Raw genomic sequence first — 144,179 nt, 5'->3', positions numbered from 1 at the left:
AATAATACAGTAACAGGAGATCTGTAATAAGGAACAATAGCGTATATTATGTCTTAACCACAGTCTGAGAGCATCCTAGTTTCTACAAGCTTCATATCATGTGATATGAGCAGTTAAGCCACTAGCCTCAATTCTGTAAAACAGATATGTATTCTCTAGGTTAAATACTATTAATGTTAGGTCTGGACACTGCAAGTGAACAGTCTTGAATACATTTCTGCCAAATTTAAAGGCAATTGGAACTTCTGACTCAACTATAAATTTGTAACCCTCTAATTCATTGGCAATTAGTTGCAAAAACTGAGTCAAAATGAGTCAAAATATAGAAAGGTGGTAGTTAATATAAGTGAGAGACATATTTGAAAAGTGAACCTAAGTCAGGACAACATACTTGCACTTCGATATTCATGGTATGCCCAAATTCTAAATAGCACTATTGGTATACGTCCCACAGCTCAAATGCAATATATTATAAGTGAAAAAAACCCTAAATGTCTCCTTTGGATTGTTAATGATTTTATAGATTAAAGCCATTTGGTAAGCAGTTGGCTTTCTTTTGTGATCTCCTCCCCACAAAGAAACAAAGATTCTTCTATCACCTGAAAAGACATTTTTGCCTGTAGGAATGAAAGAAGAAAATCATCTGGATAAGTAGATTCTGTCTGGTCTGTGAAGCTCAAACACTTTTCATCATATCAGCTACCCATCAGATTTGTTCCTCAGGAGAAAGAGAGACAAAATATTCCATGTCCTGGTTCTCAAGGACTGCCTACAAATAGCTTTTTAAGTTAATCTTTGAAAGCAGAGGTCTCATCTACTGCTATAGCATAACTAGTGCAACATTTAACACAGTTGACTATTTCAAGGTCTTACCATTTTCCTTTTTTAATTAAATATATATTGAACTTGAAGAGTGTCTAACATTGATTTAATACTATGTGTATATGAAGTTTCAGAAATCTTTGTAAATCAACAATATATTCAAAATTCCCACTTTTTTGGAAATTGGATATAACATTTTCAATATACAGGCAAGGTAACAAATAGATTTGATTTACCTCAAGGCTCTTGAAATTCTAGAGTAACAACCTTAAAAAGTAACCAAGTTTTAGTTGTTTAGAAAGGTTGTCTTTAACGCTTGGCCAAAATATGCAAGTCTTGCAGTTTTCCAAACCATTAACTGTATCAGTAACACAGATATACAGGGCAGAATGTTGAAACCAAAAGGAGCTGAATATGTTTCTTTGTGCTCCCTTATCCTGTGTCCTTCACCAGCACGACTGTGTCTCATACATTTCAGTTTTTAAGATGTTCACTGAGCTTCCCCCTTCCTTCATTCCAAAGCTGCTGGGGAGGGTTCTGAAGAGGGAAGGGGCTACAAGAACTCTGTGGCACCAGGCCATAAGAAGGAAGCAGCTAAAAATCATTGAAAGCCTTCTATATTTGCATACTAACACTGCTGTTTCTAGAGTAAACATTTTGACATTTATTTTAGATTTTTTTTTAGGTAAAAATTTTAGGGTTGGAAGCATTTCTTTCATCGTTTCTTCAAAGCACCAGCAAACTTTCAGGTTTTCAAAATTTGCACATATAATCTTTAAAATTACGAGAGGCACCTCTATGAGGGAGCATATGTGAGAAATAGGGAGGGGGCTGGGAGCGAGAAGGAAAGAAAACAATGTTAGGTTATACAACTCTTGTATCCTTAAAGACAGCTTGGAGACATGGAAACCATATGTGAACTTTTAGCTAATAAAATAAAATGCCAAAATGTGGTGGCTAAAGCTATTGCACCCAAAATGTAATTGGACATATGCTCATTTACTTGCTTATAATCAAAACATTAAAAAAAAAAACTGTTTTGAACTCAAGCTAGGTGTCAGTGTTGGACTAACTTAATTCATATAATTATCTCACTTGGAAAGAATGCATTTGTGCCATGGTGTTATTATTACATTAAGAAAAGTAAACAAAGAATAAGCTGGAATAGATAATACTTAAGCAAAACCAAAAAGTTCCTACTGCCCATGCTGAAGAAAGGAAAAGAACATGTTAATTTTACACTAAGCTGAAGCTATTTTCCAATGAACGTGGTAGTTGGCTAGTGTGCTTGCTGTAGATTGATCAAGTTCTTGCAAACGAACGTCAGTCTATTTAGGTAATCAATGCAAATTTCATTTCTTCATTCAAAAATAACAGCTTTTACAAGTCTAGTGAAATGGTCACTATGCCAGACTTGGTTGCTAAGCTCAGTTTATGTACCACATGGATTTAGATTTCTCGTGTGAATTCATTCACGAATATCAAAATGGTATTGGGCTTCCCAAAGGCCCTTTTTAATTCAGTGGTCTGGTCTATTTATCTTTATTTACTTAGTTGTTTGTTGGTTGGTTTATTAAAATCTTAGAATGAAGCACAGTTATTAAAAAATAAGATCCTGAAATAGGTCATATACACACATTAGTTAAGGATTAAATGTAGAAGAAAGAGCAAAAGTAAATCAGAATTTTTAAAAATTTAAGCAATTATGAGGGATAAGAAATTTGACTTAATTGACATGAAGAATAAAGAACTATTGACGTGTTTTTATTATCTCAGGAAACATTTGAGTAGGGACTTTACAGGAGGTCAGACGACAGAATTAAGTGGGAAAAGTTAAAGATCAAGTTCTGATACAAACTGAGTAACAATGACAGGACGTGACACCAGACAGTGCTCATGTGCTGTCATTACCTCGTGTGTTATGTATCTAAATATATGCTTAGCAAGGAATTCACAAGCCATGTATCTGTATATAATCAATAATTTACTGAAAACTTATTTCATACTTAGGATACAAAGAATTATCATAGGGTGAAGTTTGTCAGCAAAAATATTTTTAGATAACATAAATTTGAAGGTAGATTCATGAGGGACCATCAGTGGGGAGGACACACACAGGACGTGTGGCTGTAAAAGCAGAGTCCCGATGGCTGGTAAACAAGGTAAGAACTGGAAGGAAGGACATCGGTGGGGCTGGAGAAAAATGTTCATGTTAGGAGATAATGTGGAAAATTGAGGAACACTTTAAGGTGCCCCAAAGAAAAAAAATACATTGACTTGAATGGAAATCTGAAAATAAGGCTGGTTGATTCAATACTTTAAATTCTACAAATTTAAAGATTTAATTAGTTGTTGTTGTTTTTTTTTTTTCATGTTTGGGGGTATGAAGAATAAGCTGGATGGGGCTTCTGGAAGGCATGTAGAGGGCCTTGTGGTTAATTCTGCGGTTTTCTATTCAAGATGGACTAGAGCAGGGCCTTTCCATAAAGCATTAAGGCATAGTGTTGATTTGTGTCAACAGTAAGGGCAGAAGGGACTCTGCCTCCTAGTGTGTAGCCATTGTAGAATGGTGTCTTCATGGCGTCTAGAGCACAGAAACTCAACTTGTGAAAGGGTAATCAGTGACTGAAAAAATATGAACCCAAAAAGTTAGGGAAAAGAATCATAAGATCATATCAATTAATAGAAAGCTAAAGATGACAGAGTAAAAATGAAAAATCGACTCATTTAAGTTTCCCTTTCCATGGGAAAAAAATCATGTCCTTAGAAACAGAAGAGAAAGAGATCCCTATCCAATGCAGAAATCAATTCTAGAGCGTCTCTGTCACCTCTGAGTTTACACTAAGTGATAAGGGGGAACTAGAACTTCCTAAATCAGTTACCAGTGTAGCTGCCAACTCTAAAGCTCCCTCAGCAAATTCTCAGAGCTTATTAAAAAAAATTTAGACAGAATTGAGATGAAAATGTACAAAAAAAAATTTAAGCATAGTTTACTGATTCTTCTTTAAAGTTCCAAAACCAAATCCTGAATACAGATGACATATATTGAAATATAAAAATAATATATAAGTATATATTGGAGTCTCCCATTTATTAAATACTAATTATATGCTAGGCTATATGTCAAGTGACTTAATTATACCACAGTGGTTAAAAATATAGGCTTGGAGTCCAACTGCTTAGGTTAAAATTCTAACTTTGTCATTACTAACTTTGCTACCTTTAGCTAGGTGTTCTTTATCTTAGTTTTCTTACCTTTACAATCCAAAGAGTAATATTTGCTTTATACCTCATAGGATTATTGTGAAAATTAAATAGAATAATATAATAAACAAAGTGCTTAGACTAGTGACCAGCATATAAGAAGTACGCAATACATGTTAATCATCACAGTGCTACAAAGGATGTAAAAATTGAAGCACATGGATTTTAAGAACTTTGTCTAAGTTCATCCACCTAGTTAGCTGAAGCCTGGGATTGTAACCCAGGTATGTCTTGCTAGTCTGTCTTCATAGTGCTTCATTACTCGATACTCACAACTCAGCCCTCTGCCTTACCATTCAGTGAAATGGCCCGCCAGGCCTCCGCACACAGCAATGGGTCAGCCTCACAGAGCTCCGTTTCCCTCCGGCACTGAAGACTGTCAAACGTTCATTACTCTGCCCTGACCTCTGCGGAATTCAGTGAACCTAATCTACAGATCCAGAAACTTAACTCATTCAAAAAAAGAAAAAAAGAGTTCGAATGTCTCCAGAAGAACCAGAATGGCTCTTCACTTTCTTTGTTTGCTTAGGATCATGTAACCATCCAAGGAAAGCGTTTAAGGTTTTGGAGAGGGGTTGATTTTCAGTGTTGAAAAAGATGACATGATAACTGGACAGAGTTGGGTCCAGAGCGGGCAACAGCATATAAAATCATGAGACACTTCAACCATCCTGTTAAAGTTAGAAAAATCCATTACCAAGCTGTAGAAGGAAAACAACTTGCGGAAATATCATCGAGGGCCGACCGTTTCCAATCACTGGTACTCCATTCATTATATGCTTGAGTGGTTCCAGCAACAACAGAAGACCGTGCACTGTTACAATGCCAAGGACAAGAAAGGCAACTCAGCCTGTCGGTCTGACTTCCCCTCACAGCAATCCGAACATTTCAGGCTTCGCTTCCCTTGCCCAGATGAGTTAGTCACTGGGGAAACGAAGCCCCAGCCAAAGACTCCTTTCTCAGAGAAGACTCACTGCTCTCACAGACCATGGCTGCTCCCACAGTCATGGGCTTAGCACACACCGACTCTATTTGGAAGGGACAGGAATGGCTTTTCATTCATCTTCATTCTAGCTTCCCTTAGCTCCTTATTAATTCCACTCAGTACTCTGTAATAACCTAGGTGGGAAAAGAATCTTAAAAAGAGTGGATATATGTATATGATATGTAACTGATTCACTTTGCTGTACCCCTGAAACTAGCATAACATTGTAAATCAACTATACTCCAATATAAATTTTAAAAAAGAGCTTCCAATAAGTTCAACAGTATCTTTGCACTGTGCCTCTAATTCTTATGCAAAACTGTTTCATTGTCTAGACAAGGAAACTGATGCTCACCATATTAAGTTTAAAAGAACATGTACTAGCAAGTGATAGAAATGGTGCTTGGACCCATGTCTACTGAGTGCAGACAGCAAAGCTGAGAGTTGTTTGGAAGGATGAAAAATCCAGGCAACATTATAGAACCTATACTAGAGTGTATGGAAAATGACAAGTTTTGTTTGAGCAAATCCAAAAAATTGGTGCCTCAAGGGCTTCCCTGGTGGCACTGTGGTTGAGAGTCCACCTGCTGATGCGGGGGACGCGGGTTCGTGCCCCGGTCCGGGAAGATCCCACATGCCGTGGAGCGGCTGGGCCCGTGAGCCATGGCCGCTGAGCCTGCGCGTCCAGAGCCTGTGCTCCGCAACAGCAGTGAGAGGCCCGCGTACCGCAAAAAAAAAAAAAAAAAATTGGTGCCTCAAAAGAAATGGAAATTTTCTGTGAAGAGAGCATCTGGATAAGACAGGGGGAGAAAAGATTGTGTAGTAAATATTTTCTCATAAAAGAATGGGTGGGTCAAGGAAGATCGAATTCTAGCTTGCCTGGAGGTCCCACATATGAGCTTTAAGCAGACATATTGTCAGTGGCCAAAATGAATAAAATATGCAGTCACACTGAAGCATTCCTTTAAAATTCCCATTTGACATGCTTATTCATTTGTATTCTACTCAAATCTTTACTGAATAGTTAAATTCTTGCTGAGCTTAAGCACACACATCCCAAACTTGCTCTGTAAATTTAGTTAGCAATATGTTTATGAGTTAAATCTTTCTCATGAGATCTTAAACTTGGCAAAGAATTTAAATATTAAGTCTAGATAGTGTACTGATGTGAAGACACTGCCATTAAGACTATATTTAGACTAGATGTTAAAGCCACAATTATCCAAAAATAAAAGTTGCTCAGTCTTGAGATGGCATTATTTGATTCACCTACCTGGTAATAATTGCTTAAATATGATGGAGATCCTTATGAAAAGAATTAGCAACTGGGGTTTATCACTCAGAGAAGTCTTGAAAGCTCTCCCACGATAGTCCAGAGCTTTTGTTAGAAACCTATGCTCTTATCACAGGTTCTGGATTAAACTGTGGTTAACCTATCCCTTACCCTTTGTGTTTTCTAAAAAATTTGTACTTAGAATAATAAAATTGGCTTCATTGATTCACTCTCCATTTTCCATTCTCTTTAGGGTTTTGTTCTAGTATCTCCAGCTCAAGAAGAATAAATTTATTCAGGGCTTGAGTTAGGGAACAGCTGGTATTGAAAATGTTTCTCTTCTTTAAGCCCTCTCCCTTCCTTATCCAAACAGAGAAAAGACAGATCTGTTTTCTCCTACTCAAAAAGAGTGGAGTGAAATCCAAATCCTCCAAAAAAGAGACAGAATGCTGTTCTACCTCACTATTCACTCCTACTTCAAACTTTAACTTTTGGACTCACATCATTTTTAGAATGTTAAACCATTTTTCAGAGGCATTAGCCTCCCAAGAGGTAGGTCAGGATTAGTTCCAGTTGAAGCAACATTTAAACACGCAAATTTTTGAAAAACAAAGCAAAACAAACAGCCTGGACATCCTTTTCTCTTCCTTTTCAGACAATGAAGATATAACATTGAAAACAACCCAGTTTACAGCATCTCAAACTGTACTCCCTCGACCCTCCTATCCTCAAAAGAGGAGTTTGGGAAGACGTGAGGTGTTGAGAAGTTGCCAGTTAAGAAGTCCGTTTGGAAGCCACTTTAAACCAAAGTTGTGTAATCAGAACTGTGGGTCTTAAGTATGTGTTTGAGTAATGTTTTAAATGACATTAACATGGACAGTAAAATTCTTGCATTGTTTTTTTCCCTGGGGGCTTATAATGCAAAATTTCATTGACTAGAGCCAGTTTGGTAAATGGGGCAGAAAATGCCTGTAGAACTGATGCAATGTTACAAAGAAAGTGGAACATAAGATGGCATATAACCCCTTAATGGCATTGTTTCCTAGATTCTCCATGTGCAGGAAAGTGGAGATTGTTGCTGCTTTTAAGGGAACGGCTGATTACAATGAAAGCACCAGCGTGTACGTTTCCTGGCACACATATGACTATGGGGCACCGATTAGAATTCATTTCATCAAGCTTTAATTTCATGTTCAGCCCATTAAAAGTTCCATATCTCTTAAATATGCTGCCAGCAACCTGTTATCTGGTATAATGAAAAGCAGTGTAACCACTCACCAAATAAAACCCCATATAAAACCTAAACCTCAGTTTCACTTTTCAGGCACTACTTTCATTGCTTCTTCCACCCACTCTTTCTCTCTGCCAGAGCCTCTAATGAGCAGCAACTCAGGCCAAACCCTGCCAAGTGTGAGCAGGTGGGGTTGATGGAATGTGAAATGTAGTTTGCCTATAACCAGACTACCATTTGCAGGCAGGACCACATGGGCATTAGGGAAAGAGAGAGAAAATTTAAGCAGGATGTTTACAAATAAGACTGAAGATAAATCATCCTGTTTAATAACACTGCATTATTCATTTGAATAACAATCACTATAGTTAAATTAATATTTAAAGAAATATTTCCAGAAAGACTTTCTTTGTACTTTGTTAAATGTAAAATAAGTAGATTTCTAGAGGGAGGAGAACATTTCTTTCTCTCTTCACAATGCCCAGAAAAGCAGAAGCTGTTTGGATGATATGACCATTCATTCATGCATTTACTTTAAAAAGCAAACAAACAAAAAATTCCAAAATAATTCATTTTAGTTACTTCTCAGACAAATCAGTGGATACAACCGTGGGGTTTATGAAACAAAAACAAGATTACTGTTACTTTGATTTGATTATCTAGTAAATTTTTTAACAGAAAGATCTTATATTTTCATGGCTAATACTCTGTTTGGTTTAAATTATGCTTTATGTATGTTATGAAAACGAAGAAATATGCTAAGGAAACTCAAGGGTGAATGCAAGAATCAAAACAGATGACGTGACTCAGAAGGTATTTTGAAAGTGGTGAAACATTTCACAGACTTACAAGCTTATTATTATCTTTTGAGGTAAAATGGTGTAAGGGAGAGAGTAGAAAAAAGTGAAAAGTCAAGTATAATCTATGCAGCTAGCCAGTGTGTGGCCCTGTGTAGGGCATCTACCTTCTTAAAAACTTAGTTTCTGTTTATTTAAATAGTCCCTCTAATAACTGCCTTATCCACCTGCCACCCAAGCTTACTGTGAGAGTCAAAAATATTTAAAAACACCTTTTTGAACTGCAAAGCACAATAAATAATTTTGAAATTTATAAAATGTGTTCTTCTTGATTATAGTCACTCTCTGGGAGAACTAAAACCACAGCTAAATTTCGGGAATAGGGAAATTTCAGAAGACTATTTCATACAAGTGCAGGAATTCAAGTGCTTCAGAAATTTCATTTATAAGTGGGATTAGTATAAATAAAAACCTCTGTTTAATTAGATGTCTTTGAACTAGAAGTATAAACAAAATACAATTTATAGATTTCTTAAATGACTTGTTATATTGCTAATAAATTATTTTTAAATTTGCATTTTCCTTTTAATACATGTAAAAGAATATACATAATATATGTATTACAAAATGATGTACAATGTAATAACAAATGTGTTATAAATCATAAGAACACACATACCCAACAACCATGAGCCTAAGAACTAGGACATAAGCAAGAATGTGTATATTACACAGTCCTGCTAGGAAACATATGAGATACAAGGGTCTAACTGAAAAGAATTAATACTGGGGACTTCCCTGGTGGCACAGTGGTTAAGAATTCGCCTGCCAATGCAGGGCACATGGGTTCAATCCCTGGTCTGGGAAGATCCCACATGCCGCAGAGCAACTAGGCCTGTGCGCTACAACTAACGAGCCTGTGCTCTAGAGCCCGCGAGCCACAACTACTGAGCCCACGTGTTGCAACTACTGAAGCCCACTCGCCTAGAATCCTGTGCTCCGCAACAAGAGAAGCCACCGCAATGAGAAGCCCATGTACCACAGCGAAGAGTAGCCCCCGCTCACTGCAACTAGAGAAAGCCTGCGTGCAGCAACAAAGACCCAATGCAACAAACAAACAAACAAATAAATAAAAAATAAAAGAATTAATACTGCACCAGCAATGACTGAGTTTCCATATCTTCTCCAATTATTGTGTCGTCAAATTCTTAGTTCCTGCCAACTGAGTGGGTAAAGTGATAGCTATCTCATTGCATCTTATTTTTTATTTCCCTTATTACGAATGAGATTGAACTTCTTTCCATAATTTTGCTTGGCGAAATGTTTCTTCTTTTGTGAAACTCTTGTTCATGTCTTTTGCCCAATTCTCTATAGAGTAATTGTATTATTGACTTACGAGTTTTAAAAATATATTTGAGACAATCGTCTTTTGGTGGTTATATATACTGAAAATATCTTCCTAGAGCTTGTGACTTTATTTTCATTTTCTTTTAAGACACAGAAGTTGCTAACTTACTGTAATCATAGTCATCAATCTTTTGTGGTTAATGCTTTTTTAAGAAAGTCTTCTTTATCCTAATTTCAGAGGGATCTCTCTTACATTTTCCTCAAAAAAATTTTAGCTTTATGTTCATAGAGATAACTTTAAACCATTAGCAACTATTTTTAACATGGTGAGAGGAAGGAACCAATTTAATTTTTAAATATGAATTTACTTTCTTAAGCTACTTTTACTGAATAGTCTTTCATTTCCCCAGTGATATGAGGTGCCGCCCCTGTATTAATCAAGGTTTCTTCTATGCCTGAACCTGTATTCTGTCCTATGGGTCAGTCTGTCTATCCATGTGCCAGTACCACAATTACTTATTTACTATGGCTTTAATCTTAATTCTTAATATCTGGTAGGACAAATCACCCCTCTTTATTATTCTCCCTCATGAATGTCTTAACCAATCTTGGCTCTTTTCTCCTCTATGTAAATATTAGAATCTGATTTTAAAATCCTACATAAAACTCTTGTTAGAATTTTAATTAGAATAGTATTAAAGCTATAGATCAGTTTGGGGACATATGATATCTCTACAACAGTGACAATATCTACATAGAAAACATCTTTTCATTGATTTAGGTCTTGGTTAAATTATTTGGATAAAGTTTTAAAATATTATTAAGTCCTGCATGTCTTTTGCTCGAATTCCCCCGATAAATTATATGTTTTATTGTTATTACAAATGACTTTTATAAAAATACACATTTTCTATTCTTTGTTTCTATTCCATAATGATGCAAGTGATTATTGTATTTTAATTTAATATTCTGCTAACTTGCTCTATATACTCATATTATCCTCAACAACTCAGATTCTTTTGGTGTTATTAATTCCTTTTTGATGTCTTTAACTTCTTTTCATTTTCTTCCTGAGTACAAACTAGGATGGTTGAGGCTTGCCTTTATAGCCTAATATAAATGCAATCAATTTTGTAAATACTATATATGTGCTTGAGAAGAATGTATATGCTATAATTTAGGATATAGTATAATGTATATTTCTACTACATTAAGCTTACTAAAACTTTTCTATGTCTATATTATTTTTTTTCTGCTTTGACCTAGCAAAATGATTAAAAGTATGTTGAAATTCCCATTATGAAAATGGATTTATCAATTTTACCTGGATGTCTATTCATTTTTTTCTTTATATATTTTGAGGTAATTTTATTAGGTTCATCCAAGTGATATCTTTCTATATGAATTGAACATTTAGTATTAGGTAATGATCCTGTCTATACCTAGTAGAGCTATAAAAAAATCTTTGAATGCATTTACTTTGAAAAAACATTTAAGTCATTTTTCAGTGTACAATTCAGTAGGATTAGTACATTCACAATATTTTGTTACCATCACAACCACCCATTTCCAGAATTTTTTCATCAATCCAAACAGAAACTGTGTACCCATCAGATGATAACTCCCGATTCCTTCATATGCCCAGCCCCTGATAACCTCTATTCTACTCTGTTTCTATGAGTGTGTCTACTCTGTGATTTTGCCTATTCCTCGTACAAGTAGAATCATACAATATTTGCTCTTTTTGTCTGGCTTATTCCATTTAGTGTAATGTTTTTAAGGTTCATCCCTCTTGTAGCATGTAACCTAATATAACTTTTTGTCTTAAAGTCTATTTTTACTGATATTATATTACTTGCCAGAATTCTTTTAGCTAGTGTTTGCCTGGTATGTCATTTCAAATCTTTTACTATCAGCCTTTTCTTTCTTTGTGCATTAGGTGTTTCTCTTATAATCTATTGCTACATATAGCTTTATTTCCTTAATTAATTCTCAAAAATCTTTTACCTGAGGAATCAAAATTATGATTACTGACATTTATTGGTTGATATACATATTTATTTTTATATCCAGATTATATATTATTTTTCTCCTTTCTTAAAGTCTTTTAAAAAATTGATTGAGGTTGAGATTTCTGTTATTGCTTTTATTTTCCTTTATTATGTTTTTTTTCCTGCACTGCATTGGCCTTTGTAACCCTTATTTTATCATATTTAACTTAACAAAATCTAAAGCTGAACAATGAATTAATCCCTACTTTTCACCAGAAATGTCTCAAAAATTGTTTCTAGTAGTCCATATTGTTTCTTTAGAGACCTCTAAGTCTCTAATATAAACCAATAACACACATTATATAATTTTTTTTGGAGAATAAATGAGGAGTGTTATGGACCAAATGTTTGTGTCTCCCCTCTCCCCCAGTTCATATGCTGAAATCCTAAGCCCCAGTGTGATGGCAATAGGAAGTGGGGCTTTTGGCAAGTATCAGTAATTGGGTAGTGAAAGTGGGGACCTCATGAATGGGACTAAAGGGCCTTTTTTTTTTTGTGGTACACGGGCCTCTCACTGCTGTGGCCTCTCCCATTGCGGAGCACAGGCTCTGGACACGCAGGCTCAGCGGCCATGGCTCACAGGCCCAGCCACTCTGCGGCATGTGGGATCTTCCCGGACCGGGGCACGAACCAGTGTCCCCTGCATCGGCAGGCGGACTCTCAACCACTGCACCACCAGGGAAGCCCTAAAGGGCCTTTTTAAAGGACCTTAGAGAGCTCTCTTGCCCTCTTCTGCCGTGTGAGGACATAGCAAGAAGATGGCCATCTATGAATCAGGAAGTGGGCCCCCATCAGGTACCAAATCTGCCGGCACACTGATCTTGGACTTCTCACTCTCCACTCTGCAAAATAAATGTTTATTGCTTAAACCACCCAGTCTGTGGTAGTTCATTAAGCATCCTGAACAGACTAAGCCAAGAAGAAAAAACATTGTGAGCTGGAGACCATAGTATATAATAGCATGAATTTGGATTTTTAAAAATATGGCCTCAAGTTCTGGCTCCACACTTATTTGAGCTTGGGCAAGCTTTTTACAACCTCTAGGCCTAAGTTATTTCTGTAAGTAAGATGGGTACAGTAATATCTACCGTGAAGCATTAATTTATTTATTTACTCATTTATTTATTGAAAAATCTATGTTTGAACTAATATATGTGACTCTTTTGTACCAAATGCCGGATGTGTAGTGATAAACAGAATGTCTTTACTTCCTGCCCTCATAAAATTTACAGTCTTGGATACAGAATTTTCTTAAAACATCATACAAATAACTGAGACAAATTCTCAGAAGACAGAAATTGATATGCATTAAGAGGCTGTTTTAATGTTGTGTATGAAATGTATGAAATATAGTAAGCACTCAATAAATGATGGTAGTATTATTATGAATAATAATTTTCCATAACTTTAGAGTGACTATTTATCATAAATAAACAATAAGAGAACAGCATGTTATATAATGAAATACTCAGTTATGTGTTATAGGCATTACATTTTTCTTAATGATGTCAAAAAAGTTGAAATTTGAATAATCATCTATGTGATTTTCAAAAGTAGAACTCAATGCATCAAGAAATTGGTTAAATATACTTTTACCAATATCTTTTTATCATTTTCATCAACTATGTAGAATTCCATTTATATGACAATCATCCTGTCTCTTCCAAAAGAGCAGTTCAATATCTAAACTCTATTCACAAATTTTCATAATTTATTATGCTTCTTTTTAATTGAGCATCATCATTTCCTCATTCCCTCATTCAGTAAATGGACATTATTTAGCATTTACTATGGACCACATGTGTATTATACGAGGAGTCATGTCATGACATTTTGCAGTGGAATTTGAGAATTGGGCAGTTAGGAGGTGGGGGTAGCCCAGAAAAAAAGGAATGTGAGATGTTTGATGCAATTTAGCAGATTATGAGTCATGCCACTTTGTTTTATTTTTTATAAAAACAGAATAGAAATTGATTAATTCATTTATTCACCACACAATTATCAAGTGTCTACTACGTGTTAGGCATTGCCCAAGGTTCTGGGAATGCAACAATTAAGATTCTCTCCCTGCTCTGAAACTGTTAACAGTTAATTGGGAATTATGGATGGGTATAATCCAGTGTGATATTTGGAAGGTGAATATAATAGAGTATGATGTTTAGAATACTTTATTATAAGGATTCTAAAATGATTCTTAGACCAGGAGAAGCAAATCTTATCAGATTCCACCCACTATTCCAACTGTTTTTGTCTGCTTTAAAAACCAGTTACTCTAAAATGGTCTCTTAAAAAAATATCAAGATGAAACTATTGAAACCATGTCACAGAAACCCGTTTTTGCAAAAGATTTGAGAAATAATCATTATGCTTATAATCTGAGGAGAGAAACAAAGGATATTTTGGAAATTGATATTTCTTGGTACATTCAGTATTTATATCCAACTCAATAAATGTAATCTTAAACTTATCTATGGTTTCAGTTCACCTATTTTTAAAGGAAGCAGTAAATCAGCAATTGTGTAGACAAAGGGAAAGAATTCTCTGTGGAAAGCAAATAAAAATTAGAACTTTAAAGTATTAGGCACTAAATCTAGTTCAGCCATGGCTTTATTTTTCAGGAATTAAAATTCGCTAGAATATTTGACATTCAGCATTTATCAAATTCATCCTTAAAATGACAATGATTGGCTGATCAAATAGTAATTGGATGAGCCCAATAGTACAAATAATTACTGAGAAGATTGAATAGGCTAACCCCAAAAGGTTGACATTTGTCAGCTCATAATTATTTCTTGAGTTTTCTGCTCTGCATATGTGACAGCAGTTTTTGCTACACTGGATTTCCTTTGGGTGTTTCATATGTAAACGGTGGTTCTTTGTGGAATCAGAAAAGATTGACATAATTGGAGCAAAAAGTTTTTAAACTGGGAAGAAATGGTAGGATCAATGATACAATGACTATAAAATATTTTCACTTTTTAATTTCTGTCTTCATTGAATCTGCCTATACTTTCATCTTGTTTATTCTATTTTTCACTAAAAATGGGGGATTTTATGGAGTCATGGAGAGCTAACCCTTTTATAGAAGTTTTATTTTTTCTCTAGGTGAAATACTTATTATAGATGGAATTAGTGGCTATGTAAATATAATAATTTTACTTCTTACCAAAGTAAGGTACATCAGGAAAAAAGTCTACAAATAGAATATCTTTTATTCACTTTTCCTCAAATGTTATTTGAAAGCTCCAGTATAGTCAGAGTCTAGATAAAAGGGGGTGATGAAATATAGCTCAAATGGTGCTCCAAATAATTTTATTGTAATGCTAGGCACACCCTTTATCATATCAAAACAACAATAATAACAACAAAATAATTTTTAATTAAAATGTTCATAGCTGTACAGGAAGGTGTGTAAAGATTACAGATTCCTGAGGCTGGGGTGAGGGGAATATAAGAATATAGATCTGAACTTATGGGACTTTTTAGTGGATGAATTAATACTTGGAATATCTTTTACCTTAGAGTGAAAGATGTGCAGAGACTTGCTATTTGTTCATCAAACTGTTCATCTTTCCTTCTTAGGCAGAGATAGACTACATTTCCTAGCCACCCTGGCAATGTAATGCACATAGAACTCATGTAAGCCATTTTTGGAAATGGCTCATTAAATCTGACAAAGGAGCCACTATTCTCTCTCTGCATCATCTCTCCTTATCTGTAGGCTGAATCTGAAAGGCCCTAAGCACTCAGAGAAGGGCAGAGCCACAAGGGAATAGGAATTTCTCCTTGGAAGAAAGCTAGCAGGAAGAGCCACTCAACCCAGAGCTCTACATTAGACTATTGCATGCCTGAGAATAAACTTTAATCATATATTAAGTCACTAAAATTTGGAGTTCTCAGTTAGCCTATCATGGCTAATTCAGAAAGATTCCAAGAATGAGGAGAAGTAGAGAGGTTACCATCACCAACCTAGAATCTGTATTATTTGTGGGCACATGAAGCATGAGCTGGAGGGATATCAAAATGTGTACCTGCCCTTGTTAATAATGTCAAAATTCCATTACTAGAGTGGAAATTCCTCTAGGATTCTTTTTTAAAATGCAAATATTCCAGGAGAGGAAATGTACTTTCATGAGGCCATTTTCCTATATAACATGAGAAACGGGAGTAACATGAGAGAAAAGAAGAATGCTAAAGAAGCAGGAAAACAGTAGGAAAAGCCAGGTAATAGCAAACACAAACTTCACTTATTCTGTTTAGGGGCATGACGTCAAAGATAATGGAAAACATATGATCTCTCTTGTAATCTTTGGTTCTGTGAATAGTGCAAGATGGACTTAAGGTGATGCCATCGTTTCTTTTTTTTTTTTTTTTATAGCTACTTTTTATTTTTTTTAAGAGGCTTTTACTTTTCTTTATTTTTTTGGTTGCATCGGGTCTTAGTTGAGGCATGCTGGATCTTTCGTTGTGGCGTGGGCTCTTTGTTGTGGTGTGCGGGCTTCTCTCTAGTTGTAGCGTGCGGGCTCCAGAGCACGTGGGCTCTGTATTTTGTGGCACATGGGCTGTCTCATTTGGGCACGCAAGCTCAGTAGTTGTGGCGTGCAGGATTAGTTGCCCCGTGGCATGTGGGATCTTAGTTCCCCAACCAGGGATCAAACCTACGTCCCCTGCGTTGGATTCTTTACCACTGGACCACCAGGGAAGTCCCAATGCCATCATTTCTAACAAAGTGGATTATGCCACTTAGTTACTCAAAATCTTTTGTACCTCCTTTGTGGTATTTTTCACTTTCTGACCTCAGTCAGGTATCGTGTAGGGACCTTAAGATATAAAAATGAAAAAACAGACACAGTCTCTATCTTCATGGAGCTTGCAGTCTGGTCATGGAGAAAGACATGACACATACAGTAAGATAGGTATATAAATACATAATTGTAGCTGCATAATTTAGCATAAAGTGACCTGAGCGCTATACTGGAGGTAGCTGAGTCACATGGGATGGAAAGAGAAAACCTCTGGATAAAGCAAAATTTCACTCTGAAAGGATAGTGAGTTAGGTAGGAGGGGAGAGAGAGAAGACTCTAGGTGAGTGAAGAAAGGAGATGGAAAACATCCAAATAGAGGAGCCAGCATATGTACAAGTATGCAAAAACTCTGAGATGGGAAGGAACATGCTATACCCAAGGGACAGAGAAGGCCAAAGGTAGTATAGAGTGAATTAGGAAGGGAAGGACAAGACATGAAGATAGAAAGGAGATGGATCACACAGAGCATTGTGGGCCATTTCAAGAATTTTGAGTTTTATCCTAAGAGAAATGGGAGATCATTGAAGACTTTTAAGGAGGGGAGTTGTGTGAACTGTTGTGCTTTTAAAATATCCCTTGTGCACCATGGAGAATGCATTTGAGGGGAAAGAGTGGGTTCAGGAAGATCTGTTTGGAGGTTGCATCTGAAGTCCAGGCAAGAGATGATGGCGGTTTGTACCAGGGTGGTAGCCAGGAAGACAGAGAAGTTTGAAAAGTCAAGATACATTTAGGGGGTGAAATCAATAGGAATGAATGTGAACATTAAAGGAGAAGGAGTAGACAAGGCTGACTGCCAGGATTCAGACTTGAGCCACTGGTGGTTATTTTTTCTGTATTGCATATACTTCTCCTGCTTCCAGTGAGCTTCAAGACAAGAATAATTTGTTTTGGTCAACTTTTTAGTACCCAATCTAGTAAGGCAAATGCAATAGATGTTTAGGATGTTGAAAAAATAAATGAGTGAATGTACATATGCATAAATAAATGAATGCATGGCATCTTGAATACTAAATTAGTTCATAATCTACTCAACTGAAGTTTCTAAGGCTGGTTACAATCTTTGGGATATTAATTTATATCTTTTATCTAAGCATTATTCTCCTTTTTCCCCTGCTCATTCAAGGCTCTGGATTACATTACTCAATAGACATTTAAGCTTACTGAGGAAACTCTAAATCTAAACACAAAGGCACTGAGTCTGCTGAGACTCACAAAATCTGAAGGGGCCATATAGGTGGGGACTGCAAACTTCTTAGCTACAATCTGTGAATTACTGTCTCTATGACCACACTTCCTAACCAACATCTTAGCAACGTTGACATTGCTCTAGGGATAGAAGAACTGCTCAAAATCCCGTGGGTAAATTACCATTTTACCTGGTGTAAGGGAATAAGTTATTTAACTTATTATACATTTGGATTTGTTGCTTAATTTTCATACCTATAATATGTACTTTGTGACTGAGACTGTAATGGTTAATTTTATGTGTCAACTTGGATAGGATATGGTGCCCAGTTACGTGGTCAAATATTATTTTTGATGTTTCTGTGAGGGTGTTTTTCGATGAGATTAAAATATAAACCAGTGAAGGGACTTCCCTAATGGTGCAGTGGTTAAGAATCCACCTGCCAATACAGGGAACATGGGTTTTATCCCTGGTGTGGGAGGATCTCACATGCTGCTGAGCAACTAAGCCCATGCACCACAACTACCGAGCCTGTGCTCCAGAGCCCGTGCTCTAGAGCCCGTGAGCCACAACTACTGAGCCCATGTGCTGCAACTACTGAAGCCTGCACACCTAGAGCCCATCCTCCACAGAAGGAGAAGACACTGCAAATGAGAAACCTGCTCACCGCAACGAAGAGTAACCCCCACTCGCTGCAACTAGAGAAAGCCTGTGCGCATCAATGAAGACCCAATGCAGCCAAAAAAATTAAAATTAATAAATTAATTAATTAAAAAAAACTTAATTCAATGGAAACTGAGTAAAGCAGATTGCCCTCCATAATGTGGATAGGCTATATTCATTTGAAGACCTGAATAGAACAAAAAAACCTGGCTTGCAGCAGATGGTCCCAGAACTTAACTACAATGTTGGCTCCTTTCTAGGTTTCCAACCTGAAGGACTTTGGCCTTCATCTGTAGTATTGGCTCTTTTCTGCATCTCCAACCTGCTGGCCCTGCCATGCAGATTTTGCTCTTGCTATCCTCCATAAGGATGTAAGCCAATTCCTTAAAGTAAAATTTTTAATATTTCTTTATCTATATATCCTATTGGTTCTGTTTCTCTGAGACCTCTGTCTAGTGCAGAAACTAATACTCATGAATGCTTTTGAAGAAGTCTTTATGTTGTCTCAGGTATCTAGCTTTACTTAAAAATATTATTACTAATTAGCCACAATCTAGTTACCACCCTTATAGATTTATTTAGACTAATGGTTCTGTGTCCACAATGAAATTAAACTAGAAATGAATAACAGAAAAATATATGAATAAACTCCAAATATTTGTAAAATAAACAATCACTTCTACACATCTCATGAGTCAAAACAAGCCACAGTTGAAAGTAGAAAGTATTTTGAACCGAGTAAAAATGAAAATAAAATACATTAAAATTTGTGGGATGCAGCTTAAGCTGCTATTAGAGGAAAAACTATAGTTTAAAAGCTACTATAAAGGGAAGAAAAAGTTAAAAAATCAATTATCTGAGCATTTACTTTGAAAATATAATAAAAAGGAGAAAATTAAATTCAAAGTAAATAGAAGAAGAAAAAAATAGTAAATAGAAGAAAGAAAATAATATAGATAAGAGCAAGAAAAATTAAATAGAAAACAAACAATATATAATAGCAATTAGATAAAAATCTGGGTTTAAAAAATCTTGATAAATGTTTAAACAATTGATAAATCTTTAACTAGAATGATCAAAGAAAAAAATGAAAAATAGAATTACTAAGTGACCCAGCCAATCCACTACTGGGCATACACCCAGAGAAAACCATAATTCAAAATGACACATGTGGGCTTCCCTGGTGGCGCAGTGGTTGAGAATCTGCCGCTAATGCAGGGGACACGGGTTTGAGCCCTGGTCTGGGAATATCCCACATGCTGCAGGGCAACTAGGCCCATAAGCCACAACTACTGAGCCTGTGCTTCTGGAGCCTGTGCTCTACAACAAGAGAGGCTGCGATAGTGAGAGGCCCGCACACCATGATGAAGAGTGGCCCCCGCTTGCCATAACTAGAGAAAGCCCTCACACAGAAATGAAGACCCAACACAGTCAAAAATAAATAAATAAATAAATAAATAAATAAATAAGCCAAGCATTTGAAGCCCTTAAAAAAAAAAAAAAAAAAGACACATGCACCCCAATGTTCATTGCAGCACTATTTACAATAGCCAGGTCATGGAAGCAACCTAAATGCCCATCAACAGATGAACAGTTAAAGATGATGTGGTACATATATACAATGGAATATTACTCAGCCATAAAAAGGAACGAAATTGGGTCACTTTTAGAGACGTGGATGGACGTAGAGACTGTCATACAGAGTGAAGTAAGTCAGAAAGAGAAAAACAAATATTGTATATTAACGCATATAGGTGGAATCTAGAAAAATGGTACAGATGAACTGGCTTGCAAGGCATAAATAAAGACATAGTTGTAGAGGACAAATGTATGGACACCAAGGAGGGAAAGGTGGGGTGGCATGAATTGGGAGATTGGGATTAACATATATATACCAATATGTATAAAATAGATAACTAATGAGAACATGCTGTATAGCACAAGTCACTCCACTTCACTGTACAGTAGAAACTAACACAACATTGTAAAACAACTACACCTCAATTAAAAAAAAAAAAAGAAAAGAATACCCAAATTACTAACATAAGGACCAAAACAGGTGACATCATTAGAGATACTAAAAGGATAATAAGGGAATATTATGAACAACTTTGGGATAATAAATTTGACAACGTCAATGAAATGGACAAATCCTTTTAAGCCACATATTACCAAAACTGACTCAAAAAGAAGTGAAAAATCTGAATAGTTCTATATCTATGAAAGAAACCATATTTTAATTAAAAATCCCCCCCAAATTACAGACTCAGATAGTAAATTTATTTATTCACTAGTAAATTTATGCCCAAGATAAGACTTTTCAAGAGAACTGCAGACCAGTAACCCTCATAAACATCAACACAAAAATGTTTAACAACATTTTAGCAAATCAAATTTAATAATTAAAAAATGGTTAACACATCATGTTAGGGTTTATTCCAGTAAAGCAAGTTTGGTTTACCACTTGAAAAGCAATCAATGCAATTCACTATATCAACAGAATAAAACAGAAAAACCATATGATCTTCAAAATAGATGCAGAAAAAAGCATTTGACAAAATTCCATAGCCACTCATAATTAAAAAACACCCAAATTAGGAATAGATAGGAACTTTCTCAACCTGATAAGGGCATCTAAGAAAAATCTACACCTATCACCAACTAAATGAAATCCAGAAGCAATACTTGAACAAAATGAGAAGTTTGAGAAAAATATAGGAACTAAAAAATAATGAAACAAATTCTGGAGCTGAAGAACACAATGATTGAAATTTTAAAAAGTCAATAGAGTTTCAACAGCAGAATCAATCAAGCAGAGAATAAGTGAGGTCAAAGACAGATAATTTGAAATTACTTAGTTGATAAAATAAACAAATTGACAAACTCTTAGCTAATTAATTAAAAAAGAGAGGGCTTCCCTGGTGGTGCAGTGGTTAAGAGTCCACCTGCCGATGCAGGGGACACGGGTTCGTGTCCCGGTCTGGGAGGATCCCACATGCCGCGGAGCGGCTGGGTCCGTGAGCCATGGCTGCTGAACCTGCGCGTCCGGAGCCTGTGCTCCACAACGGGAGAGGCCACAACACTGACAGGCCCGCATACCGCAAAAAAAAAAAAAAAAAAAAAAAAAGAGAGAAGACATGTAAATAAAATTATCAATGAAACAGGAGAAAATTCAACTGATACTACAGAAACAAAGAATCATAAGAGAATACTGTGTACCATTTTGTGGCAATAAATTGAATAACCTAGAATAAATGGATAAATTCCTAGAAATTTACAATCTACCAAGATTGAATCATGAGGAAATAGAAAATCAGAAGAGACCAGTAACGAGTAAGGAGATTGAATCTGTAATAAAAATTTCCAACAAACAAAAGGGCAAGACCTAATGGCTTTACTGCTGAATTCTACCAAACATTTAAGGAAGAATTACTCCTAATCCTTCTCAGACTCTTTCAACAAATTAAAGAGTAAAGAATGCTTCCAAACTCATTTTAGAGGCCAACATTACTCTGATACCAAAGCCAGACAAGAAAAGAAAATTACAGTTCAATATCCCTGATGAACATAGAAGCAAAAATCCTCAACAAAATACTAGCAAACCAAATTTGACAGCACGTTAAAAGGATAACACACTATGATCAAATTGCATTTATCCCTGGGATGCAAGGATGGCTTAACATATGCAAATCAATTAAATGGTATACCATATTAACAGAATGAAGGACAAAAATTACATGATCACCTCAATAGATGCAGAAAAAACATTTGACAAAATTCAAAATCCTTTCATGATAAAAACTCTCAACAAATGAGGTACAGAGGGAATGTACCTCACTATAGTAAAGGCCATATATGCCAACCCCACAGCTAACATCACTGTCATTGGTGAAAAGCTGAAAGGTGCTCCTTTAAGATCAGGAACAAGACAAGGATGCTTACTCTTGCTACTCTATTCAACATAGTACTGAAAGTCCTAGCCTGAGCAATTGGACAAGAAAAAGAAATAAAAGTCATCCAAAGTGTAAGGGAGGAATTAAAATTCTCTGTTTGTAGATGTCATAATCTTATATATAGAAAATCTTAAAGACTCCACCAAACATCTGATAGAACTAATAAACAAATTCAATAAAGTTATAGGATACAAAATCCACATAAAAGTCAGTTGTGTCTCTATACACTAACAACAAACCATCTGAAAAAGAAGGGAAGAAAATAATGCCATTTACAATAGGATTAAAAGAATAAAATAATTATGGATAAATTCAAGCAAGATGGTAAAATATCTGTACTCTTAAAATGACAAGACATGGATGAATGAAATTAGAGAATACACAAATAAATAGAAAGATACCCTGTGTTCATGGATTGGAAGAATTATTATTGCTAAAATGTGCATACTACCTAAAGCCACCTACCAATGTAATCTCTACCAAAATTTCAAGGGCACTTTTCACAGAAATAGCAAAAATAATCCTAAAATTTGTATGAAACTACAACAGACCCTGAATAGCCAAAGCAATTTTTACCAAAAAGAATAAAGTTAGTGGCATCACACTTCTTGATTTTAAATTATATAACAAAGCTAAAGTAATAAAAAATATGGTATCCACACATAAACAGATACATAGACAAATGGAACAGAATAGAAAACCCAGTAATAAACTCATGCATATACATCAATTAATCTTCAACAAGGACATCAGGGATACAAAGTGGGGAAAGGATACTCTCTTTAATGAATGGTGCTGGGAAAACTCATTATCTACATACAAAAGAATGAAATTGAACCCATGTCATACACCATATATAAAAGTGAACTCAAAATGGATTATAGATGTAAATTTAAGACCTGATACCATAACACTCCTAGAAGAAAATGTTGGGGAAACAACTCTTTCACACGAATCCTGACAATGATTTTTTTGGAACATGATACAAAAATCAAGGGCAACAAAAGCAAAAATACACAAGTGGGACTAAGCAAACTAAAAAACTTGTGTGTAGAAAATGAAACAACAAAATAAAATGGCAACCTATGAAATGACCCAAAAAATTGCAAACAATATATCTGATAAGGGGTTAACTTCCAAAATATATAAGGAACTCATACAACTCTGTGGCAAAAAAAAAAAAAAAAAAAAAAAAAAAGCCAAACTATTTAATTCAAAAATGGACAGAGGAACTGAATAGGTATTTTTCCAAAGAAGATGTACAAATGGCCAATAGGTACATAAATGATGCTCAACATCACTAACCATCAGGAAAATGCAAATCAAAACCACAGTGAAATATGACCTGTTAGGCTGGTTATTATTAAAAAACAAAAGACAAGTGTTGGACAATATCTGGAGAAAAGAGAATCCTGGTACACTGTTGGTGGGAATTTAAATTGCTACACCCATTATGGAAAAGAGTTTTGAGAAGAAATTAAAAACAGAATGACCATGTGATTTGGCAAACCATCTGAGTATTTATCCAAGGAATTGAAATCATTATCTAGAAAACATACCTTTACTCCCATGTTCATTGCAGCATTATTCACAATAGCCAAGTTATGAAAACAACCTAAATGTCGATTGATGGATGAATGGATAAAAAATGTGTAATATATGTAGAATGGAATATTATTCAGTCTTTAAAAAGGAGTAAATTCTGCCATTTGCAACAACATGGATGAACCTGGAGGACATTATGCTAAGTGAAGTAAGCCAGACACAGAACGACAAATACTGTATAATTTAATTTTTGTATAGAATGTAAAATAGTCAAACTCATAGCAGCAGGGAGTAGAATTGTGGTTGCCAGGGGCTACGGGGTTGTCAGGGGGTGGGGCAATTGTCAAAGGGTACAAAGTTTCAGTTATATAAGATAAATAAGTTCTGGAGATTGATTATATATTGCCCAAAGCTACTATATTGTATACTTGTCTGAATCTGTTCATGCTCCTATAACAAAATACCACAGACTGAGTAACTTATAGCAATAAAAATTTATTTCTCTCAGTTCTGGATGTTTTGGGAAGTCCAAGATCAAGTCGTCAGCATGGTTGCGTTCTTTTGAAGGCCCTCTTCCTGGTTCATAACCAGTGCCTTTTTGCTGGGTCCTCAGATAGTCCTAGTGGCTAAGGAGCTCATTGGGGCTTCTTTTATAAGAGCACTAATCCCATTAACGAGGGCTACACCCTCATGACCTAAGCACCTCCCAAAGGCCCCACCTCCTAATACCATCCCATTGGGCATTAGGATTTTAACATGAACTTTGGGGAGACATAAACATTTAGACCATAGCAATACTTAAATTGTCTAAGAAGATGGATTTTATGTTGTGTTCTTAGCACACCATACAAAATAATGATAATAACACAGGGGCAAGAAGAAACTTTAGGAGTGATGAATATGTCTTTGGCCTTGATGGTAGTGATGGTTTTTTGTTTTTTTAAGAGATTATTATTTTTAATTTTATTTATTTTTTGGCTGCATTGGGTCTTTGCTGCACGTGGGCTTTCTCTAGTTGTGGTGAGCAGGGACTGGTCTTTATTGCAGTGCACGGGCTTCTCATTGCGGTGGCTTCTCTTGTTGCAGAGTGTGGGCTGTAGGTGGGCAGGCTTCGGTAGTTGCAGCACGCGGGCTCAGTAGTTGTGGTGCACGGGCTTAGTTGCTCCATGGAACATGGGATCTTCCCAGACCAGGGATCGAACCCGTGTCCCCTGCATTGGCAGGTGGATTCTTAACCACTGCACCACCAGGGAAGTCCCATGGTGATGGTTTATACTCATTCCTAAATTCATCGAGTTATATGCATTAAATATATTCAACTTTTTACATGTCAATTATACCTCAATAAAGTGGTTAAACATACACACACACACACACACGAATTTTTTTTCACCACTTTCTCAGACTTACTGCTCTGTTAATGACACAGTCATCTTTACCTACTAAAGATGCCTTGGCTTCTGATCTAAATTTTCACACCTGAATTAGCCACATTAAAAAAAATCATTTCATATTAAAGTAAAGGAATAAAGGGAATGGCAAAAGCCTTTATGAAGATGTCCTGCCTTCTTTGAAGCTGTGCTCTTTGCATTGGTTGTGAGAAGATGAGATGATATTCTTCTTCCACCAGAATAGAGGCAGAGGTGGGCTTGATGAAGCAAACCAGTAAACAATTGCTTGTGGATCTGGAATCAAATCCAGGAAGGAAAAAGAAGGTCTCATTTGAATGGATTAAATTAAAAGTAAACAGCTTAGATTAAAATAACAACTATAGACAGTTGTGTTGAAAAGATTCATAGTGACCGAAAGCACTAGTCTTTACCCAGCTTGGGGTCTGTCTTCCCTCTCACGTAAATCTGTTGACATGTGAAGGGAAGACAGTAGATAAAATCAACGTGAGAAGTAGCATTTACAACATATCAGTCTTCTGTCTGTTCTTATATTATGATTATATGCACTTGCACTGCATTCTTTTGAGTGGGGAGCGTAATACAGAACAAAAATCTCCACTTACCCAGGAATCATATGCCAATTGACTCATCCTCCAAACTGGTTCTTGTGGCCTTGTTTTTGGCCTCTCAATATGTGAGTGGCATTGCCAGACTCTTGTCTTGGTTAGTAAAATGCACTATCTGCTCTTATTTCTCCCATGGTCATATTTATAAGAATCCCAGGAAAAAGAAAATTCATATTCATCGAGAGAAAGTCAGCAATGTTACTTCTGATGTTACAGTCCATGTGTTAGCCTGCAGACTGGAAGTATGGGGGGACTCCAGGGCACAGTGACTATGCCAGTAGTTTGTGAATTAGGCAGACTTAGGTTAGCATTCTGATCTTCTGAAGTCTGCCCCTTCATATTTCAAATGAGGGTTCTAACATCTTCCTTACAGTATTTCATGAGGCTTCAAAGAGATAAAGAATGTAAAGCACTGACTGCAATTCCTGGTACTCTGTTCAATATACAGTAGCTTTGATTATCATTATGGGTTGATTAGGAATGAGGACTATTGACCTCTAATGCATGGATCACTCCAGCAATGGACAATTCTTAACATTTATGCCTATTTCCTTCTTTCTAAATTGGGGAATAGTCCCATTCCTATCTATTCGATGAGATAATTAAAAGGATCCAATGTAAAGGAACTCTGACGATTGCAATGGGCTGATCAAATATGTGCCCAATTACTTTGTGTTTGTGGTAGGACAAAAAGTGAGAGTCAGGAAAAAGGGATATTTTAAAATAAACTTGTTTTTTAATTGGGTAAAAGAACATTTTGGAGAAGAGAAATTTATAATTACATAATTAGTTGAAAAGTTGGGTAGGATCAAGAACATGAGAAACATGCTTCTAATAAAATCAGAATTGGAAATCATGGATTATCATGAAAGTGTAAACAAACGAGGAGAATATTGGATTCCAGGAAATTATTGCTTAAGACTGCTAAGAAGTGAAACTCGGCTTGGTTCTTTTTTTGGCCTACTCAAATACACACACACACACACACACACACACACACACACACACACACACACACACGATTCCATGTGATTAAGCAGCTTTGTTTCTGTCATTTTCAACATGCCACTGCTTCCCAGAACTTGGGGAGGTTTTGTGGAATCCCTGGTTCTCAAGTGTCCCTCCTTGCATAACTCTGGTTTTTGAAGAGGTGCACCAGAGGCAAAGTGCATACTGTGTCATTTCCAGGATTTATGGGGAACCAAATGCTGGAGTCCAAAGTCACTAAGTACACATTTCATTTTTATTTAAAAGACAGTTAATGTCTAAAATTGAAAAGAACACAAGTGATTATTAATAAAATAGGTAATAGGAACTAAAAATTGAGAAGCAGAGCTCTTTTACATGCAGTAGTTGATGCTACTTTGCAATTAGGTAGCTAAAGCAGCCTCCTAAAAAAATGAGAATCGGGTTTCTGAATGATGGTATTCTGTGACTGAGTGTTGGATCTTCTTTGATGATGAAGAGGAAAATGGGGCATTTTGATATGTTGCTGGAAATATCATTTTCTCTAGCTGTACTGTAAAGCTCTGTTCATTCCCCTGACTTCAATGCCACAATAACTTGGCAAGAAGCTACAATGGCCTAAAAATGGATGCTTATAGAAGCATTTATATTGTCCAGACTTAGTTGCAGCCTGGAGAAAATGAAGGGGCGCATGGTTACTGTAAATGCAGACCTTTCCATTGAATGGTGATATATAAGACTGATGACTAATAAACATACCCTACATGGGAAACATTTGAGTGATGACATCTTTTTTCTTTCACACTTTTGACTAGCCACAATTGCTGGGATTTTACTTAAAGAATATATGGGAAACAGACTAAGCCCCCAAGACAGATCACCCTGGCAGCTGTAGAAAGAGAAGGCTATACTTTCCCATGTATGTTATCTGCTTTTCTTTCTATCATTTTAACATCTGCCAGTGAGATCAGCATGGTCCCCTGCATGCTGCACATTGAATGCCCAAGTTTGGTGGAGAATTGTGGCTTCTTGCCTTAAGAGACAAAAGAGACAGGCTATTAGGCTGTGGCCTTTGAGGTCCCTGCCACCAGCCCTATCCATGCTGCTTAGCTTTTTGGACAAATGTATTCACAAAGGTTCCTTGTAATCTTGGGCAAAATTCATTGTTCAGCCATTTTTTCCCTGTGTCTCCAACAAGGAAGATGCTTGTACTTCCTTGATCCTCATGAGATTAATCACAATCAAGTGACAGGATGATTGTAATTTTGCAAAACATAAAGCAAAATACAAAATATCATATTATTGGTTAATGCCAATTTGAAACAAAGTAAGATGTTTATTATACCTTCTCCATGTGATTTATTATGTCCAGTTACCTATTTTTTGCCTGCAGATATACATTTCTGGGTGCAAAATTAGCCTGGTTTGCTGTTAGACTCTATCATATCACTGAGCATGTTCCTACTCTTTTTATCTACTTGTTTTCTCCTGTGTTACTGAGATTTTCCGAGATTAATTAGTACACGTAGACCTGCTTCATTCTTTTCTTCATTAAGATATAATTATAAGAACCTACTGTAGTGCACAGGGAACTATACTCGATACTCTGTAATGGCCTATAGGGGAAAAGAATCTAAAAAAAAATGTGGATGTATGTATATGTATAACTGATTCACTTTGCTGTATACCTGAAACTAACACAACATTGTAAATCAACTATATTCCAATAAAAATTTTAAAAAGATATAATTGACTTATAACATTGTATTAGTTTTAGGTATACAACATAATGATTTGATATTTGTATATATTGTGAAATGATTAACATAATGTCTAGTTAACATCCATCACCTCACATAATAGTTAGAAATTTATTTTTTCTTATGATGAGAAATTTTAAGATCTACTGTCTTAGCAACTTTCAAATATACAATATAGTGTTGTTAACTAGTCATCATGCTGTACCTTATATCCTTAGGACTTATTAATATTACAGTTAGAAATTTGTACCTACTGACCACCTACATCCATTACCCCCACTTATTACCACTGCCTCTGGCAACTACCAATCTGTTTTCTGTTTCTATGAGTTTGGTTTTTATTTAAGATTACATATTTAAGTGTGATCATACTGTATTTGTTTTTCTCTGTCTGACTTATTTCACTTAGCATAATACCATCCAAGTCCATCCACATTGTTGAAAAATGCCAGTATTTCCTTTTCATGGCTGAATAACATTCCACTATGTGTCTGGAATTATTGTTTCCATTTTTTTATCCATTGATCCATCAGTGGACACTTAGGTGGTTTCCATGTCTTGGCTATTATAAATAATGCCACAATGAACATGAGGGTGCAGATATCTCTTCAAGATAGTGATTTTGTTTCCTTCACATATATTTAAAAGTAGAACAGCTGAATCATATGGTAGTGTTATTTAAGTTTTTGAGGAACCTTCATACTATTTTCCATAGTGGCTGCACCAATTTATATTCCCACCAACAGTGCATAAGTGTTACCTTTTCTCTCCATTCTTTCTGACACTTATCTCTTATCTTTTTGATGATAGTCATTCTAATAAATGTGAGGTGATATCTTATTTTGGTTTTGATTTGCATTTTCCAGATGATCAGTGTTTTTGGGCCTGTTTTATGTACCTGTCGGCCATTTGTATGTTTTCTTTGGAAAAATATCTATTCAGTTCCTCTACCCACTTTTTAATTAAATTTTTTTCTTTTTTTTTCTTTTTTTGTCACAGAGTTGTATGAGTTCCTAATATATTTTGGATATTAACCCCATATCAGATAAATTATTTTCAAATATTTTCTTCCATTCTATAGGTTCCCTTTTCATCTTGTTGATGGTTTATTTTGCTATGCAAGAGTTTTTTACTTTGATGTAGTCCAACATCTTTATTTTTGCTTTTTTTGACTTTGCTTTTGGTGTCAAATACAAAAAAATCTTTTTCTTCTAGAAATTTTTTTATGGTTTCAGGTCTTTTGTTCTAGTCTTTAATCCACTTTGAGTTGATTTTTGTTTATGGGGTAGGATAGGGGTCCAGTGTCATTCTTTTGCATGTGGTTAACCAGTTTTTCCAATACCATTTACTGAAGAAACTGTTCTTTTCTTTTTGTATGTTCTTGGCTCCTTTGTTGTAAATTCATTGACCATAGATATGCAGGTTTGCTTCTAGGCTCTTGATTCTGTCCTATTGGTCTGTATGTCTATTTTTATGCCAATAACATACTGTTTGATTACTATAGCTTTGTAATATGTTTGAAATCAGTAAGTGTGGTGCCTCCAGCTTTGTTTTTTTTTCTCAAGATTGCTTTGGCTGTTTTGTGGTTCCATACACATTTTAGAATTGTTTGTTCTATTTCTGTGAAAAGTACCACTGGAATTTTAGTAGGGATTGAATTGAATCTGTGTATTATTTTGGGTGTATGGACATTTTAACAATATTAGTTCTTCCAATACACGAGCACAGAACATATTTCCATTTATTTGTGTCTTCTTTAATTTCTTTTATCAATGTCTTATAGTTTTCAGTGTACTTATCGTCTTACCTCCTTAGTTAATTTATTCCTAGGTATTTTATACTCTTTGACGCAATTGTAAATAGATTGTTTTCTTAATTTCTATTTCTGATAGTTCATTTTTAAGGTTTAGAATCACAACTTATTTTTTATATATTGATTTTGTATCTTGCAACATTACTGAATTTATTTATTAGTTCTAACAGATTTTGGTGGTCATTTTTCTATTAAAAATTAATTAACTTGCATAATCCTATTTCTCTTCTTGAACCCAAGTTAGATGAATTTAATCATACAGGCAAATTACTCCAGTTTTCTGGATTCTTTCCAATCTTACTTTTATGTGACTAGAATTAGTTTCTTTAGAATGAAAAAGACCATATATCTGCATAAGGATCTGGTCATTCTATTGGGTTGGCCAAAAAGTTCATTTGGTTAATGAATACGTTGTTCAATAAAGTTCTTGGTGAAAATGAAAAACATGTCTCTTTACTTAAAACCGAAAGAACTTTTTGGTCAACCCAATAAAACCACATTACTTTTAGGGGAGGGAAGGGGAATGTGTCCTTGCTTAGATATACAGTCCTATTATATCAACATGAATACAAACTGTGCTTAGATGTCTAGAGTATCTCAAACTCTATGAGGCTTCTTACTTGACTTTTTATTATGTACCACTCAAAGCAGTTCCCAGGGTCCAGCCTCCTGAGAATTGAAGATGTTGAGGTCAGCATGGCTTAACATGACTACAAGGTCAACTCGACCATTTTCAGCACTAAGTACTAATCCTGTGGTCAGCTCAAAGAATAATGCTGTCCCCTCGGTCCTTCCTTTTATCACATTTGTTGCTAAGACAAATGTGCATTTAGAATCAAGATTGCAGGCCTAAAATGATGTGGAAAAAGAAATTATAAAATTATAAAGTTAAAAGCTCTTGCTCCTTACTCTCCACTCCCTACCCCCATCCTGCTCAACTAAATAAACATTAAAATACTATCTAGACATACTTCATTGTAAGCCTTGGGAAGGTATGTTTCTATTGGCAACCAAACTCCTAAACATCACCGCACACCAACTAGGAAAGAATCAGGATTGACGAAAACACAAAGGTAAGATTTGTTCTAGATGATTTATTCTTCTGTAATTTCTTTCAAGAACCCCCCTACCCCCAACACACACACACCCCTTTTTCTCTTAAATAAATAATAAGCTTTGGAAGTTCTTTAACCTTTTTTTCTTATAGACATCATTCTAAAGGAAAATAGAGCCCCGTGTATTTTGGAAGTTTATATAAGTTCCAAAAAAGGAGTCACTCTGGTGCAGTTTCAACCCTCACTACAGCAGGTTTCTTTATGGTGAATATGACAAAGGGCAGGCTGTGTTGCAAAAATGCCAGCCATCTCTGTGTTCGCAAACCTTCTATCACTCTTCTTGATTTGACATGAAATATTAAACACCAGTTACCAGCAAAAAGTTATTGAACACAGATGTCCACTATCACTTTCAAATTGCTAAAGTCATTTTAGGTTTATATATTTTCTTTGCTTAAGCATTCGCATGCAACGCAAATGTTCTGTGACAGTAATGATTTCACAATATACCCTTTCAATTAGGAAAGCACATCGTATATGTGTTTTCATTTTTAAAATGCCTATTTTTTTATTTAAAAGTTCTGTGTCCCTCACTAAAAATGGGACCTTGGATTGAAAAATAAATAAAAAGAAAGAGCTCCACCTACTGATTCATTTTAAAAAAGTTTTTTTCTGCTCTCGTTTTGAATTGAAAATGTTCTTTGGCATGACAGGGATCTGGTAAGCAAGCAGCTCAAACTGTTTGGTTTAAAACAAACAAACAAAAAAGAGACACAAGAGTTGCCCGCATAGAAAGAAGCAGATTAGAATGGAGCTCTGTCTCCGTAACTAAAGAAGTTCTCCCCACTCCTGTCTTTGCTGTGCCCCTCAGAAGCCCTAATTAATAAGTCTGCTTCAGGGTTAGTGCTCCCCAGGGATATGGCTTAACTGTAGCATTCACTTTTGCTGGATTTAACAGAATCCCCAGGAGTCACACATTTTGCTCCATTACAATAATCATATTCATGTCACTGGCTGCCTCTTCTTTCTGAAGGCCTCGGTGGGCCCTCTTGGAAAGGATTTACAGGGCCTTTCCTCCCACCGGTGAGACTGGGATTGTTCAGTACCTACCATACTAGTCCCCTGCCCCCACCACTGCCCAGATTCCAGTGATTTCATGGGGAGAGTGAAGAAAAACATCCACTGGGAACCTGGGGGTATTTTAAGGAGGCCAAGAGTAATTACTTGAGGAGGAACTGCTGTGCCAGCCTCCTGGCAGCAAGGGTTGAGAGCAGCAGCTGGTATGATGGCTCTCTGTGACTTCTGCCAGCTCTCACCCTGCTACCTCTGTGGCTGAGAAGCTTCCAGAACCATTTCTGATTCCTTCCTTGGAGCTTCTTTGGAGAAGGGCGTGTTCCCATGAATCTCCCATTGTGTGCCAAGCCAGGCAGCTTCCTTGGGATACAGAAAGATGTGACTTATTGGGGGAATTTCCTGGTTGCTTTGAAGGGTCACCGTGTTCTGGATCTTAGGTACCCAGTGCTTCCAGCTTGTACCCTGCTTCCTGTATCACGGAAATTCTCTTAAGATGAACAAACACCAGACTGTATTCATCTCATACATTTGAGCAGTGGGTATAGAAAATATTACCAGTGGGTGACAAGATGATATCTGGAAACATACAATGGAGTAATTGATTAAAGTCTCCTACCTTTGAATCTGTCTGCTCAGTCATGCATTCCTATAGACGTGATTAACTAACCATAAGACCATAAGAACCATAAGGAATTCAGAGTCTGAATAGAAAATGTCTATTCTTCCCCAAATGAATCACACATCACCTATCACTGCAGAGTTGCCAAACTCTATGGTTTTCTTGTTAAACATAAATTCAATAGCTGACCACAGTCAGGGACAAAAATTTCTTATAAATCAAATAACTACATACATTAGAGGGAGATGCAGGGGACACACTGCCATATTTCAGGCAATCAAAAATATGTGTAATGAGCATCTACCAAGTTCAAGGTGCTGTGCTCGGCTCTGTGTGGGTATTTAATGAAATATGATCTGGCCCTAACCCCCAAGCAAGGAAGTGCCTACTTCACACTGCTGCTGTGAGGATTATATGCAATTACCAAGCACAGTGCCTGGCACATAGTCAGTGATAGGTAAATGGCCACTATTATCATTACTAGTAATGTAATATAATATTTAGTTAATATTTAAGACATAAATGGAAGAGCTGTCACATGATAGATGGGTTAGCAAATGGTTGACCCAGACGCTAATTGTTCTGAGATCAGAAGAAAGGGGAACTCCTGGAGTCTGAGGTAGGTGAGATAGTTTTATGCAGATGATTTCAGCCCGAATTACAATTTACATTTTTGGAAGCTCATTAACATCTAAGCACCAGGTTGACTAACAATTTCATTTCTTTTTAACTTTCACAATCAAATGATGTAGATATACTCACCCCCATTTTACAGATGAGAAAATGAGGTTCAGACAGGCTAAGTAAGACACTGTGTGTCACAAAGGTCTGACACCAATGCTCACGGTTTTTCCACCTAATCGAACGGTCTCCATCACAGAATTACAGACTATTAGAGGTGGAAGGAAATGCAGAGACCATGTAGTCCTAATTGCTCACTTGACAGGTAAAGAAGCAGGGGTCCAGAGAAGAAAAGTAATTTGCACAAGTTCACATACCTAACTAGTGACATAACTGAAATTAGAAACCAAGGCTCTGATTTTAAATTGGTACTATTTCCAATATTTTTCCCAAGTATTTTCCAATATTTATCCTAAGTCTAAGCACTTTCTAAATACAAATATAAAGGATTATGCTAAGAGAAGTCTTTGTGCTACGAGTCAATTTTACATAAACTCTCTTCTCTGCTGAGAATGTATTTAATGATTTTCCTGTTAGTGAGAAGTCATTCTCCACCTCACATCCCACCCAACTCCGTTCCTTACATACACACACACACACACACACTGAAAATACATACACTGTCTTTTTATTCAGAAGGTAAAATGCAAGCCAAATTTATATCACAGCATTTGGGACTTCTATTTAAGCCCAGGTTTAATTGAACTATTACCTCCCCAAATTTATCTTTTAGTAGGATTTAGAGCTAATTTGTTTCTTGGGAATTATATAATTTAGGAAAAATATAGCAAATATCTACTAATAGTAGATGCTATGGTCTGAAAATCTGTTCCCCACCAATTCACATGTTAAAATCCAAATGCCCAGTATTAGAAGGTGGGCCTTTGGTAGGTAACTAGGTCATGAGGGTGGAGCCCCCATGAATGGGAGTAGTGCCTTATAAAAGAGGCCCCACAAAGCTCCATAGCCCTTCCACCATGTGAGGACACAAAGAAAAGGCACTGGTTATGAACAAGGAATAGGGTCCTCATCAGAAGGCTATCAAGCTGGTTCCTTGATCTTGGACTTCAGGTCTCCAAAACTGTGAAAAATAAATTTCTGTTGTTATCCACCACCCAGTCTGTAGTGTTTTGTTATAGCATCCTGTATGGACTAAGAGAGTAGATATTAATAATCGATTACAAAATACTTTCTTTTTTGGCTCATTAGTGGGTTCAAGATCAATCAGAGCACCTATCAGTCAGACTGTCAAGTGAGAAAACTTTTGCTCTCCCTGATCACAGGCTCTTCTTCTTGGTCTGATATGATCATGTTGCTCTGTGTCCCTCTTTTGTTTTCTTTTATGGTGCTCTACCAATTTCTAGAGCTGACTCAAGCATAAAAATCAAAAGAAACATACAATACATCATTGCAGTAGGCAGGCTTTTTTAACAAGCCTGTTAATAATTATAACAAAAATAAGGTTTTCTTTGAATTGTAACAGAAAAATAATTTTGGAAATGAAACAAAAATTTGTAGTTGAGCTTTTAGTTTCCTAATTCAATCATTTTTTCTTTTCTGAAAGTGCAATTATTATTTATCACAAAGCAAATACCCATGTAACTATCATCATGACCATGAAATAAAATATTATCTGTGCCCAGCAGGCCCCTTTGTGCCTCCTCTCTCTCATTCCCTCCCCCTCAACATTACCAGTACTTTGAATGTTAGGCTAATGATTTCCTTGCCTTTCTTAATACCATCAAAGCACGTACTGTTAAACACTCCAGTTTTTCCTGTTTTTAACTTTGAGTCATACATACATACTGTATATAAATTTATTTATTTATTTATTTATTTATTCCTGGCCTCTTTCACTCACAATTACATCCATCCATTCATGACGATGCCACAAGTTATTTAACCGTACTTTTAAAGGACATTTTTCCAATTTTGACTATGGTAAATGATGCTGCTATGAACATTTTTGTGTATGTCTCCTGGTATGCACGTTTTGCGTTATCTTGGGCGCATATTAAAGAGTAAAATTAGGGGGTCATAAAATATGGGCAGCTTTAGTAGATACATTTTTCCAAAGTAGTTGTAGTACTATATCACCCAGTACTAGTGTGTGAGAATTCCTGTTGGCCTTTACATTTATTATCATCAGTAATTTTAAATTTAGTCATTCTTTAGGTGATCTTAATTTGCATTTTCCTGATTACTGGTGAGTTTGAATATCTTTTCATATATTCCGTATTTTTACTGGATATTTGCTGCCACAGTATTTGAGTGTGTAGTGCCTTTTCAGTTCTCTTGTTCTTTTTTTCTACTGGGTTGTCTGCATCTTTCTTACTCCTAGGTGAGAGTTCTTTACATAATCTGGAAAAAAGCTCTTTATTGGCAATACGTGTTGAAAGCATGTTTCTCCTCTTGGTGATTTGTTTTTAACTGTCTTAATGGTATATTTTGATGAACAGAAATATTCAATTTTCGTATATATCCTCAATATTTCCTTATGGTTAGTGCTTTGTTTCCCATTTAAGAAGTTTTCACTTATAATAAGATTATGAATATATTCTCCAAATTGTCTTCTAGATGCTTTATTGTTTACCTTTCATATTTAAGTCTACAATACATATGGAATTGATGTTTTTGTATGATACGAAATAAGGTCAAATTTATTTTAATTTTCTGTTCATAGTCAAGTTTCCCAGTATCATTTATTGAAAAGACCATATTTCCCCACTATTACAGTACCACTGTAGTTGTAAATCACATGTCCATATACGCATCTGTCTGTTGATGGGAATCTTGATTCTATTCATTATATCTTTATAAGCCAATACCATGCTCTTTTAATTACTGTAGCTTTTTAAGTTTGACATACAGTAGAGCAATGCCAAACATCAGAGGAAGAGTGAAAATTAAGAAATGCTGAAACATCCAGGGCTCAGTCCTTGGACCACTTCTCTTTCCTTCCTACACTCATTGCCTAGGTCACCTCATCCAGTCTCAAGGTTTGAAATACCATCTATATGCTAATGGCTCAAAGCTCTATGTCTCCCACCTGGACTTTTCCCCTAAATCTTGGACTCAACTCTCCAAGAGCTTACTTGACATTTCCACTTGAAAATCTAATAGGTATCTCAAACTTAACTGACCTGATGTCTGTCTTTCCCCAATAAAGTTCTAGCTCTTTCTGTAGTCCTTCCTATCTCAAAGAGTAATATAATTCTTTCATAAATCATGCTGGTTTTTTTTCTCTTCTCTTTCTCACTCTCCACATCCATTGCATCAGCAAATTCTCTTTGTTCTGCATGAGATTACATCAAACATTAACAACTTCTTCCTGACATCCTGAACACCATCTTCTCTTGCTTGGATTAATGCAATAGCTCCTAACTAGTCTCCCTTTTTCTGCCCCTAGTTCTCCATAATTTATTCTCTACCCAGAAAACATAATTATTTTCCTATCATTCCTCTTTTCAAAATCAGTTCAATGGATTTCCACATCACTCAGTGTAAAAACCAAAATAGTATGTTGAACAACCTCCTAAATGAGCTGGTTCCCTGATAGCTCTTTTTTTTTTTTTCTACATCTTTATTGGAGTGTAATTGCTTTACAATGGTGTGTTAGTTTCTGCTTTATAACAAAGTGAATCAGTTATACATATACATATGTTCCCATATCTCTTCCCTCTTGCATCTCCCTCCCTCCCACCCTCCCTGTCCCACCCCTCCAGGCAGTCACATAGCACAGCTGATCTCCCTGTGCTATGCAGCTGCTTCCCACTAGCTCCTGATAGCTCTTTGATGTCATCTCAGTATTCTTCCCTTCATTCTCTCTGTTTCATCTACCTTGTCCTCGAACATGCCAGGCATGCCCCTTCCTTAGTGCTTTCACATTAGCTATTCCCTCTGCCCGGGACGTTATTGGTTGTCTCCCTGCAGATATCCACATGTCTAAATTTCCATTTCTTTTAGTTCTTTACTCTATGGTTACCTTCTCAATGAGACCATTCCTGCACACCTTATCTAGAATTTCCAAGTCTAACATTTCATATTGCCTTTCCATGCTTTATTTTTCTCCTTAACGATTATTACTATCTAACACACTGTCTAAAGTACATATTTTACTTATTTATATTGTTTATTTTGTGGTTCTTTGAAGTGATGTGACTTGAATTTCAAATTGATACATTAGTCTTAAAAGAAGTAATAGCAGTGTATCCACTGTAACAGGTCCGAAGGGAGACAGGATAAATAACCACATAAGTGGGTTTATAAGTCTGGTTGATTGAGGAGTCTATAATTTACTCCTGACTACCAACAGATCAACTTCAAAAGGTTTGGCTGGGCTGAGCAGATTTCTTGGAACTATGTCTTGAAAAATTCTTTAAGATTGATCAGTTTCTGTGCTTTATAATCATATTTGAACACTTTGACTATTGAACATGGTTGGAAGCTGGGAAGATGGAGTGGGGTCAAGAAGAGAGAAGTATGCACATCCAAGTCCGATGTACTTATATCCATTTGAGCTTAAAAATTCTTATCAATTTAAGAAGTAGCTAACGGCTTCCCTGGTGGCGCAGTGGTTGAGAGTTCACCTGCCGATGCAGGGTTCATGCCCTGGTCCGGGAAGATGCCACATGCCGCGAAGCGGCTAGGCCCGTGAGCCATGGCCGCTGAGCCTGTGCATCCAGAGCCTGTGCTCCGCAATGAGAGAGGCCACAACAGTGAGAGGCCGGCTTATCGCAAAAAAAAAAAAAAAGAAAAAAAAATAAGTAGCTAAAAGTTACATTTCTAGATTCAGCTATGATTGTATCAACTCAAATGTAATAAAGACTGAATCTGATTGGCCTTATAAAAGGGTCAGTAGTTAGTTAATTCCAGGATCACGTTCAGTAAGTAGCAGATACAGCCTTAGAAGAAAATTTAGTATGGTCATCCAATGAGTGAGGTGACTTCCTAGATGAACAAGCACTTAGAATTCAAAGACTGTGTTCGTTATGGGTTGAAGCATATTCCTCCAAGAGATACTGAAATCATAACCTCTAGTACCTGTGAATGTGACTTTATTTGAGAATAGAGTCTTTGGAGATGATTAAGTTAAGATGAGGTCATTAGGGAAGACCCTAATCCAATATGACTAGTGTCCTTATAAAACAAAAATTTGGACAGAAGCAGACATGCACACAGGGATAATGCCATGCGGAGATGATCTTGAGACATCTACAAGCTAAGGAATGCCAAAGATGGCCAGCAAATCATCAGAAGCCAGGCAAGAGGTATGGAACATATGTTTCTTCACAGCCCTCAGAAAGAACCAGCCCTGCTGAACATTGTGATCTCAGATGTCTATACACCAGAACTATAAGACAATTTTGTTGTTAAAGCCACACAGTGTGTGGTACTCTGTTATAGCAACCCTAGGAAGCTAATACAGTCCATATTCTTTTTAGAACAACTATAGTAAATAGAATTCAAATTATGACCATAAGAATTTTAATCTAGTAAAATTTCCAAGGTTTGAAGAGTCATTACAAAAAATTAACTTTCTAATGTCGAACAATTTTAGATTTAAGGAAAAATTACAAAGTACTACAGAGAATTCCTCCATACAGCTTCCTCTATTGACATTTACATTAGTAGGGTACACTTGTTACCACGAATGAACTGATACTGATACATTATTATTAACTAAAGCACACACTTTACTCAGATTTCCTAGGTTTTAACCTAGTGTCCTATCCCATCCAAGATACCATGCTACATTGTCATGTTTCCTTATGCTCCTCTTGGTTGTGACAATTTCTGACTTTCCTCGTTTTTGATAACCTTGATCACTTTGAGGAGTACTGGTCAGCTATTTTGTGGAATTTGACTGATATTTCTCTCATGATTAGGCTGTGACGTTGCATTTTAGAGGGAAGACCACAGAAGTACGGTATCATTTTCATCACATAATATCAAGGGTACAGACTACCAACATGACTTCCCTGTTGATGTTCACCTACATGAGGAAGTGTTTGTCAGATTTCTCTGCTGTTAAGTTATTCCTGGCCCCTGTCTTTCATACTATATTTTTTGGAAAGAAGTCACTATGCACAGCCCATACTTAAGTAATGGGAAGTTATGCTCCATCTCCTTTGGGGTAGAGTATCTACGGACATTTTTTGAAATTCTTCTGCACAGGAGATTTGCCTCTTCTCTTCAGACTGGAATAACTATGTCAATACTCTGAAAATAGAGAGACTCTACAAAGAGGATAATTTAAAATTTTTACTATATAATTTCTATTTAAAACAAAACAGTACTAGTATTTGATGTACAAAAGCAAATATTCTGGTCCAGATAATTAGAAATAATAATATATACTTTTTAAAGGTTTCCTTTGATCATAGAGTCTCAATTTCTCTCTACTAGAGCATGTATTCTCAGTTACCAAGAGTGTGAAAATTGGTTCCTAATTACAAAGAAAATTTACTAGCAGAACACAAGATGTTTTAACCTCTTTTATCGTCACATGGAGGGTTTTGTACCTTTGGGCATGACCCAATACTGCCCTTTCTTCATGTTTATCTTCCTCCTGAGGTAGAATAGAGAATAGAGTGAGAGGGCAATAACTTTGAGTTTCCCCTCAAGGTGGCAAACTGTGTCACTAACCATGGGCATGCCTCAATTCAGATGTACTAGATTTTGCCTTCCAAAGTATGATATACTCTTCATATAAAACTAGTAATGTGGTATTATAGAAAAGTTCATGCTTCAAAAACTCTAGGTATATGTAATGCCTCGATTTTACTTTTTCAACAAACATTTATGGAGGGCCAGCCACGTGCAAAGCGCTATGTTTTGTTCTGAGGAAACACCACTGAGAAAGCATAGATAAGGTCCCTGTTTTGATATAGTTTTAAACTTGGTGGAGAAGACAGATACTGAGTGAGCATTAAAAGTGTGCTAAGTTACGTGAAGAACTTTAGGGTACTGAGGGTGTAAAATGTGATCAGGTAATGGGGTCGTGGGTTGGTTAACTTAGCACAGCAATACAGGAGAAAGTTACGTTAAAGCTAAATTCTGCAGGCTGCATAGGAGTCATGTTGGGGAGGGTTATCATATTGACTAATATGGTCCTGTTCTGAGTGAAAGTTAAGTTTCTCCTTGCTTTACAAGGCAGAAAGGAACTTTAGAGAAGATCTCAAATCTCAAAAGTCTAACACTAGAGTTTATAATATTTTTGAAAAGCCAGTTGAAAACTCCTAACCCTGGAAATGTATTATAAATGGTTAGAGACAACTCATACTGGTATCCTTTCTTTAAAAATCCCCATGGAAATAGCAACACTACAATACTTCCATAATTGATATAGTGGTTTACAATAGCCAACTTCGCATGCAAATGATAGTACAGTATGGTTTTCAGGATGTTTGCTACAAAGGGAGAAAATGAGGAAGCAATTTCCCTAAATGTGGTGACAGCCTAGTCATTAAAGAACATTCTACTTCATAGTTATGAATACGTGAATCATTTCAGTGGTTACTGGGAATATTTTTCTTTACCACTTACAAGAAAACATCTGCTACAACTAGATGAATGATTAGCTGCAAAGTATATAGCAATCTTGTTTTTTAAGGATTACTTTCCAAAGTCCCCCCATTTCACCCTTCATTCAGGTGCATGTATAATGACATAGGTGGTCATTTCTAGAATCTTCTGAGTGGGTAGGAGCAAATTCTTGAAGAGGCTCATAAGATAAAGTTTTTGTTTCTCTCAGAATTTCAGCATTTCTTTGAGATTACTCCATCCCATTTTCAAAGAATTCTATCCCCCCTCTCTGGCACTCCCAGGACATATCTTCAAGGTTAATGTTTAAGTGTTAATTAAGCCTAGCCATCCCTTATGAGATAAGTAAGTAAACAGGCTAGCCGTGATAACAAGGTTTCTAAGACTGGACAAACAGGAATGTTAATGCATCTTTCATAATGGAAACAATACGTTTATAATCTTAGACTTAAAGTAACTATGGTTACAAAGCCTTGTGCTGCTTTACCTTCACTTGATTCCTTTCACTGGGGATCCACCTCTGTCATCAGGAGAGAGTCTCCTTGGCTAATGGCTCTCAGTGTCATCATGAGAATACAAAGATTAAATACCTTATGAATAGAGAGTGTAAATTTCTTTATCTGCTTCAGAAGTGTCTTTTCAATAAGGAAGACTTGGTCAACAAAGGAGAGAGAAGTGTTCTTAGTTTCAACCAACTTTCTAAACAAAAAAACACTGGCTTTCTATTGTACCTGAAGTGTTTTGTTATCAATGATTACCTGCCAAGTGCTTCAAGTCTTTATAGCCATAGTCTTGATGTTGACAAAGTGCTTCAAAAAGAATTTCTGCAGATACTTAGGGTCAAGGGGTCAAGAAGAAGATATTATCAAGATAGAATTTAGAATGCTAGATTTAGGATGAATTACTGCAGACATCTTCTCAAAGAGTGTTAAGGAGAGAGGAAATTGTTCAAACATAACATTAGAAAAAAAGCAGGGATCGAAATTCTGTATATAATCCATTCTATAAAAATGATATAAAGTATGTAAAGATGAAAAGAAGCACATGAAAATGTAAACAGTGGTTATCTTGGGGTGACATTATGGGTGATTTGACACAATGAATATTATTACTTAAGTATTCAGAAAAAACTGTTTTATATAATCATTTATTTTAAACAACAGCTATAGCTTCGGTAATTATGAAAAGGACTCACTGTTTATCTGGGGCACTTTCAGAGGATGTTAGCAGAGGATATCAGGAGCAGTTAAAGCACTGATGCTTTTTCACCTGGAGAAAAAAAGAGTAATGAAACAAAAGCTAGCTTCAACCCTTCGAAAGACTGTCAAGTAGAGGAATAACAAGACTTATTTTCTAAAGACTAGAAGTTCTATGGAGTTTAGCACCTGTCTTAATTTTAAAAAGACATTTCTGGTAACAACGGAACAGATTGATATTCAAGAATTACTGAAGGCATTCAAGAAGAGGTTGGATGGATATCAGACATATGGTTATAAAAATGATTGCTTCACTGAGTGAGAACTAAGACTATGGGGTTTTTAAGGTCTTTTCAACCCTTGGATTCTATTATTTTAAACACTGCTAACATATTTGCCCAACACTCTAGAGGTCAGGAGTCTTAGTTTTTCTTTTCCTCACTTTTCTTTCCCCCACCCTGCTCCCACTTCCCTCCCACATTGACAGGAGATGCTGACTTGTGCTGGGAGTCACAGGGGCAAATCGCCCTTGAGAACAATGTTAAAAGAGCAGTAAATTCCTCATGATAAAGCCTCCAATTTAAAGAACAGAAGTGACAGAATATAGTGACTTGTCTAATTTACCATAATGTGTTTTGTATTATAATGGCAGGGCAGGGTTCACTTGGCTTGGGATTTGTAAGGGCTTAAGACAAATCAGAAAGAATAAGATGGGCTCAGATTTCTATCACTCATCTGATTACACATTTAGACATGATGCATGCTATCCATCCCTTTCGCTATGCCATCAGTTTCCACACCATCTTACTCAAAAATGGCACAAGACGTTCTCTGATTCACCTTCCCAGACATCCCAGCCCCCTAGCTGAGGAGGCCCTTTGTGTGATCCCCAGTGAGTGTGACATCCTCACCTCTTGTCAGCCCCAGATAGGAAGCAAATATTCTGTAACACCATTCTTTTAGGAACCAGCCAAATAGTATTAGAAACATTGTTACAAATACCAATAACCATTCATCTTCCAGTAAAAATAATAGAATATATATATGTAAAATTCTGGGCAATTTCGATATTTATACTTATTCTACTCAAAGACTTAAGTCCTAGAGAGATGATTCAGATGATTTTCTTATACTACTTAGTCCAAATTCCACTTGTATTTATTGAGTATCTATGTGTTCCAGGCACTGTGCTGTTTTCATTTAGACATCTCATTAACTTTGAGTGAAGAAATTTCTCCCTCTCTGTCCAGGTGAGGAAAATGTAGTTTAACAGATAGTATTTTGCTTTGATCACCCAGCTGCCCAGAGGTAGAGCTGGGAAACAGCCTAAGGTTTCCTGACTCTAAGAGGCACAGAATTTTGTAAATGCCTTCATATGTAATTACGCAAACGACCTGTAGGGCTTCATGATGATAACATGAACACGCCCACATCAGCCTGTAAAACAGATGGGACCTGAGTTGAGTTATTCCCTTCCTGAGACAGGCATGTTAAACTACAGTCCAAGATACTCAATTGGGACAGGACAAATGAAGGATTCAAAGTCATGTTTCTGCAGAGTTCTTCTCCATGCTGTGAAGTATTAAGGAAAACAATGCATCTCAATAGTGACAAACCCCAAATACCTCTGATTGCTTACAATGTCTTGCTTTACACAATGTACATTGTAATTAATTTTTATCAACATAGAGAATCTTTATTTTTTTAAATTTATTTTATTGAAGTATAGTGGATTTACAATGTTGTGTTAATTTCTACTGTACAGCAAAGTGATTCAGATATATATATATATATATATCCTTTTTCATATTCTTTTCCATTATGGTTTATCACAGGATACTGAATACAGTTCCCTGTGCTATACAGTGGGACCTTGTTGTTAAAGAATCTTTCTTTGTTAATCATTAAAATCAACTGAATGAGTTATATTTCAAATGAGTCTATTAGTAGAAAAAAAGCACTCATTAAAATAGAAGTCTGAAAATGGAGACAGACAACGTTGGCCACGAAAGAAGAAAGAACAGGTGTTTGATCTTCTCCCACACTCCATCAGAGTGGAATATGGAAGAGCTCTTGTTTTTGTGGACATGTGCTAAAGAAAACAGAAAAATCCAGCCAAGTTGTGCAGTGAGTTTCATGAATATATGGAGAAATGTTTACTTGTCTTGAATTGAGGGTGGAATTCTAGTCCCCTTAGACAATCAGCCAGATTTTAGAGCTCATTTGTATTGTCTAATCATTCTCTCTTCTGGGAACATTCTAATTTAGCTAAAACCAGGATTTGGATTTGGCCTAGCTATAAATTAAAAGAATACTACATGGCTATGCAGCTCTGCTCAAGAGTTTATTTGCTCTTACATTAAAAAATAACTCAAGTTACTCTCAATGGATTCATTAAAAACCTGATTTCTCCACTTTATAGCTATTTTGTCTGGCAGATGGGATCTGGTTTTTTCCTTATGCTGCATTTTTCGAACTAAGTGTATATGGTGAGATAACAGTATACTCTCCCGCCAACAAAAAAGCCACATGAATATTTCAATAAAATTGCATTATTTGGCATCTACTGTCCACATATGTTCATTTGGCTATTGCTTGTCCAAGCCAATTATAGCCACAAGGGGAATGAGTGTTTGAAATTTAAACAAGGAGCTCTAAATTTTCTAAGAGAGGAGGTCTCCTGACAGGTAGATCAGTCTCTAATTCATTTTTAATGAAGTTGACAATTCCATAAATCATTGTTTCCCTCCCATTATCTGCCAGCTTCTGTGCTGCAGAAGCCTGAAAAGAAAACTTCTTTATACTTTTGGGTGGCGGGTGGTTAGGACGAGGTTAGACTCTTTGAATGAGCTTTTAAGGATAAATAACTTCACCATGCAGAGAATAAAGAGTATTTCAAGCAGAGAAAATGGCATGAAGGTGTGATGGGTTCAAGGGTAGAGCAAGGATGTAGAAACATAAGTCGGAGGGCATGGTAGAGATGTTGGATTTGTTGGTACACTCAAAGAGACATCATCAAAAGTTTTAAGATAAAGAATGTTAAGTTCCATCTCTATGAATCCTGAGAAATGGAGTATTACATGCCCACAGATATGAAGAGAAAACCCGATTCCTCTTTCCAGTAAAGAATGTCTGTAAGGTCTGAAGTTAAGTGGACAGATAAATAGGGGCAAGAGATATTTGGAAATATTGTTGTCAGTTAAAAAACAAAATATGTAATACCTAAGTTAAATCACCCTAGGGATTTTTTTTTTCATTCTGATTTTTAAGAATCTGGTTTGTAATTGGGAGAGAACAAGGTACAGATAGAATTAGTGTGAATTTCTTTGTGAAAAGTTAAGGTCACTCAGAGATACCATTTGCTTAATCATTGCTTATACACATATCAAAAAAAAAAATCACACACACATCTTTTTATGTGCCAAAAATGGTAGTGGTTGAAAATGTGACTAAATCTACATGTGTTGATCTGGAGTATGAACCCACTCTCGTTTAGCTTTGCCAAAATTTTATTACTTTCTCAAATTCTCAGCTATAGATCTTCATCCTATATGGTAGTGCTTGAGAACTGCACGCATAATATAGACAAGAACTTGGCCTCCAGAATCAAGCAAACCTGAGCTCTGTCTGCTTATGAGCCCTATGACCTCAGCAAGTGATTAGATTCCTTTAGGTCTTAACTTTCTCAACTGTTAAAAAGAAAAATCAGATGCAAACTCGTATCTACCAAATAATTATTGTGAAGATTAAGTAAATGCTTGAAAAATGCTTACTGTGGTGTCTGGTGTATATTAAGAACTTGATAAATGTCATTAGCCAATTATATAATTATTATCATTACCCAAAGATAAACACAGATAATCAGCTTGAGAAGAAACATCTGTAGAAACCACTTTATCTGTACAGCGAGCCAGCTGATTCACCGCATTTTGCTTGATTAAATAATAATGAAAAGGATAATAATAACATACATATAATACTTCAGTGTTTAAGGATATTCCCTCATGGACAAATAATTTGGCACCAACTCTGTGAGTTAGAAAAGATAAAATATTCTTACTGTTTACAAAGAAGAAAAAAAAGAAATCAGGATATAACATACAAGAGAAAAAAAATCTATAAAAGCCAGAATAGAACAAGGAGATTAGGGGGAGAGGAAAACCTCTTAAAGAGATTAATGTGTCACAAAAACCCTTTCAAATAACCAGAGTGGAAAAAGCACCGTGTCAGCCAGTTAATTGACATTGTCAAATCGACTCATGGGGATCTAACAAACGTCAGACTTATTTAACATTTTTTTAATTGCTAGCTATTGATTTACATATTTATTTTTTATTTATTTTTGTATTTATGTAGGTATATTTTTATTTATTTAACATTTTTATCGGCGTTCGTTCCAAAATTAATATTTCAGTTATATTTATGACTCTTAACACATACATTATTGCAGAGCAAATGCATCATCAAAACATTTGTTCAAAATAAGCACCATTTTTATAATATGCATTTGTTTAAAAAAGTACATTATTGAGTGAATTTTTATGTTCTCTATTTTTCAAAATTATATATTCACAGATTGAAATGTAGTCACTGTCTTTACCTACTATTTAGATTATTAATCAACAAACCATAATATAGACTTTGGAGCAATAGTTCTCAAACTATACAATGGTGGGCTGAAAACTTGGAGAATGGTTCCATTGCTTAGTTGAATATGGCCAATCTTTCTTCCAATTCACATTTGATTAGATTTTTTAACAGTTTGACCAATAAGTTTTCCTTTAAAAAACTGATGTCTGATAATTGTTGAGTCTGACAAAGTGAATGTCCAAGTATCATAAAATACGTATAGAAAGGTGGCTGTGCCTAATTGGACAGTTAATAAATGTGGTCATATATATTCATGTCTAAGCTTTTTGCACCATGTACCTATAACAGAGTTATAGTTTCTCTAAGAAGCACTGATTCCAACTCATTAATATGATCAAATATCCTAATAATTCATATTCTACCTTGATCACCATGACATGCAGATGCTTCCTGATCAAATTTGGTAACCATTGCTTTAGAAGTATACACATATTCAGATTACTCATTTTTATTTAATTATTCTAAATTTCCTTGAATATATCTTTGTTGAGTAAGTAAAATATAAGGCAGTACTCTTGGTTAGTTAAAATTATGTGGAATAGATTCATTGTTATCACTGTGGTTTCCATTGCAAGTGCTCTCACACTAATGGAAAAAAAAAGTTAATGCAACTTTTCCTTATGGCTACAGGTGGAGGTATTACTAACAATGTTTCTCAGAGGTTTCTTTGGCACTTACATAATAAACTTAAAGAATTACATATTTATTTTTATTTTTGTATTTATGTAGGTATTTATTTATTTAACATCTTTATTGGAGTATAATTGCTAAGAATTACATATTTAAACTTAAATGTTTGTGTGGATTGAATCTAGGAATTGTGCTTATCATTCATTATAGAAATTGATAGCTGTGGTTAATTAAGATATTGTTATATGTAGGCTAAACTGTCTTTTAAACATATAAAATATAAGGTTTGAATAATATATGCCAAAGACAATATAAAAATGTTTAAAATTCACAGGGCAGTGAAATCATTACAGGACTATGAACTTCTCCTTGGCTTCAATTCCTTATATCTGTATGAAACTACTGCTCCCAGATATAGCATCAATATCTAATAAATGGTGACACTGAAGGTTGGGAAGCTCTATGACACCAAAGCTAGAATTCAAAGGAATTTCTGTAAAGCAAAGTTCTCTGACTCTCCTAAGCCAGAAGAATTTTTCATATGTCTTGGAAAAGGCAGAATCAAAAGGCAAAAGATGAAAGACATAAGACGGGAGATAAGAGGTGAAAAAGTTTTGGTCCTGTGATTCTCGGTTTCCTTGCCTAAGAAAAAAAGACTAGGGGAGCTTTAAGGTCTTTTCCAATTCTGAGCTTCTATGATTCCAAGTATACAAAATTCTCTATTCCAGAAGTGTTGTGCCCTTGTTTTGCTTGGTTATCTAACACATCATACAGCTAGGTTATGGTATCTCATATTACGAATGGAAGATGTATTTTAGCCTGAACCGGTATGAATTGTGATTCATATGGGATTGCAATTTATTAATTTTTAAATTTTAATAAGTATATACATAAAGTCACATAGAACTGGAGGTGTTTACAAGTGAGGAAGATGATTTTTCTCAATACTACAGCCTATACATTTATTTGTAATAATTTGGAATGTTTAATGGAGTTTTAACAGAAAGTGTCTAAACTATATAATCCAGATGGAAATTCTCCACAACTTTTCACCACCATCAGCATAAACAGGTCTGTGTGTGTGTGTGTGTGTGTGTGTGTGTGTGTGTGTGTAGAATTGGGGTTAATTTATGTTAAACTTTTAATAAATGGTATGATGACCATTAGTGAAGAATAATAGATCATAATAACTCTAGTATCACTAGAGTCCACATACTTCAATTATGATATGACAACTTATGTAACCGTTTGGCAATTCTCAAAAAGAAATTATGTTCATTCCAGTGTGCTATTAAACATTCTTGCTTTGGAATTTTTAACACATTTATATTAATCCCCATGGGTTGTTCAAAATATGGTATATAAAACTACTATAAAATGCCCAGATGTTAGCAAAACCTTAGCCTTTTATTTTCTAACATATATTTCTGTATAACTTTTATAATATTTCTTTTAAAAAGAATACAATTTATTTCACATCTTCCTAATTGTCCTTAATGTTTAAAAAAGCATTTACTCAATTTCTCATATTAATTAGACAAACAAGAAAGGCAGAACTCTTTAAGAGTTTCATCAACATCTTACTTCACATTTCAAAGCTCTATTTTGAGAAATACTGGCTCATAGCAGATCTGTGGGAAACTATAAACTAATATAGGCCTTGCTTAGAATCCTCTCAAGCAGTTACTAGAAACACCATAAAATTGTGTGATCAGGATATCCAGACCAAGCATGATTTTGAGGACTCACTCAAGTATACATGTATTCTCATTTTTCACAAATGGTGCTTCTTTGGACACTTGTTTTTCAAAACGCTCCTAAAAAAGGAACTACCTAGGGCTTCCCTGGTGGCGCAGTGGTTGAGAGTCTGCCTGCCGATGCAGAGGACACAGGTTCATGCCCCGGTCCGGGAAGTTCCCACATGCCACGGAGCGGCTGGGCCCGTGAGCCATGGCCGCTGAGCCTATGCCTCCGGAGCCTGTGCTCCGCAATGGGAGAGGCCACAACAGTGAGAGGCCCGCGTACCGCAAAAAAAAAAAAAAAAAAAAAACTACCTAGTTAAAAAATTTGGAATTCTTTGCATACTGTGTCTTCCTATTTGAAATTCACAAATCCATAGTAGAGCTCCAAACAAGTATTTCAGTGAAGTATACTATTTAATCTATGTTTAACCCAGAGTTTTATAGTCGTTGGTGTTCTTTTGACTATAAGACTCACGCAATTCTCCTCCCCTTCCCCCCTTTACTCCTTATTAAATACGATTACTTTTTAATTCCATGGAACACTCATTGCTTGAGGCCTCAAGGCCTTGAGAGCCTCTGTACCATTTCCTTGATACTGTGATTGCCTCAAGGCCAGAGTGGCCTCCAGGGAGCAGATATTTAGGAAAAGGGTACACATTTGGGAAATTCATGAGGGTTGTTCAAAACAGAATTACAAATTCAATTAATGTTTCATAGAGCACAATGAGTTTGCTGATTGTCTGATGTTTTTTCAGTATGTTTAGAAACATGGAAAAATGGATGCGCTACAACTGTGATACGCTTAGCAAACAATGACTGCTTTTCTAATTGCACGATCTTTCAGAAAAGTGTAACTGTTTAAAGGTGAAAAATGTCTTTGCTTCAGAAATGCCTAGCAAATAAGAAGAAACTTATAGAAAGCATAATTTCAAATAACCAAATATTCACAAAATATGAAAAAATTCACAAGTGCAGGCAGTATACAATTAAATTATTCAAGTAGACCCACAGCTTGTGCTGAGGACTCTACATGCTACGCAACTGGCATCAAGAAGTTCTTCCTATAAAAAAAGAAATAATGCTTGGTGATTGTGGAACAACAATGTGAAGGTTCTTAATACCACTCAGACACTTAAAATCGTTAAGATGGTAAATTTTACGTTATGTGTATTTTACCAATTTTTTAAAAAAAGAAATTATCTAACCTTCTTCTCTGACATCATTAAAATGGCAAGTATTTTTTAAGGTTTGAGAGAACTACTTGCCTTGTTATGAAACCAGATTCTTAAAAATGTCTAAAAACTTTCCTCTCTCACTGGGAAACACTTATCTTGACCAACAGAGAATGCAGTAGTGGATGCTGAAAGAACATGACATTTTTCAGAATAAGAGAAATATTTCCTTTTTTTCTCTACTTCCACTACCTAAATCTCCATGCCGTTAGAGCTACGATAACAAATTTGAAAGTGGACTTCCTTTTTACATTACAAAAAATAATATAGTTTTCTATAAATGTAAAATGGTATGTCACGAGTTTTTAAAAAATGTTCCGGGCTTCCCTGGTGGTGCAGTGGTTGAGAGTCCGCCTGCGGATGCAGGGGACACGGGTTCGTGCCCTGGTCCGGGAGGATCCCACATGCCGTGGAGTGGCTGGCCCCGTGAGCAATGGTCGCTGAGCTTGCGCGTCCGGAGCCTGTGCTCCGCAACAGGAGAGGCCACAACAGTGAGAGGCCCGCGTACCGCAAAAAAAAAAATTTCATTTCCTGTAGTGGCATTAAGAGTAAAACCTTTCATGTGGATTTTTTAAGGTTAGGTAGAACACATTTGGTTTATCAAAGTGTGTATTAATATAGGAGAAATAACACATTTGTGAGAAATAGACTTAGGAAAGGATTAATGAACTATAAAAGGATTGATGAACTATAAAACTCACTGCAAAGCTAAGAATGTTTAAAAACGTTGTTCTCCTTGGCTAATATCGTATACTAGACTGTAAGTTTATGAGGGCAGGGAACACATCCATCTTGCTCACCACTATTTTTTCATGCCTCCAGTAGTATCTAGTGTTGTAGACAGTAAATATTTCTGAGTGAATTAGTAAATTCAGAAGGGAGTTAAAAAATACAGAAAATTGCTTTTTAGGTAATAGTTAAAAAGTGACGCAAGCAAAGACCATTTTTCAATCAATAAATGATCTGAAATATTACCAGTGGACTATTTGTATATCTAATCAGTTACCAGTTCCATTATTCATCACATACATGCTAAACACTAGCTACCAATTCATCCAAATCTTACAGATGGAATTTTATTCACAAACCAATCTCTACATTTCAAGAGACTAATACTGTCAACACTTAAGCACTTAATATCTAATTCTTCACATGAATCTTTTTGTCTGATGGACTATTGTTGAATTTTTCTCATGAAGTCTGAGCAAAAGAATTATATTTCATAGATATTCTTGCATTCTTTCCAAGAAGAGGAATTATGAAATTTTCTATATATTTTTAAGATATCCAGTGGAAGAATATTAATTAAAATGTTAATGTTTGTCATTTGAATTAATATTCTTCAAAATTTGTGCTATTTGCACATAAACATTAAAATGAGGAGTGATTAAATGGTGTTTCCTATAATCCTGACAAAAGATATAGAGTTGAAAGAGCATGTCAGTATTTGTAAGAATATAGAAAAGAGATATCTACTGCTTTTAAATATATTTCCTAGGCCTTAATTATTGGTTTTTGTGTTTTTTGATTTAGAAAAACTAAAATATAAGCAGAAAGAGTAGAACATAGTTTCCACATGATTAGCAAAAAGAGTCAAAACTTTGGAATCGCTTTGAAATCTACTTTAAAAGCTCAGCTTCTTTGATTTTTTTTTTCTGTTATAGAACCATGAAAAGTTATTTCAACTGAATTGCATACATAACTCCTAGAGTGTAGACAGTTGCTATTATTTGTTCACTTCATCAAAATGCTTTTTTAAATTATTGCTACATTTGTATTACCGGGTCCTGGAGAAACCAAGGTGAAAGAGGCCCAGGAGAAGCCAAAACCTCTTTGCTATTTCTAACAAAGGAAATGCCATTCTTGCCACTAACTCTTCGAATTATTTCCAAGTTCTTTAAAAATAATTTAACCTGTGTCAAATAGCTGTCTCATCTGGAAAACTAGATAAATGAACGTAGAAGTTAGAAAGAGTAAGGGGAAAGTTAGGTGTTAAATTGAAATGGTATATCCCAGGCTTTTTTGATGGAAACTTTTTAGATGGAAATTAGCCAGCGCACTTCTATACATCTGCTCACTTTTCTTTAAACTTGAGCTATATTATCACAGAAAAGCATAGTAATCCCCACTCTGATGTTGTATTTCAAATGAGAGAGACTGAAACATCACAGCATAGGCACCTTTGAAAAGGGGTATTATGCATGGATGAATTTCTTTTGGGATCAGCATGTCTACATTTAAAGGGCAGATTATATAGGGAGGGAAAGTAGAAGGAATAATATAACGTATTTCTACCCAATGACAATGATTCTCATTTGACGTTGGACTTTAAAGAGGACATGAATGGACTTGAGGTTATGGGGAGGGGGAAGGGTAAACTGGGACGAAGTGAGAGAGTAGCATTGACATATATACCCTACCAAATGTAAAATAGATAGTTAGTGGGAAGCAGCCACCATAACACAGGGAGATCAGCTCGATGCTTTGTGACCACTTAGAGGCCTGGGATAGGGAGTGTGGGAGGGAGACACAAGAAGGGGGGGATATGGGGATATATGTATACATATAACTGATTCACTTTGTTATACAGCAGAAACTAACACAACATTGTAAAGCAATTATACTCCAGTAAAGATTTTAAAAAAATAAATAAAGAGGACATGCCTATTAAATCATGCTTCATTTTAAACAACAGTTGAATTTTTTTAAATTTTGTGCAAATTATATCTTGGTAGCCAAATTACACTTTATTGTACCTGAATAGCTGTTGACATGTAGAAAGCTCAGGTAAATCCTTATAGTAGTAAAACATATGCTGTATTTATTTATTCAGAAATGTGGGTCATTGTATACTATTTTCTTAATTTAAAGCATTTTAACATGCCAGTTATTTAAAAAATGAATCTTAAAATTCTGTTATATGATTTTGCAAGGAAATTCTATTTTATACTTTTCCATCTGTTAAATTATTTAAGATTAACATTTATTATATGCTGGTCCATGAATGAAATGTCATTGCCTACAATGATTTTTAGACATCTACTAGTGTCCTCAAAGAGAAGAACTGGAATATTTTTAGAACAGATGACTTACCACATGACTATTAACTTTTGTAGAGTCGTACTTAAGATTCTTCAAGGTGACTAAAAGTAAAATGGAAACCTTCTGGATTTTAAATATTTTTCTGTTTTCTTTTTTGATATGAAAGGGAAACCTATACCAATTTTGTAAAGAAAAGGGGCTACAGTAACTTGCATTGGTTCCTGTTGACTGGTATAACAATGAAAGTGAAATTCACTTTGTCTAAAGGGTCACGTGATTGTGCAAATACAGGTTTATGCTATGACTTTGCCTTCCCACTCTCATAGTTAGTTTTAGAGCTTGGGGTGGAAAAGAGGATGAAGGGAGATAACATATGGAACATCTGCCATTTGCCAAGAATCATGTTTAACAGTTTACATATGGCTTCTCATTTATAAAGAGTTAAGCAGTATATAAGAAAAAAATTCAACCTAAAGAAATCTCTTACTTTTTTTTCGTGCCAAATTCTTGTCTGTCTTACTGGTGATAACAACATCTCTAGTAAGGAAGAGAAACCTGGTGTCTTGCTTTTCTTCCCTGTTTGCAGTCATTGTTTTTTTTAAGTCTTGAAATGAAGGGAGTCCAGTGGTGGATGGCAGCCCAAGAAAGAATGCTGCTTTTATATATCTTATTGTCTTTGCAGGTCAGATGAGGATAGCTGAGAGAAGCTTGAAAAATAAAAGGTAAGGAAAATGAGCAAATATTGAGAATAAAGCATAGTTTTCCATTGATGGGATAAAAATAATTTAAATATAAACAAAAAACTTTAATTTCAAATACTGTAGATAGAGAATAGAAAAGGATAAGCTGATTGCAGCTTTTTTAAGACTGAAGCAAATTTATAAGTAATCTCTTAGGAAGTTATCTAATCAAGTCCTTCATATTATTTAATAACATTAAATTTGACATGGTATGCTATACCATGATATGGTATGCTATACCATATCATGGTATACCATGATATGGTATGCTATACCATACCATAGCATACCATGATATGGTATGCTATACCATAAATTTGATATAGGTATGCTATATCTCTGTTAAATGTGCTGAGATATAGGAAGATAAATGTTAAGTAAAGCTCAGAAACTCTACTGAATTGATAACACTAAGTACTTTTCATAAATCCTTTAGTCAAGTCTATCTTAAATAGATTTTGATTTAAAACTACTCTAGGCAGTATATAAGTCAAATATCTAGTCATATAATTTCAGTATTCTCTATGTTTATCCCAATAAAGCATGGATAACATGAGTAACAACATTTCCAATCAAGAAAATTTTTGTCCTCTAAAGTGAATTAACCAGTCGTCTGAAATTTTAAACACGTATAAACCAGTTGAGAGCAAAAAATACAATCATATTTATTGCTGTGTCTTTCTGGGGCTCATCACAGGGCTTATGCTTACAAATGTTGTAGAGTTGACCTAAACGATGAACAATTTGGGTCAAGATTACAGTGTAGATTAAAATCCTCCTTCCAGTCAGGCCCTACTCCATGGGAAATTTGTGTCCCTCAGAGCAGGCTAAGCACTTGCCTTGATCACTTCTACTCACTTTTTCTTCCTGTCTGCTGACCAGTGATTGGGAGAACACCACTAAACATTTTGATGATTCATTGTAAGTCTGCACGTCATACTTCTACCCTGATATTTATGTGGCTAAAGTCTGAATAGCCTCCCACACCAAAAGTCATGTTTGAAATACAACGCATTAACAATCTGAAGCTGACTTAGCTGTGAAGCAGGATACCGAGGACACATAGATGAAATTCTAGACATTTCTCAAGAGGATCCAGCTACTTAATGGCCACTGAGGTCTTCAGTAAATAGGTGTGAATATTTCAGTGCAGTCCAACCTGAACTGAAAAGCAGTTCTTACTTCCAAATTTAAATACCTCCTGTGCATATAAAAAGTTTCATTTATTAGTCCAAAATGTTACTACGATTTGGGATCTTGAAAAAACATTCTCATTTTCTTGGGCATGTTATGCAGCAAAAGGAAGTTGGGAAGGGTAGGCTAGAGAATGGAACTTATGCTTGGAGGCCATAAAGTTGAGACGTCCTGTTTTTCACCTCACAACAGGCGAGGCTGGGCTGAAGACGGTTGAGTAAGTACATTTCCCTGCCAAAGTTAAGATGATGAACCATGGGTGAACCTCAGCAAAATGCTATTCGTCCACTGAGAAGCTGTTAGTGTTTGGCTATTGAGGATTGTCCACACCATATTCCTCTCAGGTTGGACCCATTCTCTTGGGGGGTGGGGGGCAAGTGCAGCTCCCATTGAGAGGGTCACAGTGAGCTGTGTGGACACACTGGCACTTCAGAGAGCAGTTGGGTCCGTACTGGCCTGACCTGCATTCTGTGAGGGAAAAATAAAAATAAAGCCAATTCAAATATGCTTTCCTATCATACAGTCTTTTTACTACTATGTCTTGGATTGCAATAGGATAAGGACAGGCTTGTAAAGAATTCTGGTTAACCATTGGTATCTTTTTCCCATGCTAGAATGTTATATAAGAAAAGTAAGGACTTTAATGGAAAACGGGAGGAGGCTGGGGAGGCAAGGAAGTTAGTGGCAAAATCAAAAAGACGAGAAGACAGGACAGCAACTTATATTTTTAAAGTGCCTTCTCAGAATTAGATTATTCAATAGCAGTGCATTGTGAGGGACACACAGAAAATGGATTAGCTGTCTTGAGACCAGAAAAAGGCGAAACTCACCCTGAATACACAATATGTGAAGTTTGTCTTTAGGTTGAAAACACAATTATTTGTGCTTATGTTGCTGAAAAGGAAATGACTTTAAATTCAACTCTTTCATCTCTTAAAATACGTCAAAAGGGCCATAGATCCCCTGTGTAAAATACTACTATATGTACTAAAGGGTTATAACTATCTTTAAGTTGAATTGCATTGTGATTGCAACCAGTAGAGAAATGAAGAAAAGGAATTAAAAAGTGTTAGCTTTATCAAAACAATGAAATGTGGACTAAAAGGGGCCCCCTCAAACATCACACCCCTGCCTGTGCATTTGGTCTTAGTCTGATATCCAGCAGAGAATTAGCAGAGAATTAACAGGTTCTGTTTCTGAAGGATTGTGAGGTTGGGAAGAAAGCCAAGCCCAGCCCCTGGAAACAGAAAATGGTTTCACATTTCCTAGGCAGTCAGGCAAGACTGGGAAATAACTCAATTTACCAATGTTTAAGGACCAGAGAAACTTAACTTTGCAATAATAACAGTCAGCTAGCCCTACGCCATTTTTCAAAATGGGTTCCTAATACATTATCTTAATTGGTTCTAACAAACACCTTTGAGGTAGGAGAGGCAGTGAGGTAAGCTCTCTCATTCTAGAAAGAGATGAACTGAGGTTTGGAATGTCTTAAGGGACCTTCTCAAACGTTAGATCTCTGGTAAATGACAGAGCTGGATTTCTAAATTCTCATCTAGTGCTCATTCCTCATTTTGCACTACGATGTGGAAAGACACAAGATATCAAGCATATGTAGAAGAAAGCCCAAATCAGGAAGTGGAAGTGGAAAATTTAGAGATATTGATATAAATATAAAGATACAGGTACGAGAGCAAATTCTGAGTCTGAGCAAATTTTGTTAAACATTTCTTTATTGCCTCAAAATTCTCTTTGCTGGATTGGAGAGTCACCCTGAATATTCCACGAGCAGTGGATGTTTATCTGATTTTATTTTTCTTTCTCAGATAATGAAGGTAGGTTACAGTGTGGTCTAGCTCTCATCTTAATTAACTAGTTATATTTTAAATGTGAGATAAATGGAAAATATATCAATTTTGCAATTAATTTTTTTACAGAGTTTCAGTGTGAGCCAACAGTAATTCAATTCCTTCCTAAATCAAGGAACTACAGGTAGGTAAAAGGAACTTTGGAGGTGATGCCAATACTGCTCTGAAATGAATCTTCTCTTTAAATCATCAAACTTTATGAAAGTAAAAAAAAAAAAACTATGTGTCATTTCAAATTTAACCTAACATAACCACCTGTGCCCAGTGTGTGGGAGAATTACTTAGTTTGGTGGTAAGACCTAGTTTTCTTGTTTGAAAAAGAGTTATGAGTCAGGTTCTCTACTGAGCAGTTCAGAATCTGATTTTAATTTACAAAATTACCACATTTTCATGTTAATAACGATGTGTATTCAAGACATCTGTTTGAATGTCTGCAAATGTTAATTTACCAAGGGGGTGGGGAAGTCATCCAATAAAAAGCTGCTACATTCTTTTACGAATTAATATTATGGCGGTTTAATAGGTTCTTTACCAGAGTTCAAATTAAAATGAGGTCTTTTATCTTTATAGTGCCTGCATAGACACAGCTGTTCACAGTTAATATCGCAGATGAACTGTGCTTAATTGAAAATAAAAATGCAAATAAAAGAGCCTGCGGTATGCCTGTGTAGGCCATGGGTACCCCAAAGAGCTCACGACAAGAGAGGCCTTGAGGTGCCCACCTAGAATGGACATGTTTACATAGCAGCCACTGTCACGTGGCAATTTACTTGTGGATGAAAGAGACTATGTGGTAGCAAATTTAGTCCACAGAAATTCCATAGAGTGAGGCTTTAATTTTCGGCCTGTCTATAAGCTCTCCTGGTTTTGTGGCTAGTTTTATGTCATTGCTAACTGTTGTCCGATAGAACCTTCTGCAATGACGAAAATGTTCTGTGCTGAGCTATCCAATACTGTAGCCACTAGCTGTGTGTGGCCACTGAGCACTTGAAATGTCATGTGAGACTGAGGAGGTGAATTTTTGCCTCTCACTGTTGTGGCCTCTCCCGTTGCGGAGCACAGGCTCCGGACGTGCAGGCTCAGCGGCCATGGCTCACGGGCCCAGCCGCTCCGCGGCATGGGGGATCCTCCCGGACTGGGGCACGAACCCGTGTCCCCTGCATCGGCAGGCGGACTCTCAAGCACTGCGCCACCAGGGAAGCCCAAGGTGAATTTTAAATTAAACTAAATTTAAATTAAGTAGCACGTGTGGTTAATGGACAATGCAGACTGACAACCGAAAAGTCCTATCCCTTTCTTTTCCTTGGGAGGCAGTACAATGGGGATGTTAAAAAGTCTAGCTCTGGGCCCAGATTGCTTGTTTCAAATCCCCAAGCTCCAACATACTAGCTGTGTAACCTTGGGCAAGTTACTTAACCTTTTTGTGCTTCAGCTCCCAGCTTCCTCATCTATAAAATGGGTATGGTGATAATAGTAAAGGCGCCTAGTATAAATGAAAATGCCTGGCATATAATATGCATTCAGTACATATTACTGGTTTTCTTAAGGATTTAAATGCAAGCACCAATGCTATAAGCACTGCCTTTACTGAGTGTTTCATTGGTGACAAGTTACCGTGGCTTCACCAAGATGCCATGTGGATGTTTATTCTGACAGATTTAGTTTAGATTTCACAAAGTTCAAATATTTCTGTCTACTGTGATTCCATGAAGAATGTGGAGAAGGAAAGCAAAACTTCCCTCGACAAAAATTTGCTGAAGGCTATCATGTGCTAGACTTGGTTCTAAACGTTTTTGATAAAAGACAAGTAAACATGGATGTGACTCTCAGGAAACTTGTAGTGCAGTGAAACACAAGAATTAGAGACTTTAATGAAGCAGCTTTGCAGAAAAGAAATGTCAGCATCAAGAAGCTCCTGAGTTGGAAGATCCTAAAGGATTCCGAGTCGCTACTCATAACGCCTTCGCCTTATCCTATAAGTCTACCCAAAAGGGAAGAAGGAGGGGTAGGAAGGAATACAAGACTCTTAATGAGCCTCTGGAGGTTTCTTATTCTGGACTAGATGCAGATATTTACATACATACATAGATACAGTATTGTCCCAGTTACTGGGCGGCAGGAGCTTTTCTCTTTCACAATCACAAAGTTGATGGCAATTGTCTCCAAATATTCCAGGCGAACACTACCCAGGAAAGAGAAACGCTGAAAAATTAACTCCTTGAGCTGTCAGTGATGCACCTAAATTGAGATTAAAGATACAATTTCTGGGGGCTTCCCTGGTGGCGCAGTGGTTAAGAGTCCGCCTACCGATGCAGGGGACGCGGGTTCGTGCCCCAGTCCGGGAAGATCCCACATGCCGCGGAGCAGCTGGGCCCGTGAGCCATGGCCGCTGAGCCTGCGCTTCCGGAGCCTGTGCTCCGCAACGGGAGAGGCCACAACAGTGAGAGGCCCGCGTGCCGCAAAAAAAAAAAAAAAAAAAGATACAATTTCCACAAGAGCAAAGTGGGATGATAAAGTGAGATTGATTGGTCAGAAGAAGAGAGGAAATTTTTGGAATTCTCAGAAAGAAGCTTCATTTTATACACGGTTTCACACTTGGGCCTTAAAGTTGAGCTACTTCAACATCGGTTTGTACCAGTTAAGAATGTATGTAAGCTTTTTGAAGACAGGAATTTAAGGAATGAGACTGAGTGGCCCAGCCAAGTGTATTGCTTTAAATAGTTTTCCTTAAAATGTTATTTATTTACTGTCTATTTCTCCAGAAGACGGTAAGCTTCACTATGTTCCCAGAATTTAACACAGAACAGGCACATAATAGATGCACATTGTATCGAATCACTAAATAATAAATGAATAAGTGAATAAAGGATGGACAAGAGTCACTACATGTAAAGTTCTAGTGACATGAGGACACTGTATGGGACTAATTTATAGCTCCTTTTTATGGTAAGAACTTTGATTCAAAGTCAAATTACCACTATCATTATATTATCATTATCGTTATTGGAGTTGTAACCGTATATACACAAGAGCAAACATAATATAGATTAAAATGGGACTTGGAGTTCTTTACTGAGAACGATGTGGTTTGGCATTGTTTTGAATGGACCAGGGCTTCATAATATTTTATTTCAAACTGAGTAGCCCAAATTCTCACCTCTATATCTTCATCCACATTCATGGCTGCCGTTACTTCTACTGATAAATGCCTAATTCACATCTTTAAATATTTTTCATAAAGCCCTCGAATCTGTTTCAGTACCACTGAACCCAATGCATGTCATTCTTTAAAAGGCATTTAATGAAATATTTCTCATTTAGAGTAGAATCTTTGTCCATTGAAGACTACTTTCGTAGTGTTTTGACATATTAAATAGTTTCATTTAGGGCAAAATAAAAATTTTGACCAATCAGCAACAAAATCAAGACTCATTATACTGTCTGTAGAGTGAATTCCTGTCACTTTAATGTCCAAATCAGAAGCTCAGGTGATTATTCCATGGTTCAGATTCGGGTTTACACGTTTGCCCTCAGATGGAAAGACCTCACAGTCACACAGAATTCCCACATTCAACGCTTAAAAACACCCTGGTTATACCTTTTTCACATTGGCTACCGTGGAAACCTGCTGGGCAAATGCATTGTCCAACTGCTGCATCACAGTTGGCTCTGTTTTTGCAGTCACAGATGTGAGCACAATTCAAACCATAAAATCCAGGAAGGCATGCTAGAAAATGAAAATGTCAAAATGCTATTTTGGATTTAAGAATAAATACGGAGAAAATTAAAGGATATGCTCTAGGTCACGTCTTTATCAGGACCAAAGAAGGAGAGAAGAGCACAGAATTGAAAAGCAAGACAAAATTACATGGAGAAGCATATTGACAATAATACATTTATCATGCAGAGATGCGAATATATCAGTGCCATTCTCTACAACTAGTCTAGAGAAGTCCATAAGAAAATTTTAAATATCTTCAAGTAGGTAAAATTTATTTGCTAGAATGTGTTATAATCTGACAAAGACTTCATCAAAACCCTCTAATAACCTAAACACCTAAAATAGCAATGTTTTCTAACTTCAGATCCAGGCTAAATTTAGTGCGAATTTAAAATTCTTAAAATAGCTAAGAGAGTATTTGTGGAAGGTGATTCACGCAGCTCTTGATATTTAAAGTCCTGGAATGGATGACAGAAGTGGGTGTGAGGGAGACAGGAGAAGAAAAGGAGAGATAAAGGAAATAGAAGACAGAGAATATGATGCATATGTAGTAGGTTAACATCTTACGAAGAAGTTATGTTTTAAAGTCAGTGAAATTTAATCTCTGAAAATTTTCCTTAGATAGCCTATAGAGTATGATATAGAACTGCTTCTTAGTAAGTCCAGTATAACATGCTTTTCCTCCATGGTTGGAGAAGATCAGTACTTTTGTGTCTGAACATCAGAAGTAATTGGTTTAGATTTACAGCCTATGTCATCCAAGCAAATGCATTTCTTGGAATGCTAAAATTGTCCTCTGCCCAGGGAGATGCTCACCCTGAGGGACATAGGTGAGAGCTAAGTTTGACTGCAGTCAAAGGATTCCCATTCCCTACCTTGAGTTTTTGCTAGGGCTGTGGTCACCACTCACCATTGGGAACAGAAGGGGCATGCAATTTCCTCACCCTTCAATTATCCACTCTCTCTTGCTCTCTCTTGCTCTCCCTCTCACTCCTGCTCTCTCCTCTTTCTTTCTCTCTCTGTGTCTCCTGATCCCCCCAACCTAGAGTTGGATTTGCCTAGGCTTCATGTGTGTGACACTTCTTCAGCATGAATGGAGCTACTCAGGACAGATTTAACATTAGGAAAAACTCACATTCAGAGAGCAGAAAAATGAGATAAAACCAAAAGAGATGAGGATGAGGAAAATATATCAAATATCTAATTTGATATACATTATTTTATATAATATACAGTCTTCCATTTTCTAACCTCATTTTAACTCAAAAAAATGAATAATAAAGGAAGATTCAGTGCAGGGTTTCTTCTGTTCATTGTTATATAATCATCGTTGACAATACATAAAAAAATCAAATCTCCTTTATCTCCCCTATTTGAATTATATATAAAAACGAGCTCATAAAGTTTGGCTTGCTCCAAGTTTCCATTTGTCTAAATAATACTATCATTCTTCCAGGTCCCCTGTCTTAGAACTTTAGAGTTATCTTGGATTCCTACATCTTCCTCATTTACATGTCCAAATCGATTGCCAAATACAGTCAATTGTTCTTCCAAGATATTTTTCTGTTCATTCATTTACATTTTGATCCCAGAAGAGATTTTTGAAATCCTAGACTATCACTACAGCTTCCTACATGGACACAACAAATGCTTCCTTTTCCTAACAGTTAATAATGTATCCACTTTAGAGATTTCTTTCACCAAAGTGATGTCCTTTGCTCAAAATTTTACTTGCTACCCTACTGCATGTAAGATGAAATTTATGGGGCTTGAATAGATATTTTTCCATCTTTGGTATCTCTAATTCCAATTTTGAAAACAAAATGAACAAAAACTTCCATACTCCCTAACCCAAGAAACATCAGAGTAGTTGGCAAGAATTCTAAACCTGGAAAGGATTAGTAGGATTTGTTTCTGTGAAATATGTTTTCTAGAGCCTAAAGACAGGTTGAAACAAGTGGAAACAATTTAAAATATTGTTAATATCACTACAGAGGCTTTATAAATTCTTTACTTCTAAGTAATTCATGTTCATCACGTTTTTACAACATGCCTCAGTGCTAAATGCTTACATGTATCTTCTTATTTGTTCCTCATGATAACCTTTTAAGGCAGGTGTTATTATCATCCCCATTCTATAGATGAGGAAACTGAAACTTACAGAAGTTTTGTTTATACATATTTTATATGGTAGAGCCAGGCCGTATACAACTAATTCTGGAGATTAAACTCTCATATCTTAATTTCTGTGTGTTGTCCATCAGGGCTCTCTGATGTCAAAGACAAATTATTGCATAATTCTTCTTTTTCCCAATTTAGTTGAAAACATTGAGTCCAAATGAAGAAGTGATATAAATAAATATATTCAAAGGAAACTTGAAGGCAGATCTTTTAGAGTTAAGCCTAGGTTAACATGAAATAAATAAGCAGCTTCTTTGTCTATATTGTGTCTAAAGGCAGCCAGGGGAAGGAGAATGATTTCATTCAAAAAGACTAACAGCTGACTCCACTGTGTGTGTCTGCCCGTATCTACTCTAGATAATCATAGAACCATAGAAATTTTTTTGAACGACTATTCCAAAAAGAATAAAGAAGTCCAATTACTTCATCATGCCAGTTGTCAACACCCACAACTTAAATTAGAGCTATAAAATACATTGCAAGAATATACATTAAACTATTGTTTATCTAATTTGATAGAATGTGAATGTATTATGTCTATGATTTAAAAAATAGTTTTTAAAGCTTAAAATATATCAACACCATAATATGCCCACTCATTTTCTTGGTTTACCATGTTCGCAGTCTCTTCCATAATAACCTGTGAGGCACTCACAGCTTCTAGAAAACCTGCTGCAAATTCCACTGTTCTGACACTTGCAATTAAAATGGCAACCCAGAGCCTGATAACCAGGAAAACATTCTGAAAAAGAAACCACTCAAGCAATAATTCTAGTTAAGACAATTGCATTTGTAATGAGTTTGAAGACAGAAATAAACAGTAGCATTAATAAAAAAAATAAAGGCAGACAAATCATTAGCCAGTGTAATCAAGAAAAAAGAGAAAAAGCACAAATACACACAATTTTTAAAAAATGTCAAATGATCATCAAAAGGAGTAAGTCTGAAAAGTATATGAATAAATATAAAAACCTAAATGAAATGGAAAAGTTATAGAAGACAACTTACCAAATTGGCCTAATTTGAGGCAGAAAAACTAGACAGGCTAACTATAATAGAAAAACAATAGAGAAAATAGTAAAATCGCTCCAATTAAAAAAAATTCCACCCGTCCTAGGTTTCACGGGTAAATCCTACAACCTTTTACAATTCAGATCATCACCTTATTACTTATACCATTCCAGAGCATTGAAAAGGAAGGAAAATTTCAAATACTTTTTTTTTATGTTAGTATAACATCAATTCCAAAACCTGAAAAAAATGCATAAAAAAACTACAGCTCAATTTTACTTAAGAATATCAATGCCAAATTTATTTAAAAAGTACACAGAAGCCAACAACATATTATAAAGTAATATATCACAACTAAATAGTATTTATTTCAAGAATGAAAGGTCATGTAATATTACAAAAATTTCATTGATAAATCCATCATATTTATCAACCTAAAGAGAAAAATCATATTATTAATCTCATAAATGCAGAAGAAACATCTGAACGATAATTAAAAATTAGTAAAAATACTGAATAAATTAAAAATTAATAGCTATATCATAATACGAATATGAAAATCGAATGTTTTACTTATTGGGGGACACATAGCTTGAACAAATGGAAGGATAAACAATGTTTATTCTTGAATGAAATGAGTTAATATCAGAAATATGTTAATTCTCCTTAAAAGAGTAGACACAGAGGACAGCAAAACAGTGGGAAGAAACCTGATTTTTTTTTTTTTTTTTTGCATCTAGACGATTTGACTATAAATTTCATTTGGAAGGACAAACAAGAACAGCACCAGGAAATCCCTGAAAAAGAAGAGCAATGAAGGGCAGCTAGCCCTGCCAGGACAAATACATATAATAAAGACTTCATAATAAAAATATTATTGCATTTTCACATAAATAGACAGATCAATAGAACAGAGCATCCAGAACTATACCTAACTGCATATAAATGTTTAGTATTTGATGAAGCCTGCATCTTTAATCAGTGGGGAAGATAGACTTGTAAAACCTGCATTATGACAAGTGAAAAGCCACATAAGGGGGGAAATGGATCTATTCCTCACACCATACACCAGGAAAAATATTTTAAATTGATCAGAGAATTGAATGTCAAAAATGGTATCATAGAAGTATTAAAAGAAAACCTGGTTGAATTCCTCTAAAACCTGAGAATGGGGACTCCATGCCTAATTATGACTCAAAATTTTAAAATACAGAGGAAAGATATATTTTATAAAAACAAAAAAAAAGTCTTTTGAATCATGCAGAATCTATAATCCAAAGATGCTCTTAATGAAGCACATCTCCTAGGATTCACACCCTTGCGTCATCAATTCCCTTGTGGAATCTGGGCTAAACCCATAACTGGCTGTATCCAAGAGTATGCGGTGGAAATGTTATATCATTTCCAAGCCATAGGAAGACCTGAAAACTTTTGGTTTAAGAAGTCAGCTGTCGGGCTTCCCTGGTGGCACAGTGGTTAAGAATCTTCCTGCCAATGCAGGGGACACGGGTTCGAGCCCTGGTCCGGGAAGATCCCACATGCCATGGAGCAACTAAGCCCATGTGCCACAACTACTGAGCCTGCTCTCTAGAGCTCGCGAGCCACAACTACTGAGCTCGCGTGCCACAACTACTGAAGTCTGCACGCCTAGAGCCTGTGCTCTGCAACAAGAGAAGCCACTGCAATGAGAAGCCTGTGCAGTGCAAGGAAGAGTAGCCCCCACTCGCTGCAACTAGAGAAAGCCTGCACAGAGCAATGAAAGCCCAACACAGCCAAAAAAAAAAAAAAAAGTCAGCTGTCATGTTAGAAACCCAATTATCCTGTTGGAAAAAAAAAAAGCCATGCAGGGATGGTAGTGGTCAAGATGGTGGAATAAAAAAGACCCCGAGCTCACCTCCTCCTATGGGCACACAAAAAATACAACTATTTACAGTACAAATAGACAATTTATAGAAAAAGGTCCTTACCCATTAAAGAGGATGCTAAACTTTATTCATAATAATAAAAATGAAAATTAAAACTCCACTAATACAACATTTCTCACCAAAATTTTGATAATATACTCTTTTGATTCCCTTGTGAGGAAACAGGCATTCTATATGTTGTTTATGAGGATGCAATATGGTACAATCCCACATGAAAGAAAATCTGTCAGTATGTTGCAAAACTACATTTGTACTTACCCCCCCCCATGACTCAGTAACTCTTGTATGTGTTTGAAATATTCCATAATAAAGAGTTTAAATGATAGAATCAAAAGTTAAAATATCCCACAACCCCAAATGCTAGAATTATCCAACTCTGAATTAGAAACAAAAACAACATGAACACATCTATTCTAAACACACTGCTATGCCTCTGATTTAGGAGTCCCAAATATCACAAAATTGATAGGAGCTGTTTCCGATGAATTAGGGAGGATATCCATGTTTTTAAAAATTCTGTGAAAAATGGTCTTTAATGTTGGATTTAGAAGGGCTGTCATTTCAAAGTGTCACCATACTCACTTTCAGATGGGAAACTCAGGGAGCGGTTGTGAACCTCTCCAAGGCACAGAGCATGGTCAGCAGAGCAGAGATTAGCCTAAGGGTTATCCACCCCCAGTGCAAGGTGCTTTCGCCTGTGCCATGCTGCCGAGTTTCATGACGGTCAAATTAGCGGCAAAGGATGGTGGGTACTCACACTCACTGTGAGAGTATGTTAGGGCCGCAGGTCTAAAGAGCCATAGCCCCCAAAGTTGGAACCATCTAGGTAAAATTCACTGTGGGTTATGTTTTACTCAGGGCACCCCAAGTTTAGGTCCCAAGCACAGTGTTCTCACCCATGCTCCGCCTCACTGCTTTTTCTCAATATTCTGCAAAAACACACCACTACCTCCCACAATAGCGTGCTCTAACTATGGTGCATGCTTTTCAGTGTTGTACAAAATTATCAACTGTGGTTCCAAAAGAAAACATTAGAACAACTCTTGATCTTTATCTTTATCCATTCATTATCAATTTAAACCTTTATAAGGTACATATTAGTGGAGAAGCACATGAATGTCACTTCTAAATAAAAGTACATTTATGGTGGTGCATGATTAAATTTCTCCCAATGAGGTGCAGTTTGGAGACCTCTGCTCCCAGAATCCTGCACTTCACTTCTTGCAGCTGGGTCCACTCCTGATGTGAACTGGCTCTGCCCAGGGCCCTGCATCCTCCATCCCGCCTGCCTCAAGAACTGGCTGGGGGGGGAGTGGGATTCAGGTCTCAAAGGAGCTCTTTCACATGAATACTATTTCAATTACTTAAGAGTTTTAAGAGTTTTCATGTGGTATTCCAGTAACAAGGTAAAAAAAATCAATCAGTATTAACATAACATTATTTTTATTGGAAATGCAATCATAATTATAAACAACTTGTATAAACTTATTGGAAAAGAGCTCCTTCACAGGTCCGTACTATACTTTATCAACCAATGGCACTATGCTGTAGATTTTTATTGAATGAAAGAAAGTAGTAATCAACTTACCTTTTTCACAATAATTTCCTGTCCAGCCAAGGGCACAGGTACAGCTTCCATCCACAGGATTGCAAAGGCCACCATTTTTACAGGTACATTTTAGCTCACAGTTTGGGCCATACCTCGTTGGGGGACATCCTGTAGTAAAAATTTTAAAAATCAAACAATAAAAATGTCACACAGCAAACATTTTTCTCTGTTTCAGTAAGTAATCTTCAGGAAGAAATCTATATAGCCAAACCATTTTTTTTTTTTTTAGAAGATGTTGGGGGTAGTAGTTTATTAATTAATTTATTTATTTTTGCTGTGTTGCGTCTTTCATTTCTGTGTGAGGGCTTTTTCTAGTTGTGGCAAGCGGGGGCCACTCTTTATCGCGGTGCGCGGGCCTCTCACTATCGCAGCCTCTCTTGTCACGGAGCACAGGCTCCAGATGCGCAGGCTCAGTAGTTGTGGCTCACAGGCCCAGTTGCTCCGCGGCATGTGGGATCCTCCCAGACCAGGGCTCGAACCCGTGTCCCCTGCATTGGCAGGCAGATTCTCAACCACTGCGCCACCAGGAAAGCCCTCGCCAAACCATTTTTTTAAATGCTCAAATTAAAACAAACAACTACTCAGATGTATCCTTAGGGTAGTAAGCACATCACAGTCTTTCATTCATATTTTTATTCACTCCATAAATATTTATTGAGCTCATAACTATGTGCCTGGTATACTTCAGGAATTGGAGATGCCCCATGGATAGAGATCAACCTTAGAGTAGTGATGGGAGATTTGATGTATTTAATCTCATAATTGATAAAGAAGACGGACCAGTCATTTGTTCCTTAATGTCTCTCTGCTGAAATCTGAAAAGCACTTCAGCACAAAGTGGTGGGTGACACCAACAAAAATGCACTGGCAAGAGGAGTTAAGCTACACATGAGTGAAGCTGACCAGACATAAGGGAAATTGAGCCTTCATTGTCAGGGGGAAAATAACTGAATGACGGGAAGTGCCACCAGGGGGAGAGTAACCGTCACTCACATTTATTTGGTTTTCACAAGAAGGATATGAGCCCAATACAGCCAGCTGATGTGATTTTTTTCAGGAAAACTAAAAATCCATATTTTATATGAAATCATCCAATATTTGAAAGTTGGCAACTAATTAAAATTGTTTTATAGCATTGTGGAAGCCAAAACTATGTCAGCCAATTCAAACACATTTGTGGCTAGATTTGGCCAAAATCCTGCCATTTATACCCTCTAGTTTATAGTAGTTTTACATAATGATATTTTCCACATGAATTATCTCATTTAATGCTTACACATATTTCTCTGATGTGGGTAACAGTATTCTTATTTTATACTTGAGAAAACTGAAGCTGAGAAACTTAACTCTTGCTCGGGCTTAAGCAGCCAGTAAAGATAAGAACCAAGATTCAAACCTAGAACCTTCTGGCTTCTCTTTCTATTTTAGATGGTGGGAGAAACGGTAGAGAAAAAAATTTTTTAACTTGCCCTAAAGCCTTTGGTTAATACACAACAGAGCACATACTTGAATTCAATTTGTATGACACTGTCTTCCTTGCCTTTATTTAACTGAATAGGTGTGCTTAACTTTAGTCTCAAATGAAAGAAGCATTTCAATTTTGTTTATTTAAAAAAACAGGTATAGTTGTGCAAGTAATGGTTGAATTGTCATCATATGTGGTTTTGGGTTTTGCCTTTAAGACAGTTAAGCAAAATCAGTGATACCAAGTCTTATACTATAAAAATAAACTTTCATCTCTGTCCCTTTCACCCTTCCAGAACCACCTCATCAAACAGGAGACCCATTCATCTTCCAACTTGAATGCTGAAATGTACTGATGAAACTGGTGAATCTGTGAAAATACAGGACTCCAAGATAAGACTTTGGATAAAAAAACATAATTGGAAGAGTGAAGAGTACTTAGAAATCTTTCTTTCCACAGGTCTAAGTCCCAGAACAATATTCACACAGAACTGTGTAAATAACTTTATTGTTTTCTAAAAGTTATTGTAATTACACGATAAATATTTCAAGCGGTATATTACAGAAAAAGGTATATATATTACAGAAAAAAGTATTCCATCCCTGTGCTCTAGTCTTCCAGTCTCCCTGCTAAAAAACATCATTGTTACCAGCTTTTTTCTGTATCATATGTCTCACTTCTTTCAAAGAGACTTACCCTGACCACTTGTTTTAAAATTTCAGCCCACCTAGTACTCTCAAGCCCTACTACATCATGCTCTTTTTTTCTCTTACCATAGCTTTTACTCCTTGTTAGCAATTCACTTATTAATTATAAAAGTTAACATTGATGTCATGCCTACTGCCTTATTTTTGTTCACATGTGCTTGGTGTGTCTGTACCCATTTATTTACCTTCATTTTATTCTAGAGTCTTGTTTTCCAAGCTAAGGTGGGTGTGTACTCCAGTTTTTCTAAGTGAAAACCGTATAAACATAATTTTATATAATCTAGAGGATCTTCTTTAGACAGTGCATATAATAAAAAATATAATGAATTTCTTCATTTGGTATGTATTGACTCACCAGTATGAGTGGTGATGGAATTGATATGATCCTGCTTTCTCCGAATTTTTCTCATTCCTCTTTTCACCTGATTTTACTTGGCTGTATTTTTAGTCTTAAATTCTAAATTACAGCATTCTAAACTCCAGCATTTATCTTTATACACTTAAACGTATTTATAGAGATGTCATATTTGAACAATATGTTTTGACACAGATTTGTCCCTCCCATCCCACAAACTTTAATGAAGAAATAAGACCAAGATACTTATACTCCTCCAGCCTCTCTTCCCTTTCAGCTTATGCTCGTTATGCTAAAATCTCAACATTTTTATCATGTAAAGTATCTATATATTTATCATATACCGTGTCACCATAATTCCCATATTTGTTTTAAACTTAGCCATAATTAAAATAGAATTAACACCCACTAGATGTCTTTTTTACCAGAGATTTTGCACGTATTACTTTGTTGCTCAAATTTATCTTCTAGAAGCTTCTTCAAAATATTATACGGCTACTATATTCCCAGCAACTTTTGATTATTAAAAATTGTTGTTTATTTTCCATCATAGGTTATTCTTAACAGTTTAACTATGTATAAAATACTTGAGTCATATTTTTTTCCCTAGAACATCATAGGCTTTGATAGCCACATGCTAGCAATAAATATTGCTGTGAAGTATCAAGACAGACTGATTTTCCCCATCTCTTCACATAAGATCTCATGTTTTTTCTTACATCGCCAATAGTTTCCCCTCGCTTAAGATCAATCTTAACTAGTATTTCTAGGGATAGAATGTATTCATTCAATCTGTAGCAGCAGATCTTTCATTTCAGAGGAAAAACATATTGATTGTACATGAATATTTTCTTTTCCATTTTTATATTTGTTTATTTTTTCCATTTCACTGTTTTCGTTTTCCTCAAGTATATTCTCCATGTACGTGGTTGTCGCATCAGCAGATTCCATTCTCCCAATACCTGCGTTCAATGTGGTCTACATTTATATGATGTGAGGTTTAATTTTCATTTCCACTTCTTTCTGAGCTCTGCCAGCTTACTTTTTCATTTCCCTTTGTTGTCTTTTCATCTATTCCATGAACCCTTGTATCTCTGCATTGCACTCACAATTTATAGGGAACATTTTTTCATTATGTCCTTCGAATGCTTGCAAGAAATTCTGGATAATACTTTCATGGGCTCCGTAACAAAACTCTTTTGCTCTGTGTTTGTCTGCTTTTGTTTCTGTATTCCTTTTCTCCTTTCTCCTTCTTACAGAATTTGTACTAAAAAACCTTTGAACAGTTTCATATTTTGTTTCCAAGATGAGGGAAGGTTTTTATATGTGCCAAGTTGTTTTAATGTAACAGATTGGTTTCTTGTGCACCTGTAATTTTTAGGGGGCTAGTATCAACTCGGGGCTAGAAAAATGATTTTAGCTATTAGGCTGCCTCCTTGGTCCAGAGTAAGACTCCATATGACACAAGTCATGGGATATGTGTATATGTGTGGGTAGGCTCAGCCTCCCTTTAGCTTGCAAGGCCGCTTATAGTCCATAGATTCCCCTCTATTCTAGAGAAGACTTGAAAAGATAATATGTCTGTGCACTTCTTGGTTTTATCCCATTTTCCTGCCACTTTGTGATGTCAGGTGGGGTTCAAGAAAACTCCTGCAGCCTGCCCACACACCCGACTCTTGTATTTCAACAAAGGGTCATTAGGTTTGCTCCTCTGTGTATGCCATGGAGAAACAGCTGCTCTGCTGACCCCACTCAAGAGCTGTAGGGGCCCAACATCCTCTATGCATGTCTTTTCATTGAACTTGACAGTTCTTCAGTTATCATGATTGTTATTATGATAATAATAAATAATACTATTTAGTTCAAGAAAGTTTTGCAGTTTTAAACCAAGATCATGTTTTTTTTTCTTGTCTCTCATTTTTCTTACAGATTTCACTGGGTTGAAAATTGATGAGGACATAAAACTCTTCAGCTGATATAATTAGGTACCTCCAACACACAATTCGAGGTAGTTTTACAAAAGTTAGCCAGTTACTTAAAAATTTGCTCCTAGTCAAGACTATGTGTAAATTATTCTTTGTTTTTGTTTACTCCCCAGTAGACTATTTCCTTTATAACTCTACGGGAGTGTGTACTTTCATGTTATTAAAGCCACATTTAAGAAGAAAGTGTTATAAACAATGCCCACTTAATTATATGCCCTGGCACCTGCCTTCAAAGTTTAGCTTAATTAGTGCCTGGACGAACAAGGTGACCCTGAAGGCATTGTTACCTTGCTGACACCTGGCTCCCATTTGGCCGGGGGGACACTGCCACCCTCCAGTCACTGGGTCACACTGTCCTGAGCCACAGGAACGCCGCTGGACACAGTCCTGCCCGTAGTGATCTTCAGGACAAGCTGCAGGAAGGAACAAAACAAAGCAGAGCAAAAGGAAACCAGATTTTCCTTATTAAAACGTTTTGCCGGTCAAGATTTTTAAAAACGTGTGAATACATGACCTTTTCTTTTAGTCAAATAGGTTTCCCTGATTTGCCTTCAGTTTTCAGTTTAAAAGTTTACTTCAAAAAACCAAAGTAAAAAGGGACCTGTTCAAATTCTTGCTTACTTAGTGCAATTTTAGTTGATATCAGGAATTCCATCCAAATATATAGTGTCAGACATTTATATACGTATATGACATAAATGACACAGACTCAGTCTTGCTTTACCACATGGTTGTCTTTGCCTGCGTATGTGTGTATGTGATAATCTTGAGTAAGTTTCCTCTTAAAGTCCACTCTAAAATTTTAGCTTACATTTCTATGCATTGATATAGGATCCATTATGCTCATATCTCCAAATATTTATTTATGTATTTATAAATCTATTGTGCATTTATTAAAAATCAACAAATCTGTTAAATTACTTTTAATAGATTATATCTATTTCATTCATACTATGAATATAAATTAAAAATTAATTTATTCATAAATTAACACATTTATTAATTTGCTTGCTTTGCTGCAATCTCACTCCACAATTTCACTGAGATGCTTATCAAAATATAGATACAACAGAGATAAAATAAATGTCTGTGAGAATCAAGTGAAGGGAAAATGTAGTAGCAGTGTATACATAAACGAATATCATAATTCTTTGAACTTGTAAGAGGTGGACTGCAAATATGGCTCTGACTTCCCTAGCCGTCAAAGCAAAGAAGGGAATCACGGCTTTCTGAAGACAAAACTACTCCCAATATTCAGGGAAACCGTAAATTTTGAAGATGCTCTGGCCTAACGAAATTAAGAAATTTCTCCAACGATTTTCTTTGAAGCACAAATACAAAGGAGCCAGTTAGAACCTTCTTTGGGAGATGCTTATGGGTTGGCCTTCACTCAGAGACAACTTGGCCCTTGAGGCCTCAGAGGCAGTACCCGTTAGGTTTCAATTTTCTGCTACTTGGAGCCAGGACTTTATCTTATTCATCTTTTATCCTCAGAACAGCAGGGTACTGAAGCAGAGTAATTAAAATTACCCTCCTACAAAGAAGACAGAGTAACTACCTGCCTAAGGAAGATAAGCATTCTGGATATCTTTAGCGCATAACAATTTAGTGTTCTGCCTGATCACAAACTTCATTATCATTCTTCCAAATAAACGAATCTCAAGTTTACAATCACAGCCCTTCTATCTCTAAGATCTTCACTCTTTTGTGAAGTACAAGATACAGAATAGTGCACAAAAACATTAATGCACACAGGCTTCCCTGGTGGTGCAGTGGTTGAGAGTCCGCCTGCCGATGCAGGGGACACGGGTTCGTGCCCTGGTCCGGGAGGATCCCACATGCCGTGCAGCGGCTGGGCCCGTGAGCCATGACTGCTGAGCCTGCACGTCCAGAGCCTGTGCTGCGCAATGGGAGAGGCCACAACAGTGAGAGGCCCGCGTACCGCAAAAAAACAAAAACAAAAACAAACAACAAAAAAACATTAATGCACAGATCAGTGAAGGATCATGAAGCAAACATCCTCATCGACAGCACTAGGTCAAAGAACACAGCATTGCCAGGACCACCTCCCCACCACGCCCTCTCCTACTCATTGCCTCATCATCATCTTACAAACTGTCTAAATAGTTAGAAAATGGCAGATCTGATGAAAGCAAAATGTATTTGCTAAGGATATCCCCATGATGTCTAAGCCAGTGCATTTGTAAGGAAACTTTAATTTACATCTGGTCCCTTGATGTCAATAGTTGTTTGTATGATCGGTGGTTAAGGTCTTCAGATTTTCAGGAAATGGTTACTTTTTGGTAACTAGAGGAACTACTTAATTTTGAACTGGGAAATTGCTGAGGATAAATGAAATCGTGGAACTTTGGACAATGAGTTTGACATTTTGTACACAGGAATCTCCAGTCTGCTCTGATGTTGCCAAACAGATTTTCTTATCCTGACTTGGGTCCAGCACTTCTGGGGGCAAGAGAGGATGTGACCAAAGGTCTCTCTCTGGCTGCCTTCACTGACTTCAGCTCTCAGTCAAATGCCTGCTGTAAGTACTCCTCAACCTAGAATACAGGTCAGTTGCTGATTGCTGTTACTGCAATAAATCAGTATGTAAAATAAATGCGACCACATTTACTCTCTAAGTGCAGTTCTTTAAAACTCTGCTTCAGCATAGCTGCTTCATAGTACGTAGAGTGACTTACTTTGACTGCAGTCAGCCCCGATGAAGCCAGGAGGGCAGTCACAGGTGCCAATCATGGTGTCGCAGCTGCCACCGTTCAGTCACTTACACTTCCTTTGGCAATAAGGACCATAAGTGCCTCTTGGGCAACCTATTGAAGGAGAACAAAATATGTGGTACTGTAACTTGAAGCTATCAGTGTTTAGCTTCATGCCCATAGTCGTGTGGTTAACTCAACATTCCAATTACTCTGGTATTTTTAATCACCTTCAAGCTACCGATTCAAGTCATGGACATATCTGAGGATATGAGTTGATATAGATACATGCCTTAGAAATATGGAAGGGGACATAAAATTCCTGATGCTGTTCATTAATAAGATATAAGAAACTTAACTTTGAGCTTCCTTGAAAATTGACCCAGTTTTGGAGAATGCTCAGAATAAAAGACAATGCACTGAACAAGGTTGTTTCATTCCAGCCTAGAAAAAAATCATTATTTCAATTCATGTTTAAGTATTATAATTTGTCTTATCTGGAATGATCTGGGTTTAATACAAATAAGAATTCAAAATGGCACCAAGCATGGAGGAAGCATCTTCATTTTCTGTTAGTTTCTCAGTTTTCTACTCTCATATCCATGGATGCATGGCCAACCATTCTGATACCTGTGTGAGAGATAGATAAATGGCCAGACTTCAAGATAAAAGGAGATTGAACAGGACAAAGAGTGACCTGAAGACCACATTATCTGTGCAATGATTGAAAGGTTGGGCGTGTTTAGCCAGGAGAAAGTAGACCTAAGAAGATAGAACTGTCTTCACACATGAAAAGGAAGTCTCATGGAAAAGGAGGAAGGTAGATTTTATCTCAATAAGGAAATACTTTCTGAAAGAGCTGTCCAGGACTGGAATAAGCTTCTTCCAGGAGGTAATGAGTTACCTATCTTTGTAGGAGTTCCAGCAGAAATAGGATAAGTTAACTAGCAGAGAAAATGCAGCAGGGATTCAAGCACTTGATTAACTTTGAAGCACTTCCAAATATGATATTTTCCTGCTCTATGAAATGTCTGGTACTTTAAAGTCTTAAAATCATAGAAGTTTGCGTTTCAAGAGACCTCAAGTCCATCTGATTCAACTCTTATTTTAAGATGAGGAAGTTGAGGCCTAGAGTGTAGTCACTTGAAATTTTTATTGCACAAAATTCTGTCATCTGTTAAAGATAACTTTCTTTTTTCCCGTCATATATTTAAAATATAAAGCTGTAGGAAATTTTGAACGGACTATAATTTGAACCCTATATCTTCCACTTGCTAGTGTTGTTAAGTCAGTCCTTCCTTTGAGTTCCTGGTTCTTCATTCCCAAAGGGGATGATAACAGAATCACAGGCTTATTGTGTGAACAAGCAGAGCATCTATCATATTGCCAAATTCAGATAGCTCCCAAGTCAATGGTAGCCATTATTTTCATTCATGGTGGCACGATCATTGGTGGGCACATGGCAAAACGCTTTCCCTACATGCTTGACCTGAGTCCAAAGGCTTCATATTTGCTTTAGGTCCTTCCTCTTGCAAAATCTTTTCACTTGGAAGCTCAGCTCTAAAAATGACTAAACCAGAGACTGGATGACACTTGCTTCCTTCCCATTTATCCTGTATTTCTATATAAGAATCAGATGGTAAAGAACACTTTGGAGTATTGCACAAGTAGCAGGTTTTAGAGGTAGAAGCCAAAGAATGGTTTTTATTGAGATTCAGATCGTTTATAATCCCTATCTACATCCTGTCCTAAAACCCATGCTCTCAGCTTGAGTCTCAAAGAATAACTTCTTCTTCCCCGCCTTCTCTTTCAGTTTTAAAATAAAACCCTTCATGATGGGGATGGAAAGCAAAACACCTAAAATCATTCCTACCAAAGGTTACTTCTCTGCAGCTGCTGTATTTCTTAATTACTCTCTGTGAAAAACGATGGATGCACTTCACATTCTCTTCTATTGTTCCCTCCTTCCAAGGGATGTCAATTCTCATAGCTAATGGACACTTCTTTGGTAAACAGCATTCTTTAGTCTTCTTAGAGAAGTTATTTTTCTCCCTCACAAAAATTCAATAGAGTATACCTAAAAACAGAACTAGTGGTTTAAAAACAGTCTCTACCTCCTCTTCTCTCTTTTTTTAAAAAAATGTATTTATTTATTTTGGGCTGTGCTGGGTCTTCATTGCTGTGCACGGGCTTTCTCTGGGGGCTATTCTTCGTTGCAGTGCACGGGCTTTTCACTGCAGTGGCTGCTCATTGCGGAGCACGGGCTCTAGGCACGTGGGCTTCAGTAGTTGTGGTGCACAGGTTTAGTTGCTCCGTGGCATGTGGGATCTTCCCGGACCAGGGCTCGAACCCCTGTCCCCTGCATTGGCAGGTGGATTCTTAACCACTGCGCCATGGGGCAAGTCCCTCCTCTTCTTCTCTTATTCACCAAGATATAAAATGCTTTCATGTCTATCCGGGTCAATCTTTCAGAATGTAATTTTTAAATAGTTTTTATTATTACTATGTGTGATGCTTAAAAAGAATGTTTGGTTGCTTGATATTAGAGAAAAAAACACAAAGCAAGCTAAAGATATGCAGTTGGAAACAATGAAGTCTTGGGCGCACTGCTGGCATGTTGCTTCCGAAAAGGAGGTTAAATTAATAAGAATGAATTGGCATAGAAAATTCTGTAGTCACATGACTAGGAAGTGAAAAGTGACATGGATTTTTGTGCAAATAGGGAAAAGGGAAACACCCAATAAAGTGAAATTTACATATTTATTAATAAGGGAAATGTTAAATTGTGGATATAATAATACATATAACAGAATCAGCATTTCAGTTAAAAGGAAGAAAGAGTTTATATGCCATTACTTGATGAATTTATATAACTGATATGTGTAAAGATTTATATTTTGAGATCGCTTTCATTTGAGTTGAAGTTACTTGGAAAACAATTTCTCTCTGACATATACTCATTTTCAAACTACCTGAATGGCGGTTTTGCATTTGAAAAGCATCATCCCTTGCTATTCCTTTTTCGCATATAGAAAAAAAATATAAGCCTTCAACTTAATTATCCTTTTGAAATCGGAACACTGAACTTGATGAAATTAACCTACTAATGAGCATAACATCTGTTGAAAGACAGTAGATGCGCTAACCTTTTAGTCCCGCAACTCATTAAAGTTATATCAAGAGTATGATATGTGTTTACAAAAGTGCCCATAACTTTTTCCCCAAGAATAAGTTATTTTACTGACAGTTCCACTTCCTCATATAATTCTGTAGTTATGTGAAAGTTCTGGAATCATGCATACATTTCTTGCTCTGGTGTTCACTAAATTTAACAAGGAAACATACACCCAGGACATAATGATTTCCTTTGGTTTGTTTGTGTGTTTGGTCTCCCCTCCCTCATTTCCTAAAGTTCCATTTTGATCATTACTTGGCCTTCGCTCTGTTCATTACAATTAGCTCTCCCAGGAAATTTTGTTTCTCTGGCAAGGGATATTTGGTTATTTTCCATTAGAAGATGACTATTTTTCCCCATCCTTGTACCATCCCCTGCAATAAATCATGAAAGGGATTAACTAGGAAGAAGCTTGGAAATGAATTCACAGTTCTGATTTGTTTAAATGTTGAAGGCTACTGATGATGTGAGTGACATTTGGTAGCTTTATTAGAAGCTTAGAACAGGCAACGTTGTGACTGTATCTTGAGACACTTAGCTCCAAAGCAAATGAAAAGCATGAATCTGTTTTTTCAGTCTGTTTTCCTAGTAGTATTTGACCAGGTTACTCACACACACACCAGCCACTGTTGCACAGTTTTTTTGTTGTTTTTTTTTTTTTGCGGTACGCGGGCCTCTCACTGTTGTGGCCTCTCCCGTTGCGGAGCACAGGCTCCGGATGCGCAGGCTCAGTGGCCATGGCTCACGGGCGCAGCTGCTCCACGGCATGTGGGATCTTCCCGGACCGGGGCACGAACCCGTGTCCCCTGCATCGGCAGGCGGACTCTCAACCACTGAGCCACCAGGCAAGCCTGCACAGTTTTATTTTACTCTTAAAAACAGATACTAAGATGTGGTCTGTTTGAATTTTTATTGCTGTGAGGAAGAGCATTAAAGCTAAGCTTCCACTAATGCCTTGCCATCTTCTTCCTGGCACAGGTGAGCTTCCTGTGGCCCATGTTTCTCAAAGCATCTTCAACCAATGTAACGGTGTTCTTATGAATACTGTCAACAGAAATGCCCATGGTTTTAGAGGACTCCAATGCCTTCATTTCTCTCAAAGAGACTTCTAATAAATAGTATTGCAGGTTGGAGAAACAAAAGATTTCCAGGACCTGTAGTCGCTTATACAATTTCTCATTGGTCATAAAATACATAGATAGCATGATGAGTTTGCATCTACCGAGCAGTTTGTTTTTCCCCTCATGCTATCCACAGACTGGGACTGACCTGCCCAGTGTAAATTATGAACAAGTGGTGAGATTCCTACTGCAAGTTTTTCTGCTTCCTCTGGCCTCTGCCGAGAGAAAATGTTGATTCTCCACTCCGACCCTGAGAACATGAAAGCCCAGTTGTTTTTGGCTGCTGGAACTTTTGCTTTTGAGCCAGCTACACCTTTCATGGATATTTTCTTGGACCCTTTTTCATCATCCTGTAATTACAGTGGATGTTGCCAAGGAACCTTTGCAGCAACTTTCAACCACGTGTTGCCTGGAACTAAGCCCATCTGACTAGTCAGGGAGTGGCTCCCTGCCTCAGACTGGCTTTTACAAGGCGAAGCTCCCCTCCTTCAACCCAAGGTAGCTGCTCTTCTGAAATGGAAGGACTCTCAGCTTTATGTAACTTAATTTTATTTTATTCAGATGAAACACCCTTGATATCAAGAAGAAATTCTTCCTGAGAAATGTGACAGCATGAAATGTGAGGAAATAACTCTTTTCTTCCACTGCAAAAGTGCTTGAAATTTGCCATGACCGAAAAAAATAATTGAAATTTTACCAATCATATATTTTGGTTCTTCATTTTAAGTTTGAATGATGCAATCATTATGGGTCCTATGGGTGTATGAAACCATTTTCATACATGCTTAATTGTGTTTTTAGCTGGTAACGTTTAAAATTAGGACAAATGTGAGAAGTGAGATTCAAAATATATATTCTATGGCTTGTAGAAAATGAAAACCAATAGCTTGACCATGAGTCTATTTTTATGGGTGGCGTTTTTTAGGAAATATCCCCAACTCATCCATATACTTGCAGAATTAGGAAAGGAAAGTAGAAAAAAAATCTCTTATAGGAACGACTAGGGAGAAAGAGTGGCAAAAGCCAAGTTGGGGGAGAAAATGAAACTGAGGCCAAATCATTTTATCCTTAACCTATAAAAAGTCCATTATAAATAATTACGAGCTTAAAAATTAAGTAGCTGACTGAACATTTTAACATGCTCTTTGGGACTTTTTATCATGTGTTCTCCTATAACCATTTCGATGTTAAAATGTCCTAACAAATCAATATAAGGTGTCTGGTCTACGGACTATTCTTTTTTATTACACAACAGGGAGCCAACTGGCATTTTGTCATTTAAGCAAGTCATTGTTTTCATTCCAGAATAACAATTTGTTTAATTTGATTGTTCCTAAGCAGATCCTGGAACTAACTTACTTTTATGAATCACCTTAAATATGTTGCCATTTGCTGTATATTGATTTATAATCATTGGTTCATATTTTCTTCTTTATTTCTTATCTTTTTGTTGGGGATATTTTGAATAGAAAAGGCAAATAGGAGAACGAGTTACACAGGAAAGTATGTTTTCAACCATTCCAATAAAAATTCCCAGGGGATTTGCAATGAATTAGAAGCTTGAATTAACATTTGCCCTTTAGCATTCTGAGTGATGACCCCCCCCCCCGCATCAGTGTCTCTTCAATCAATTACAGCTAAAGCACAGAAAACACTTACGGAGATGATAGCGGTTTCCATGGTAGCCCGGCAGACAGGTACATCTCCCTGTGATGGAGTGACACTCCTCATTCTCAGCTGAACACTGACACACCTGTTTACAGTCCTTCCCGTTTGTTCCTGGTGGACAAACGAAGGGAAAGAGGAAATGTAAACCCAATGAATTAAATTTGTCTGTGTAAATATAGCTCTAAAAGTGAAAGCAGGGAAAAATTTATTAAATAAGACCATTGCCTACAGAAGTGTGCTGCCCTTTGGGATTTAGGTTTCATTAAATTTACTTGGGGATTACTTCACTCTTTGATTTTGTTTTGTTCAGTCAATTTGTGACCGACTGTCAAGGGCCAGCTGCAATTTTCTTGTCACTGAAGAAAATCATAGGGTGATGTCAGGTAAAATCAACTAAAATAATAGTATAATTCATGAGGGACCACATATCTGGATAAAGATTTTTTTTTTTTTTTTTGGTGCAGCCGGTTTAAATTCTCAAGGTTGTTTCTCTCTCTGCATTAGTATGTACTGTATTTGTGTCACTTGTCAGCTACTCTGCTGGTTGTGCTGTTTCCTTTTTACAGGGCAAGCAGTGAAAGCTTTCTCTCCAACTTCTAAATAATATCATGCCATTTTGCTAGGAAAAGAGAAAGGCTTTCTGGGTATTTTTCAGCTTACAAAACAGAGTCAAGTAGACATTTTGAGTTTCATGATTGTATTTGATGAACATTGTATTTGAACATGAACATGATTGTATTTGATGAACATTCAAACAAATTCAGTAAAAAAAAAAAATCAGACAATTTAGATTGTTGTAGACCTAAATTTGAATAATAATTTCTGGGCCAACCTTTTAATTTATCACCTTGGGGGTTTGTCATCGTGAAAGAACAAACCGTTTAAAAAGCCCTCACACTGGAGAAGTTATTAACTGTCTTGTTCAATGCATCCCTGTGTTTTGTTGGCTGCCCTGTGTGCCTGTGGTGTTACTTGTTTTTTAGCATCCACTATCCTTAAAAACATTTCATCTTCCAGTTTGCTTTAAGTAGAAATGACAGCAGTAATAGAAATGCTACCTTTAAGGGCCATTGGTTGCTTCCTTAGTATTAAAAACAAAGACTAATGAAACACGGGGTGATTAATCAAAAAATGCATTTTTTTCTCCCTTTCTTGAGTGGGATATGTACAAATAAGAGAGTACGAGGTAGAATCTGACTCGGCATCTGAACAGCTGTTTATGTAGTCTGCTGTTGGTCTAGACATTCTTTTATCTAAGAATCACTGATTGTTCAAATATATCAGTAAAGCACTTATCCTGAACTTGCCAGGTATGCCAAAAAGCACATCTGGGTTTACTGCCTGAGAAGTTTATTAACTTTGTTTGTTAATAAGTGACTAAGCACTAAGAACTGCTTATGGCATTTCAGAGGTGACTGGGAGTGGAGGTTTGTGATATTCTTACTTCCTTCACATCGTGGTCAGTAAACGCGTAACAGCATCACCTACATTTCACTGTGACGTGATGAAAGGTGATCCCTAATGGAAGGCTCACAAATAATCAGAAAAATCAAAATGTTTCATTAAAGCCTTCTGATAACTTCAGAAACCAAGAGCTGTGGTTATTACAAATTCTTCCCATCGCTGGGAAGACCTGTTTTTGCCATGGGGTTACCTGAGTATAAATCTTGATATGGCCACAGCAAACATGGCCACAAGACCCTGTGCTCTGAGGAGAATAATAACATTAGAGGAGTCAAAGTGGCCGTGCTGAACACAGTAGGGTTTGTATAATAAGTTCCAGTATCCCCATCTATTGATACTTAGCCATTTCCCATCTTGAGTTATGGGGCCCACTGGCACAGGGCTTTGAGGGAAGCGGTATTCTGACTGGCCTGCTTTGAGAGAGAGGGAGCCGTCCTGAATACCGTGCTGGTCTGCAAGATCCACTGAAGGTTGTGTGGTCTAGAGGAAATGGTGGGAACTTTGGGTTGCGGGGCTCAGCACGGCTGTGGACCTCATCTCTGGCTTTAAACAGTTATTTAAGCTCTAAGACCTTCAATTTCCTCTTCTGTAAAATGGGATTAATAAAATCTATCTCACAGATTGTTATCAGGAGTAACCTAGTAGACATAGTAACGTAAAGGAGTCTCATAATACTTCAGTAAAATGTGTTTCCTTTCCATTGAAACCCTTGCATTTAAAATCAGGATCAACTATTCAACAAAGATGCTATACCTGGGCAAAAACCATAGACACGTTCAGAATAATATGGGAAAAATACATAATATGTAAAGACCAATGCTTTTCTAAAAAAACATTGAAATCACCTGGCTTGATGTTTCTGAAACACACATAAACAAAATTTAACCACTTTCTCATTAATCGTTCAGTGTTTTGAGGCTTCACAGAAATGTTCGCAAATGTTAATCACTTCTCCATCCCAAGAAGAGCTCAGACAAATCCTTAGCTTTGATTCTTGAACTCCAGTGGAATCAAAATTGCAGAAGACATAAATAATTACTCAGGAAGACTAATCTCTTGAAGTTCTCAAAGTCTGTTCTTCAATGGATGTTTAAGTGTCTTTGAAGGAATTTACAATTTATATTGAAAAGCAATAAAGTGCAAATGGAAATAAAAGCAAGTCAAAGCATTCTGGATGTTATTAAAGAGAATTCTTGAGAAATACTGTAGCATTTCTTAGATTATATGTGCATCATGAAAAACATCCATCAATTGTCATCTGGCTAAATAATCATGACTTTGACTAAGACTTCAGAGGGAATCAAAGTTAATGCAAAGCCTGCTTCATGTCCTCTGAAAGAGGAGGTGGTGTGTTGGTTTGTTGCCTCATGATCCCAGATGGACTGCATTATGGGGCATGCTTTCAATCTATATTACAAAATTTGCAGAATTCTAGAATGTTCTCAGTCAGCCAAAAAATATTTCCTGGATACCTGCTATGTGCTAGGTTCACAACAGTGGGCAAAATCAAGCATGGCGCATGTACCCATCAAGCTTGCAATAGTAGAAAGATGAACACAACAAAATTATCATTCAAATAAGTGCCTAATTAAAAAATGTTATAAGGGGTTAGTGTGTATGAGACAGAATAACATCAGGGACCCTAATTTAGATTGGCAGGCAGGGGATGGGGTGTGTTTAGTTCCAAATGTTCTTTTTGAGGAGATCACCACTTAACAGATTGGAAACACTAGAGAGAATATCATGAGTGGGAAGGGGAAGGGGAAGAAAAAAAGAGTAGGGAGGACAAAAAATTTCCAGAGGGAAAGACCCAGGTACATATGAGTTACCGATACAATTCCCAAACAGTGTGCTGGCAATGGTATGTATGTATGTATGTTAGACAAGGTAAGGCTTGCATTATTATAAATGTTTCTGTATTAGTTTCCTAAGCTGTAACAAACTGTCACCAATTTAGTGGCTTTAAAAAACATAAATTTATTACCTCACAGTTCTGCAGGTTAGAAATCAGGTGTTGACAGGGCTGTGTTCTTTCAGGACACTTGGGGAGAGGATCCATTTCTTTGTCTCTTCTAGCTCCTAGGACTCACCTACATTCCTTGGCTTTTGGCCACTTTCTCAATCTTCTAAGCCAGCAGTTTAGCTGCTTCTTTCTACTCTGACTGTTTCCATCTTATAAGAACCTTTTTGATTACATTAGGCCTACCAGGTAATCCAAAAAAATCTCTCCATCTCAAAATCGTTAACTTCTGCAAAGTCCCATTTGCCATGTAAGATTACCTATTAACAGACTGCAGAAATTAGAACATCTTTGAGGGTCTATTATTCAACTTATCACAATCTCTGTATTTCTAAATATTTAAAGTAGCTTCTGACTTACCTTAGAGACCATGTTATTAAATAGAGCTATGTTATTAACAATAGCTTGATGCACAAGTCTTTATAGAAATAAATACAAATATAATTATTTTTAAAACCATGTAATATAAAAAATATATGGGCTGTCCAGTTTTCCCAGCACCACTTATTGAAGAGTCTGTCTTTTCTCCACTGCATATTCCTGCCTCCTTTATCAAAGATAAGGTGACCATATGTGCGTGGGTTTATCTCTGGGCTTTCTATCTTGTTCCATTGATCTGTATTTCTGTTTTTGTACCAGTACTATACTGTCTTTTTTTTTGTTGCGGTACACGGGCCTCTCACTGTTGCGGCCTCTCCCGCTGCGGAGCACAGGCTCCGGACACGCAGACCCAGTGACCATGGATCACGGGCCCAGCCGCTCCGCGGCATGTGGGATCTTCCCAGACCGGGGCACGAACCCGTGTCCCCTGCATCGGCAGGCGGACTCTCAACCACTGCGCCACAAGGGAAGCCCCATACTGTCTTGATTACTGTAGCTGTGTAGTATAGTCTGAAGTCAGGGAGCCTGATTCCTCCAGCTCTGTTTTTCTTTCTCAAGATTGCTTTGGCTATTCGGGGTCCTTTGTGTTTCCATACAAATTGTGAAATTTTTTGTTCTAGTTCTGTGAAAAATGCCGTTGGTAGTTTGATAGGGATTGCATTGAATCAGCCTCATAGCACAGGGAGATCAGCTTGGTGCTTTGTGACCATCTAGAGGGGTGGGATAGGGAGGATGGGAAGGAGACACAAGAGGGAGGAGATATGGGGATATATGTATGCCCATTGAAAAGCAATGATACTCCAATAAAAATGTTTAAAAAAAATAAATTAGCATCAAAAAAATATATATATATGGGCACTTCCCTGGTGGCACAGAGGTTAAGAATCCACCTGCCAATGCAGGGCACACTGGTTCGAGCCCTGGTCCAGGAAGATCCCACATGCCGCGGAGCAACTAAGCCCATGCACCACAACTGCTGAGCCTGTGCTCTAGAGCCTGCTAGCCACAACTACTGAGCCCACGTGCCACAACTACTGAAGCCCGTGCACCTAGAGCCCGTGCTTCGCAACAAGAGAAGCCACCACAGTGAGAAGCCTGTGCACCGCAACGAAGAGTAGCCCCCGCTCAATGCAACAAGAGAAAGCTCATGTGCAGCAACAAAGACTCAACGCAGCCAAAAATAAATAAACAAATAAACCTATATGTCATAAAATAACCTTAAAAAATAAAAACTATATGGAAAAACTATCATCAATTATTAATTATTTAAAAAAATTTTTTTCCTTAATGGAACCAAAGGACAGGTTTTAATAAATGTCACTTTGAGAATGCCTTGGGACTCTTGAGGGAAGGTCAGAACCCAGCAAGAACTTGGGAAGCAGCCTGAGTGCCCAGATACACCTACAGTAAGACTCAGGAGGAAGAGACTTCTCAAGGGCTAAAACTGACAGAAGACTAAATGCAGATTGCAGTGGAAGTTTCTATATCTGCAGGTTAGAAGATATAGAACTTGTTCTTCTATATAAGACTTGTTCTTAGTGCTCAATGTAATAACATTATTTTTTCTGTTTTAAGAAAACAACTTCAAGGGCTCCCCCTGACTATAGAACAGTGTTTGCTCTTATGTATAAGGTCTCCTTTAAGCAGATGTTACTGTGCACGTAGCAAGATAAGCAAACATTAAGCCACTTGCCCAAATGGCAAGGCTACTAAGGAAAAATCAGGAACAAAACCAAGATAGCCTTAGGATGAGCTCTGAGCTTTTTTCCAGTCTCTCGGGGATTCTTCTTAGGAGGTGAGAGGGTGCTAATTTTATATAACATTGAAGAGATTACAAAGTTGGACAAGAGGCCAAGTTGTGGTTTGACTTAGTAGGTAGGAAAATCAGCCTGGATAGTTTTATATTGACATTTTCTTGTTCACCTTGTTTACTAGTTAGCCACCCAGTTCCCTGGAAGAACTGGTCAAACCAGTTTGAAGTAATAGAGTTGATGCCTCTTTCTAGTTGAAATCATGGCTTCTCTGTAGCTTCTCTGTAGATTTAAATTGTTTCTCCATATTGAAGCTAGATTTTACCCTTTGAATTAACCAGTGAATGTACTCCAAAATAAGATGGAACTGATAGTTCCTATTTTTGGATTTAGGTAGAACTTACATCACTTTGACCATGAAGATATGACTTGAATAGAGATGAATACCCAAAAGATTTTGGAAGGGGAAATATTGTATTTTTGATTTGTTTGCTTCTTGGGCATTTGAATGATTTTTATTAAAAACTGAGGAGTCAGCTTTGCTAAATTCAAGATGAGACAAATCAGTTAGAGACAAGTTGGTTAACTCTGAAAACCTCATAAACACTGCCTCTCACCTAGCTTTACTATAGGGTAAACTTTCTAATAGTACTTTTTGCTTCTAAGAAATAACAATTATCTTCTTCAAAGTGACTTGTGAGAGGTCATTCCTATCTTTACTTTTCCCACTAAAATGTAAAGATAGATGAGATCTCAACTAGAGAAGGTAATGAATTTGTCTTTGTTTAATTGTCTTGTCTACTGTCTTATGTAATTATTTTACCTGGGCGATATATCTGGCTGGCAAACATTTTCTGAGCTGGCACACAGAATTCAAACCATACACATAAGAAAATGCCATGAATTGACTTTTTGTTTGGAAATTCATGACCGTGTTAGCATTCGACATGGCTTAGAGTAACTTCTCATGGGAAGACCCTGTCCGGCCTAGTAAGAAGATACATGGTGCAGTCCCAAGATCACTGTGATGGTTAGAAACTCCAAGGCCTCCTACATCAGCACAGAGTCCCTGACAGCTAAGCATAAGCAGAAAAGTGTTTTGGACTGTCAAAACAAGTACCCACCATCTCACCAGATTTTTTTTTTTTTTTAAACCTATAGCTTTCGTGATGGGCAGAGAGGTGTATTCAAATTTCATCTAATACTTTGCTTCTCACACATTGGGATTGACCTTAGGTGTTTTGTGACAGCATATTTTGCTCAAGTCTTTATCAAAGGCCCGGTGATAGATCAGCTGTCATCCACCCGTTTCTCAGAATGTCTTTGTATTAAACTAATGGTCCAGCAGAGCAGCCAGCCTGACAGGCAGGTTATTTATTCGCAATCTGGTAAAAGAACTGACAACTTCATTGTTTTAATTGTTCATTTTTCATGGGTTGATGCATTAGCTCACTCGGATCTTTGTGCCTCAGTCAGAGAATAAATACATGGGAGTGAGGGCATCAGAATGACTGGGTCCATCTTAAAGTTCAAGAAGCTGCAGAGAGCCGGCTGTGATGCCAGCATCCCACAAGCATTTGGGGATTTTTTTTGTCTTATCTCTGCTCTGCATCTCTTTCCTCTCTTTCAGGAAGACCTATGATGTCAGCTACTGATCTGATTGTTTTTGGAAACAATGTTCCTGGTTCTCACAGCCTATTAAGGAGAAAGACTGGAGTGGGCCTAGAGTCTCCGTGTCTCGGTCAGGGTGGGGACCTGCCAGACAGAGGCCCAGAGACCTCAGATATCAAGATATCATCGAGAGCAGTTATAGCTCAGTCAAAGCCTGTCAGAATCACCAGCAAGTTATTTTGCTAAATACACATGGCCTGGCCTTAGCTTGGGAGGTTTAAGTGACTCTTTGGTAGGGACTGAATACATATATTTTTAAAATCCTATGATAAACTCCTGGTTGAGAGCCACTGACCTAGAGTATAGACCAACACCCTCAATTTACAGACAAGATATCCAACAGATTGGATCACTTGCCCAAGGTCATAACTAATTAGTAGCAGAGCTAAAACTAGAACTAAGGGGTCCTGACCCTTTGATCAATGACCTCTTCATTCTCCACATCAGACACCATTCTCTAGGAGCTACTGATATACTTTGAAGAGGTTCTCCCAAGACCTTCTGCACGTGCTTAGATGTCGGGCACAATATGGAGGTGACCACGTGCACTCAAGACTCATCTCAAATGCTGGCCCTCAGAGAGCAGAGTAGAAGACATCTCCACAGTCCAGTTATAAACATGAAAGGGGCTCCTGTTAAGCAATTGGTACACAACTCATATTATTACTTTGCTGTTTTTCCTTCATATTAAAATTGAGAGCACCTGTAGGGAAGAGGCAATGTTTTATTATTTTTAATATGCCTGACGCCTCCCATAGAACCTAGAACACAGAAGTTGCTCAATAAATACTTGGTGAAGAAAAGAAAACAAGAAGGAAGGAATGCTTCTCTACTCCAATACACATAACTGTGCAAGGCTGATCCTATACAAAAAGAGAACACTGGCTCCCTGCATGGCATGCTTATTATACATTCATTTGCTTATTAAACATTTATTCAACATTTACATTATTCACAAGGTCCTGTGCTTGGCGCTGATGATATAAAATAAATAAGGCTAGTATTGTTTTTGAGAATCCAAGAGACTGATTCAGGAAGATGTGAAAAATTGATACAGAACATTCTGACAAGTGCTGTGAATAGAGACACATAAAAAAGGCTAAGGTGGGGCTTCCGTGGTGGCGCAGTGGTTGAGAGTCCGCCTGCCGATGCAGGCAACACGGGTTCGTGCCCCGGTCTGGGAAGATCCCACATGCCGCAGAGCATGGTTAGGAGACTCTTGACCTCCAGCAGATGTTCAGAATGTAAGAATTCAAGCAGAGAGAGGACAAAAGTTTGCAGAAATAAGAGAAGGTAAGAATGACCAGAGAGCAAGTTATGGGGAATGAATGACTTGGAGAACTGAGGAAAGGCTCATGATTAGGGGGCTGACATTTTCTGAGTACCTACTGTGTGCCAGATCTGTTCTAAGCCCAGATCTGTTCTAAGCCCTATCCTTGTATTATCTCATTTGATAACCAAAACAACACTGTAAGGGAATGTCTGTTATTATTTTCATTTTACAGAAGAAACTAAGGAAACTAATGTGAAGTCGTTTGCTCAGAGCTTGCACAGCCTGAGTCAGCATTTGTGATTCAGTATCATTTTCTTAAACATGACTTCTTATACTTATACTTATACTTCTTCCCAGGAGTAACTTATACGTATACTTACACTTCTTCCCAGGAGTAACTACACTAACTGGGAGATAAGAACTTACCCTACTGGTTTATGGGCCCTTAAGAAAGGACCTGAGATCTATGTTCTCACCTCATTTCACAGAACCAGGATAGTACAGAGAGAGGAGACCTGGACTGGACATTGGGAGTTATTCATTCTTACCCATGTTACTCTGGGAAAGTCACCTCTCTGAGGGCCATATTGGTTTCTGTTATTTCCATAGCTCTATTTAGTTTTACATTTCAAATATTTTTTATTATGAAAATGATCAGTAAAACACCTACAGTGATGGAAATCTGGTACATTCTAATTCAGTATTAGTTTACAATAAGTTGGCTATGCTATATTCAAAACCATAGAAACTGATAAGTAAGATTAGATCCCATAATTTTCTGCTTCTCTATGAAACAATTAGATATTAAGTTTGAGATGCTATGTCACCAATCACTGCTTTCCACAAGATCCATTGAATTTAAAGGATAGGCGTAGTACCTAGAAAGAAGGACACCCATATCCAATCCACTGAGTTAGAGGATAGCACCAATCATACCAGAGGCAAGAATTCTACTTTGAGGGCTTCCCTGGTGGCCCAGTGGTTGAGAGTCTGCCTGCCGATTCAGGGGACGTGGGTTCGTGCCCCGGTCCGGGAGAATCCCACATGCCGCGGAGCGGCTGGGCCTGTGAGCCATGGCCGCTGAGCCTGCGCGTCCGGAGACTGTGCTCCGCAACGGGAGAGGCCACAGCAGTGAGAGGCCCGCGTAACGCAAAAAAAAAAAAAAAAAAAAAAAAAAAGAATTCTACTTTGAAATGCTAAGGGAAACTTTCAGTATTATCTGCTTAGAACTCACAGATTGGACGATGAGCAATATAGTGATTAGACAAAGAGGGCAGACGAGGTATAGGAGGTGCTTATATACTAGGCAAGAAACCCTGGAATCCCAAATCCCCAAGTCTTTCTGCTTCTACTCAACTGTGTTAATACTCCCTTCAGTGCATACCCAAGATAAGTTTATAGAATCCAGGAACAGCATAATTAATAGTAATTCTTTTCTTTTTTCAGATTTGCTACCAGAAGAGAGGCAACTGCTCTTTGACCATTATCCTAGAGTGTTAATTTGTGGTATCCGTGTAAAATGAATCCTTAATGAAAATCTTCTTCATGTCAGTATTAAGGTCAATGAAAGTGAACAAATGATAGTCACATATACTAATGAAACTTCTATATTAGTGATCAGCTCAAACCCTTACCTGGCAAATAGATGTCTTTCCTGAATATTATTCCCCCTTTATCACTATAGAAAAATAAAGCATCAGGAACAGAAACACAGGAGAAAGAGTTAATGTTATTTTGCATAATATAATAAAATCAAATAACTCTAATAGAGTAAGTAGATTCTCATCAGTTCAAATCATAAAAATCATTGCTTTTAGGCCATGGCTTGTGAAAACATATGCCTTTTCTTCATGCCGGTATTTTAAAGACAGATATAAATATTCACTCATAAACAACCACTAAGGCTTCATTCATTCAATCAGCAAATATTGATTCAATGCTTACTATGTAGCAGGCACTGCATTTGTTTAGGAAAAACTCAAAATCGACTAGATCTCAAAGTTTTCTTTATTTCAAAGTCACCAGTTTGTGTGAATTCCTTAAGAATAAGAACAACAAGATAATTGAAAGAAACTGGCCCCTAACTTTTATGAACTGTTCATCTCGGCTTCAGCCACTTTACCGGCCAACTCTCCAAAACAAACGCCAATTCAATTAGTAATAAAATATTGCAACTCTCCACGAAGCTCTTTCCCTTTCAAATGGCAGTTTCCTTGGTCCAGAGTCAGGGACTGAAATGAACTACTTCATGTTATCACTCTTTCCTTACATATTGTCCTGAATAGGTCACAGTCTTTCTTAATAATTTGAAAGCATTTTTATTTGTGCCCTGGGAATGACTAGAAGAGCTTTTAATATTATTAAGTCTAGATCAAATCAATCCAGTCAAGATAGGGCATGGGCCTAATGTTTCTTTAACCACCCCTCCTTCTTACCAATTATTCACGACTATATTGGTGGCCTTGTTAGGGAATCCTTGACATCTATGAGCAGAGGTTCCAGATGCAGGCCACGTTCATACATTCTGCTGACAACCTTTGAACCAGGCTGCCAAGTCAAAGCTTACCATAGTCTTAAAATCCAAATGATGATTCATTGTTTGCTTGCAGAGAGACAGATTACCATTGTTAACTTGACCTTAGCCTCTAACTCCAAGTCAAAAATGCTGGAAGACATGGGCATCTTAACTAGAGCAAGACATAGATCAAATTACCTTCAACAAAGAAATGAATGGTTGGCATCTCATGAACTGTAAAGTGCAGTGGCTTTTCCATGGAAGATGAAGTTGAGACTGATGACAAAAGATTCCATTACTTAATTGAGTTTAATAAAATATGGAGGAACAAACTTTGCCATGATTTCAAATAGTTTGATGAATAAGTAGGGTCATTCTGAGAGCTTGCTAACTGCACAGTTCTTGCGACTGAAGTTTTTCTAAGAGCATGAGTGAGACAAGAGAGGAACTATTCAGAGACATGGATAATGTTGTCTTAATTTCCTTGGGACAACCAAATCAGATTAGATTATATTGTTTTAATTGGCTTACTTGCAGGATTTAGAGCAAGATAAGGGTAGAGGAGAGGGAATGAAAAGGCTGCTATGGGGAGACAAGGGAAAATATTTGTTCCAGATAAGACAATTTTTGGTAAGTGAAGGAAGTGTAGTGAGGTTACGGGAGAGCTAAGGCCAGGCCAAACATGATCATCAAGTGAGAATTTTGCGAGCGTGTTAAATCTCATCATGTCATGAGTTAAACTGCAATTCTATGAAATGTTGGTTGAACTGAATTGAGGCAGTGTGGATCCACAATTGAGGGAAAGAAAGACTTGGAAGTTTAAATAATAAAAGATCATTATTGTTTTTGGTATATGACACCAGCTCTTCTTTTTCCAGTGAGTTTTAGCTAGGTAAAAACTAAAATGTGTATATGATTTTTAAAAATACTTATAAAATCCAGTCTTCAAGTTTAGCTTAAAACCAAAATAAATGAAGATTAGATGTTGGAAAATGTCTAATATTGATGATATAATGTTGATCTTAATATTTTAGAAGGTTATAGTTCTTATTTACTTTCTGCTTCAGATCTGGGAGGAGAGAGAACTCTCTCTACCAGTCCAGAAATGTATGACAATTCAATATTACTAGTCTTGATATCTCCATAAAAGTACTGATTTTTCCAAACAAAATCTTTTTGAAAATTAGTCTAGAAAAATGCACTTTTCCACACAAACAGCAAATAAGCACTTCAGAGGTTCGTCCCAAAATGCTCTGTAATTCAGTGTTTCCAACAAAAGGTGGTCTATCCCAGAAACACTAGAGACATTTCTCCTTTTAATAGTTTGCCAACGTGTAAGCTCTTGTGACATCTGAAGGTTTTAAACACTGGCACAAGCTAGTTACTTAGAAACACATGAGCATTTCTTTGGGTCTCTGGAGAATGCAACTTAATAGAAAGTGACATCCACGTGCACCTGAGGATGCTAACAGTGTGTGCACGCACCTAAGGATACCAGCGAGACACATGCACACCTAAGGATACTAATGCATTCATGTATCTCTTACTGTGTGACCTCATCAACCTGCCGTCAAAAGTGCTGGTTGAAACATGAAAAGTTCAATTATTCACCCAGTTATTTTGCCTACACTAACTGGTCTGGGTTTTTTTCCTTTTGAATTAATTGAGCTGATCAGCTGCGTTCATATTATGGAGTTAAGCTTATATCATCTTCAAGGGTTGGAAATATACAGCATCTTTCCCAAAACTGCAATTTAAGGATCATGTTTTTAAAGTAGTTGCAAGTCAACACTAGAATAGAGTATATGAAACACACCATATTTAGATGTATGTTCATTAACCAGAATTTTATTCATTTTAAACTATAGGAATCTATTGGACAAACAAAGGTGCATGTGTGTACGGGGCATGGGGTAGAACTGCTCAGTCCACCTCCATTTTCACCTCTGACTCCAAACCAGCCAGGGAGAGGGAAGGATATCCTGGAGATGGACTGCACAGTGTGACACACCTGGTGACAATTCAACCTCCAAAAGTCCATCTGGACAGCTGAAAATGGAAAAGAAATCAACTTTTCCCTCCCTTCCTTCTTTCCTTCCTCCCTCCCTCCTTTCTTCTTTCCCTTCCTTTCCCTCCCCTCCCCTCCTCTACCCTCGCCTACCCTCCTCTCCTCTCCTCTCCCTTCCTTTCTAAAAGATAGTTCCTGTTTCTGTGTACTACTCCAGTGCCTGGCAAATGAACCAACTCTGTTTCTAGGCTTCTGGACATAAACTTTTCAACCACTGGAAAACTTTTTAATATTTTTAAAATAGTTTTCCCAATCATATTGAAAAGCATTTCACCCTCTGTCAAATTATTCATTACCTCTCTAACACAGAGCATGGAGAATTTTATGCATAGTATCTGTTATACAGAATATACAACAATTTAAAAATATTCAGTCCAAAGGTTATTTTACACAGCTGATAAGAAATTACTGCCTAGCTCGAGCTTTATAATCTAAAATCACATTTTCAACACAGAAAATTACAGTACAAGGCAGAAATAAATTCCAGTTTATTCTACACAAATCTCTTTCTGGTTTGTATAAATGAATTTTTATTAAATTTTTATTTTTTTACAATAACATTCACACTCAGGAATTTACCCTATATACATAACTCATTTCTCACAAAAACCATATCCACGTAGGTAACTAACTCATTTTTCCTTATTCTTATGTATTTTCCTTTTCTAGCACAGCCGTATTTCTCAAGTTCATAAATTGGCAGCCAATAATTACACTTCTGCCTCAATTTATCTCCTTTATTTCAAATATATTCGTTAATTACTAAAAATGGAACATATAGAACAACCTAAAAATTTAGAGACCTCAAAATAAGAAACCATTGAGATAACTTAAGTCACACTAATTCTTATCTGGTTGGAGAAGGGGGCGGGAAGGAGGGGGCTATTTCCTCAATTAGCATCAGCCGGAGTCCAACAAAATTCCCATACCCAGGAGGCTGGCATGTGGTTTAAAACCTTCTATTATAAAGCTTGGAGTATGGGTGATCAAAACCAAACCAAACACACACACCCCTGACACACACACATACATACTAGAGCAAACTATTAGATTGAAAGAAATAATGATACCCCAGTACATCTAGTGGTTCTTTACCATTCTATTTTTCTACAACTGGAATTTCGCATTTACATAGGCTCAGAGATGCTCCATATAATAGGCACAGAAACCTCCTAGGACATATTCTGTGCTTGAAACTACATCCCCTGCTCTCTATTCCTAATTATGCCCTTAAGGAAAGCTCTCCTTTGAGTCTCTGAATGTTCTTTTTTTTTTTTTTCCTGTACGCGGGCCTCTCCCTGTTGTGGCCTCTCCCGTTGCGGAGCACAGGCTCCGGACGCGCAGGCTCAGCGGCCATGGCTCACGGGCCTAGGCGCTCCGCGGCCTGTGGGATCTTCCCGGACCGAGGCACGAACCTGTGTCCCCTAGATCGGCAGGCAGACTCTCAACCACTGCGCCACCAGGGAAGCCCTGAAAGTTCTTCATTTATATGTACTCTCCACACCCTGGAAGTTACAGTCAACTAACACTGAAGTTCAGATATCTCCCTTCTGGTATAGATTACTGGGATAAAGCTAAACACAGCTAGGTGGAGGGTGGAAGGAGGAAAGGGGTGAAATGTGGGATAGGGCGGGGATGGGGAGTGGGGAGAGAAAGGGACAAGCCTTGACTGCTTTGCAATTTTCCAAGGTGGGCTTGTCCCTTGATGGGATATTTTTGGGTCAGGTAGGATATATATAGCTATCATGAAAGGTATTGGGTTTCTGTCAGAGGAAAATGAACAAAAATGGTACAACAAACTAGCCAAGTTGTGTTGTAATTATTTTTAACCTGCTACTTGGGTGTATGTTTAACCTAGTAACAAAAATATTTGTTAGGAAAAAAATACTTGACATTTAAATTCTGGGCATTTTGTTCTTTGCTAAAAACGAAGAGGAAAGGGTGGGTGCTGTAGTTTAGAATGGAGAGAAAAGAATGGGCAAATTGTGATAGACAGTCTCTAAGGAGAAAGGGAGAAACAGGCTTAGAAGGTGAAGTAAGATTCACTTTTAGATTCAAGATTCATTACTGAAGTTCTTATGCTGGAGATCATAATAGTGATCATTAAAAAGATTCATTCTCACCTGGATGTTAAAAATAATAATACCCACCCACCTTCCTTTACAGACTTTTTATAATAATTTTTGTCAAATGATATAAAAGTCTTGTGGAAATTTTTAAATATTTGGACCTAGGACTGGTTTTATTACCACTAGTTTATGGAAGTCAGGTCAGTTTGCCCAATGATGTTTTTTTCTGGAACCATTAACAACCGGTCATCCTATGTCCATCTTCTGATAAAACATGTAAAGCAAATTTTCACAACTTTTTCAAGTTTAAATTTAATTTATTCATTGAAGTTAGTTATCATGGGCCTAGACCAAGATATTATTTTTCCTTTAATAGATTGGCAAAGATTATAAGGTTTGACATAGGCAGTGTTTGCCAGGGTCAGGGCTAAAAGGCACTTTCACACATAGTGTGAGTTTAAATCTCAAAATCACAGTTTTTTTTTTTTCTGGAGATAGACACTCTTTGCAATATTTATTAAAGTTTTAAATAAATAAGCCTTGCTATTATGTAGCTAGGAAATTTAACTCACAGAGAAACTCTCACATCCATGCAAAGAAATACATGAAAGAATGTTTACCACAGCATTTTTTTAATACCAAAATACTGAAAACAATCTAAATGTCCATCTATAGGGGATTTATTAAACAAATCTTTTTAGGGGCCTAGGATAGAATATTCTGGAACCATATGGAAGAAAAGGTAGATCTGTGTGAACTGACAGGAAAAGATGCCTACAATACATAGTTTATAAATAAAACAGAGAAGCAAGACATAAAATTAATGTTTAGTGCAATCACATTCACGTTAAAAAAAAACAACTGGTGGGGCTTGGAGGGGAAAATTGTAAACTGGCAGGGAAGCTTTTTACTCTACACAATTCTGCACCATTATTTTTTAAAAATATTTTTACCTATCGTATATTTATATATGTTTTATGGTATTATTTTATATATGAAACAACGAACTTGAGGGGGAAAAAACAACAATAATATTTACCCTTTTTTTGAGCCCTGACCCAGACGCACAAGGAAGGAGGGAGCTGTCTCCCTCTAGTGGATAATTTTAGCAATGCACGTCTCTTCACTTAATCCCACATTGTAAAGAAACCTGTAAGAAACCTGTAAGAAACTCAACAGCTGAATTTATTTATGGGTAGACACAACTAGAATTTTATATCAGGTAATATCAAAAATATACAAAATTCAATGCCCTTGAATTTATTTCTTGCTTAAAAAGTCTTGGCAACATCCCAATAAAATCTGAATTGATGATGCATTTTCAATGGGCCACACAGCAGTACCTACGTACTCAGTTGCATTTCATGGGAAAGGTCTGAGCCCTTCTGTTTACTATGAGAGCATATATGCTAGCATAGATACTTCAATCACAGGAAAGGCTGACTTCTAATAATTACAAAAAGCTTATTGCTAATTAAAAACCAGTCGCTGCTTATGCCAGTCTGTAAACTAGGATCTATGTAGGCAGCTGTCACCTCAAAACGGAATCACTGTATGTGAATAATGAAGGTGCTTATTTTCACGGGCTAATGTAAAACATTTCTAACAAGAGAAACTATTTCAAAAATATGTATGGCTACGTCAACCGCCAAATTCCCTCGGTCCAGTTGAAGGCGTGCAGAGTTTCCTGTCAACTTGTGCTCTGAAGCAGAACAGTCTCCAACCCGACCACTGGGCTTGCTCCATATTAAGTATTGGCTACCTTGGAAATGTACCGTCTCTCAGTGAAAAACTCCCCAAAGGGCAATTCAAATCACATTTAGAATTTCCTATTTACATTGCAATGGCCACGGCAGATGTTTGAATGTCACAGTACAAATCGGTTACCAAATGCTGAGTGTGTTCAGTGGATTCAGTTTCAGAATTCACTTCACACGAGCATGTTTTCATCAAGTGAAAGGGGGAGGGAGTGTCACAGGATAAGTTCAGGTTATGAACTCTGGCCTTAACTCTTTATCATTTTGAACAAGTAAATTGGTGTTTTTGCCATTGCAAAGAAAGTCTTTTATCAGATGACTTCGCATAGGAACCTTGCCTTTTAAATGCTTATGCAGAAATGTTATCAAGCAAGAACAGGCCACTAATATTTCCAGTTAAATTTCCCATGCGAGAAAGGGAAATCTGGTTAGAACAGACTAGCAAATAGAGGTAACATTCCTGAAGAGGAAATTTTTTTTCTAGACAAGTAATAAAGGTTGCTAATTGCTTTTCTTTCTCAAGCTGTGGCTATCCTGAGGGAAAATGTATTGGGAGATCATCTTGATCTTCTGATTTTGCGTTTTAATATATGAATTTATAGGGGTAGATTTTCCAGCATAGATAATCTGATATAATTTTAAACAAACTTTGTTTTGTGTGCTTTGTTTTGCTTTTCGTGTTATAAAGAATGATCTGCAAGAAGAAAATGTTATTCCAACTGGAGACAGTCACACACATGCATACCATCTTAATCTCCAGATTCCAAGTCCACCCAACTGAGGTGAACTTGAAAGAACTCTTCCAGACAAAGATGGAAGGTAAACCTGGCATGAGCAGTACTGCTTCATGTCACTATTTAGTGACTGGGTAGTTGACTTCACATCCATCCAACGTTCCCTATTTCAGTCATGAACCTTTATTTGCAGTAAATGATGATATGCCTAGCAACTTACTACAATCTGACATTGAAATTATTTATTCTGACCTGTCTCTTTTGAAGTTTGTTTAAAAATAAAATGTACCTAAAGACAATATGTATTACCATAGACTTCTAGGCTCAGAAAAAAAAAAAAACAACTCTTATATGGCCTTTGCATGGTTATGGAAAATATAACATAAGCATCCTTGGCTAAGTCTGCCTTTGAACAATCCTGAATTGGAGACATAAGTGGCTGCCTTCATTTGCAAATGGATACAACCCATTTGGGGCTGGGACTATCTGTGTTCTGTCATGTGAAGCACAAAAATTCACAAATGTATTTGAGGAGAATAGACCTGTCAGCCTATGGAGTATTCTCACTCAGGTAGAAGAAAATAAGACATTGTTTGTTGTTCACAATCCACTGGGACAGAAACTATTTTTCTTTCAAAAATTTAAATCTGTTAGGACACTTTGAAATAGTCACTTAGGCTGGGTTTTGATAATACCTTAGCATATCAGATTAGCATATTAGATTGAAACTTCTACTTTCCCAAAGAACTAGGATAAATCTTTTTGGAGATCTAAAATTCATTCCCCAAATTTGTTTCATTGTGAATATCAAAACAAACAGAAAAGAGACAACTAGCTCTTGTTATATACCAGCTTCAAAGGAGACGAATACTTCAGAAATTATATACATTAAAATCATTATTTTTTTTTAAAGTCTTAATGTAGCCTTATGCATCATTCAGTGCCACCTTGTTTTAATACCCATTGTCATCCAGTTAAGAGAAATCCTATAACTGCCCTGCCACACACAGCAGACATCAGAGTGTAATAAGACAATAAGGGACTTGGGGTTGGACAGATTTGGCTTCTAGTCTAGCTCTGCAAAGGTGACAGTGAATATGACAATACGCTGTCCTGCTAGATATTAGAGATAATGCTTAACAACAGCTGGTCCAGGGCCTGGCATAGGGTTGGCAACAATAGTAAATTTACCCCTGAGTGACAAATGGGTAAGATATAAGGAACCTAGGTCAAAGTCAACAGGCCAGAGCTGCCGGAACGAAAAGTGTAAAGTCACAGTTAGAACTCAGCCGCTGCTTATCCAAGTCCTAAACCTTAGTTGTTCATCCAAGCGCAAGGAGTAATCCATTTCAACCTTTCCCAGTCTTAGTTGATCTTTAATCAAATTGTTCCCATAGGAAGAAAAGATTTAGCCAAGTTCCTCATTATGTAGAAACTATAGTATGTAAGCATTTGAAAGTTTAATGTGAGCGCTCCTTTTATAACAAGGCAGGTCATGTCATTCCTCTGTGCAAAGCCTTTCAACGGATCCCCCATTTTATTCAACTAAAAGCCAGTGTCTTACAATGACCCAAGAGGCCCTATATAACAATCCTTTCCCTCTACTTGTCTGATTTCATCTCTACAGTGTTTTTCCATTTGTCTCTCCATTCCTGACACACTGGCTTCTTAACTGTTCCTTAACTTTCTCAATGGACTCAAACCTTGTCTTCTCCCCGAGGTCTCCCTTGATCACTCTTTACTACTCTAAACTGTTTTGCCTACCCTGCATTCCAAAGCCCTTTTACTTTACCTGTTTTACTTTGACTTTTTCCAGGAGCACTTATCGTCTTATCCTGCAACAAAATGCACTTGTTTTTACTTTTATTGTTTATTATCTGTTCTCTCCTCGCTAGGATGTAAGCTCTAAGAGGGCAGTGCTTTTTGTTTCATTCACGGGTATATCCCAGGAGCCTAGATTAGTGCTTGGCCCATAGAAACGTGGGCATAGGACATTAAACAACAATTCACAGAAGAGTACCCTTGAAGAGACATTGCATCAAAAGATGCCAACCCTCACCAGTAATTAGAGAAATGCAAATAAAGATATTTCCTTTAAAAGTCTGACACAAGTTAGACGACAAAATAACACACTTGCACCTCTCACATAACCGGTAGCCCTGCCCTGGAGAGCAGTTTGGCATTATGAAACAAAGTTGCAGATAGAATATCCCGTGACCCAGCAAATCCACACTTAGTACAAACCCTAAAGAACCCCCTCCACGTGTGCGCACGAGGAGACACCCACAGAAGCATTCTTGAAACACTTGGTAATGGCAAAGAATCCGAGACAACCCATATGTCTCCTTGAGGAGAATGGAGAACAAAGCTGTGGCATGTTCAAATAACTGTAGCCTTTTAAGCACTCAGAAGAAAGGGACCCAGTCAACATACATCAATACACACTAACTTCCAAAAGAATGTTAAGTGAGAAAACAAATGGTAGGTTGAGAAGCACAGTACGATGTTCTTTGTTAACTAAAGAATTAAAAGCTTACAGAATAATATTATATGTTGTTAACAATATATTATTAACTCCTTAACTCTGTATAAGACTCCCCACTTTATAAATCCTTTCCATACATCCCACCACACTCTCTCCCTCACCCGTTTTTCTGACTCTGCTCCAGGTTTGGATGAAGTTCAGTGATTCTGCTCCAGGTACACAGAATAGCAAGTTGTGCCTCTGAACTGTTTCCATGTTGGTTTTACATAAACCGGCTTGTTTTAGTTGACTACAGGGAGGGCTGCCCTAAATCTCCAAGATTGCACACGATGTTTGCATTAGATAATCTAGGTCATTAGAGTTCAGCCATGACTTTTCTAAAAGGCTGTTTTCATAGACTTTATCTTGTTCCATGTGACATATCTCCAGCAATAGACCATTTTAGTTGTTTTTTGCAGATATAGCTCTCACTTTTGAAGGAAATAGAACTGCACTGCCGTTCCCAAATATTAGATTATCAGAAAGAGACCAAGATTTTTAGATATGATCTAAATATGTGAAGCTTTACGTATATAAACAGTTAGCTCATACACTTTCTAGAATGCCAGCAAATTTGTTTGTTATTTGAAACAGGGAAAACCAACATATCAGTTTCTAAATGCTCAATAAATACTTTTGGTTTTCCTTTTGAAACATTCCAATTTTTCATTAAATGCTTTACTTCAGATGGAAATGATCAAGAAGCTTCCTGGCTCCCAGCATAAATTCTTCTCCTTTTAAATGTGAACATGTCTCTTTATAGTAAATATGGACAGAAGGAAATCAGGTTGGTCTTAGACAAAATTGTTAAAAAGCAAGGATTTGTCTGTATGTTTCAACTGCATCTAAAAGCCCTCCATCACTGTAACTTCTGGTAACGATGATTCTCATCTGACTTTCTCTCAGTTAGTTGTTAGCCCGCTTGGTTTCAGGAGTTATTAACTTGAGCCCATGAGTTAATCTCAGGGGTTTCATAATCTCTCTGGAATTGTTAGTAAAAATGAATGTGCCTATATATTTTTCTGGAGAGAATTTCCATAGCTTTTGACAGATTCTCTTAAGATGTTGAACAATCAAAATAGTTTAAAAATAATGTTTTAAGAATTGGACATTGCTTCTAGCAGTAGTTTTCACAGAGTTCAAGAGATTTCTTTGCCCAGTCTTCAAGAGTTTCTGATTCACTCGATCTGTGATAAGAGCCAGGAATCTGCATAATTAAAAAGTAGCTCAACAGATCATGATGCAAGTGGATCTTGACAAAGAAATGAAACTGAACTACAGAGTAAAATTTAGATTCTTTAGTGTTGCCTTCATGGTCTCTGTGCCTAACCAATTTTTCTAGTTTTACCTTATTTCTTCCACTACTCATAATGCCCTACAAACATATTGGGTTTACCAAAAAGTTCGTTCGGGTTTTTCCCTACCATCTCAAACCAGAATGAACTTTTTGGCCAACCCAATACTAATCATTCTTCCACTCATTTACTCCTGCATGCAAAAAATAACTATTGGATTCACTATAGGGACCCTGTGCTATGCTTCAAAGATCCAATGGTTGACAAACACTCGAGTCACAAGAAATGACCAGCATTTCTTCACATTGTATCTCCTCCTCCTTCACCAGGTAAGTGCCTATTAATCTTGTGAAACCCAGTTCAAATATTAACTACCTGTCCAACCATTATAGATCCTTTGGGGCAGATTTTTTTGTTTGTTTATTTGTTTTCTCAGTGAATTACAAGCATTTTTTACACCTTAAGTATACCGTTGTGCAATTATTTGTTTTTCTTCCTGGTTTCTGTGTTTCTCCTGGTCAGGAACCATGTAGAAGTCTTTAACATATCCACACGGCTCCCTCCAGTTCCAATGACAAATTCCCAATAATATTCGCTGAGTGGATGCGGAAAACATCATGTTTTCATCCCTCCCAAGAATATGTACATTTTAGGAGATACTCTTGAAACCCAAAAATCCATGAGAAGTAAATGATTCCCACGGCCCGAATCCTAGGCACCATGGTCCACTACAAGGCAAGAGACCTCAGTGAGGGAATCTTCATTAAATCTGGCAACACATCTAAAGAACTAGCTCCCCAAGAGAGCCTGTTGTTATACAAAAGGGTAGGAGTATATCAGGCATCGGCCTCCAGTGACTACAATGATCTTCACCTCAGAATGAATATCATAACCTACTCTAGAACTAGTTCTCCTATCAGACAATCTAAAAGATACTGTCAGAAGTGGAGCCACTGGAACTTTACTAGATTTGGAAAGAAACTACAAAGAAAAGCAGAGTCTATCTAAAGTTGGTTTTACCTTAAAGTCTTTCAGAAAGTCTACAAGTTGCAGTGAAATAAATAAGGCAGCATTCTGTGAATCTTGGATGCAGTGACCACAGTGAGGGTCAGAGCAGGAGAGAGTCTGCCTGGTAAAGAAAATTCACTTGATAATACCTGAACCAATACTTAAACTTCTATTTGTTCAGAAGCCACTTATTAAGTACTCCTTTCAGAGCCAGGGATAACACATGTGTGTATATATGCATATATAATTAAAACATGATTTTTGTCTCCAGATGAGTGCCTAAATTTATTCATGGCTGTATATTTTTGAAGTACTTTATATGTCCTAAAAATAAGTCACACTGCAAGTAATTTGTATATACTCATTACTTTTATTCTAGGTATGCTGTGAAATTTATAAAATTTTAAAATGTTGTCAAAACATACTTTGCATTAGTAGAATTAGCATTTATTTTCCTCTCAAAGCATGTATTTTTTGAATTCAGGGCTCTTTCAGATTATTGACCTTTATTCAGTTTGAAGCTACTTCACTGCTGAATAGAGTCTTTCCCTCACGTGTTGAGACACTGGCTTTTCATGCTTTGTATATATGTATTCACACATACACAGAAGAAAACACACGGACACATATCACTTAAGTATAAGATATGAATGTGGTCATAAACGTGTGTTGAGGTTGACATCTACAGTTTTCCTTACCTGTGGATCCCAGAGATCATAATCTGAGAGGTCAGTAGACTGAATCATAAAGGTAAATATGTTTTCACTTTTTTAAATTAGACATTCACTTAAAATGGAACTCACACTTAAAATTAGAATATTTCACATAAAAATTCTTATTTTTGGTTTTTCTTGAAACGGTCAGAAGTCTTAGCAGCCCAGAGCCAACCTTCCTGCATGGCCAACAGCCAGTGGAGTTGGGAAGCTGCTATGACAGGGCAAGAAATCCGCATGCCATCCCAATATTCCTTAGCATTTCTTAGAGACTGGGGTCCTTTCAAATTTTTAGCTTCCCTTCTTAAAACTGTATTTTTTTTTTTTTACATCTTTATTGGAGTATAATTGCTTTACAATGGTGTGTTAGTTTCTGCTTTATCACAAAGTGAATCAGTTATACATATACATATGTTCCCATATCTCCTCCCTCTTGTGTCTCCCTCCCTCCCACCCTCCCTATCCCACCCCTCTAGGTGGTCACAAAGCACCCAGCTGATCTCCCTGTGCTATGTGGCTGCTTCCCACTAGCTATCTATTAAAACTGTATTTTTAATGGCTGAAAAAGTGGACTTATATACAATATCCACTCAGACGAACGCTCCAGTATCTCCAATAATCCCCCAAGACTGAAAGATTTGTTTCTGATTGACTCTAGCATCTTCTTCAGTTATAGAGAAGTTGACATACCAGCTGATGAGAATGAAGACCTCACAGAGATGCTCTGCATCTTCCTTCCCAGGGTGGCATTGGGGTGCTGGGTGAATATATTCATGGGAAATCCTAGGGCCCTTCTTTCCCATCTTCCTTCGGAATTTTTCAGGGGCCAGGAGAAGGTGCTGCTAAATTTAGCTCTATCTAGGGAAATATGTGTTAATCCACCATAGGACAGTTACAATTGTCTATAGCAGTGGTTCTCAAACTTTAGCAAGCATCAGAATCACCTAGAAAGCTTGTTAAAAACAGATTTCTGAGCCCCACCTCTGTAGTTTCTGATTCAGTACAGGATGGAGCCGAAGAATTTGAATTTCCACCCAGTTCTCCAGGGAAGCTGATGCTGCTGTTTTGAGGACCTCAGTTTGAGATTCACTTGCCTATAGATAACTGTAGGGAATTTTTCAGATTTTTTCTGGACGTAGTAAGTGCCACATTTACGCAGAAAAGGTCAATAAAGGCGGCATAGCTTTACAAACATCTTGATGCATTCACTGGGCAGAAGCTGAATCCCTGGCAAATTTTGCAGGATTATTAGAATCTTACCTATACTGCCACTTCTCTGTTGCCATCCCCCTGTCCTACTACCTGTGGTCATGCATGGACTATACATGGTATTGTGACAGAGGACAAACAAACAAGTAAAACAGAGACAATACTTGGATACTTTGTCAGAGACCGTTTCTTTTGATGTTTTTTCAAAATTGAAAGGGATCTCTGAAACCACACGATGGCAGTATAATCACATGAGTGATGGTCTCAAGGTGCCTGAATCAGGTTTTGGAACCCAAGTCTACAGTAAGAAATAATTCTGAAAGCTAAACATCTGCGATTTGGGCTTAATGATTATTGGCCCGTAAATTGTCAATGACAAGTTGTAGTCGGATACCTCTACAAAATACCTCAGTCGGAGGTTTCAATACTTTTACAATGCCTCAGACAGAATACATTCCCCCCCCCACCCCCACCCCCCACACACACTCCTGTTTCTGAGTGTGAAAACAGCTTCAGGAGAACAAGCAACAGATCATTTCATGCGTGAGCTATGTAACAAACTCAATCCAAAATAACTCCTGCTTCAGTTTAGCAAATTACTGTGTGATAGCAAATTCACTCTAGACTTTAATCATTTTTGAAAAGTGAATTTATTTTTTTCTCTAGCATTGCTTAATTTTAGATATTTGCATGCTCATAATTTCTTACAAGCAAGTAAAATTGAACTTTTTCTAGATTTGTTTACTGAAGTGTCTACTCAGAGTTTTGCTTTCCATGGTGAGGTTTTAAGATGGCATTAAGTCTTTGGTGCATTGTAATTTGGCTGGTTGGCTATTAATCTGTACTTTATAATCTATATAACCCAATATAAGGTGTACAGAATTCTTAGAACAGGGTCCTGTTGAAGTGAAAGACATAATCCGCTATTTCACTCCCTGTCCTATAACAAAATATTCTGTACTGTCAGTAGAAATGGTAGGAGGAGGAGGAAAGGCTGCCTTAATATTAAATATAAAAAATGCTCCCTTATTTGCATCTTGATATGGTGCTCTGGTTACCTGAGCCATGAAAAATTTAAATAACACCATTGCAAATGTCAATAGATATGGGTGTCAACAGAAGGGAACAAAGACCCTACAAACTTCCCAAGCAACACAGGGTTCAGTTCCAGTTTTGTGACAAAAGCCCGTCTTTGCCAAAGATGATGGAACCTAAAAGAAAATCAGCAACCAGACTGACATGGGAAAGAAGGAAACATTACCTTTTCCACAAACTGCCCTTATCCATCCTCCTGAACACGTGCAAACTTCTCCCACCACCACAGACACCCTGATTCTGGTTTTTGCTGCTGCCCTTACATTTTGGATCAAAGGTTCCCTCAGGGCATTCTGAAATAGATAAAATACTCACCGGGAAATACACTGTGAAAGAGATTTCCCCAAATGCAGGGAGCTGAAGGGGAAGGTGCATTAATCTAGAAAAAGACAAAACACAAGGTCTAAAATAGTCTTCCCAAATGCAGGCTACAGAAGTCATTAAAATATTACTTTGAAGATGTAGCTATTGCTCTGATGTGGGTACCATGTGCCGCACTTTATTGCCACGTGTACTGGGTGGAATGGGAATTCAGAGAGCCCACCAGTGCTGTAGTGCTTCACAGTACAGCAACAGCATCTACAGCTTCAGACGTTACAACTCCCTGAGGCCTCATTGCACCTGATGGGCTGCACACAGTGTTCAGAATTTCTGATTTGCCCCACATCATCTGGGTTTTTAACCTGCTCTCCTAGTTGAGCTACTCCATATTCAGCTAGCTTGTTTCATATAGGTTTCCAATTTTTATTCTCTTCCAGAATCTCAAGATCAAGATCACCCACTTAAATGAGGATGGACATTAAGATTCGGAAAATTACACTCTGCAAAACAACTGGTCTCATGCATACATTCAGCCATACACAGAGCCAAGCTTGTATGAGGCAGATATTATTACCTGCACTCTGGATATAAAGAACCTGAGGCTTAAGGAAAGTAACTCCTCCATGGATTACACAGTCACTAAGAGGCAGTGCTGGGATTCCTACGCAGGTTGGTTTGATAGCTGTAAAGCCTGTGTTCTTAATCATTAACAGGGGTAGAAAGACATCAGTCATTACACTTCCTACTTTCAAAACAGTTATTCCTTCTCCCCTCCTTACTCTTCCATTATGATGACTAAAGAGGAAAAAGTGATCTATTATTTGGTTCAAGCATATATTCTAGGCAGTTTATAAAAAGCAGATTCTTTCTCCATGTAAATGCTACTTATTTTTAATACTGACACATATGTTAACTTTTAAAGAATATTCCATGTAATATTTATATGCATAATATGTATTGGCAATACAATATCGGACAGTTATAATTTTATCAAAGCGCAATTACTAGGAGTACTATATGTGCTATCCTTCTTTTTGACAATTCAATCAGGCTTCAAAATTTCAAAAGAAGTTTAACTTGCCTCATTGACTGTCTTATTCATTATTTATACCCTATTTCAAAAAAATGGACTTAAAGTAACTTGCACAAAAAGGAAGGACCCATAAAATAGAATCATTAAAGCAAGGATGAAAGAACAAGAACCATGCAATAAAAGAGACAGAAACCTTAGATTAAAGAAAATTACTGTAATCAGACATACTTTATCCAGGCGTTTCTAGCTAACTAAAGCAAAAACAAATGAACAAATAAAAATATAGTTCTCTGATTAAAAAATACTATTTCTTTTAAGAAAAGACACATATCTTTGTAATATTAAAATGTTTTGGCTTGGGTGTGTGGTGTGAGGTAGGAGTGAAGATTCTTTTTTTTTTTTTTTTAATTCCTGTATGAATACTGAAGTGACACAATGCAATTTATTGAAAAGGCCAGTATATGCCCACTGTACTATAGGGTGATTTTTGTCATAAATCAATTGATTCAGTATGAGAGGGTCATTTTTCTGAACTTTTATTGTGTTCCATTATCTATTCATCTATATCTGAAGCAGTACTACATTATCTTAATTACTATAGTTTTTCCTAGTAAGGCAAGTTCTCTAGCTCTGTTCTTATTCTTCAAGATTGTCTTGGTTCTTCTTAGATCTTTACTTTTCCAAATACATTTTAGAACCAGCTTCCCAATTCCAAAAATAACTGAAGGAATTTTGATTCTGTTTGAGTTAACACTATCAATCACTTTGGGTTCAATCTTCCAATCCATGGCCATGGTATATGCCTCCATTACTAAGCTCCTTTAAAATTTCTCTCAATAATATTTTGTAGTTTTAAGTTAGACGTATTATATAGCCTGCATATAATTTATTTTTTATATTTGATATTCTCTAATGAAATTATAAATTGAATCTTTTAAAATATTCATTTTTTATCTGTTTGTTTCTTGGATACAGAAATACAATTAGTCTGTTCATTGATATAGTATCCAGGTGACCTTGCTAAAGTTACTTATTAGTTCTAACAGTATGCAGTTTTCTATGAGGTTTCTTAGATATATAATCATGTCATCCAGGAAAAAATGGCAGTTTTAAGATTTTCTTTCCAGTAAGTTTTTTTCTAGACTTACTACACTGAATGAGGTCTCAAGTGCAATATTTTTAAAAAGTGGTGACAGTAGCATTCTTATCTTGTATTTCCAATCTTTAAGAGGATAGTTTTAGTATTTTACCACAAAGTATGTTTGCTGTATTTATTTTTATAGATTAAAAAAAACCTCAGACTTAGGAAGTTCTTTTTCTCATTTGCTAAGAATATGTGTGTGAATATATATCTATGTGTATGGGTATGTGTTTCATTATAATGAGTGTTGAATTTTTCACATACTTTTCTGCATCTATTAACATATATAATTGTGTCCTATTTTTTCCCTAATACTATGGTGCACTGCACAGATTGATTTTCAACTGTAAAACTACCTTTGAATACCTGTTACAAACCCCCTTGGGCAAGGTGTATTATTCTTTATATATTGCTAGATGGATTGTAGATTTAAATTTGAAAGTTAAGACAACAAAGCTTTTAGGAAAAAACATAAGCAAATATATACATAAGCTTGAGTAGCCAAAGAATTAGTAAACAAGTCTCAAACAGTTAAACACAAAGAAAAAAGAAAAAGTGATGAAAAATTCAACCATATTAAAATTAAGAACCTCTGCTCATTGAAGGATATTAGTATTAACAGAGTGCAACTGTATGCCACCACAATGTGGGAGAAGGTATTTGTAATACATATAGATTACGAGGGTCTATAGAGGATATAGAAAGAACTTCTACAGACCAATACTAAAATGCAGGCAACCCACTTAAAAATCAGCCATAACAGAGAATAGGGTTTCACAAAAGAGAAAACCCCGATCACAATAAACGTATGAAAAAGGAATACATATCATTAATTATCAGGGGAGTGCAAATTAAAATCACAATGAGATACCATTAAACACACCCCTAGAATGGCTAAAGTGAAAAATACACACAATATCAAGTGTTATCAAGGATGAAGCAACTAGAGTATTGCTTATAAAAGTATAATACTTTATAAGCACTTGGGAAAACTCTTCATTGGTATCTGTCTGACGCAGGAATTCCACTACTAGGTATATACCTAAGAGAAATGCATAATATACTGACAAAATATATGTAAAGGAATGTTCAGAGTAGTACTATTTAGCCAAAAGTGGAAAACTACTCCAATAACCACTGTGGTAGCCAGCCTCTGAGATGGTCTGTAATGTCCCTACCTCCTCCTGGTATTCACATTCTTTTGTCATCCCCTCTCACACTGAAACAGTTAGTCTGTGTGACCAATAGAGTATGGCAGAAGTGATGGCTTGTCACTTCTGAGATTCAGTTATCAAAGATTACAGCTTCTCTTCTGGACTTTCTCCTCCCCTCCCCCACCTCTTCTCCTTTCTTTCTTTTCTCCCCCCCACCCCCACTCTCACCACTCTCTTGGGGAAGCCAACCACCATATCAGGAGAAACTCTATGAAGAGACCTATATGATGAGAAGCTGAAGCCTTTTACCAATGGACACATAAGTGAACTTGGAAGCAGTTTGCCTTAGTCAATTCTTCAAAGACTGAACCTGGCTGCCAGCTTAAACACAATCTCCTAAGAGACTCTGAGTCAGAGTCCCCCAGCAGCATCACTCCCAGGTTCCTGATCCTCAGAAACAGTGTAAGATAATCTTTGTTCTTTTAAGGGGCAAGTTGGCTGCAAATTAAGGGTAATCTGTATGCAGAAATAGATAACTAATACATCCATCATTAGAATAAAATTGAAAATCATGGAATACTCATAAAATGAAATACTAAACAGCAATAAGAATGAGTAAACTACAACTATATCCAACATTAGAGATGAATCTCACAAATATGTTTAGTAAATGAAACCAGATACTCAAGAGTACATATATCATGATTTCATTTGCATATAGATCAAAAGCCAGCTGGTAAAATGAATCTATAGTGATAGAAGTCAGAATAGTTACTCTTTCATGAGGTATAAGGGGGCTTCTAGGAATATTGACAATGTTTTATCCCCTAATCTGAGTATTGGTGACATGGATGTGTTCATTTTGATAAATCTATCACCCTGAAAGCTTATGATTCATTCACTTTTCTATATGTATGTTATAATTACACGGTTTAGTTAGGTTAGAGGAGGGAGGATGTGTCATGTGAATTTCTGGATGAGGATCTTTGAACAACATAATGAACTACTGTTTCATGATAGTTTCTTAAAAGTACAGAATCACTTTACATGCTGTCATTTCTTATACTGATTCTCAGTAAAAACCAAGCACAAAAGAGTGAATCATTGTACCATGAAGAAATTCTCTAGGGAATTAAATTATTAAGTCCGAGTATATAGTTTTCTAGTAATTAAATTTAATTCTGGGATAAGCTTAGCAGTGTTTCTCAAACTTTAATATGCATAAGAAATATCTAGGGCAATCACTGTCACCACTATTATTCAACATAGTTTTGGAAGTTTTAGCCACAGCAATCAGAGAAGAAAAAGAAATAAAAGGAATCCAAATCAGAAAAGAAGAAGTAAAGCTGTCACTGTTTGCAGATGACATGATACTGTACATAGAGAATCCTAAAGATGCTACCAGAAAACTACTAGAGCTAATTAATGAATTTGGTAAAGTAGCAGGATACAAAATTAATGCACAGAAATCTCTTGCATTCCTATACACTAATGATGAAAAATCTGAAAGTGAAATTAAGAAAACACTCCCATTTACCACTGCGACAAACAGAATAAAATACCTAGGAATAAACCTACCTAAGGAGACAAAAGACCTGTATGCAGAAAAGTATAAGACACTGATGAAAGAAATTAAAGATGATACAAATAGATGGAGAGATAAACCATGTTCTTCGATTGGAAGAATCAACATTGTGAAAATGACTCTACTACCCAAAGTAATCTACAGATTCGATGCAACCCCTATCAACCTACCACTGGCATTTTCCACAGAACTAGAGCAAAAAATTTCACAATTTGTATGGAAACACAGAAGACCCCGAATAGCCAAAGCAATCTTGAGAAAGAAAAACGGAGCTGGAGGAATCAGGCTCCCTGACTTCAGACTATACTACAAAGCTACAGTAATCAAGACAGTATGGTACTGGCACAACAACAGGAATATAGATCAATGGAACAGGATAGAAATCTCAGAGATAAACCCACGCACATATGGTCACCTTATCTTTGATAAAGGAGGCAAGAATATACAGTGGAGAAAAGACAGCCTCTTCAATAAGTGGTGCTGGGAAAACTGGACAGCTACATGTAAAAGAATGAAATTAGAACACTCCCTAACACCATCCACAAAAATAAACTGAAAATGGATTAAAGACCTAAATGTAAGGCCAGACACCATCAAACTCTTAGAGGAAAACATAGGCAGAACACTCTATGACATAAATCACAGCAAGATCCTTTTTGATCCACCTCCTAAAGAAAGGGAAATAAAAACAAAAATAAACAAATGGGACTTCATGAAATTTAAAAGATTTGCACAGCAAAGGAAACCATAAACAAGATGAAAAGACAGCCCTCAGAATAGGAGAAAATATTTGCAAATGAAGCAACTGACAAAGGATTAATATCCAAAATTTACAAGCAGCTCAATATCAAAAAAACAAACAACCCAATCCAAAAATGGGCAGAAGACCTAAATAGACATTTCTCCAAAGAAGAGATACAGATTGCCAACAAACACATGAAAGAATGCTCAACATCCTTAATCATTAGAGAAATGCAAATCAAAAGTACAATGAGATATCATCTCACACCAGTCAGAATGGCCATCATCAAAAAATCTAGAAACAATAAATGCTGGAGAGGGTGTGGAGAAAAGGGAACCCTCTTGCACTGTTGGTGAGAATGTAAACTGATACAGCCACTATGGAGAACAGTATGGAGGTTCCTTAAAAAGCTAAAAATAGAACTACCATACGATCCAGCAATCCCACTACTGGGCATATACCCTGAGAAAACCATAATTCAAAAAGAGTCACGTACCAAAATGTTCATTGCAGCTCTATTTACAATAGCCAGGACATGGAAGCAACCTAAGTGTCCATCGACAGTTGAGTGGATAAAGAAGATGTGGCACATATATACAATGGAATATTACTCAGCCATAAAAAGGAATGAAACTGAGTTATTTGTAGTGAGGTGGATGGACCTAGAGACTGTCATACAGAGTGAAGTAAGTCAGAAAGAGAAAAACAAATACCGTATGCTAACACATATATATGGAATCTAAAAAAAAAAAAAGAAAGAAAATGGTCAGAAGAACCTAGGGGCAAGACTGGAATAAAGATGCAGACCTACTAGAGAATGGACTTGAGGTTACAGGGAGGGGGAAGGGTAAGCTGGGACAAAGTGAGAGAGTGGCATGGACATATATACACTACCAAACCTAAAATAGATAGCTAGTGGGAAGCAGCCGCATAGCACAGGGAGATCACATGTATATGTATAACTGATTCACTTTGTTATAAAGCAGAAACTGACACACCATTGTAAAGCAATTATACTCCAATAAAGATGTTAAAAAAAAAAAGAAAGAAATATCTAGGGCATTGACTTAAAACTGGAGATACACCATCTCTATTCCCAGAGAGTCTGATTCAGCAGGACTGACAAAGAGCCATTAATCTGTATTTTTAACAGACATTCCAGTGAAACACTTTGTAAAATGTGAAATAAAATTGTACAGGTGTTTTTTGCACACCTTGGTACATACATTTCTGAATTCTAAATAGAAACCATAGTTTTAACTGCACACGCATGGTTTTTGATACTTTTTTCTAACTTCCCTCAAAATGAGGGTAGACAAAAAATAAAGCTTGAATATAGAAGCTTGTATTTTAAATGTCTTTGGAGAATAAAAATGATATGAACTAAAAAGAATTACATATACTTTACTGATTCTGTTACACACAGAAAGGTGACATCTATAAACTATATGCACCAGATGTACAATAAAATGTCATTCTCACACAACCCCTTACACACACACACACACTTAAATCTCAGTCCAACTTTGAATCCTCAGATAAAACCCACCACAAAAAAAGTTAGAAAAACAAAACAATTTTCAGTAAGATCACAGTGTTTTCTTAGAAGTGTATCTCTTCCTGCTTGTGTCCCTCACTACAGTTCATAAATCTGCACTTGGCTGTGGATGCGGCTGTAGCATGGAGAACATGTGATTCTGACTTGGAGGGAAGCATAAGCAAAAGCTCTCAGAGGACAAATATCCAAATAACCTGTTTTCATGCAAAAACACTCATAACAAACAAAGCAAGGCAAAAGGAATCCTGAAGTTATAAGATAGGTAGGCAGAATTATTTATAAACTGTATTATTCTGAAACTGCCCAAGAGGCATCAGCAAGTCTTTAAAGGTCCCTTATGATCACTGTTATAAGTACTGCTGGAAATAGCATATAGCAGTAATAAACCGCAGGGGCTACAGAAGCAGGCATATCACTTATTTTACCAAATGGGGTTTATTTTTCCTCTGTAGTCTCCTCTTACTACTATGAGCCCCAAAGTGAGGTGTGTGTCTAGATTCATGAAATAAGTGAAAATGGGGAGGTCCCAGGTCCTCATGCCCACCAGCGACTCTGTAATCAAGCAACAGCTTGCTGGGTGGGGCGATGTGCCTGCCTCTTTGTTCTGTACATTAGCCAGGCCTGTTAGTGCTCATTAAATTCTTAATGGGGATGATGACACTACAGCTGAAAGAAGGTTATAAATGCAGCTATCCCAGGTGCAAAATTATGGGCCAGATTTTAAGCCCCCTATTGCTGAGCCCTATGGAGTTTTTGATTAGAACTATCACGTGAAGGCGTGTATAAACATGCTTATTAACATCTTCACTCTCTATAGAGTAACTATTTGGCCCCAGTGAAGCAGGTAACATCTCCCCTTCTGGGCAGTGAACTTTAGGGTAATCAGAAGTCAAGGTGGTGCCTCAAAGGGCAAAAGAATAACAAGTACACTGGCATGCTGGCAGAATGTGTGTGTGTGTGTGTGTATACGTGTGTATAAAAGCACATATATGTACATACACATATATAGACACATATACATATATATGCCCAGATATATGAAAGAAAAAAGAAGAAACACTTTCAGAATAAACAAAATCAGAATTCCATTAAATAGAGAAATTATATCTGTGTTAAACCAAATGTTGTAGAACGGTATTAACCAGCACAAAACAACAATATAGAGCTATCTAGATATTTTTCTCAAATGCTAACTTCATTGAGGGCTAGAGATAATTCAAAACCTCACACCTCAATTTTGACCTATGGAGATTATCATGAGTAAAAGAGTTGGTGAGATGCAGTATATGAGGGGCTCTCAATACTGCCCCCTCATAATCCGAGAAAGCAATTGTGGTCGACTGATTGTAAAAACGTCCCCAGTTCTCCCTCCCAGCCCTGAACCACTGCCCTTTGCAATGTGACTTTCAGCTCCTCCCTTCCAGTGGTGGAGATGACTTCCCCGTCCCTTGGATCTTGCCTGGCCTTGTGACTTGCTTTGGCCACCTGACTGCAGCAGAAGTGATGGTGTACCAGTTCTGAGATTAGACCTAAGAAGCCACCTTGGACCAGCCAGACATGGCTGACCTGCCAGCTGCCCACAGACGCATGAGAGAGTCCAGCTGAGTCTGGCCTAGACAGCATGACTGCCCAGTCTATCCATGGGCTCTTGAGAAATAATAAATATTGTTTTGTGCCATTAAATTTAAGGCGATGTGTTATAGAGCAGTAGCTATATCTTGCCCGACATTATAGTGAAGAAATTCCCTCTCTAAAGAAGTTTTTACATTCCTTTTCTGACTCTAGATTATAGCCACTATTACCATTTTTGCTATCTCATGTGAGGTACAGTTCAAAGTACCTCACACAATTACTACAATTAATGGCTTTAAAAATCCAGATTTCTGATAAAGTGCTTTACCTAAATGGGAGGTCTGCTTCTAACCACAGAGACACTAGTCTCTTGTCATTGACCCTCTGCATTAGAAAAGGTAGTTCAAAGGAGCGGCAGCCAGTACAGGAAGGCAGTGGGAAGATTAAAAGTGATCTAGGCATGGGGTGACTGGGGACCCAGATGAAAAGTGAGTTGTATCATGAATAGGCAAACTCTCTAGTAACCTTTTCATCCTCAATTGGCACTTTGAACTGAAATCAACCTCAAAAGCTCAAGATGAAATGTATTCAGAAAATGACTAGTATCTTTAAATCATCATAGACAGGTACCAACTGGGACATTGGTCCCAGGGTGCTCCTCTGTAATTGAGCAAAGACAAACATCCTAATATTCTTCTTCCGAAAAACCAAACTCTAATTGCTGAGCAGACTGTTCCCAGGCAAAGACATCTGAAAATAACCGAGTATCCAATCTACTACATATTTGAATTCAAATGATAAAAGAAACCGTATAATTTTAAACACGGGCTCTCTAAAAACACTGGTGATCACAACATATTGAAAAATCTACAACTTGGAAGGGACTGTAAAGTTTCATCAAGACAAAAAAAATAAATAAACATTTCTATTTCCTTGACTCTTGCAGATTTCCTGCCTTGGCCCAGGGGCAGCTGCCACATGAAACCCTCTTCATGAAGACAGAAGCAACAGTGGGAGAGGTCACAGTTATTACTACTTTTAACCACTATCACATGTGTTTCATGGCCCAGTCTGCAAATACCAGCATCACTAGTTGCAAAGAAACACAACATTTAAAGGAGAGTGAATTTCACACTGGAGGCAACAGGCAGCTTTACATTTGGATATGACATTCAGAGCTGTGTAAAAATACTACTTTGCATACAGATTATTGAATGCTTCGCCTTGGAAACCAATTCGTGTTCTGCATGCCAGGACCAAGGTAAAACTGGTGGTGCTGACTGGCAGAGTCTTTCGTTTAAGTTACAGAAGTCCAAGAAGGAATATAATTTCCCCAAAGCACATTTTATAAAGAAAGGAAACCAGGAAGGTTTGAGGATGGACTTACAAGCACCTACAATGAGAGAAATACACCCTTTGAAAGTCAGAGAAACTATCATTTTCCCCGAATTGGTAGTGAAACTGAGTATAGAAATTTGCATAATCATGCTAAATAACATAGCACAGTTCACCAGATTATTATTTTTTTTAATTTAAAGTTCTTGGAAAACAATATCTGGATACTTAAAAAATTAACTCTCGTAATAAGAGTTACTAATTATTGAGGTTCTACATGTGAGGACCGTGTAGCTGATTTTTTATAATAACACCGGTCCTCACAGCATCCCTCACCAAAGGTATTATTGTTATTCCAATTTAAAAAATGGGGAAAATGAAAAGAAAATGATATATAATTCACCAGAAGTCACCTTCCAAATACATTAATGATTTAAATAAATAGTTTTGATTAGAACAAGTTTAATGCTTTTTTTTTTTTTGCTGCCTTTCACATTTGTCATTTTTTGCTGGCTCTATGAAAACAGCAAAGTCGGAACAATTCAGACTCCTCTAAGACCTTTCTTCTCTTCCCCATCTCCCTTTTTGATTACCTTATATCTCAAAATTCCTCTATTCTCCATTTAGATATCTATTTTTCATTGGTCACTTATATTCCCAAACTTTTGCTCCAGTTACACTCCATGAAAACAAGACGCAGATTTTAGACCGCGAGGAAGACTTCATCATAACTGTCATATCTCTGACTGGTCCTCCAGTTAGCAAACTTAGTTACAAAAGGTTCCAGAGGTAACCTGTCTTCCTTAGAGGACATTCCTCTGTACCAAATTTCTTGACTAGTATGCATATGGCCATAATTTTCTCATTTAATTGTTGTCAAACACGCTTGAGTTAAAGTCTATGTGTATGTGTTTTAATAAATAAGAACTTTACGTTGGTGGAGAAGGCAGAGAGTTTTATACTATGTCCTTTTCAGAGCAGATGCATTTTATTTCAGATAACTAAAAACCACTCAAACTCTTTGACCTCAAAGCTGACATGTAATTAATCTTTAATGAGTTATTAATATTCTTTGCAAAGTTTTAAAAGGCCTTGCTAGGGACTAATAAAATTATTAAAATTTGAAAAATTAGCCCTGAACAAATGAGTAGGATATTTTACTATCTTGTCAGGTGGATAATGTACTTGAATACTAAGTGTGTGGAATGTGCCACTTTACACAGGCTGGCTTTTGCAAACATTTGCACGGCACTCTTAAAACTATTTGTCATCTATCTTTTCATATATTTTCAACCAGAGTTGTCTTACCTTTCATTTTCAAAGAACTGAAATAGAAGAGAAAAAAGAATATAAGATCCAAGACAGTGCACTATTAAGACTTCATATTAGATACCATAAAGAACATATAATTCAAGACTGATAGCAATAATAATTTAAGACACTAAATATAACTGGAGTTGGTATCTTTACCATTTCAACAGTACTGTAATATTAAGGTAGACACCATTGTTTCCCCTTAGATAAATTTCCAATTTTGAACAAGATAATAGAGGTGAAAAATGCTTTGTAAAGCATAAAATTGAACAACTTTTATCATGATATGATTATTAAAGTACGTCAGACTGCTGGATCACATAGTTTAAGTTATAGACATTCTCTGCAGAAAGGCACACTTCTATGTTTACTATATATGGGTATGACTGGCACTATCGTTTTGTGTTTTCTTAAATTTAAATGAAAATTTAGCAACATACAGTTGAAATATACAATGGCAGTATTTCAGATTCTATAATATAATGAAATATAGTTCCCTAGTAATAGCTAACACACATTATCCTTGTGGGAATACATAGGCAATTTCAGTGATATTACAGAATTTCTTCCTCAAGGTTTGCAAAGTTTCAGACTGAGCTTGCAAAACAGATGAATTATGTGGAGACTCTCACAAAGGCAGGCATCCAGGAAGCTGAGCTCTTTGCTACTATGCTAAAGTGAGACACATTAAGTGGTCTGCAGGCCTCCTTCCCTTTCTTCTCTACATTCAGACAATTGATTAATGATGGCACAAGAACACAGTTAGTGAGATCGACAGTATCTTAAAATAGCAGAAGGATTTTTTTCTAGTTTCTTGGGCCTGTCATTTTTATTATAGAATAAAAGCAAACTCAGATATCTCAGCCTGAGCATTACTATTGTCTCTGAAGCCAAAAGGCGGTTATTTATTCCAACTTGGAAATAACTATTATGATCCAGCAGGCATTTAAAATTGAGGCACTTCAAACTGCTTGAAAATTAATACACATATTACATTTAATTTTTCCCTCCATATTCTATCTCCTTTTGGGCCCAGGAGATGGAAATTATTCATAATGTAGTAACAGACACTTGACTTCAACGTGTTCCTAGAAAATAGACTATGTTAGAAAGTTACAATATAATTATATATTGCTGTGCTATCAGTTTGTAAGACACTCCTTAATTTTAGAGATGTTAAAGTGTCAAAAAAATTGTGTCTCAGGATACATGATATAAATATTGTGTATGCGAGAGAGAGGGAGAAAGAGGGAGAAGAAGTTAAAACTTGACAATAGAAAAATTCAATGAGTTTAAAAAGTTACATATTTCTCCAAGTACCCATCAGCACAGATATTTAAATATATTCTTTGTGAGTTTCACATGAGAGCAAATTTCCAGGTATTTGATTTCATTTTAACATTAATAGCTCTCAGGGATTCTGAATCCTTTCTATCATGACTACATTGGACCTGACCTTCAAGAGTGAGAGGGATCGAGAATGAGTAAGATTCATCAACAGGAAAATGATGTATGTTGATGACTGGGAGGGATTATGCATCTTGAAGAGGCAAGAAAATTTTAAACATTCTGTTGACAGAGAACAAAATGGTCTAAATATTTATTTCCTTCATTGTTGAGCTTTCTGGGAAGGTAGTCCACAGGTGCTATTTTAATTTCCTCATTTACCATTCATTTTTAATCCAAATTGTATTTCACGGTTTTTTCCCCCCCAAAACTACCAAGTCCTAAATCACAAATCCTGTGCTTGCCCCCTAGTTTTTTTCTTTTCCTTTTTAAACAGCATATGAGACAGTGATTATCCTTTTCTTCTTGAGAGTACTCTTTCTCTGGAATTATATCTCTGAGTTCTCCTATTTCCTTTCCACCTTTTTCCATCTTTTAAAAGCAGGAGTCACAAACGCAGGTCCCCGAGAGCCAGAAAGGCAACCCCCAGGAGAAAGCAGGTGGAGTCCCTGCAGGTGAATCCCCATGGGGTGGTGGAATTAGGACCAATGGGAGAGTGCCTGCACCCCGCTCCCCATAAAGAGGTATGAGCTAATTAAACAGAGCCATTTGTTCCCACACAGGAAGATGGGTCCAGAGTTCCTACATCTGATTTTTAAAATATTGAATCACATATTTTAAAAGGAATTTGCCTGCCATTCAGAATACATCTGCAAGTCAAATTCAGCTCTAAGGCTGCCAGTTTGTAACATCTGCTCTAAGTAAATCTTGTTCACTGGTTTCTCTTTCTCTAGATCCCCCTAAATGTAAGGAATTTAGCAAGTTTCTGCTCACAGTTTTCTTGGCTTTCCCCTTTAGCATCTTCTCCTCAGTTATCTCATCCAATCCATCTCTATGTTGATGGTTCTCACCTCTGCACTACTAGCTCTGATCTTTCCTTTGAGTTCTTAGGATCTGACTTTCCAACAGAGTATTGTTCACGTACATTCTGCTCAGCATGTCTCAAACTATATACATCAATAATTTTTAAACTTCAGTCATCTTTCATTTTCCATACCTATTCACTAAAACCTGTGACTTGAGTTCCAATCCTAACATCCTCACTTACTAACCATGTGGCCTTAGGCCAATTACTTTGCTTCTCTGTGCCTCACTCTCCCTACCTGGAAGAAAGGATAATAATAGTCCCTATCCCACAAGGTTATCATGAGGATTAAAAAAATATTGACTAGATAGCAGGACACAAAATGGAATGTTTTTGTTGTTGTTGCCTCAGATTTGCAGAAGAAACCTCAAGTCACTGTGTGCTAGACAATTTATTCAGGTCTTCCTGAGGAAGTGCTAATCTAGTTTTGTGATTGGTACATGTTCGGTCACTTTGAGGGTATATAACAAGTGCTACAGACTAATTTTCAAAGATTGGTAGAGATTTTCTTTAAGGAGAGAGGGTTTTAGCTTATAATTTACCGGTGTAACTATGTGCTAAATGCCCTTCCAAAGGTATAATACGTATTAACCTATTTAATCCTCATAAGAATCTAGTAAGCTGGGTCCTTTGTTAGTCACATTTGACAGATGAGGAAACTAAGGCAAAATAAGTACATACCTATTGCAAGTGGAGGAAGATAGAAGGACAGGACTTACAAGATCTTTGCTTGTGAAGGAAACAATGATAACTGGACACAGTCATATCAAAAAACAAATTAGAACATAAAGTATTCTGTATGTCATACTGACCCTTCTATTTAAGCACTAAGGAATTACAGTACTAGAACGAATACATGTCCAACAAGTAAAACTAAATATTCAGCCATTGTAGACAGAAAATTCCAAAACACAGTGGATCATGAAACAAACTAATAATGCACGAAGGGTCTGTGTGTATCTATATGAAAGGTGTGTGTACTGGAATGCAGAACTTCTGGATGACTCACTGTGTAGAAATAAGAATTTATTTTGTGCTCTGCCAGATATTCAATTTAGGCCTCTGGAAGAAAGCAGCAAGAGCAATCATGGATTATGGTAGGCAGCTAGCCAGCTATATTTACCAACACACAAAGAGAATGTTAAACATGGTTGAGTTTGGGCAGCCCTATAAAAACGAAAAGCACTGAGACCACTCAGCAAGTGCATAATGTAAAGAAAAATTCTTTGGGTCATTATTTATGTTAGATGATGAACAGGACTTGTAATCAGCTTCTGATTTACAGCATCTGCCAGCAGGCTCAGTCCAGCTGGACAGGCAGGTACACTGGCTGGTATCACGGTCCCATTGAGAGCTATCATTACTAATGTGGGGCAGCAGGCAGCTTAAGCTGTGGAAATAGGTTGGACAAGCTGCCTACAGACAAACAAAAAGCATCCTCCCTCCATCATTAAACTGAGCATAGGCTGTTATGGTTCTTTACATTTCAACAATGCTCTTGGCTATGTCAGTCACTCTTTTTGCAACCTACAAATGCGAGGCCAAAAAAAGAACAAGCTTAATGAAACTTCCTGACTACTTAGGTTTTTCTATGGAATCTAATTTTTCTCTATTTTCTTTAAATTTTTATAAGCAGGCAGCTCTACTACTTAATATTGATAACTACAGTCTCACTTTAGAGATATCTAGTGTTTGTATGAACTTCACTGATTATCTAGTCCTCAGTTGCTAATTATATGAGCCCTGACAAGTTACTTAGTTCTGCCTAGAGTCAGCTTCCTCATTCATAAAATGGGAATAGTAAGAGTACCAGACACAATTAGTTGTTCAGAGGGTTAGGTGAGTGAATTGATGAAAAACACGTAGCACAGTGAACACAGAATGGGCACTCAATTAACATGAGCTTTGAGTAATTTATTATCATTATACAGCGTATACCTATAATTATCATCTTGTGTTACTACACATTGGATTATATATTATTACATAGATATTACATATTATCTAGTTAAATCCTTTCCTTTTTTCACAAAAACTAAAAGCCAGAGACATTTATTCACTATTCTAATGTGGCTCTGTTATATTCAGAAGAAAGGATTGAATATATTGGAGGTGAGGACAGAAAAAAATAAATCCAGACTCTTGAGAAGCTAAAGAACCGTAAAAAACTTCATTGGTGTTTGATGTTAGTCATCAAAACCTTTGAAAAACTTCTTCTGAAAAGTGCTTTCAGAAACTGAGTATCAACAAAGCTGTGGTGCTGGGCTCTAGCAAAAACCTCCCTTCTTCTCCTTGTACCACTGCTGTCATCTTAAAAGTCCTAGCAATTTAACCTGGTTTAGTGTAGACTACTGAATATTTTTCAGTAGCGTAAACTCTGTTTCTCATGTCTTTTTTTGACTTGGTGGATTATTTCTATGAAACTTTAATCCCAAACTGCTCTACTAAGTTGTCAAGAATGTTCTTTAATTGAATCTAGCAAATTTTTAATGAGCATCCCTTGTAAATCAAGAGCTGGGGAATACAAAAATGAACGATAGTTTTAATCATGTGTAAACAGACAATTATAATACACTACAACGGGCAATACTACAGAAGGAAGGGATTTAGTGTTTTTGTTTGTTTGTTTGTTTACATACACTGAAAAATAAAAATCCCTGAAGAATTTTAACAGGCAACAAAAATGAAGGAAGAAAAAATGGATTTAAGGGAAGAGGAATGAACAATAGCACCATGTTTCAAAAGCACATGGTGCGTGGGAGAATGATGAAGGTATGTGGGGTACAGGTGAGAGTAGTCAAAATTATGATGAGCTTAAACTATGGAATTTTGTAAGGCATCAGTAATTTGTTGAGGGTTATAAAGTAATAACAGGATTAACTTTTTTTAAAAAGATCTAACTGGGACATTATGGAACTTGATAAGAATAGGGGAAAGAACAGCTCCTAGACCCACCACTCCTCAATGTAAAGCCGTGACTCCATTCCATTCCTGCAGAAGATGGGGAGATGAATGAATTGGTAATGACATAACCATCAGTCCTCAACCACATCCCTATTTTAAAACTGAATTTGCACAATAGCTTTTTGAAAGGCCTTTCACTGCTTTAGTGTCGCCTCTTGTCGCACTTCTCTGTGGGAGCTGACATTTTGCTGATGCTTCATCAGGCTGGACCGCCTGCTGAGAACCAGATTGGTAAAGGATATGCATCTCACTGATGGGAAGCATGGGAGATGTATTATTTAAATCAATTTATTTTACAGCAACTTTAAAAATCAAATTGAGGATGGCTTCAGAGAGGTTCGGAGCATATTACTGCACCTCACCTCCTTGTGCTTGGTGATGTTTAACACTCAAAATTGTTCTACTAATAGTTTTTTGTTTGCTTTATCTTATTTTACATTACAAGTACTCTTTTTTTTTTCTGCCTTAGATAATTGCCTTTTTCTCTTTTTATAACAGTATGTCATAAAGGAAATTCTAACCCTGGTTTAGGGTAGGTGTGTTACAGGAAGTTGGAAAACAGCGTAGTGGTTGTTTGAGGGCTCATTGGGTCCCTTGAGATCTGAGTCAATACTCCAGCTACGTGAACTTTAGAGAAAGGGGGTATGTGTCTACACACATAGCAACGCAACTTTTTTGTGTTTATTTATTTATAAATATTTTTATTTATTTACTGATTGGCTGCATGAGGTCTTAGTTGTGGCATGTGGGATCTTTCATTGCAGCATGCAGGCTCCCCGTTGCAGTGTGTGGGCTTCTCTAGTTGTGGCATGAGGGCTCCAGAGCCCGCGGGCTCCACAGCTGGGGCACGCCGGCTCTCCCGTTGCGGTGCCAGGCTTAGCTGCCCCGTGGCATGTGGGACCCCAGCTCCACCACCAAGGGTCGAACCAGTGTCCCCTGCATTGCAAGACTGATTCCTAGCCACTGGACCACCAGGGAAGTCCCTATTTTTTGACTCCTGAATCAATTAAGCTGAACAATTGATTTTTCTTTCAAAAATAAAATAGACTAGTCTGAGAGAGAAATTTCTGTTTTTTGATTTGTTGGTTAATTTAATTCAACCCAAAAGGTCAAATTAGTCACCTGTTTAGAAACAGGAAAGTAAAATCAACACCTGCAAAGTTATCAACTCTTAATTTCAAAAGAGAAAGTAAGTGTTAAGAAATCATTCAGATTCCTAAGAGCGTTCAGAATACAATTATTTGCCAGCCAGTGGTACACTGGAGCTGTTACTACCAGCTTGGAAAGCCCATGGTTAAACTGCAACCTGTTAAATTTTCAGGAATTTTGTGTGCCAGTTGACACCACATTGGTTGCTTGAAATTTCCCCTGTGGGAGTATTGCAGGGGAAATCGTCAAATTATACAAACCAGGGTTTTTATTTCAGAGAATAAGTTGTTAAACATTTACAAGCTTTTATCTACAGAAGGTTCACACTTGTGTTCATTAGGGTTTTCATGACGTTTGATGATGTTTGACCATCATCACCTCATGATGATTCATCATCTCATGATGTTTGATCATGTAATGTTTAAAGCAAAGTTGTATTTGGAATTGGTATCTCCCTTCCAACGTCTTCTCCCCTATTCTCTCTAGTTTTCTCTCCTTCAATAGTGAAGGGGGCTATTTTGTAAACACTCATAAAAACATGGCAGAATTCAGAGAAGTAATAACAATGACTGAGGGATAGAAAATAAGATTTCTGGAAAAAGGGAAATGAAGTGTCCAGAGGAAACATTACTATGTTCTTTCATTTATCACTTTTTTTTAAAGCATTTTAGTAGTGCTGCCAAGCTATGCTCAATATCCACCTCATCTGAAACAGGAGAAAACAGTCTGAAATTAAAAGAGCAACAAGATCAATTAGACTGAAGAAAAAACATCTTCACTGTATGGGAACAGTTAAGATCACCAGACAATACTTTAGGAACAGACAGCTATCTTACTTAGATATTTAGTAACTGATTGGTCTGAAGATGATGTATTTTTTCCCTTGTAAAGGGGAAAAATAGTAAAGTAGTACATATGGGAACGACAGGAATGTAAAAAGGAGAAAAATACTCACTAATAGTCCCGCTGTCTAGATATGGCCACTGTTAACAACTGCTGTCCTTTCTACTACAATTTTCCACATACATACATGCATACAGGTTTTTACAAATTTGGAGCATTCTCTATATACAACTTTTAATGTCAATTTAATGTCAATTCTCCTGACATTACACATTCTTCCAAAACATGAATCTTAATGGCCTCAGAATAGTCCACTGATGTGTTATAATGATTTGTTTACTCTTTCTCCTTCTGGTGGATATTCAGGGTATTTTTATTTTGTACTTTGACTATTATAAACAATTCTGGGATCAAGAAAAAGTTGGGATCACTTCTGAGATGATTTGGTAAAAGGCCTGATATATGAGGCTAAACTTTCTCAGAGACGATACATTCTCAGCAAGGGTATGAGTGCCCATGCAGCCACAGCTGCCCCCAGCCCCGATACTGTCTAGGAAGCAGAAAGAAAAAAATACAATCTACCATAATCCAGAGAGTTTTCACAGAGTGAAATAAAACCCTTTTTAAAAAAGAATTATTTTGCCCAAGTATTTGTATTTATAACTTACAAAAATTGGAATTTATATAAAGCCAATATCTTTAGAAATAGCTTTTTCATCTCTCCTGCTTTCTAAAACATATTACTTTGTATAGCCTATAAGTATTTTTAAGTTCATTATGCAGAATAAATAAGTTTTAAAATTCCGTAAGCACCATTTACAGGGTATTTAGAAAACTGTTGTATACTTTCCTTCAAACATAAGCCCCTTTTTAAATAGCACACACATTCCTTGTGGAGTATACATGAAGAATTTTTAATGAGTCCTATCCTTTGGTTCCATTTATTTTCCTAAATATCCTATTATGATGATTATATAATTTGTGTTTGTACCTTTGTTTGTGAAATCAGATGATAGCATATAACACTAAAGTTGAACGGTACTAGAAGATGGGGCATATTTTTGCCTATCCAATCCAATACATTATCTCATGTATCAGACTGACAATAAAATTAGAATTGTCACCCCAAATCACTCAGGATTATCATGATATATTCTCCTGGGTTTTGAAATCTTAGAATGGAAGAGTTGTAACATAACTATTAAAATTAATGTTTTAAAGAATGAGTAGTTTATCTCTCCACTTGTTTCTAAATAGTGTATTTATATCACCTGACAATTGGAACAGATATATCACTATCTGCTTAATAATTATTCCATTAAAGTTGAGTTAGACAAGAGAAAATGTCACTTCACTGTGGAAATAGCAAGTAACTACCTTTTGAATATGTAAATTCTTACCTTTAAGCTTTTTTTTTTAAAGCAAACAAGTAGGTTAGGGATAGCCAATTGCTGCACCAGCAAACTTTTATACTGTTGAAAGGCCTGTCAACAGTGCCAGAATGACAGTCCTAAAGTATACACTGATCTAGTTATATCCAGAAAAATCATCAGGCAACAACCTTGTCCTATCACTCTTGCTTAAGGGTTATCCTTAGGAGCAGTAATGCATTTTCCCAAATGATCAGATGATTGGCTAAGTGCTAAATACTATCCTGGTGTTACTTTTTATATTTATGTTTAAGTTTCTGGTTTTATTTGCTTGTTGGTTTATAGAAAGTTCTAAGCACTGGAAGCTAATTCAGATCACTGTTCGCACCTCATAACATCATAGACAATCCAAACAATAGAGTTTTGCTCACCTTTATCAGACACATTTGAAATAGTAATGTAAAAATACCATCATTACCATCCAGCCCACAGCTGTCCTCAAGTTCTCAGGTTACCCTGTTTCAACGTGGATGGAGTAGAGAATGCAATACAGTCAGGGTAAGAATCACAAGCAGAAAAAGAGATAGCAAGGAAATAGTTCTACCGGCTCTTTGAAGCAGATTGAGTTTAACTAATCACTTTTTATCAGTCTATAATCTGCTCTCTCTCTGACAAGAATGATAAATACAGTCTAGCAGATTCTTAAAGTGCCTTTCAGTATAACTTTAAATAGTAATGTTATGATAGATTGGTTCCAACGATGGCTGCAACAATATCTCCCAGCTTGCAGGTCTTTTGCCACGAGATTTTGCTACTCCTCTCATCCATCAGGAGGTAGAATCTCTTTCTCCTCCCCTTGAATCTGTATGTCCTTATGACTTAACCAATAGCATGTGGCAGAAGTAACTATGTGTGGCTTCTGAAGGTAGGCTTTTTGATGCATTGTACCTTCTGCTTTCCCACTTTTGGGATGCTCTTTCTTGGATTGCTGTCTTGAGACTGCCATGCAATGAGGAAGCCCAAGCTAACCTTGTGGAAGTGCTATGTATAGAAAAGGCCAGATTCCCCTGATTAAGAAGCCTAGTCAAGCCCAGTTTCCAGCTAATCTACTTGCTAGAAGCAGCCACTAGTGATTCCAGGTGAGACCAGAAGGAGAACTATCTTATCAATCCACAGAATCAAAAAAATAATAAATTGTTGTTGACAGGATTTGTTACCAAGTATTGGGATGTTTGTTATACAATAGGTAATTTAAACATATACTCTTCTATCATAGCTCATAGAGCAGTTTTTAAAAAGCATTTATAAAGCTAACAATTTTAATAACTTTGTTGGTCATCTTGTCTAGTTAATGACTTTCGTATGGTACAGGTTTTTCCCGTGTAACCAGGAAGACACTCAAAGTTTCCAGTTTTTTTGTTGCACTGACCTTCATTCTCACAGGGTCCACAGGAGAACGGAAGATCTGGTCCCCAGAGGCCGTTAGGGCAGGCTTATAAAATGAGAGAGAAAGAAAGGAGCTAAGACTTGTAATAAATCTCAAGGTGGTCCCAGATTTCTGCTGTTGCCTAAGTGAGTTGGAAAAGTGTGTGTGTGTGTGCGGGTGAGTGCGTATGAGTTGCAAAGAAAGAAACAGAGTAGCCTCTAAGGATTTATAGCACTTTCAAAACAATTCCCTGAAGAAATCAGCACGATGCCATATCTTGTCACTTTGGAAACACAGATACAGAGGTTGGCTTTTTGCTGAAAATGTGGTTTTGCAGATGTAACAATGGAAGCAATTTTGATACATATCTTTGGAGGCAGTTGCACACACAAAATCTGAAATGAGATGTAATTTGTAAAGGAAGCTTGGGAGGTGTAGTGCTTGGGAAGCTGTCCCCAAACGTTTACCTGAATCCTGTTCTCCCAGTCTTTGCTTATTTCATAAGCCAGAATAATCACCCAAGAGGTTTGTAATTTGTGTGTTTTATAAGAGCGGGCAATGTATAAGGTGGAGAAAGAGGAACTGTGCTGCTTCACTGGATGCCCTTTGAACTAGAAAAGGATGGCTGATGCTACAGGGACCACTGAGGTTTCAGCCTCCATTGAAATCACTGGAATTAGAAACCTGGAGGAGAGCATGCTTTCAACACAGGGAAAACAGTGAAACTTTCCTAAACATGTGACAATTACAGAAAGTTACATCAAACCACATTGGGCTGTTAAGTATCTTCTTGTCCTAAGCAGAATCTTTGAATAACAGAATTATTAAATTTTCTGGGATGTTCATACAATTCCTGGCTACTATCTGTTGATCACTTCCTCTGTGACAAGCACTTTACATAAATGAGCTCACATATCCATAAAAATCACTATACGACATAAGCAACTTTATCTCCATTTATATAAGAAACTGAGGCTTGGAGGAGCTAAGTGACTTATTCTGGGCCACACAGCTAATAAGTAGCAAAGTCAGTATTCGAATCCAGATCTGACTTGTGAAACTGTTGCTCTCAGCCACTACACCCAGCTTATGTTGCAATACTAAGTACTCAGCACTTTTCAAGTCAATTAACCCACTCTTAGAGACCCACTGGGGTTCAAAATTTCAAGGCCATCAGTGTGGAACTACTGTAACAAAAATCTGTCCTTTTTATGGTGACACAAAGGTTGAACAAGCCTCCTTAGATGGACTCAAGAGGCTTGCTGGGCCAGAGTCCTCTACATTCAGGTCTGCCTGCCGCTGGGGTCCAAAATACCCCAGGCAACAAATTAATCAAAACAAGCTAAGACACCTTTTTTTTTTTTTTCTCTCTCTCTCTCTCTCCCTTTTTTGCTATTTCACAGATTAGTATAGAAACCAGCTCTTCTGCTCTTAAAAGTCATCCCCGACGGGCTAAACAAGGCCTGGTGCTGATTGTGGAGAGCACTGTTCGTTAGTGCCATTGAAACAATTTGCAGTCTTTAATTAACTATTCATCTGCAATCTAGACACAGGTCTGGAGTCAAGATTTTTAAAGATATGTCTGGCTCTAGGAGCACTTGGGCTAGTTCACTCTTTTAAAAAACAGAAAGAAGAACAACAGGCCTGATTTTCATCATGCAACGACACTTAGAAAGCATTTTTAGCCTTGATTTCAGCTGCCACTCATGGCGATCCCGTTCACCCGCTCCAGTCTGAGTCATAATTTCATTTTGTGGTTACACAAAAATATCAGAATTGGACAAAGTTATCTGACTGAAAAATAATATGTTTTCCTGAGATGATGGTGACCTCTAGTTTGCTGATTTACATATACTTTCAACTCATTTTCCTTCACAGTGGGAATCTCAGAAGCATTTTCCAATATAGTATATTCAGCGGTTGCTTTGAGAAAATGTTATCAGAGTAAATTAAATTTACCCAGGTGTGTGTATATGGTATTGTCTCCCATGTGTTGACTTCTAGGGCATGACTTCTCTAGGGGGCGAATGAATAAGGGGCTGACTCTAGGTTTAAAAACCAGTTGAAGCAGAAGGAGGCTTAGATATTGGAATGGGACCCACACTCATACCCTATTAAAGGCATTTGTGTAATGTCAGCCTTCTGTTTCCCCAAATTCTCTTCCCCATTGCCTAGAAAGTCACAATCCAGCTACATATATAGCCCTAATCTCTACAAAATCTTGATGAACATTGCTGTTCACATACTCTAGTTCCATAGCCAGTTCCACAGCCACAGGCAACCTGGAAGACCCTTACACCCTTTCAGTCAGCTTGAACAAGCCCTGCAGACCCTTTGAAAATGACAATGCAAGGAGGAACATGTAATACATGAGAGCCAAGGACAACCTCCCACCCCAGTCCCTGCCTTTGTAAGTGGACCCAACAGTGTGACAGCTTCCTTACACCCTATTATCTCCCCCTGATTTTATTTACCTATTTATTTATTTATTGACTGTTCCACATGGCATGTGGGATCTTAGTTCCCCAACTTGGGATTGAACCTGCAACCCCTGCAGTGGAAGCGTGGAGTCCTAACCACTGTACTGCCAGGGAAGTCCCTCTCTCCTGATTTTAAACAAGATCGCTTTGGATCACTTCAAAGGCAAAAAGTTCACTTGCCATTGGTTATGATAATTGTATTTGTTATATGTTCAGTTCTGCTGTGTATTGAAGAGAAAAAAAGATGCTGTGATAATTTCCCCTAAATAATACAGTAACGTGCTCAATTCAGAATGTATGAGAAAAATGAATGAAGAATAAAAATTGATGATTCACATTTATATATTCATTTAATAAAATACTTATTGAGTAACTTCTATATGTCCTGATTGTTCTAGGAGTTTGGGGATACTTTGGTGAAAAAAATGAATAGCTATCCTCCCCTTGTTGGAGCTTAGCTTCTAGGAGGAAGGGCAGGCAATAAATATTAGGCATAATAATAATAATGAGAGTATATGGTAAGCACTTTGGAAAAATGTAAAAGTTCAAGGAGACTTGGCAAGTTGCAATTTTAAGTAGGTTTGTACTGACAAGATTCAGTGAAAAGGTAAAGTACAAGTTTTTGAGAAAACGAGAGAGCCATGTAGATGCATTGGGAGAAGCATTCCGTGAGTCCGTGAACCAGAGAGAGCCATTACTAACATCTTGGAATACCTTTTTCCAAATTTTATATGCACCTACACACACATATATATCTATACATGTTACTTATCATTGGAATTATGCTGCACATAAACTTTTACAGATTTATAAAGAAATTGTTTAGAAATTTGAGAAAGGACCACACTGATAGCCATATTTAAATTTTCCAAAAATTTTCTGTGGTTTCTCTTGTATTTATTTGAATAGTCTATCTTTAGATATAAAGAAAATGATTCTTTAACTCTGGAAGCTAGCAGCCCTTACTTGATTAGCTAAGCTCAAAGAAGTGATTGGCCAGCTCTCATCTCCTTAGGATAAGATTCTCTGCAATGTGATCTTTCTTCCCTTGCTCAAGTCAGCAAGGGGACAGCTAACATCAGAGGCTAAGAAAACAAGGTTAAATGACTTTATTGCCCCATGTCTCAGTTTCCTCACCTGCAAATAGGGGATTAATAAAGTTTACTGCTCTCCTGAGGACTCTGGTGGATTAACGAATTAACGATCGTTTGGTGCTAAACAAAAGCTGAGCATTGTTATTAGAGAAGAAAGAAAATTTATAGTCAGATAGTACCTTTCTGTCATCTGTTGCCTTGGTAACCAGATTTGCAGGTGCAACTGCCATTTTTGGCACTGCATTCCAGGGTGTTCTCCTCCACACACTGACATTCTGAAGAACAGCCAGCTCCACAGGCTCCCTTGGGACAGTCTGCAAGCAGATTGAGGCAACCCGGTCACCTGAAAACCATGCTTTGTTTCTTTCACATTGTTAGTGCACAGTCATGTAGTTCTGTGGGGCCTGATTATGGGTAAAACAAGGGGATCATCCTGACTGCCAAAAAATTAGGGAAACAAATGTCTTTCAAATCAGGCAATTCATTTGCTTTTTGGCAACTGGATGTGAACAGTGAAGCCTGAACTACTTAAAAGGCTTTAGGGCTTCCGGGAGAGAAATTGCTTCTCAATGCGCTCCATTGGTGCCTGTATTTAATATTCTCCAAGGACTGCTAAGGCCTGCCAGGCCCTGTATTCATCCTGCCGCAGCATGGCGATGATGGACAAGCATTGATGGGAAAGCTTGCCATTGTTTTCATTCCCTTTCATTATACGGTAATCCGAAATAATTTTACATCATGTAGATGACACGAAACTTTCATCCTGACGGCAGCATTATCTTGGCCACATATTTGGCAAATGTTGCTCGCCTTTCCTTCACTATTTTCCCCATGACTTTGAGTTTTAGGGATGCTAGTCAGCACAGGAATTCTAATTTGAGAAAGTCTCACCTTTGCATTCAGGAAAACATACCGTATCTTAGTTCTCTCTTTGAGGAGTTATAGTAATTCAATTCCCTTTTCAAAATATAACTCTGACAATTTTTGCTCCCCCATTACAAGTGTCTACAGGACTCAAATAAAAGATACTTCAAGTGCCCTCCAGGATCAAAATAATTATATTATATACCTATATAGGCTTTGCTGTGGACAGCTGCTTGGAGAGAACAAAAATAAACCACTTGACTCCCTGATGGATGGAAATTATTAGCATCTGCTAATATTTGCTATTATTAGCAGAGCTAATTTGAAGTGGTGGTTACAATGCCGCCATGGAGGGTGGTCTTTGTCTTAGTTGCCAGGGACAGAGTTACCCCTTAAAGCAGAACAGAATTATTAACAGGGCTCCTTTTTACTGTTAATAGTATCCTATTTGGATGATAAATTATATGATACCTCCATCATCCTTCCTGCATCTTCTTAGTGTTGAGACCTTTCCCAGACCCACCAAGCCCCCAGGGTCTCTCAGAGCTATTGTCTTCCTTGATGTGGACCTCGTGCTCATTCTAGAGCACTCACCTCCTTAGACTGGCTTCCATGCCCTACTTACTCTTTCTGGTTCAGCTTGTGGAACAGTGGTTCAGGGGACAACTTGGACACCATGGAATACTTAAATGTGACAGTTGGGTACATTAAGAACATAGAACTGGAGAAATATATTTACAAAAAAAAGAAAAAGTGGAAGAAGTAACATTTTTTAGCAATCCAGTGTCTTCTCAGGATTTGCTATGCATTGAAATGTATCCTCCAAAATGCATATGTTGAAGTACTTACCTCCAGTACCTCAGAATGTGACCTCATTTGGAAATCGTGTCTTTGCTGATGTAATCACTTAAGATGTGGTCATACTGAAGTGGGATGGGCTTATAATCCAATATGACTGGTATCCTTATAAATAGGAGAAATTCGGACACAGAGGCACTCACACAGGGAGAATGCCATGAGAATGTTGGAGTTCTGCTGTCACAAGCCAAAGAACTATAGGAAGCTAGGGAAGAGGCTTGAACAGATCCTTCCCTAGCACCTGCAGAGGGAGCAGGATCTGCCAGCACCTTGATCCCAGACTACCAGCCTCCAGAACTGTGAGGCAATGCGTTTCTGTTGTTTAAGGCACTCAATTTGTGGTACTTCATTGCGACAGCTCTAGAAAACTAATATAGGGTTGCAAATTCAAGCTTCTTAGGGCCAGGCAAGTGGCATTAATAAATGAAGCCTCAAGTCTGAGCAATAAGAGTCCTGAAGAACTGGAATATGTATGATTTTCTAAAGAGGGTCACATTCCAAATGCTAACCACCACTGCCACCACCACCATCTGCTTTTTAAATTTTTGAGCAGATAAATTATGACTTAAATGTTTTTGCCAAAACATCTGGTATTAGCTTATAAAATATTCAAAAGTTATTACTAAAAAATGGGGAGTGTCTTGTTACCCTAGAGGAACAATAACAGAAGTCATGCTATCTTTGTTTCTAGGTGAGTTTTCTTCCCTTGGCATGTTCCAGGAAGTATCTGATGCTCTGGAACATACCATTGGCATCTCCATTTTCTCATTTACCCATGTCTTCTCCCCTTCTCTTCCCTTTGCTTGTCCAAGCCTTTCCTCATGACTCAGGCTCAGTTTTCTGTGATGCCTTCACTGGCTCTGTTATTGGAGAATTCACAATTTACTCTCTGTTTTTAAGGAGCATGCCTTTTCTTAAGTAGGTAAGGTCCATGGACATTCAACTAAAAATACAATATAAGACTCTAGAAGGTCTCTGTTATTAAAAAAGGGTCATAGTATTACTGAGGTTCACTCAGGAAGGATTTTCAGAGGCAGGCATATGGAATAGGTGGGGGAGCGAGGTACAGACTGTTTGAGGCTCACTGGTACTTGCCTACAGCTTCAAGATGGGATGGTCGGTAGGTGTCCAGAGCTGTCCCATTGGGAGACAACTTAAAAGTTACCGATGAGCTGAAACATTTATTAGTGATTGTGTTTTCTCACATCTTTGCAGAATGTGATTGCTGGCCAAAATGCAAAATGAATAATACGTTTTAGACATTTTAGGGAATTATATTGTTTTGCACTAGAACCCAGAAATAAAAGACACCTGTACTGGGCCTTCGATATTCAACTTTCACAAAGTGTGGAATGTCCAATATTAACAACCCTCTCTCAATAATCAAGGTAAACCTAACTAGGAAATAAAAAGGAAAGACTCCAGAAATATTTTTCTTTTATTCATCAAAATATAGATTCTATAATGTAAGGAGGCTAAATAAAGATTAGAGCATAAACTGTCATATATATATATATATATATATATATATATATATATATATATATATGATATGACCATATAAAATATGTTATATGTTTTACTCTTTTCTTTTGTCTAATATGAACAAAGAAGAACAGAGATGTGCTGCTTACCACCCAGTTCTACAAGGGTTAAGTCCTAACCCACTGCACGAATAGTGTACCCTGAAGGGAATCCAGGATGAAAAACAGGATGAGGCACTCTGTGCTTTGGATAAACAGGCCCTTAGATGGTTAGGTGCATATCTCGGCAAAAATTTCAATGAACCCAGATTCTTTTACCAACATGTGTGTGTATATATATATATATATATATATATATATATATATATATATATATTAGTAGAAAGAGTGTTTATTTTTTTAATTACCTTAAAATGTCATTTACAGAGATGCAGATTTACATAACTTGGCAATAACATTTTAAAAATGTATGGGCTATTTCATATTACTGCACTTTCTCTTTAATAATATATAAGGCATTTTATTTTACGTAAGTAAAGGATAATGTATAATATCATATAACAGGTGTGGTGTCAGTTAAGTCAACCCTAAAATTAAATGAGATGTGTATGGGAGGATAGAAATATATATAAATAAACTGGCTTCTCCCCTACCTCTTTGGAGCAGTTTCCTCAGAGCAAACTGAGGTGCTGTCTCCTAGGCTCTAGTCTTCAGCAAGACTCTGAATAAAACTTAAGCTCACAGCTCTTATGTTGGGTGTCTTCCTTTAAGTTGACACTAAAGTATTTTCACTATTTTTCTGAGCTTCCTTGCTTACACACAGAGAGGAAATTTCGTGCCTGTGACTTACTCAGGTGACAAAACCTCCCATAGCGCCCTGGCTCACACATACAGGCACCATACACCCTGTGGCAATGGCCATTGTTGGCACAGTTACATTTCCTTTTGCAACTCTTCCCAAAGAATCCTTTTGGGCCTCCTAAAGGGTAGAAAGACAAAGGAAGTGAATATTAACCCACATGCAAACCTCACTAGAGCGGTTGTTACATAAGATAAGGAGCTTGCAAAAGGTAAGACATTTCCAATCTGATTGGACCAAGGCTAGAGAGCTCTTTTAAAAACCAACCCTGTGATTTTATATCCTCTGCCAAAAAATTCTGCAATGACTTGCCATTGCTGTTGGGTTAAAAACTCCAAACGTAACAAGACTGATGAACCCCTGCACTGGCTGACCTCATGTTGCACTAATATCTCATTGACTTTTGCTCCATCAGCTGGCCTTCCTTAGGTGCCTCTAATGTACCTCACTCTTTCCCACTTCAGAGCTGGGCAACACGTGGCTCACTCTCTCTTCCCCTGTCTCATGTCTCCTCCTTTTGCAGGCTTCTGCTTAAGGGTCACTTCTCTAGAAGTTGTTCCCTGGCTCACACAGTCTGTATGGTTCTCATGGTCTGACCTCCAAGCACACATTAACATTTAATTTGAAATACCTACCAACATTTGTAACCGATGTCTGCTTTGAACAAGACTGTAAGTTCCACGAAGAAGGACCAGGAGTTTTTTTATTTTTGTTTTGTTACCATATCATAAAACCTGGCACAGTGCCTTGCAAGCACTTAATATATATTTTTTGAATAAATGAATGAATATCGTTCGGGGGATAAACAACTAGTGGTGTCTTCCTGCACCACTTTGAGAGCAAACTAAACTTGGTTTCTTTCTCCCCAGTTTCACGACCTGTGAGAACCTAATAAACTCCCCATGATTTCTGGCAATCCCTGAAGACTTATATCTTCATCGACTCTGCCTTCAACTCCTGGGACTGTACAAGCAGTTTCTTTTTTGTGTTTTATCCACCCATGTAGAAAATGTGGTCTCTTGACTGATTTCCATGAAAAATCCACAGGCAGCACTCATTGGATTGGTATTTTGTGAGTTTTTCAACCATCATTTCTCCTCTCTTTTCCTCTTTCTCTCCTCTCCTTTTCTTCTCTGATTTTTATCTCACTTCCTCCATGATTTGCCCAAAGAGATTCATTTTCTTCATTCTTTTATTATGCAGAGCAAATCAATTCACTCATGCCCTATGTGTAAACCTCTGCACACGAACTCCACATTTTGCTCAGCAAATGAGAAAGGCTTTCTCTGTATCTGGATTCATCCTGCTTAGATCACAGTTGGTGATTTAAGTATCAGTTATTTTTTTCTGTTACACATTCATCAGTCAAAGCAATTGTGCTCTTGTATACATAGACACAACCCTTTACTTATTTAGAAAAACCACCTTGAAGAAGAACTACTCCTGCAGCCTGTGGAACAAAAACTACATTCACAGAAAGATAGACAAGATGAAAAGGCAGAAGGCTATGTACCAGATGAAGGAACAAGATAAAACCCCAGAAAAACAACTAAATGAAGTGGAGATAGGCAACCTTCCAGAAAAAGAATTCAGAATAATGATAGTGAAGATGATCCAGGACCTTGGAAAAACAATGGAGGCAAAGATCAAGAAAATGCAAGAAATGTTTACCAAAGACCTAGAAGAATTAAAGAACAAACACCTAGATGAATTAAAGAACAAACAGACAGAGATGAACAATAAAATAACTGAAATCAAAAATACACTAGAAGGAATCAATAGCAGAATAACTGAGGCAGAAGAATGGATAAGTTACCTAGAAGACAGAATGGTGGAATTCACTGCTGCAGAACAGAATAAAGAAAAAAGAATGAAAAGAAATGAAGACAGCCTAAGAGACCTCTGGGACAACATTAAATGCAACAACATTTGCATTATAGGGGTTCCAGAAGGAGAAGAGAGAGAGAAAGTACCCGAGAAAATATTTGAAGAACTTATAGTCAAAAACTTCCCTAACATGGGAAAGGAAATAGCCACCCACGTCTAGGAAGCGCAGCGAGTCTCATACAGGATAAACCCAAGGAGAAACACGCCGAGACATATAGTAATCAAACTGGCAAAAATTAAAGACAAAGAAAAATTATTGAAAGCAGCAAGGGAAAAACAACAAATAACATTCAAGGGAACTCCCATAAGGTTAACAGCTGATTTCTCAGCAGAAACGCTACACGCCAGAAGGGAGTGGCATGATATACTTAAAGTGATGAAAGGAAAGAAACTACAACCAAGATTACTCTATCCAGCAAGGATCTCATTCAGATTCGATGGAGAAATCAAAACTTTACAGACAAGCAAAAGCTAAGAGAATTCAGCATCACCAAACCAGCTCTACAACAAATGATAAAGGAACTTCTCTAAGTGGGAAACACAAGAGAAGAAAAGGACCTACAAAAACAAACCCCCGAAAATTAAGAAAATGGTCATAGGCACATACATATCTATAATTACCTTCAACGTGAATGGATTAAATGCTCCAACCAAAAGACACAGGCTTGCTGAATGGATACAAAAACAAGACACTTATATATGCTGTCTACAGGAGACCCACTTCAGACCTAGGGACACATACAGACTGAAAGTGAGGGGATGGAAAAATATATTCCATGCAAATGGAAATCAAAAGAAAGCTGGAGTAGCAATACTCATATCCGATAAAATAGACTTTAAAATAAAGAATGTTAAAGAGACAAGGAAGGACACTACATAATGACCAAGGGATTGATCCAAGAAGATATAACAATTATAAATATATATGCACCCAACATAGGAGCACCTCAATATATAAGGCAACTGCTAACAGCTATAAAAGAGGAAATCGACAGTGACACAATAATAGTGGGGGACTTTAACACCTCACTTACACCAATGGACAGATCATCCAAACAGAAAATTAATAAGGAAACACAAGCTTTAAATGACACAATAGACCAGGTAGGTTTAATTGATATTTATAGGACATTACATCCAAACACAGCAGATTACACTTTCTTCTCAAGTGCACACAGAACATTCTCCAGGATAGATCACATCTTGGGTCACAAATCAAGCCTCAGTAAATTTAAGAAAATTGAAATCATATCAAGTATCTTTTCCGACCACAACACTATGAGATTAAAAATCAATTACAGGGAAAAAAAAACATTAAAAACACAAACACATGGAGGCTAAACAATATGTTACTAAATAACCAAGAGATCACTGAAGAAATCAAAGAGGAAATCAAAAAATACCTAGAAACAAATGACAATGAAAACACGATGACCGAAAACGTATGGGATGCAGCAAAAGCAGTTCTAAGAGGGAAGTTTATAGCAATACAAGCCTACCTCAAAAGACAAGAAAAATCTCAAATAAACAATCTAACCTTACACCTAAAGGAACTAGAGAAACAAGAACAAACAAAACCCAAAGTTAGCAGAAGGAAAGAAATCATAAAGATCAGAGCAGAAATAAATGAAATAGAAACAAAGAAAACAATAGCAAAGATCAATACAACTAAAAGCTGGTTCTTTGAGAGGATAAACAAAATTGATAACCCATTAGCCAGACTTATCAAGAAAAAGAGGGAGAGGACTCAAATCCATAAAATTAGAGATGAAAGAGGAGAAGTTACAACAGACACCGCAGAAATACAAAGCATCTTAAGAGACTACTACAAGCAACTCTATGCCAATAAAATGGACAACCTGGAAGAAATGGACAAATTTTTAGAAAGGTATAACCTTCCAAGACTGAAACAGGAAGAAATAGAAAATATGAACAGACCAATCAAAAGTAATGAAATTGAAACTGTGATTAAAAATCTTCCAACAAACAAAAGTCCAAGACCAGATGGCTTTATAGCTGAATTCTATCAAACATTTAGAGAAGAGCTAACACGCATCCTTCTCAAACTCTTCCAAAAAATTGCAGAGGAAGGAACACTCCCGAACTCATTCTATGAGGCCACCATCACCCTGATACCAAAACCAGACAAAGATACTCCAAAAAAGTAAATTACAGACCAACATCACTGATGAATATAGATGCAAAAATCCTCAACAAAATACTAGCAAACAGAATCCAACAACACGTTAAAAGGATCATACACCATGATCAAGTGGGATTTATCCCAGGGATGCAAGGATTCTTCAATATATGCAAATCAATCAATGTGATACACCATATTAACAAATTGAAGAATAAAAATCATATTGAAAAAAAAGAAAAGACCACCTTGAAAAGTAGAGATGCAGCTTTCATTTTGTTTATTTCCTATTAGAAACATCAAGAACTTAAAGAGCTGTCTCATATGACCAGCCATTCCTACCATCTTCACAGGTTTTCCCATGAACCCATGAGGGGCACTCGCACTGCCAGCTCAGAGGATCACATGTGCCTCCGTTCTGACAATCACAGATGCCGTCATACTCTTTCCCACTGGTCTCTGGGGAACGAGCTATGAAGAAAATGGAGAAGGTGGATATACAGTGTAATATACTCATTGTGATACAAATGGTTAGAGAATAAAAGCTTGTCTTTCTATTAGAATGTATTCTCAGTAATTAAAATCTCTGTAACTTGCAGACTCAGGAAGAGTCTCTGGCCTGTTCCTAGTTTGGATGGCGTCATCATTGCTGGGGGAATTACTGATACAGCTAGTTAAAATGATGCTGACTGAAGAACTGCTAACAAGTTTTACATGCAAAATTTACCTTGTTCCTTAAACTCTAGCCTTCACATTTTCAGAACTACTTAAACATTTTTGCTCTATATATGTTACTAACCTTAGCGAGAAACAAACTGCATCTTCTATTTTGAAAAATGGGAAGAAAATGTAGAAAAAAAAGCCATGGATTTTTAACCGGAAATGAAGGCAACTAAGACTGTCTTGAGGGTTCCAAGGTATTCTGCACAAAGATTGACAAAGTCAAGCAAAGAACTGTTTTCTTTGGTTTGTTGTTTTGGGGGGAAGTGCTTAGTATTCCATTAAAAATAAATAAAGTGGGGGAAATGTCTATGACTTTAAGCTTAACTTGAGTAAATAGAGCTGTTGAGATAAGGTTAGTAACCATTTAAATTGACATTTTATCATAATTGGCTAAATATTGTAAAACTACATTTATATCACCTCTGCCATCTACCCACCCACACCTTTCCAGATGCTGCTAATATGGAAACTTGGCTTCTTTTCTTCGCTTTCAAGCTGGAGGTTACCATGAAAAGGAAAGGCGAAAACAAAAGGAAACCGGCAACAAATACTGGTTGAGACCTGCATTGTTAATTTACACGTAGTAAGTCTTTGAATTCTTACAGCAACTATAGATGGCACATTTTAAAAAATATATAAATATATATTTTAAAATATATAAAATATATATATAAAAATATACCTGGAAAATGAAGCTAGGCAAGTTTAAATAGCTTGCACAGTATCTGGGTTATAGCAAGGCATCAACATTGGCATACCAACACTATCATCTGGTAGTCTCCCACTAAAAGAATATGATATCACGGCACACAGGGATTTGCTAAATACTTCATTAACATCAAACAGAGCAATTATCCTGGAGAAGAAAAGTTTAAAACAAACATGCGCTAAACCATAGCTGGATGATTTGGAAGAAGTCATGAATCTTCCCTTCCATATAATATATAGTCCATTCATTTATCATATGAAAATACTCCTATCTTCTCTTTCCACTGGATAGAGTCTCACAATAACAAATGAGACAGTCAATATGAAATCTCTTCAAAAGAAATGGAGTTCTAAAATGTGCTGTTAAGATTAATATGTGGTAATTTTTTAATTGTTTCATTGTAACTACTTGGAGAAATTCCTAAAACATTCAAGTAGATGTTTTCATTATAGACCAATAAGGACATTGGGCTAGAAGATCTACTCCGTGGGAAAACCAACTTTCCAGATCCCTGCAGATTTTTTTTTTTTAAATGTCTCTTGCTGCATTTGAAGAGCTGGTACTCTTATAAATACTAGTGATGAATGATTGGTCACTTCCATTTATTACAGTTTATAGGGATTTTCTTTTTATAAATTTATTTATTTACTTATTTATTTTTGGCTGCTTTGGGTCTTTGTTGCTGTGCGCACGCTTTCTCTAGTTGCAGCCAGCTGGGGCTACTGTTCGTTGCAGTGCGCGGGCTTCTCATTGCAGTGGCTTCTCTTGTTGCGGAGCACGGGCTCTAGGTGCGCGGGCTTCAGTAGTTGTGGTGCCAGGCCTGAGTAGTTGTGGCACACGGGCTTAGTTGCTCTGTGGCATGTGGGATCTTCCCGGACCAGGGCTCGAACCCATGTCCCCTGCATTGGCAGGCGGATTCTTAACCACTGCGCCACCAGGGAAGCCCCTATAGGGATTTTAAAGAAAGTGTTCTTGCTCTCCCTTTTTGTTAAAGAATTACTGAGCACTTTTTTTTTTCCAATTTGGATTGTTCTGTTTTAATTTTTGTAGAAGAAGAATGAAAGAAAGACAGGAAATGCAAAGAAGACATAAGCTTCTGTTTTCAGGGACAGACTGCCCTTTCCTGGACCATGTGAACACGTAGAGAATCTCAAGGTTTTTCAAAGCCAAAGAAGGGGTCATGTTATCTTCATTTTATCAGGAAGTTCATTTTCAACATTTCTATATTAATTTTGCGTCAGACGTTTTACTCTGAAGCATTTGCAATAGATTTTTAGTTTCATCTCTCGTGCTGACATGTTAGGGATCAAGGGTTTGGAAGATGCATATTTACCAAAAAATTTTATAATATAGGGAACACATTTACTTCCTAATAGTCATGCAATAAGATTTATTTGATCCCGGTTTTACACAGCTGACTATGTCAAGCAGCAGGTCCATATAGCTGGAAGTCTCAATACAAAGTTTTATCCATTCATGCACAGGTGCCTCCAATTTGGAGAAATGTGAATAGGACCTGGCCAATAAGCTTCCAGACTAGTAAGGAAATGGAACAGAAGCATAGCTAACTCTAATTCAATGGAGAGAGGGAAAGAGAGAGAGAGAGAGAGAGAAAAGTAGAGAGAGAGGCTTTAAATCCACAGAAAATATAAATAGCTGTGATTGGACTGGGGCCATCAAATAAAGCTTCAGGCAATAAATGGCAATAGACAAAGATGTCAGTTTAGCAAAAGGCACAAAGCTGAAAAGTGCAAAGCATTAAGTAGTGAGTGGTTTAGCTTGCTGGAAATGATAAGCTGGTCAAAGAGTTGTGGATAAAAAGAGAAAAGGATTTATGAGGGCCTGATATTAGATGGTTGCCGGTAACTAGATTAGAAGCATAAAGCTTTATGTATCAGGAAATGGGACACTCCTGAAGCTTTCTGAGCAGCAGGGAGACATGATCAGAGGGATGCTTCAGGAAGAGCCTCCACACTCTAACTAGTAATTCTGGGGGAACCACTTCACTATGTTATAATTCAACTTTTGCATCCATCTCATAATAGAAACAATATTTGTGCTCTTTCTTCCCACATGCAGGGGCTTCAAAAGAAATTCTGCTCATATCATCTTCCAAGCCATTCACAAAGACCAAGAGAACTCTTTTATTAAAAAATTTATAAGGGAAATTTAAAAAGAGAAAAAGGAAATAAAAAGAGTCAATATATTCTGTTTTTATTACTTGTCAGTTTTAGTATCTGCAAATATACCTCCATTTAAAATATAAAGGAAAAAAT

The 144,179-nt window shown here is 37.0% G+C and overlaps 1 long non-coding RNA gene across 1 annotated transcript; it reads right to left on the bottom strand.

Moving 5' to 3' along the window:
* Positions 1-55,011: 55,011 nt before the first annotated feature.
* Positions 55,012-136,935, bottom strand: LOC117201598 (uncharacterized). Its single transcript, XR_007477691.1, has 8 exons — positions 136,436-136,935; positions 132,559-132,693; positions 128,809-128,871; positions 81,372-81,491; positions 75,402-75,530; positions 72,990-73,115; positions 64,259-68,298; positions 55,012-61,470 (listed from the first exon to the last, which is right to left on the bottom strand). It is a non-coding gene; the product is annotated as an uncharacterized LOC117201598 (long non-coding RNA).
* Between the last annotated feature and the right edge of the window lie 7,244 nt (positions 136,936-144,179).

The sequence above is a fragment of the Orcinus orca genome, chromosome 5 (assembly GCF_937001465.1).
Source record: "Orcinus orca chromosome 5, mOrcOrc1.1, whole genome shotgun sequence".
Lineage (NCBI taxonomy): Eukaryota > Metazoa > Chordata > Mammalia > Artiodactyla > Delphinidae > Orcinus > Orcinus orca.
This window is presented reverse-complemented; position numbering and strand designations above follow the sequence as displayed.